We start from the raw sequence: 109,835 nt of genomic DNA, 5'->3' as shown, positions 1-109,835 counted from the left end.
GATGGAGGTTTCTTACGGAAGCACTTTGCCAAGTTTAAGGACGGGTGTAGGAGAACTGGGGTACCAGGAAACTTTACCTTCAAAACCCCTAGAAACCAAGTTACTTAGAGCATAAAATCATTGGATTCGAATTTTGAAAAAACAATGTCTTAACTTAAAATCTTTCTTTTTGGGGGCACCTGGGTGGCTCAGTGGGTTAAGCCGCTGCCTTCAGCTTGGGTCATGGTCTCAGAGTCCTGGGATCAAGTCCCACATCGGGCTCTCTGCTCAGCGGGGGCCCTGCTTCCCTTCCTCTCTCTCTGCCTGCCTCTCTGCCTACTTGTCCTACTTGTGATTTCTCTCTGTCAAATAAATAAATAAAATCTTTAAAAAAAAAAAAACAAAAAAACTTTCTTTTTGAAAGGAAAGAAAATTTGCTCTTGGGTGCCTGGGTGGCTCAGTGGGTTAAAGCCTCTGCCTTTGGCTCAGGTCATGATCCCAGAGTCCCGGGTCCTGGGTCCTGGGATCGAGCCCCGCATTGGGCTCTCTGCTTGGCAGGGAGCCTGCTTCCCTTCCTCTCTCTCTGCCTGCCTCTCTGCCTTCTTGTGATCTCTGTCTGTCCAATAAATAAATAAAACCTTTAAAAAACAAACAAAAAAAACACATTGGCCTTTGGTTGATAGAAGTGAAATCTCCACTCCCCACCTCCCCAGTTCGGCCTGGAAGTTCCTACCCTCTATTCCTGGCTTGGTCTTTTTGGTGACCTGCTTCCTCACCCCCATCCTGAACCCATCTGGGGTATGCCTTTTCTTGTAGGGGAGTCTTCTCATTAGCATCCAAAAGACAGTACATTCCAAGTGTTTTAGAAGGTCTGGTGCCAGGAAGCAGAGACTAAGAGCTTCTCTCTTTCTGTCTCTCTCTTTTGTTAAAAGATTTTATTTATACATTTTATATATAAATTATATATATATTATTTATATTTACATATTTATATATAAAATATATTATTTGTATATATTATTTATATATTATATTATATATAATATATTATTTCTATATAGCACAAGCAGGGGGAGCAGAAGATAGAGGGAGAAGCAGGCTTGCCGCTGAGCAGGGAGCCTGATGCGGGACTCGATTCCAGGACTCTGGGATAATGACCTGAGCTGAAGGCAGACACTTCACCCACTGAGTCACCCAGGTGTCCCAAAGAGCATCTCTTCTGTATTAAACAACACCCCCAATTTGGGCTTCAGCCTGCCAGGTTAGCTAGAGCCCTTTCCTTTCATCCTAGCTGGATTTCTTTAGCTCCCACCAGATGAATGTCCAGTCTGGACACCTCCTGCTGTCCCTGGGGACAACTCCTCTGTCAGTCACAGGAAACAGGACTCTGCCCAACTTAATCAAAGAAGGCGAATTTCTTTCTTTCTTTCTTTTTCTTGAAGGTTTTATTTATTAATTTGACACAGAGAGAGCGTAAGTAGGCAGAGAGGGAGAGGGAGGGAGAAGCAGGCTCCCTGCTGAGCAGAGAGCCTGATGCGGGGCTTGATCCCAGGACCCTGAGATCATGACCTAAGCCGAAGGCAGAGGCTGAACCCACTGAGCCACCCAGGCGCCCCCAAAGAAGGCAAAGTTCTAAAAAGGAACTTGCGTAGCTGCCAGAGCCACCAAGGAGGTTAGAGGACAAGACACAGAGCCACACAGTTTGCCTCCAGCCCAAATCACAGCTCTGTGCTCCTCCCGGTAGTGGCTGCAGAGCCAGACACTGCAGGAGGCCCGCCCCCACGATCTAGGCTCCCAGCAGTCCTGCCGCGGGTGGGTCCCCAGCCCCCGAGGGAACTCCAGAGAGGGTAGGTTTGATTGGCTGGGCCTGGACAAAGGCCCTTGCCCTCGGGCGAAGGACACAGGGGAGAGTGAGTCTGTGGCATTTCTGCCTTCTGAAGCGGAAGAAAGGGGCCAGGTGCTGGGTGGAAAGGGATGGCCGGGGCCTCTCCTGTAGTATTGGTAATTAACGCGAATCCAGCTGAGTAACATGTAAAGCTCTAATTGGCTTAATTAAACACTTGGTTAATTGGGCAGCACTCCACCTGTTGAGTGGAGGGGAGCTCCAAGGACTAGGACCGGATGGAGGGTTTCTTTAGATGGACGGTAGAAGCCGGAAAGTTATTAGCAAAAGAAAAGGATTGTTCTAGGCCTCCCGGCTTGGGGGGGTGGGCAAAGCCAAGTGTTTTATCATGCAGATGACCTCATCTTTCTTTGAGGGGGGGGGTGGGAGAGCAGCGGGTGGCAGACTCAGTGGCGCTCATCCAGAATTCCCGACAGACCGGTTAAGACCACATTTCTGGCGGAGGTTGAAACCGCAATTAGATTGGGGATCAAGCCCTGGTTTGGGGACTTGGTCTGAGGGGCCTGCAGTTTTCTCTTTAACAGCACTCACCCATCTTGTCCCTGAGACTCAGTCCAGGGCTGATGGGCCGTGCCCACGCCCTGACACCCACACCCTGTCAGGACTGGGCCTCCGGGCATCACTGGATGTGGCTCTGGGCTGTGGGCCCCACTTAGAACCCCAGCACATCTGGGCCACCCAGCACAAGTGAAGGTCCCATTCCCATCAGGCTGAGTGTTCGAAAGGAGTTCAATACAAGGGTTGTTTATGGGATTGTAAATAGGTTCAAGGGGTCACCTAGGTTGGCGCATCACTGGGGGGCTAACATCAGGAGGAGCCCTTTCAGGGTGTCTGGGTGGCTCAGTCGGTTTACTGTCTGCTTTAGGCTCAGGTCATGATGGGGGGAGTGTTGAGATTGAGCAGTCTGTTGGGCTCCCTGCTGGGTGGAGAGCCTGCTCCCCCCCCCCCCTGGGCACCTCCACACTTGTGTGTGCACGCACACGAGCGTGCACACGCACACAAGTGTGCTCTGTCTCTCACTCTATCTCAAATAAATACAATCTTTTTAAAAACAAAAACAGCCACCCGCCTGGGTGGCTCAGTGGGTTAAGCCTCTGCCTTCGGCTCAGGTCATGATCTCAGGGTCCTGGGATGGAGCCCTGCATCGGGCTCTCTGCTCAGTGGGGAGTCTGCTTCCCCCTCTCTCTCTGCCTCTCTGCCTACTTGTGATGTCTGATGGCCAAATGAATGAATAAAATCTTAAAAAATAAATGGGGAGCCCTTTCCATCTAGGCCTGCAGGGGCAAAGTAGGGAATGGTTACTCAAACCTGGTGTGGGCCCACGCCTTAGTCCCATTCAGTTCCTGTGATCTGTCCACCAGAGGGACCTCTCAAGTCATGCCCTCCTGTGGTCCTCTAGATAAAGGCCCAATATCTCAGCATATAGCCCTGCCAGGGACCTGGGAGAGGGGTGGCTGTGGGGTGGGGTGTGTTGACTGCAGGCAAGAGTTTGGGGAAGGAGTAGGGGAGGAGTAGCCCCACCCACACATTCTCCAACTTCCTACCTTTGCCTTCTATTTGCCAAGCCCAACAAGAAGCCCTGGAAGAGGGAGCCCCAGGACAGAGTAGGGTGGAAGGTGGACCGGGAAAGGACAGTCAAGACAAGCTGCTGCCACAGGCCCATACTATGGGCAGCACAGAGGCTTGGGGACACTGAGGCAGCCTGTCCCCTAGGGGAGTGATTCAGGGCTGGTACTCAGGGGAAAGTGATTAGTAGGTTGAAGGGGATCCTGAGGATCCCTTTCAAAGAAAAGGGTCTTTCCTTTTTCAGTTTTCTGGCATGTGCATGGCCCTTGTGCTGGTTATAGAAGACAGACCTCTACCCCAGCCTCACTGAACCCCCAGAGTAGCAGAAGACACCCACATAACCCAGGGTTTGGTGTTGGGCTGGGGAGCCACGAGGGCTGTGGGAACGTAGAGAGGAGCCCTAACTCAAACTTGACATCTTGGGAGGCTCCCTGGAGGAGGTGGTGTTTTAAACTGGGACCTAAAGGGTCAATCAGAGGGGGTGAGGGGGATGTATGTAGTGGCTGCAGAGCCAGGAAGCACAAGGAGCCCCATTTTATTGCTGGGAACAAAATTGGAGCTTTACCTTAAGAGCCATGGGGAGCCCTTGCAGGGTTTAGGGTGGTGGGGGGTGTGGGGGGCGGTGCTGGCTACTGATTTATTCTTTAGGAAGATCAAGACTGGAAGCATGGAGAGAGGTGGTGAGACCAGAGCTGGGTCAGTGGTGAAGAAAAGAATGTTCTGGAGCTGAGAGTGGCAGAGTCGGGGGAGTTGAGCACCAGTCTAGGTGACCAGGTAGAACTGAGGAGACAGGTGTGAGTTGTCCGTGGAGGCCTAGGAACTCTTGGGAGGTGCTGTCCTGGGAGTCCTTAGGGCCTGGACTATGCTGTATGGACAGGGACTCTCAGAGGCCCAGCCGGCTTCGAGAGAGAGGTGAGGGCAGGGACCTCTGGGAGCACACTGGGGAGGGGGCAAGAGGAGAGTTGTGGGTGGACAGACGGTGAGGAAGGTGAGGATAAAGTGTTCTGGGACTCCAGCAGGGAGTGCAAGGCGGAAATGTAGAGGGAGAGGGTGAGGACTTAGGGGAGGACCCTGTGGTGCCAGTGGCCTGGGACAGGGGAAGAGCAGAAGGGAGTGAGTGCGTGTGCCCTGAAGTGAGGTGTGAGCCATTCCAGGTAGACTAGACAGGGGTCGGGGGTTGGGGGGTGCAGAATTTAAGGGAGGGTCTGCTTCTAAGCAGGGAAGGGCACCGGCTGGGACCAAAAGCAAGTAGGGGAAGCCTGAGGAGACAGGCTGTCAGAGGGGTGGGTCTGAGCCCAACAGCCCCTGCTGCCTGGCCCCTCCACCCCATACACAGACGTGGTCTGACACTTTTTGGCTGAGCTAGTCCAGTTGGTCTGGGTCCTTGCATCAGGTATCCTGCGCTGGACCCTCAATCCTGTTGAATACACTTTTTTTTTTTTTTTTTTAATGTAAACTACTTGCAACGGAGGACTTGAACTCATGACCTTGAGACCAAGCGTTGTATTGGAGGGCCCTCAGTCTTGTTGAGACGCCCACGTTTGGCACAGGAAGTTTGGTTTCTGTCTCAGAGCAGCTGATTTCCCCAAGGTGGCTTATGGAAGTGACACCCCCCCACCCCCCCACCCCCACCCCACCCCTGCTTCGCAGACTTGGTGTCCTCCTCCCTCGCACAGACTCATGCCTGTCGGGGGCATGGCTGTGATTTCTCAGCCATGGGCTGTTCTTGGTGTCCAGCCCCGCCCGGTCTGCACACAGCTCTGGTTGGGCCATGGAACCCTCAACGGACTCCCCCATGAAGGCTTCCCCTATTTGTCTGTGAGATATGGGAAGATGACAGGGCATGGGGTCCCCAATCCTGAGAAGGTCAGGGAGGATGAGGCCAGGGGAGAGGCCCCTGGAGGAAGTGGGGTGGGGGTGTCAGACCAGAGAGGCCAAAGACAGGTGACAGGATGTAAGAAAGGACAATTCTTGGGTGCCTGGGTGGCTCAGTGGGTTAAGCCGCTGCCTTCGGCTCAGGTCATGATCTCAGGGTCCTGGGATCGAGTCCCGCATCGGGCTCTCTGCTCAGCAGGGAGCCTGCTTCCCTCTCTCTCTCTGCCTGCCTCTCTGACTACTTGTGATCTCTCTCTGTCAAATAAATAAATAAAATCTTAAAAAAAAAAATAAAATAAAAAAAAAAAAAAAGAAAAAAAAGAAAGGACAATTCTTTTATTTTTTTTAAATTGCCTTGGAAATGTAGGAAAACATTGCATTTCCTCCCCCCACCTTTTTTTTTTTTTTTAAAGATTTTATTTATTATTTGAGAGAGAGAGACACAGCGAGAGAGGGAGCACAAACAGGGGGTGTGGCAGAGGGAGAAGCAGGCTTCCCACAGAGCAGGGAGCCAGATGTGGGGCTCATTGAGTACCCTGGGATCATGACCTGAGCTGAAGGCAGATGCTTAACAACTGAGCCATCCAGGCACCCCATGAAAGAAAGGACAACTCTTAGGAGCTTTACTCAGGTCAGGGACTGGGTTATGAAGAGAGATCAAGTCTGTGGGAGGCAGAAGGCTGGGCACCCAGGGTGTGGAATGAGGTGGGGGAGGCTTGCTGGTCAGGTGCACGTGGAGGGGAGCGTGTGGCGGCTGTTGTCCTTGAGAAGGGGGACCTGAGCTGTGTTCAACTTCAGACTGTATTGCTGAGGGGGCGGGACAAGGCTGAGAGGTATCAGGGACGGCTCTTCATTCTGCTGGGGGACACCTCTGCTGAGTCCTGACCCCTTCCTCGCCAGGTGGTCCAGGTGGTGACCAAGCTGAGCTGTCTCCTTCCTCTTTTCACCCCCCAGCCTGGGGCACCGCACTGAGGACCTCCCAGGTGGTCCTCTGGGGTCTGTTAGTCCCAGCGATGCCCCTGTCCTCCAGTGAGAAACACACGGCAGGACACAGGGTGTATGCCCAGGCTTGGGTGCCCAGTCAGTGCGACATCTCATTTTTTCTGCCTTGAGTATGAGGTACTGCACGTGCCAGGTGTGGGGTGGGCAGCAGGTCAGAAACCCTGGGTGAAAAAATGCTGCCCATAGACTGAACACCTGTGTCCTCCCCAAATTCAGATGTTGAAATTCTAACCCCAAAGTGATGGTATTTGGAGGTGGGGCCTCTGGGAGGCGATTAGATCTTAGGGGTGGAGCTCTCATGAATGGGGGTTAGTGTCCTTAGAGAAGAGGCCCAGAGAGGTCCCTTGGTCTTTCTGCCAAGTGAAAACACAGGGAAAAGACAATCGTTTATGAACCCAGAAACTCATCAGATACAGAATCTGCTGGCTACTTGATCTTGGACTTCCCAGTTGGCAGAACTGTGGTTCCCCGAGCCTATGATGTTTTGGGATGGCATCTGGAACAGAGTCGTGGCAGGGCTCCTTCTGCATTTCCTTGGCTCTGCCCAGACCCCGACCACAGTGAAAGACAGGGTCAGGGGTAGCTACTGCCCCATCTCAAAGAGTCTTGTGTGAGCACATGGTCCTGGAACAGAAAGGAATGCAAGCCAGCCAGACTCCCCTGAGCCAGGAGGTGGCCTAGAGTGCCTGGAAGCTGCCAGTTCCCATCCTCAGAACAGCTCATCTGAACCGGGCATGCCCTGAGATGGGGGATGAGCCTGCCTGGGCTGGGGCGTAGGATGACTGTGGGGATAGAGAGGTCAACCCAGTGGATGGAGCCTCCTCAGAGTCTTTGGATTAGCATGTATTGAGTGCCTACTGTGTGCTTAGGTCTGCTCTGGACCCTCTTCTCACCACCTCACCTGGTCCCCGGCTCCCGGTGAGTCCCGAGTGAGGATCCGCCTGTGTCCTGCCTCCCAAGTGTTAGGATGCAGATTTCCCCATTCCCAGGAGATCCCCTCCGGGCCAAGGGCTGGGAACTGGGGCGCGGGGGAGGAAGGGGGCTGGAAGTATCCCGGGCACAGAAGGCGACGTCGGGGGGTGAGGGGGTGGGGCAGGAGCCGCCACCTCCTGAAGGAGCTGGAGTTTCCGCGTGGCCCCTGGACGTGGGCCTGGCCGGGAGGCTGGGAGGGGCGTCCGCTCCCCCTCCCTGGCCTCCTCTCCTCCCCTCCGCTCCCTCCTCCGGGCGGGGTTCCCGGAACAGGCCGCCAAGGGCGGGGCGAGGAAGCGGTGGCCGTACGGGTCGCTGAGGCTGCCGCCGCACCTCAACCCCTCCTGCTTCTGTCCGTCTGTCCTTCTGTCCGTCCGCCGCCCCGCCATGGCTACGCGGGTCCCCGAGCTCCGGATCCTACTGCTGCTGCTTCTGCTGCTCCCGCCGCCTCCAGGTGGTGAGCCTTGGGGGTGGGGGCAGTTTGTCCCGGTGTATCTGGGAGGGGGGGCTGCCCCATTCCTGCGTCCCTAGAGTGCACCCAGGCAGCACCGGGATCCCCACAGTGTCCCCCACCCCCAGTAACCCCGAGGCAGTTAGCCAGACCCCCAGGACCTGACCTCAGCTCCCCTTCGTGTCTGAACGGACCCTAGGAAGTTGCCACCATTGTTGTGCCCTGGGTGAGGGTGGCAGTGGTGGGGTCAGTGTTCCCTCAGATGTTCGGAAGGATTGGGTCCCCAGGGGCTGGGGTGGGAGTCCCTGCCTGGTCTTAGCCTAGGGTGATGGCGGAAGGGAGGCCTGGTCCCCTCCATCAGAGGCCTTCCCTTCAGCTCTATGTTCTGGCTGGACTCCCCCACCCGCTGCTCCCATGGCCCTTGTGTTCCTGGAGACGACTGAGGCTGGCCTCCCGGGTTGGAGGAAACACCACTGTGTGTGTTGATGGTACACTGATGATTCACAGACGGAGGAGGCCAGGCTGGGGGCCATTTCGGGGTAGGAATTGGAACAGCCCCTTGCCCAGCCAGCGGAAGCCGAGTGATCCCTCTGGGGTGAGCGGTTTCCTCAAGGAAAAAGGCTTTATTTCCTGGGGGAGCTGAATGTGGACCCGGGCTGGGAAGTGAGAAGGTAGTTCCCTGGTCCCTGGTCCCTGGTCCAGTAAGTTCTGGCAAGTCTCAGCCGGCCTGTCTGGGGCCCAGAAGAGCCTTTGTGTCCTGGGCTCTTGGCCCAAGCAAGTGGTGTGTATGTTTTTGTCCCCAGCTTAGAGGCGGAAAAGACCCTGCTGGAGGGGGGGGGGTCACCTGAGTTTCCGGTAGCGTTGGCTAGGCTGACATACCTACTACCATACAACCTACTGTTGGATGGACAGCTGGTTAGGGGAAGCCTGGGAGTGGTCAGGTCCTCTGCGCCTCCAGCTTTGCCCAGAGCAGGGTTCTGCCTGAACCTGCCAAGAACAGAGCACCCCTCCCCCGTTCCCCACCCCTTTCTAGTTATCTCTTCTCGAGGAGGTCACTTAGTGCCTCTGTCTTTGGGCCTCGCTCTGTATGTGATGCACTGACCAGGCTGGATCTCCAGACATGGCACGCCGCCCTGGGGCTCTGGCCAGTCTCGGTCTCGAGAGTCCAGGTGCTGGGCTGGGATGTTTTCTAGGCGACATAGCCATACTTCAGGGTTTATCATTAGACCTGTCCCCAGGCTACCATAATCATCTAGGTCTTGCTGGACTGGGTGTTCTGTTCGGGGTCTGTCCAGGCACAGTCTGGGACCGCCCCCCTCCTGCTGGTGGGCACTAGAGCTCTGCTCGTGTGGTCTAAGGGTGCATGGGAACATTTGGTTATAGCATCTTCCTGGAAGTTGGCAAGCCTGTGGTCTCCCAAAGCCTTGGGTCATTTCCCACACTGGTCAGCCAGGTCCTCTCAGCATGACCTGGAATACTGGAGCTCTGTCCTTACCCCAGCCTGTGGGAAGGTCCTTGGATCCCTACTCTGGCTGAGAGCCTTGTAATGGTTCTGGGGCTTGAAGTGGGGCCACTGCCTCGGAACCCTGGCCACCAGTTGCGTAAACATTTTCTGGGCATCTGCGCTTCATGGACTTTTCTGGGCTAAGCGTTTCATGGACATATATGGTGGGTATGACCATGGCCCATGGCGAGCCTGGTGTGAGGGTGTGGTCTGTGCGCGCCAGGCCCCTGCAGTCCTGTGTCTAGCAGAGACTGAGGATGCTGTGACTGAGTGGTGAGGAGAGGAAGTTAGGGGCTGAATGTGGATAGAGCTGGAAAGTTGGGGTGACCATCAAAGCCCTTGGCAGTCCAGCCCATGCTTTGTGGACCCTGGACTTGATTCTGAGGCAGTAGGGACCTGGGATGGTCCACGAGCAGGAAGTGGCCCCACTGAAGTCCCACTTAGGAAGGCCAGTCTTCCTGCAGAAGCCAAGTGGCTGGTGGGGGAGAGAGGGAGCCCGGTTAGCTGCCTCTGCTGTGGGACAGGGGAGAGGGCAAGGCAGATGGGGGCTGTGGCTAGAGGTGGCCAGTGACTGGGGTGGCTCAAAGGCCCCCCAGATGCTTGTGCCTGCTAGCAGTGATGGGGAAGGGGCTCCGTCGTATGGGCCATGGCCGAGATCTGGTGTGACGCCTGGCCCTGTGGCCTCCCGATGAACAAGGGTGCTTCTCCGCTCCAGCCCACAGTGAGGTGTGTGTGGCTTCCCGTGGACACAACTTCTTCCCAGAGTCCTGTCCTGATTTCTGCTGCGGCAACTGTTACAACCAATACTGCTGCTCCGACGAGCTGAAGAAATTTGTGGGGAACGAGGAAAGCTGCGCAGAGCCCAAGGCCAGGTGGGTGCACAGTGGTCGCAGGGTGGGAGGGCTGAGTCTGCACCCAGCAGGGGTGTGCATGAAGGAGAAGTTAGCTCTGCCCCCGGCCTCTCAGGCTCTGCAAGGTGGTAGAGCCCTGGACCAGGGATGGGGGGTGAGGGTGTGGAGACCCTGTTCTGGGCTGAACCCCACCCCCCCAGAGCTTACTCAGTTAGTCCCCTACCCTTCTCTCCCCAACCTTCGAGGGCCCCGGCTCACCCAGCTCCCTCAGTCTTGGGCTGAGCAGGTTTCCCAGGGCTGGTGGCCTCAGTCGGCCCTGTGGCTCGCCCCTGGGTATGCACCCGGACCAACAAGGTGCACCCCTTGGTGTGAGTCTACCCTATAGCAAAGCATGCACCTGGCTGGGGAAGTATGTGACTCGTGTAGGCATCATCTTGTGGGCCCTGGAGCTCAGGTCGCACCCTGCACCATGCCCGTGTCCTCTTAGTGTGGCCAGTGGATTTGCATTGCATCATGGGCTGGAAGCAAGGTCTCCTTTTGCCACATAGGGGTTTCTTTTGTGTTTGACCATAGGGATAGAGAGGGTGGAGGGGGTCCAGCTTCTCTGCTCGTGACAGGTGATCATCACTGGTCTGGACAAGACCAGCCCATGCCGTCCTATATATTTAATCTCACATACCCTTCCATTTCCCTCTCACCCCATAAGCAACCAGTCTCTATGTCATTTTCACTGTTTGTGATTGATTGATTGATTGTTTGATTGATTGATTTTTAAGTTAAAGTTCTTTAAACTCTGCACCCAACCTAGGGCTCAAACTCACTACCCCAGGATATAGAGTTGTGTGGTCTACTGATGGACCATCAGTTTTGGAAAGTCTACATTGTTTTGTGGATGCAAGGAACACCCTTACTTTTTGCATTTGGCTCAGGGTTTATAAGACCCAGTCATACTGCACTGTGTGCATCTGGCCTATGTCCACCCCTGTGGTGTTATTCTCTGGGGTGTGAGTATTAAGCTTGCTGTCATAGATGATTGCTGTAAGCATCTTCCTCTTTTTTACGGAACCATGTGAGAATTTCTTGGAAGTGTACACGGGAGCAAATTGCCAGGAGAGTGAGATGTATGTAGGACTTCTAAGGTGTTCTTGGGAATGGCAGCCCCAGGCTACATACCAGCCTACCTAGATTCCTGATGGATCAGAGTCCCCCCTTTCACTGGAAGTGAACACCTTTTGTTGTCCTTACATTTTTACATGAGTCTTTTAAAGAAAATCCATTCCAGTAATTTTTTTTTTAAATACATGAGCATTTCATTTTAATTTATGTAATTATTGGTGTTCTGGGATTTTATTTGCCATCTTATTTTGCGCTTTTTATTGCTCTCTTCTATTCTCTATTTCTTTCTTCTTCCCTTACCATATTGTTTTGCTTTGTTCTTACTCCATTTTTTCTCTTCTATTCTTTACTTCTTTTACCTTCTGTATTCCTTTATTCCTTTTTCTTGCCTTGTCGCACAGGCTGGGACTTCCAGTGCAATGTTGAGTAGAAGTGGTGAGAGCAGATCTCCCTGTCTGGGTCTCAATTTTAGGGAGAAAATATACAGGATTAGGTATGATGCTAGCTATAGCTTTTTCATTGGTGGCCTCTATCAGATTGAGGAAGTTGCCTTCTATTTCTAGTTTGCTTGGACTTGAAGCGATCTTGAATTTTGTCAAATAGTTTCCCTGCATCTGTATTTTTTTAAATTAATTTAGTTATTTTTTTTAATTAATCTTTTTGATGGTACTGTAAGTAGTGTAGTTTAGAATTCTTGTTATTTATTGATATAAAGGCAATACATTTTTATAAATTGACCTTGTATCCAGAGACTTTACTAAATTTATGTATTAATTTGAGTGATTTTAATAAAAACTTCTTAAGAATTTTCTACAGAAATGGTCACATCATGTGTAATTAATGTTTTATTTCTTCCATTCTAATTCTTATACTTTTAATTAATTTTTCTTGCTTTATTGCACTGGCTAGGATATCTAGTGCAGTGTTGATTGGAAGTGATGATAGCATTCTTGTCTCAGGGGAAGGCTTTCATCATTTCATGATTAAAAATAGTTAAATAAAATATTTTTAAAAAGGGGGGAGGCGCCTGGGTGGCTCAGTTGATTAAGCTGCTGCCTTCAGCTCAGGTTGTGATCCCAAAGTCCCAGGATCGAGTCCTGCATTGGGCTCCCAGCTCCATGGGGAGTCTGCTTCTCCCTCTGACCTTCTCCCCTCTCGTGCTCTCTCTCACTCTCTCTCTCTCAAATAAATAAATAAAATCTTTAAAAAAAATAATGTTTACTGTAGTTTTTTTTTAAGATACCTTTTATTAGACTAAGGAAAGATTTTATTTATTTATTTGACAGGCAGTGAGAGAGGGAACACAAGCAGAGGGAGTGGGAGAGGGAGAGGCAGGCTTCCTCCCGAGCAGGGAGCCCAATGTGGGGCTGGATCCCAGAACCCTGGGATATGACATGAGCCAAAGGCAGATGCTTCATGGCTGAGCCACCCAGGTACCCGGTTTCTGCTAATCTGATAGTGATACTAAGAACTCTTTTTTTTTTTTAATAAATTCTTGGTGCCCTTTATAGATTTACTTTTTTTTAAAAATATTTTTTTATTTTTATTTATTTGACAGAGAGAGATCACATGTAGGCAGAGAGGCAGGCAGAGAGAGGAAGGAAAGCAGGCTCCCTGCTGAGCAAAGAGCCCAATGCGGGGCTCGATCCCAGGACCCTGAGATCATGACCTGAGCTGAAGGCAGAGGCTTTAACCCACTGAGCCACTCAGGCGCCCCTAGATTTACTTATTTATTGTGAGAGAGAGAGAGACAGAGTGTGTGTGCGCATGAGTGGTGGCGAGGGGCAGGGAGAGGTAAGGAGAGAATTTTTTTAAAAAGATTTATTTATTTATTTATTTAACAGAGAGAGGGAGAGAGAGAGAGAGAGAGAGAGATAGAGAGATCACAAGTAGGCAGAGGCAGGCAGAGAGAGAGAGGGGGAAGCAGGCTTCCCGCCAAGCAGAGAGCCCGATGTGGGGCTCGATCCCAGGACCCTGAGATCATGACTTGAGCTGAAGGCAGAGGCTTAACCCACTGAACCACCCAGGCGCCCCAACGAGAGAATTTTTAAAAAAACATTTTACTTAGGGACACCTGGGTGGCTCAGTTGGTTAAGCAGCTGCCTTCGGCTCAGGTCATGATCCCAGCATCCTGGGATCGAGTCCCACATCGGGCTCCTTGCTCGGCAGGGAGCCTGCTTCTCCCTCTGCCTCTGCCTTCCATTCTGTCTGCCTGTGCTCACTCTCTCTCCCTCTCTCTGGCAAATAAATAAAATCTTAAAAAAAAACCAAAAAAACAAAAAAACATTTTACTTATTTATTTGACAGAGAGAGTGAGATCACAAGTAGGCAGAGAGGCAGACAGAGAGAAAGGGGAAGCAGGCTACCTGCTGAGCAGAGAGCCAGACACGGGGCTTGATCCCAGGACCCTGAGATCATGACCCAAGCCGAAGGCAGAGGCTTAACCCACTGAGCCACCCAGGTGCCCCTAAAGAGAGAATCTTAAGCAAACTCCCTGCTGAGTGCAGAGCCTGACTTGGGGCTTGATCTCAGAACCCCAAGGTCATGACCCGACCCGAAATCAAGAGTCGGGCACTTAACTGACTGAGCCACCCAGGTGCCTCTCCTTGGTGCCTTTTATTTTTTTAGAATTTTTAAAAGATTTAATTAATTTATTTGACAGAGAGAGTGAGAGAGCACAAGCAAGGGGAGCAGCAGAAGGAGAGGGAGAAGCAGGCTCCCTGCTGACCAGGGAGCCCAGTGTGGGACTGTGGGACTCCATCCCAGGACCCTGGGATCATGACCTGTGCTGAAGGCAGATACTTAACCATTTGAGCCCAGGCGCCCCACCTTGGTGCCTTTTAAAAGAAACATATTTCTGGGGCTCCTGGCTGGCTCAGTCGGAAGAGCATAGGACTCTTGATCTTGGGTTCGAGTTCAAACCCCATGTTGGGGATAGAGATTACTTAAATAAATAAAATTTTAAATGGAACATATTTCTTTTGGGTAAATATCTAGGAGTCAGATTGCCAAGTCATTGGGTACACGTGTTCAGCTTTGGCAGATACGCCCAGTTTTCTTTTTTCTTTTCTTTCTTTATTTATTTAGTTATTTAGTTTTGACAGAGATCAAAAGTAAGCAGAGAGGCAAGGCAGAGAGAGAGGGGGAAGCAGGCTCCCTGCTGAGCAGAGAGCCCGATGCGGGGGCTCGATCCCAGGACCCTGAGATCATGACCTGAGCCGAAGACAGAGGCTTAACCCACTGAGCCACCCAGGCGCCCCTACCCCCAGTTTTCTAGCATTGTTGTAGTGTTTATGCTCTTACCAGCCGTGTATGAGAGTTCCAGTTTGCTGTGCCTCCTCTGAAAACTTGGCATTGTAAATCAGTTTTTAAAAATTGAGGTATAATTACATGTAATAAAATGCACAAGTCTTAATGTTTCAGTTTGATCAGTTTTAATAAATGCATATTTCTCACCTGTAGTACCTCAGTCAAGATCTAGATAATTTCTATTTCCTAGAAGGTTTTAATTTTAGTAATTTTGGTGAATGTATGGTAAGACCTCTTTTTAATTTTTTTTTTTAAAGACTTTTTTTTTTTTTAAGATTTTATTTATTTATTTGACAGACAGAGATCACAAGCAGGCAGAAAGGCAGGCAGAGAGAGAGAGAGAGAGAGAGGAGGAAGCAGGCTCCCCATGGAACAGAGAGCCTGATGCGGGGCTTGATCCCAGGATCCTGTGATCATGACCTGAGCCGAAGGCAGTTGCTTAACCAGCTGAGCCACCCAGGCACCCCTGTGTTGTTTTCTTTTAAGATTAAGTGTTTTGAAATTTATTGAGATTCATTTTATGACCCAGCATATACTATACCTTGGTAAATGTTTCATATGAACTTGAAAAATGGTATATTCTGCAGTTGTTGGGTGTAGTGCTTTTAGAAGTGTCAGGTCAAGTTGGTTGATAATAGTGTTTAGATCTTTTCTGTCCTTGTGGGCTTTGTCTGCTTGTTTTATTGATTACTGAGAGACCACAGATATGTTCATTCTTCTTTTAGTTCTGTCAATATTTGCTTTGTGAATTCTGATGCTTTGTTATTCAGTGCATACATATTTAGGATTAGTTTGACTTTCTTTTTTCTTTTCTTTTTTTTTTTTTTTTAAGATTTTATTTATTTGACAGAGTGAGAGATCACAAGTAGGCAGAGAGGCAGGCAGAGAGAGAGGAGGAAGCAAGCTCCCCGCTGAGCAGAGAGCCCCATATGGAACTCTATCCCAGGACCCCGAGATCATGACCTGAGTTGAAGGCAGAGGCTTAACCTCTTGAACCACCCAGGCGCCCCTGGTTTGACTTCTGATAAAGTGTTCATTTTATCATGTGTAATGTCCCTCTTTATTTCTTGTAATACTATTGTAAACCTTAAAGACAGTTAAGTATTTTAATTGGTTTTGACAGTGAATATTTATTTACATTTATCCATATCTCTGTCTTCTCTGCTGCTGCTTCTTGCTTCCTACATCTTTAAGCCTCGGCTGAGATCGGGTTCCTTCTACATCTCATGCAGGTATGCTGGTGTCATATTTTCTGTTTTTGTTTCTCTGAAAAATGTCTTTATTTCACCTGCATTCTTAAAGGATATTTTTCCTGGTTATAGATTTCTAGGTCGGCAGCTGTCAACTTCTCTCAGCACTTTAAAGCTTTCATTCCATTGTCTTGTCTTTTCTATTTACTTATTTTTTAGTAATCTCTATACCCAGTGTGGGGTTTGAATTTATGACCTTGAGTTACTTTTCTGCCTGAGCCAGCCAGGCGTCTCATTCCATTCCATTGTCTTCTGATTTCTGTTGTTTCTGTGGAGAAACCAGTTAACAGATTAATTATTGCTCCTTTGCAAGCAACATGTTTTTTTCTGACTACCTTTTTTTTTTTTAATTTAAAAAATTTTTAATTTTTAAAAAATTTTTAAAATTTTTTTAGGTTTTTTTTTTTTTTTTTTGGTTTGTTTATTTATTTGACAGACAAAGATACAAGTAGGCAGAGAGAGGCAGGCAGAGAGAGAGGGGGAAGCAGGCTCCCCGATGAGCAGAGATTCTGATGTGGGGCTCCATCCCAGGACCCTGAGATCATGACCTGAGCTGAAAGCAGAGGCTTAAACACTGTGCCACCCAGGCACCCCCTGACTACCTTCTTTTTAAACTTTTTATTTTTTAAAGATTTTATTTATTTATTTGTTTGAGAGAGAAAGAGAGAGAGCGTGTGCGCATGTGTGTGTGTGAGCCAGGGGAGGTTCTGAGAGAGAAAGAGAGAGTGAATCTCAAGCAGACTCCTCATAGAGTGGGGAGACTTATGTGGGGCTCGATCCCACTACCCTGAGATCATGAACTAAACTGAAATCAGGAGTCAGATGCTCAACTGACTGAGCCACTGAGGTGCGCCTTTGACGACTTTTAAAATTTTTCTTTGTATTTGGTTTTCAGCAGTTTTGCTGTGATGTTCCTGGGTATGGCTTTGTGGTGGTTGGGGTTCACAGTACTTCTTTTTTTTTTTTTAAGATTTCATTCATTTATTTGACAGACAGAGATCACAAGCAGGCAGAGAGGCAGGCAGAGAGAGAGGAGGAAGCAGGGTCCCCGCTGAGCAGAGAGCCTGATGCGGGGCTCAATCCCAGGACCCTGGGATCATGACCTGAGCTGAAAGCAGAGGCTTTAACCCACTGAGCCACTAAGGCGCCCCCCTCCTTTTTTTAAGACTTTTTTCTTTATTTATTTGACAGACAGAGATTACAAGTAGGCAGAGAGGCAGGCAGAGAGAGAGGGGGGAAGCAGGCTCCCCGCTGAAGCAGGCTCCCCAGAGAGCCTGATGTGGGGCTCGATCCTAGGACGCTGAGATCATGACCCAAGCTGAAGGCAGAGGCTCAACCCACTGAGCCACACAGGCGCCCCCACACTACTTCTTGAATTGTTACTTTTTTCTTCAGTTTTGAAAAATTGGCAGCCGTTATCTCTTTAAAGATTGCTTCTGCTCCATTTTCTTACTCTTTTCCTTTTAGGACCCTAATTACACATATGTAAGACCTCTTGTAAACCTCTTATATTTCATATCTTGCCCACCATCTTCTGTCTTTACGTTTACTGTCTTTTTGTGTCTCTGAGCTTCAGTCTACGTGTATTAGACCTATTCTCCAGTTTATGAATTGTATCTTCAGCCGTGTCTAATAAATTATGAATTTGTAGTATTCCTTTTTAGTTCTAGAATTTTTTTTTTTTTTAAAGATTTTATTTATTTATTTGACAGAGAGAGATCACAAGCAGGCAGAGAGGCAGGCAGAGAGAGAGGAGGAAGCAGGCTCCCTGCTGAGCAGAGAGCCCAATGCGGGGCTCGATCCCAGGACCCTGGGATAATGACCTGAGCCGAAGGCAGCGGCTTAACCCACTGAGCCACCCAGGCACCCCTAGTTCTAGAATTTTTGTTTCTTCTTTTATATTTCATGTTCTCCTGAAGTGCTCAATTTTTTCTTTGATCTCCTTGAACTGTGTATGTGGTGGTGTTTAATATCAGTGGCTTTGCTATTTGAGGCCCCGTGGGTACTTCTGTGGTCAGTTACCTGTGGTCACTTGTGTTGTATTCATGCTGTCTTGTGTCCTCATGTTTCTGAAACTTTTTGATAGTGTGCCTGATGTCACATTTACAAAATTGATTGTAGAAATTTGGAGCCCAGGACTTCTTCCAGGGAGAATTTGTGTTGCTTTTGCCAAGGTCACAGCACTCTTAAGACCGTCTTGGCCTGGGACCCCCTGGGTGGCTCAGTTGGTTAGGCCTCTGCCTTCAGCTCAGGTCATGATCCCAAAGTCCTGGGATGGAGCAGGCTCCTTGCTCAGGGGGGATCCTACTTATCCCTCTGCCTGCCACTCGCCTCGCTTGTGCTCTCTCTCTGTCTCTCTCTCTGACAAATACATAAAATCTTTAAAAAAAAAACCATGTTGGGGCGCCTGGGTGGCTCAGTGGGTTAAGCTGCTGCTTTCGGCTCAGGTCTTGATCTCAGGGTCCTGGGATCGAGTCCCGCGTCGGGTTCTCTGCTCAGCAGGGAGCCTGCTTCCCTCTCTCTCTCTCTCTCTCTGCCTGCCTCTCTGCCTCCTTGTGATCTCTGCCTGTCAAATAAGTAAATAAATAAAATCTTTAAAAAAAAAAAAAAACCATGTTGGCCTAAATGCAGACGGAGACAGAGGATTAGAAACTGAGCTGTCTGCTCACTTCCTCCCTTCTTCTCGGGGTGTCAGGGCACAGCTTTTGAGGTCTCATCCCAAGTGAGTGGGAATCACTGGGGCCTGCCCACCTGGTGGACTCTGGGTCTAATCTCTATTACCTGAGACCTTCAGAGAACAGGGCCTCAGGTGCCAGCCTTATTTCCATGGATCTTTCTTTCTAGCCTCCCACACACCAGCTTGGTTTCCTTTGCTCTGTTATTGCTCATCAAAGCCTACACAATGATTTTTTTTTTTTTTTTTTTTACTTTTATTTAAGAATTCTCTGTATCCGACGTGGGGTTTGAACCCATGACCCTGAGATCAAGAGTTGCATGCTTTTCCGGCTCTCTGCTCAGCGGGGAGCCTGCTTCCTCCTATCTCTCTCTGCCTGCCTCTCTGCCTACTTGTAATCTCTCTCTGTCAAATAAATAAATAAATAAATCTTTAAAAAAAAAAAAAAAGAGTTGCATGCTTTTCCAAACTGAGCCAGCCAGATGCCCCTGCACACTGGTTATTTATTTATTTATTTTTAAAGATGTTATTTGTTTATTTGACAGAGAGGAGACAGTGAGAGAGGGAACACAAGCAAGGGGAGTGGAAGAGGGAGAAGCAGGCTTCCCGCAGAGCAGGGAGCCCGATGTGGATCTCCATCTCAGGACCCTGGGATCATGACCTGAGCCAAAGGCAGACGCTTAACGACTGAGCCACCCAGCCGTCCTGCACATTGGTTTTTAAAAAAATGTTTTCTCCTCAGCTTTACTTTTCCTTCAAGTTTAGGATATAATTGTTCCTAATGCTTTTTAATTTATTTTGTTTTACATTTAATTTTGGAAATTTTCAATATATACAAAAGCAGAGAGAATAATATAATAACTGTACATATCCATCACCTGCTTCCATAGTCACCAACACTTTGACACTGTTATTCCATATACCTCCCCCCATTTTTTTCTGATCATTTTAAAACAAAATAAAAATTAAAACATCATAAATATTTCTCCCAGGGACTCCTGGATGGCTCAGAGGGTTGAGCATCCAACTCTGGATTTTGGCTCAGGTCATGATCTGGGTCCAGGGATCCAGCCCTGAGTTGGGCTCTGCACTTAGTGGGGAGGCTGCTTGAGATTCTCCCTCCCTATGCTCCTTCCCCTGCACGCTTGCGCGCGCGCGCTCGCGCGCGCGCTCTCTCTCTCTCTCTCTCAAATAAATAAATAAATAAGTCTTTAAAAAAATGTCTCCTTAAATGTTAGTTTTTTTTTTTTTTTTTAAGATTTTATTCATTTATTTGACAGACAGAGATCACAAGTAGGCAGAGAGGCAGGCATAGAGAGAGGAGGAAGCAGAGTCCCCGCTGAGCAGAGAGCCTGATGTGGGGCTCGATCCCAGGACCCTGGGATCATGACCGGAGCCAAAAGCAGAGGCCCACTGAGCCACCCAGGTGCCGCTTACAAGTTCTTTATAAATAAATATAACCATGATTATATTTGGCATAATTAACAGTAACTCATTAATAATTTTCAATGCCAGTCTGTCTTTAGCTGCCACCACTTGTTCCAAAGTGCCTTCTCACGGGTGGCTTGTTCCAATCAGAATCCAAAGAAGGTTATTATTGTTATTCTTCTTAAATTGAAGTATAGTTGAATACAATATTTTGTTAGTTTCAGGTATATATCATAGTGATTCAATATTTTCAAATGTTACAAAGTGATCCCCACGATCAGTGTAGTTACCATCTGTCACCATACAAAGTTACTGCAATATTATTGCCTGTGTTCGCTGTTAAGTACATTACATCCCTGTGGCTTTTTTATTTTATGACCGCAGATTTGTACCTCTTAATCCCCTTCGCCTCTTTCACCCGCCCAGCCCCCAGCTGGCCCTCCCTCTGTAACCACATCTTTGTTTCCTGTATTGATGAGTCTCTCTGTTTTGGTTTGTTGTTTGCTAAATTCCACACAGAAAGGAAATCATACGGTATTTCTTTCTCTGTCTCATTTCAGTTTGCATCATACCCTTTGGCTCCATCCATGTTGTGGAAAATGGCAAGATTTCTTTCTTTTTTTTGTGGCTGAGTAATATTCTGTTGTGTGTGTATGTCTCCCATCTTCATTTTCCACTAATCTACCAATCAACACCTAGGTTGCTTCCTTTTCCTGACTATTATAAACAACTCTGCAATGAACATAGGGGTGTACATATCTTTTCAAATTGGTGTTTTCGTTTTCTTCAGATAAATACCCAGAAGTGGAATTGGTTATGTACGGATTTTGTAGTATTTCTGTTTGTAACCAGTTAGGGGGAACCTCCATGCTGTTTCCCCACAGTGGCTGCACCAGTTCGAATTCCTATTAACAGCGCACCTGGGCTCCCCTTTTTCCACATGCTCCACAGTACGTGTTGTTCTTTGTCTTTTTGATACTAGCCAATGAAGTTATAACTTTTTTTTTTCATTTTTCAAAAGTTTCTTTATTTTAAAGTGAGAGAGGAGAGGGCGGTGGGAAGGGGCAGAGGGAAAGGCGGGAGAGTCTCAAGCAGACTCTGCAGCGAGCATGAAGCCTCTGTGGGGCTTGAACCCACGGCCCTGAGATCACGAACTGAGCCAAAACCAAGAGTCAGATGCTCAACAGCTGTGCCAACCAGGCATCCCTGAAGTGATTACTTTCTTTCTTTTTTTTTTTTTTTGGAAGAGGGAAACAATTTTTTTTAAAGATTTTATTCATCTGTTTCTTGGAGAGAGAGTCCACAAGCAAGGGAAGCAGCAGGCAGGTGGAGAGGGAGAAGCAGACTCCCCGCTGAGAATGGAGCCCAATGAGGGCTCCATCCCAGGACCCCAGGATCATGACCTGAGCCAAAGGCCAACGCTCAGTTGCTCAATCGACTGAGCCATCCACCTGCCCCTGAAGTTATTACTTTTTTTTTTAAATAAAATATTTTATTTTTTTGATAGGGAGAGATCACAAGCAGGCAGAGAGGCAGGCAGAGAGAGAGGGAAGAAGCAGGCTCCCTGCTGAGCAGAGAGCCCGATGCAGGGCTCGATCGCAGGACCCTGGGATCATGACCTGAGCCGAAGGCAGAGGCTTTAACCCACTGAGCCACCCAGGCGCCCCCTGAAGTTATTACTTTTAAAGTCTTCGTTGTACCTGTAGTTCTTTCCTCTTTTTTATTATGCATTTTTTTCTTTTTTTTTCTTCTCTCCTTGATGAGTCTTGCCAGAAGGCCTGCCAACTTTGGATTTTTAAATCTTTTGTATTTTTTTTTTTGTGTGTGGTTGTTGTTCTTTTTTATTTTTATTTTTATTTTATTTATTTTTTTGAAAGATTTTATTTGTTTGTTAGAGAGAGAGACAGAGCGCAAGCACAGGCAGACAGAGTGGCAGGCTAAGGCAGAGGGAGAAGCAGGCTCCCTGCCGAGCAAGGAGTCTGATGTGGGACTCGATCCCAGGACGCTGCGATCATGACCTGAGCCGAAGGCAGCCACTTAACCCACTGAGCCACCCAGGCGTCCCATGTTCTTTTTTATTTTTGTGCTTTATTTTATTAAATCCCTTTATTATCCCTTTATTAATCCCTTCCTTATTTGGGGGATTGGCTCTATTAGTTTTCCCTCACCTTCTTGAGTTTAATATTTTACTTTTAAAGATAAATAAATTTCTGGGGCAGCTGGGGGGCTCTTTCGGTTGAACATCTGACTCTTGATTTCAGTTTGGCTCATGGTCTCAGGGCCGTGAGATCGAGCCCCGCATCAAACTCTGTGCTCTGGGAGGAGTCAGCTTGAGATTCTTTCCCTCTCCCTCTGCCTTTCCTCCTGCCTATATACTTTCTTTCTCTCTGTGTGATAAATCAATCTAAAAAAAAAAAAAAAAGATAATTTCCCTCTAATAACTGCATTAGCTGTGTTTTTTACCTGTTTTATTTTAACCTGTTGTATTTTTGTTATCCAATTTTACTAATTTCTCTCTCTCTCTAAGATTTTATTTATTTATTTGTGAGAGAGAGAGAGAGAGAGAGAGAGAATGAGAGGGGAGTGGGTCAGAGGGAGAATCAGACTCCCTGCTGAGCAGGGAGCCCAGTGCGCAGGCTCGATCCTGGGACTCTGGATCACAACCCGAGCTGAAGGCAGGCACCTAACCAACTGAGCCACCGAAGTGCCCAGTTTTATTAATTTTTTAATTTCTTTTTCTTTTACTTGGCACAATTTTATTTATTTTTTTCTTCCAGATTTGTATTTAAATTTTGGTTAGTTGACATAGAGCATAATCCTGGTTTCATGAGTAGAATTTAGTGATTCATTACTTAAAAACAGCACCCAGGGCTCATCATAAAAAGTGCCCTCCTTGGGGTGCCTGGGTGGCTCAATCGTTAAACATCTGCCTTTGACTCAGGTCATAATCCTAGGATTCTGGGATCAAGCCCCATATCGGGCTCCCTACTCAGCGCAAAGCCTGCTTCTCCCTCTCCCACTCCCCCTGCTTGTGTTTCCTCTCTCGCTATCTCTCTGCCAAGTAAATAAATAAATAAATATTTTAAAAAAGTGCCCTCCTTAATGCCCATCACCCATCTAGCCCATCCCCCACCCATCTTCCTCCATTAACCCTCAGTTTGTTCTCTGTAGTTAAGAGTCTTTTATGGTTGGGGCGCCTGGGTGGCTCGGTGGGTTGGGCCGCTGCCTTCGGCTCCGGTGGTGATCTCAGGGTCCTGGGCCCGCGTCCGGCTCTCTGCTCAGCGGGGAGCCTGCATCCCTATCTCTCTCTCTCTGCCTGCCTCTCCATCTACTTGTGATTTCTCTCTGTCAAATTAATAAATAAAATCTTTAAAAAAAAAAAAAGTCTCGGGGCACCTGGGTGGCTCAGTGGGTTAAAGCCTCTGCCTTCGGCTCAGGTCATGATCCCAGGGTCCTGGGATCAAGCCCTGCATCAGGCTCTCTGCTCAGCAGGGAGCCTGCTTCCCTTCCTCTCTCTCTGCCTACTTGTAATCTCTGTCTGTCAAATAAAATAAATAAAATCTTTAAAAAAAAAAAAAAGTCTCTTATGGTTTACCTCCCCCTCTCTCCTTCTCTCTTGCTTTTCCCTTCTTACACGTTCTTCTGTTTTGTTTCCTAAAATCCACATATGAGTGAAATCATGTGATATTTGTCTTTCTCTGACTGACTTATTTCACTTAGCATAATACATTAGCTCCATCCACATCATTGCAAATGGTAAGATTTCATTCTTTTTGATGGCTGAGTAATATTCTGTTGTTTAGATATGTTACATCTCTTTTTTCTTTTTTTTTTTTTTTAAGATTTTATTTATTTATTTGATAGAGAGAGAGAGATCACAAGTAGGCAGAGAGATAGGCAGAGAAAGAGGGGGAAGCAGGCTCCCTGCTGAGCAGAGAGCCTGATGCAGGGCTCCATCCCAGGACCCTGAGATCATGACCTGAGCCCAAAGCAGACGCTTAACCCCCTGAGCTACCCAGGTGCCCCTACATCTTTTTTTTTTTAATATTTTATTTTTTTATATTTTTGTTTGAGAATGAGGGAGAGAGTGTGTGTGTGCCCACATGCACAAGTGTGGGGAGGGGCAAAGAGAGAGAAGCTGGCTCCCTGCTGAGCAGGAAGCCCTACTCAGGGTTCCATCCCAGGACCCTGAGATCATGACCTGAGCTAAAAGCAGACGCTTAACCCAACGGCACACCCCTGGTGCCCCGATATACCACATTGTTTTTATCCATTCATCAGTCAGTGGACACTTGGGCTCTTTCCACAATTTAGCTATTGTTGATAATGCTGCTGTAAACATCAGGGTGCATGTGCCCCTTTGAATCTGTATTTTTATATTACATATTTCTTAATTTACTTTATAATTTCTTATTAAGGCACATTATTTTTGCTGCCTTTTTTTTTTTTTTTGGTAGCGTGTTAGTTTCTCAAGGTGTGAGTTATGTTCAGTATTTCTTTTTTCATTTCGTCGCACAGTAGTCTTCCTTTGCTGATTTCTAACTTCATGGCACTGTGGTTGGAGAAGATAGCTTTGTGTGGTGCCCATCTTTTCAGATCGATGGAGCCTCTTTTTGTAGCCTTGTATGTAGTGTCTACTGGAGAATGTTCTGGGTACACCTGAGAGGAGTGTGTGGCCTTATAGCCTGAGATCCTGGGGAGTGTGATAGTCCTCCTCAGGAGGCCTTGAGGAGTCTTCTGTGGCCCGTACAGGATTGGTTCTTGTGCATTTTGTGTGTGTGCTGAGGTAGTGTTTGTTCCTGGTGTGCTGGGTAGGGCTTGTGTGTGTCAGTCATGAAGCTTTCTCTTTTCAGTGTGTTTGCCGGTACAGAGCCCCTGGAGCAGCTGGGCTCGGCACTGAGGTTCCGTTCCAGCTTGGACAGCGACCCCATGTCAGGGTAAGTAAAACCTGCAGGCAGGGTCCATCTTCCTGGTGGGTGACAAGGGTCTCAGTGGGCTAGAGTGAGGGCTGTGGGTACTGGGATGCCACAGAGGCATTGTAGTGGGGCCCCAGAGTAGCTGACTAACAGGTTCCCTGATCCTTAGGTTGGAAAGTCGAGTCCTCATCATTGTGGACTGGGGATGGGGGGCTGTGGTTGACAGTTGAAAGGCCAAGTGTAGGGGGTCTGTATTGATCTAGGTGATGGGGTGGGCACTGGTGACTGATGGGGAACGAGTGGTGGTGTGGAGGTGATGGAGTTGATGGTGGTGATGGTGATGGTATGATGGTGACAGTGATGGTGTGATGGTGACAGTGACAGGGAGATGGTGATAGTGACAGGGTGATAGTGGTGACAGTGACAGTGATGGTGTAATGGTGACAGTGACAGGGCAACGGTGACAGTGGTGGGGTGATGGTGGTGACAGTGATGGGGCGATGGTGACAGTGATGCGGTGATGGTGATAGTGACAGGGGAGATGGCGGTGACAGGGATGGGGCAATGGTGGTGACAGGGATGGTGTGACCGTGGTGATGGGGATGGGATGATGGTCGTGATGGGTGACGGTTATGATGGTGGCAGGGTGACGGTGGTGACCACGACAGGGCGATGGTGGGTCAGGTGGTAAAGACGCTGGGATATTGATACGCCTGGTCCCTGTGTCAGGGCCTGTGAGCCATGGTTGCTGTGTCAGGGCCCTTCTGTCGGGCCAAGGAACAAGGCTGTCTCCCAAACCTCAGTTCCCTTGGCCAGGTTCCTGCTCTGTCCTGGTGCCACCGACGGGTGTTGTGACGCACCCTTCACGTGGGCGGAGCCAGCGTGCAGCCACGTGTATATTTTCCTGGTGGGGTCTGTTCCACGTGCTGCCTGCCTCGGCCCTGGTGGGTCTAGAAGCCCCCCTCAGGAGATCTGCACAGGCCTTGCCCCCCCCTTGGGAGGAAGGCCGTTAGGGCTCCGGGCCCACATGGGAGTCCAGGTATGCACCTGCCCTTTCTGCCCTGCGGGGCTGGGTGGGTGCGGGGTCTCACTGGCCACAGTGGAATCAGGACAGGGCTCCCGGGACGGGGGAGGGAAGAGGTACAGCCTGTGGGCCCTCCTCAGAGCCCAAGGCCCGGCCTTGGCCCTCTGGTCTGTGGGCGGGTCCTTCGCCCTTGGCTGATGGGAGAATGACACCCTGATGAGCCCCTCCCTCCGCATGCAGGGGGCGCCCTTCCTTGGCTGAGTCCCCGAACTGTGGGCTTTCTGACAGCCCCACAGGACCTCCTGCTGTCCAGCCAGCGTGGGCCTGGGGCAGCCCGGGAGTGGGCCTTGTCCTGAGGACAGTGGAGTGTTCTGGGCAGTGCTGGTCTGAGCGGTGTTTAGGAAGGAGACCATTCTGGCTGCTCCAGGGAGGATGAGACTGGGAGGGGGTGGCGGCCATGGCTTCCCAGTCCCAGGTGTTGGGAGCTGGAGGGAGACTGGGCTTGGTGCAGGGAGGTGAGTGCCTGGCCTCTGCCCTGGTGATGGGGACCGGAGGTCCAGGCCTGTGAAAGGAATTGGGACCAGGAGGGGGGCCAGGGTGAGGGGCTCAGGTTGGGTGGCAGGAGTGTGCCGAGGACTGAATCTGAGGGTCAGCAGCATTTGAAGAAGGGCCTCGGGAGATGCTGAGAGGGAGGGTTCAGAGAAGCAGAAGGAAAGAGGAAGATGCGTGGGCTGTGGGCTGTTGAGGAATGTGGACTCCCTACCACAGAGGCCGTGGCACCCTTGGCAGGAGTCGTTCAGTGCAGCGGACTGAAGAGTGAGCCGGAAACGTGTAGGGTAAAGTGAGTGTGGAGGCTTCAGGGAGCCACTGGGCTGTGAACTCCAGACCGGAGTTGGAGGAGGAGTCAGGGTGAGGAAGGGCTTCTTGGGTGTTGGTAGAGACTTGAGCTCAGAGAGGGGACAGAGGGGACATTGCAGAACCAGGTCCCCGAGGGGCACGGGAGGAGAGGCTGCCGGGGCTGGTGGCTGCAGCGAGGTGACTGGGTGTGAGCACAGGAGCACCTGTTCCTGCCCGAGGTGTGCGCACAGAACGGGGGCTGGTGGGAGGTGTGCACGCGCCTGTGTGTGCGGGGGGTGCCTGCTGCCTCCCGCCCGGCTGTCCTGCCCACTGGGGAGCGTGGGTGACGGCAGTCGTGCTACCCCATCTCTCCCTCCTTGCCTTCTGGCCAGCGCCCCTGTGTCTCGCTCAGCACCTGCCTTATACAAGTTTAGGGCTTGGGAAGCAGCCAGAAGGGCAGGCTCACCAATGACACATCTGTGTGCTGCCCTGTTGGCCAAGGACACTGTTTCTCTGCTGGAGTGTTGCTCTGTGGTGGGGTTCATCCCCTGCTGCCCAGGCCATGGCTGGAGCTTCAGGAAAGCTTCAGTGGGGGCAGAAAACCCCCCACATCTCCCTCTGTGGGTAACTCCTTGGGTTCTGCAAGAATGAGGCCCCAGGTCAGAGCATAGGGACCCAGAGGAGGTCTCCTCTGCCTGTCACAGCCTCCATGGGTGGTGTCTTCCCTCCACGTGGGCCCTCGGCTCCCTAGATGTGGCCGTGTTGCCTATGGGCCGGAGGTTGGCCCAGGTCTTCTGTAGCCTGCTCCCCAACTTGGGCGGGTGAGCCCCATCCTACCCTGTTGAATGGTCAGTGTCTGTGTCCACTCTTGGCTTGTATGCTCCCCATGTGCATACAGGGTCCTCGGTCCCTGTCATGGTTCTTTTGGGCCCTAATATCATTGTCCTTTCTGGTTCCTTGCTACTTCTGGGATCGATGTGTGTTTCAGCATCTGAGTGGTAGAATGCATGGCTGCAGGCCCCACTTAGGTGGCTGCTGGCCCTGACTGCCGTGAGTGACGGTATGGGAGAAAGGCATGCAGGTCCCTTAGATGCGGTGGGGCTGTGGTACACCTGTCCCAGCTCTCCCAGCATCCTTTGTGCTGCTGTCACACCCACGGGGGCATGGCCGGTCCACCGCCTTGCCAGCATGATGCTGAAAGTGCTGTTGTCCCCGCTCCAGAGAGGGTCTTCATCACTCCCTACAAGAGGAGTCTTCAGCCTTCTAGAACCACGCCCTTTAGCCCTGTACATTCTCTGCTTGCGCTGATTCTGCTTTTTGAACTTGGTCTTTGGACTGTCTGATCTGGGAGGTAGCACCAATGTTGGGAAACCCATTCCTTCCTCTCAGAGGCATGGTTCCACTAGAACTGTGGCCTTGGGTACCATAGACCCCTACCACACTCTGGAACCACCCCTCAAATATTACCCATCCTCAGAGCATCATGCCTGGCCTCCCTACTAGGTGCTGCCCATGGGGTCTCTGTGTGAATTTTTCATCCATCAAATCCCTATTGAACACACATAGTGTGCTCGGTGCTAGAGATAGAGCGATGGCCCAAAGCAGGTTCAGTCTGTGCCTCTGTGAATCCACAGGCTGGAGGCAAGATGCACGTTAATCAATGCTCACAGAGTATATGTTTGTAAACTGAGGGAGACAGGGATTTAGTTCCATCAGAGCATTTATCAAGGAGCCTGAACTTATCTGGATTTTCAGGGAAGATGTCCCCAAGGAAGTGGTATTTTGAGCTGAGTTCTGAAGGGTGAACAGGAATTAATTACATGGAGGGCAGACCAGGCAGGAGGAACTATATATGCAAAGGTCCTGAGGTCAGATTATAGCATGGTGCTTTGAAAAACTGGAAGGAAGGTGATGTGGCCAGAGCACAGAGAACAAGGTGAGGTGGGAGTTCCAGACCACACAAGTTTTATTTTTTTATTTTTAATTTTATTTTTTAAAGATCTTATTTATCCATTTGACAGACAGAGATCACAGTAGGCAGAGAGACAGGCAAAAAAGAGGGGGAAGCAGGCTCTCCACTGAGCAGAGAGCATATATATGTGGGGCTCGATCCCAGGACCCTGAGACCATGACCCAAGCTGAAGGCAGAGGCTTTAACCCACTGAGCCACCCAGGCGCCCCCACAAGTTTTATTTTAATAGACTTTGTTAACTAAAGATATTTTTTTAAATTTGATTTTATTTTTAAAAATTCATTTAGTTAACATATATTATTGGTTTCAGAGATAGAGGTCAGGGGCGCCTGGGTGGCTCAGTGGGTTGATCTCAGGGTCCTGGGATCGAGGCCCGCATCGGGCTCTCTGCTCAGCGGGGAGCCTGCTTCCCTCTCTCTCTCTCTCTGCCTGCCTCTCTGTCTACTTGTGATCTCTCTCTGTCAAATAAATAAATAAAATCTTAAAAAAAAAAAAAGAGATAGAGGTCAGTGATTTATCAGTTTTATATAATATTTATTAACTAAAGATTAAAATTTGTCTTATTTTAAGTTTTACTGTCAGGTGAGACAAATCATAGATTTTTTTCTTTTATTTTCAACTATCATATATATGTATGTGTGTATATATATGCATATATATATGTACATATATATATATATATGCACCCACACACAGAAAATTACACATAGATACATAAAGGGGTTGGTTTTTTTTAGGACTTAAAACAATTTTTAAGTAATCTCTACACCCAATGTGGGGCTTGAACTCACAACCCTGAGATCAAGAGTCGAATGCTCCACCGACTGAGCCAGACAGGTGCCCCAGATACACAGTTTAACAAGTAAATTATAAATCAAATTCCTGGAGATCTCAAGAGCTACGGGAGCCATAGAAGGCTTTTGAGCAGGGTGACATGATCAGACCAGGCAGATTGGCCAAAGGCACTTGAAGAGGCTTCTGTGTCGTCCTGGCGAGGCAGGCTAATGGCTTGGAGCACGCACTGGGGACCCAGGGGTCCCCAGGGCTGCTGGTGGACCTAGATCGCTGAAGGTGCCCATCAAGGAGGACAGCTGCAACAGGGCTGGCTGGCTGGGCAGGTGTGTGGCTCGGTCCCCCACACCTCGGATCCAGGGCAGCATCAGGGCAGGAAGGTGGACAGCCATGGTGTGAGGCCAGACCAGGTCAGGGCAGACAAGGCCGGGACAGGGGCCACTTTGGGAGGACCGCTGGACAGCCCTGGCTTCCCTCCCTGCTCCAGGCCTCCCTGGCACCGCTGGGCTTTGCTGTGTCTTTAAGGGCTCTGCGCTGACGTCAGAGATAGGGGAGGGCCAAGACTTGCTTTCCTTTCCTCGAAAGGGGAGGAGTTTGGAACTGAGTGGCCCACGATGGAAATAGGGGAAGTCCAGGGCTGCGGGAAGCCCGGGAGTGAAGGCGGAGGCTAACATGGGGTGAGCTTGGGCGCCATAGTGTGTGTGTGTGTGTGTGTGTGTGTGTGTGTGTGTCCGTGTCCCCATTCCTTGGGGGCAGCAGCGGGTCTGGGAGGTGCTTGAGTCCCGGGCAGGTTTCTGGTTTGTGAATGCGTTTGTGTATTTTGGAATCCTCAGTGTGAAAAGTCTGTCACTAGCTGGGCTGTGTGGGGCCCTGCTGAGATGGTGCTGCCCCTCTGAACTGTGAGGGGAAGCCCCTCCACCCAGGGCTGGGGTGGGGTGGAGTGGGGTACACCCCCCCTCCCCCTGGGCCTGCCGTGAGGAGGCTCCACGCCCAACGTGGGTGGGGCTTGAACCCAGATCTAGAGTGGTCTGCTCTACCAGCTGAGCCAGTCAGGTGCCCCTCCTTCCACGTTTGAATATTCTAGGTGCTGTCATCAAGCATGTGCCTTTTCTTAGGGTTTGGTCCCTGGCAATAGAAGAGGAGAGCAAGGGACTCCATCTGCCCTTGAAAGTCAATGTTGGTGAACTCCCTGTCCAGGGCCTGCCCTTTCTTTTTCTTTTTTTTTTTAAGATTTTTTTTTTAAACTATTTACTTATGAGTGAGAGTGAGAGCATGAGCAGGGAAAGGGGCAGAGGGAGATGCAGGCTCCCCAGGCTGAGCAAGGAGCCTCATGCGGGGCTCCATCCCAGAACCCTGGGACCATGACCCGAACCAAGGGTAGAGGCTTAACCCACTGAGCCACCCAAGCATGCTTGGGTCTGCCTTTTCTTTTCTTTTTTTTTTTTTTTTTTTAAGATTTTATTTATTTATCAGAGAGAGAGATGGGGAGAGAGCAAGCACAGGCAGACAGAATGGCAGGCAGAGGCAGAGGGAGAAGCAGGCTCCCCGCCGAGCAAGGAGCCCGATGCGGGACTCGATTCCAGGACGCCGGGATCATGACCCGAGCCGAAGGCAGCTGCTCAACCAACTGAGCCACCCAGGCGTCCCGGGTCTTCCTTTTCTTAAAGCCCCTCTACTCTGCTATGGTCCTCGCTGAGGGACTGGCATCAGGCAGGCCTGGCTCTGCTTACCCACTTGGCCTCCTGGTCAGAGCGTGGGAGCCCAGGATGTATGCGAACTTCTGGTACGGTGCTGGGCACCCAGTGGGTTCCCTGTCACTCCAGGGGGCCTGTAGCCCCTCTCTGGGGCCAGTGGCAGGGCTGTGTTCCCTGTGTGCCTCTCCTCACTGTTCTGGGCACACTGGCCTCTGCTCTCCTGGGATTTCTCCCCCGCCTCTGTCCCTTGTGCTTCCATTCTTCCTCAGCGTCTGCCCCCTGCACTGAATTGTGGGCTCCCAGGGGCCGTGAGCTAGTTGATGTCGCCCCCAGGGACTGGCTTAAGCCATGTGCCCGAGGACCTGCTGCTGAGTGGTTGGGGTGAACAAGATGGGTGTGTGATCGGGAGACCCTCGAAGAGGTGGGACACAAGAGGGGTAGACGCTGGGTGAGGTGCTTTATACAGACTCACGAAACAACCCCCTTTTACACTGGGGAAATGGTGGGAAGGAGGTTCAAGTTGCCCCACCTGGAAGTTGCCCTGTGTGGCCCAGAGTCTCCTCTGGCAAGAAGGGTGCCCCTGGGAATGGTGGGGTGTGGACGGCTAGGGCCGGGCTGGGGCGAGAGGCGCCCTGGGTCACGGCTGGCTCTTTGGCAGGTTTGGGGCAACCGTAGCCATCGGCCTGACCATCTTCGTGCTCACTGTTGTCACCGTCATCATCTGCTTCACCTGTTCCTGCTGCTCTCTCTATAAGATGTGCCGCCGGCCACCGCGTCGTAAGCACGCCCACCCCCTCCCTAGACCCCCTCACCCCGGGACCCTGGGTGCGCAGGTGCAGAGCCCAGGGGCAGGGGGGTGTTGCTGACCAGGGCTCTGGCTTGGCTAAGCTGGAGTGAGGGGGGCTTGGTCCTGACTGGGATTCTCTTTGCAGCGGTGGTCACCACCACCACGGCCACGACGGTGGTGCACACCCCTTACCCTCAGCCTCCAAGTGTGCCCCCCAGCTACCCAGGACCGACGTACCAGGGCTACCACCCCATGCCCCCACAGCCAGGGATGCCAGCAGCACCTTACCCAACACAGTACCCCCCGCCTTACCCTGCCCAGCCTATGGGCCCCCCAGCATACCACGAGACACTGGCTGGTGAGTACCACTGCCAACGCCAACCCTGCCTGGCCCCCCACATCTCCTGCCACTGTCCCCTTGTGCTGCAGTCCTCCAGGTGCACAACCAACCGGTATCCTCTTCTGTTTTCAGGAGGTGCGGCCATGCCCTACCCTGCCAGCCAGCCTCCTTACAACCCGGCCTACATGGACCCACCGAAGGCAGTTCCCTGAACATGTCCCTGCTTCCCTGGCTGCCCCTTGGGTGTGTGTGTGTGTGTGTGTGTGTGAGAGAGAGAGAGAGAGAGAGAAAGAGAGAGAGAGAGAAGATGGGTATGGAGGCACGGTCTTTTTCTCCCCATGCGTGGTGTTTGTGTCCCATTTGTACACGAAGCTTCTTGTGATGCCAACATGGTGGGGGGCAGTCCTTGCCAGAGTTGCTGGGACCCTACTTCATTCTCTTCCTCACTTGAAATTGTGCTCTTTCGAAATCTCAAAATTCAAAGACTGGGAGTTCTTTCCCGTACCGTCCCAGGGAGACCAGGCCGGTGGGTCTTGCCATGCCAGGACAGTGAGGCTTTTTGTGGGCAACGTGCCCATGTGTTCTGGTTTTGGTGGAGTGACAAGCCATTGTTCAAGGCCATGGCCTGTCCCCAGGGTGTGGGGTACTCTTCGAGGAACCAGAGCCATCATGGCGTGGGGGTGAGGCTTGGGGCCCGGCTAAGCAGACATCCCACAGTGCCAGAGCCTGCGCCATGCCCAGCAGAGGGTGGACAGCCTCCTGAGACCGAAACACTTGAGGCAGAGGCTCGGCCACCCGAACACGGTCTGCTTGGACTGTCCTACATCCTCCCTGGGACCAGCTGGAGGGCCACGTCCACCCACGGCTCTGGCTGCCCTGGCTGGCCACCCCTACCACAGGGCGGCAGGGCAGCCTCTGTCCACCTGCACACTCAGGTGTCCTCCCTGCAGTGTTTTTGTTTTTCTTTTAGCCAAACATTTTGCCTGTTTCCTGTTTCAAAATGTATGTGATCGTTTTTTGTGAGGCTGGACCTCCTGGGTCCTGGAAGGAAATTGGCCCACAGTGGAGAGGAACCGTCAGGCCTCTGATAGGCCCTGCTTCTCCTGACACCAGCTTCACAGAATAGCCAGCTCCTGTACCCCAGTCCACAGTGTGTCCTGGCACCTAGGGCACCTGGGCCAAGGGGCCATCTGGACCAAAGGTGGAAGGGGGCCCTAGGTGGCTGCTCTGGCCCAGACATGAATACCTCGGTGTTCCCTGTCCCTCTGTTAATATCTCACCAGATCTGTCTTAGCTTTGTACCTGTTGATGTGTTTCTGAGAGTTTAGGGTCTGCACCTTTGTTTATAATAAATGCAAACATTTGGGGCTGCTGCCTTCTTTTTTCAGAGCCTGGGTGCTGGGAGTGGGCATTAGGCCATGTCCCGTCTTCATGCAACTCTTGGATTTCCATGTCTTTCCTAGACTCAGACGTCTGACCATCTTGCTAGGGAGGGTGAAGGACGGACCGTGCCATCCTGTGTCCCCCTCCCCAGGTCCCTGAGTGTGGGCAGAGGTACAGGTGGCTCCTCTAAGGCTGCCAAGGAGGGTAGAGGTGAGCGGCTACTCAGTGCTGGAGAGGAGGGGGTCTTTATTGGTCAGACTTTCCTCTTGGCCTACTGCCCAGGTGTCGCCAAGGAGAGCCCATACAGCATGGCTAGTGCCAAGGTGAGGAAGGCCAGCAGGCCCAGTGGGGCCAGCAGTCCCTCCTTGGGTGAGGCTCCAGGGCCCTCCACTGGAGGAACGGCCTTGGGCTTCCTGCCCTTGCCCAGGTTGGCACTAGTGTCCGTGGCTCTGGCCAGGGCTTTAGTGGCCGTGGAGGCAGATGGCCTTGGGTTGGTTCCAGCAGAGGCTGTGACCACATACATGGGCTTGACGGTGCTGAACGGCCTGGCGTGTGCATCCACCCACTGGAGCAGGGCCCGCGGCCTCCACTGACAGATGCTGAGCAGGGCAAGGACGTCACTCTCGGCCATGTGGGAGTCCGGGGGGGCCTGGCCATACAGGCGTGTGTAGACACTGCCCAGACTGTAGCTCTTCCGCGGACCATGCTCTGAGGGGCTGGCAGCACGCTCCAGGGCCTTCAGGGCAGCAATGCTATCCACACAGAGGGCACCATCCAGAACACTAGCAAGGCCTAGTACAGCCAGCTCCGCCTGGAGCAAGGGGAAGTCATAGCGGTCGCCGTTGTGTGCCACGAGGCACCAGGGCTGTGGCTGGCGCTGCAGGAAGGCTCGGAGCAGGCCGGCCAGGTCGGCGTCAAAGCACAGTCGTCCATGTGCTGCCAGTATGGCTGTGCTTAGGCCTGTGATCTTGCTAGCTTCTGGGCTGCAAGCCTTCCCTGGAGCCACACACAGAGAGAGCTTGTCCAGCACCCGGGGTGGTGGGGGCACTGTGGGAGGCCCCTGAGTAGGGGGTGAGCTCTCCAGGGCACATCTGTGGACAGCCAGCAGGCACAGCTCCGTGACCTTGGGCTGGGAGGAAGGCAGGCCAGTGGCCTCCAGGTCCAAGAAAATGAGGGTCTGCACGGGTCCTGGGGCTGGGGCCTGTGAGCCCATGCTGGGTACCTGCCAGGAGCCTGGGAAGGAGCAGGGGTGGGGTGTATGAGTGCCCCAGTGGGAAGAGCTGAGGCAGGTGGGGTGGGGCACCTCAGCACATCTCTGGCCTTCTCCGCAAAGACCAGCACTGTCACACTGTCGGTGAGCTCTAGGACCTGACCTGCTTCCAGGGCAGGAAGCCAGAGAGGGTGGCCTGGCTTCCGACTCAACTGTCTTGGGGGAAGGCTTGGCTCCTCCCCTAGCACCCACCTGGTCTGGGCCTAGGTTGACCGTGAGGCTTTCCCACCCTGCCCCAACCCCATGGGGGTCCTCACTTACCGAGCAGCAGGCAGCAGCAGTGATTCGGGGTCTGGCTGGTTCTTGCTGCCGGCAGTTAGTGGCGGGAAGTGAAACTTAGTGTGAGCCAGCCTATGGGCTTTCCTGAGTGGGGCCCGCCTTGTTTGTCAGGCGGCCAGGTCTGTCCCTCCCCAAGCACTACCCCCTTCATGACTCCACAGAGGCTTCCGACCTACAGCCGTGGGCCTGCTGGCTGGCACAATGCATCAGAGCCCTCATGCCATGAAAGTCCGCCGGCAGAAGGGTCGTGGTGCCCAGCCCTTCGGGGAAGCCTAGCAGCAGGGCTCTAGCCAGCCAGGGACCTCAGATGCGGCCACCGTGCACCTCCCCATGGCCCCACTTTCTCAGGTCTCCCTGGTGTAGGCCTCAGCTCCCAGCTGCCTCCTGCCTTGCCGCACAATGGTTTCTTCCCGTGGCCTCAGCCCAAAGCGATGACTCAGGACAATTCCACAGGCTGGGCAGGGCCGGGCTTCTTCCTCAGGGCAGATTCGTTACCATGGGGACGGGTCTCAACTCCAGCCAGGCTTAGGAGGGATATCAGCCTTCCCTGGGTCTGGCTCCTGCTCCATCCCTCCCACTCAGCGTCAGACTCAGGAAACATCACAAGGCTGGGGAGTTCTCAAACAACCCTTCACTGCTTTTAATCTGATGAAGCGGAGGGGAAAATAGTGGTTCTGGTGCCACCGTGTGGCTCAGTGTTCAGCGGCCTCAGCTGCAGTCCATCTCAGGGTCATCCACATCGGTTTCAGCGGCACAGAGGTCATCCAGGGCTGCCTCTGAGCAGAGAGAACAGGGTTCTACGGTGAAGGCCCAGAGGTGCGGGGCACAGGGGCGAGGAGGAAGACCCACCGCTCCTCCCCCACGCCCATGGGAACTAACCAGTCCCTTCCACGCCCAGGCCTTGCTCCCTCAGCTACTGCAAGCAAAGTGATACAAAGGCAATTCAGACAGGGATGTTTCTGGAAAAACCATGGCTGCCAGGCCAACTCAACAGATAGAAGCAAAGGCAGCCTGCTATGCTCAGAGAGGAGCCAGAGCAGTAAGGCAAGTAGGACCCCAGCGCCAGCAAAGGCTGGAAGGAAGACTGCTGACTTAAGGCCAGGAAGTCTGACCTGTCCTTGAACTTCAGGGAAATACCGCATGCGGGCTGGACAGAGAGGGGTCCTCTTGCTGGCTTACCTTCACAGTCTGCCACGTCAGGAAGCCCTCGAATCAGCATGCTGACCCCTGGCATCACCTGGTCATACTGATGCAGGACCTCCACGCAGTGCACAGTGAAGAGCTTGTCCTTCTGGGACAGGCCATGCAGCAGCAGCACTGTGTCCCGCAGGCACCGCACCGTCCGCTTCTGCTGGTCCGTCCTCGGTGGCCCCCCGGCCCTCCGCACTGTCAGCCACTGTCTGTGCAGCATCACCGTGAGTGCTCGGACTGCCTGCAGGGAGGGCAAAGACTGAGGCCGGGTCTCAGGGCTCCGGTACCCTACTAACCTGCTCAGCTGGACAGTACCCTTCCTAGCCACACCAGGTGAGGAGGGTTCTGAGCAGGGGCATGAGGTTTAGAAGGGGCAGGGGGCCTCTGCATAGGGTCGCCTCATCCCCCAACTGAGCTGCCAGGCCGCTGGCCCCCGTGCACTCACCTCCACGTTGCACTGGCAGTTAGAGCCAGTGACTGGGGAGGAGGGGCTCTGCACACCAAGCTTAGCCAGGAGCCACACAGCCTAGAACAAGAACAGACTGTTCCATCTGTGATAGAATGAGACCCTGATCACAGTGAGGGCTTTCTAAGGCTTCTACACGTGCTCCAGTTGCCTTAGCAACTGCCTGTCTTTACAATGGGGTCCAAGAAATGGTCCTGTGGGACCTTCCCCGGCTAGACTCAGGGACAACACCTGTGTCTCACCAGAGACCCACCTGCCTCCAGGCCCCAAAGCCAGGGTGGGCCAGTTCTCAGGCCACTCTGACAAGTTCCAGGACACCCTGGGGTCCACCTTTATTCCTTGTGTAGTGTGGAGCCCCCCAAACTGAGTTCCCCTTGTTAGCATCTAGGTAAACTTTTGTTGCCAAAATGAATGAAAGCTCTGTTCCCCCCAGAAGGAGGAGGAACAGAGGCCCTGAGGTGGTGTGGCGGGGCAAGGGGGTGGTAAGCAGGTCACAGAAGGGGCTCTGCAGTTTTTACCTCTTGTTCTAGCTGAAGCCATTGTGTGTCCGAGGCCACTTTGTCAGGCCTTGATGTGATGTACATGTACAGCAGCAGGAGGAGACAGCCTTCTGAAAAGGACGCCCCACCTCTCACTCACGGTCCCCCTTCTTACCCAGAGCCCAGGGCACAAGCTGCAGAAGCCGTCAGGAGGCCTCTGACCTGTCCCTGCTCCCACCCTCGCTGCCAGCCTGCAGTGGCAGCACCCCCTTCCCCGCCCCCTCCCTGCCCTGCTCTACCTGAGCGGGAACAGAGCTGGGGCGCCAGTTTCTCATGGTCCGCCAGGAGGGAGAGGAGCTCGACAGTCAGCAGCACGCTGGGCAGGGGGCTCTCGGGGCTGAGGCACTGTGGCAGCACACGGAACACACACTGGAACCTACAGCATAGGGGCCCAGAGAGAGGGGACACTGATAACCCCATCCCACAACTCACCCTCATTCTTCACCAGAGGGAATGGGACATTTTGAGCAGGCGATGCGAGGAGGAGCTGTGGTTCAGACCTGGGTTCAAGTGCTGGCCGGCCACCACCTGCTTGCTAGGACATTTGCTTCCTGTGAACCAGTGGATACTAGCCTCCACTGCCATAATGCTGTGGCTTAGAGAGGACAGGCCCTAACCGGCCACCTGTAGATGGGGGCTGCCTCCCTGTACCTGGGGTGCCTGGCTTCCAAACTGCTCCTGGAGCCTTTCTACCTTAACTTGGGTGTGAAAGTTACAAGCCCACTACCCAAGGAGTGGCCAGGTTCTAGAAGTAACAAATGCAGACTTGGCTAGGGCTGGATTTTATATCACTTGCTGAGCAGACCATTTTTGAAAACGCCAGATCCTTTGTCACCACACAGGAGCAGGTGCCCCTTTGGAGCGTGCACAGGTGAGGGGCTCTGGGTATACTCTCCCCCAGGTCTCTTGGGCACAGGGAACTAGGAACTAAGTCCCGAGACAACCATCATTTGCTCAACCCACACAACCTTGTGGGGAGAGGGGCACTTTTATGTGGCCCCCTTCATGCATCATGCATCTGCAGTGTCTCACCACACACCACTGAGGGTTAAGAATATTTCTCAGTATGCCAATCAGGAAGCAAGTCCCCACTATTTGAGGTGAAATCATTTCAGAGCAGATCCTGTTTGGTGGATAAGCTCCATGTTTTCAGGCACCAGGGAGCATGGAACTTTGTGGGAAACTGGGATTTAACCTGGTTGTTACTCAATTTCATCATTAGAAGTGGTCTCTAGTCCTCATGTAAAGTCCCTGAAACTATCTGCAAGAAAAATCCATCTTTATATATGACACAGTGGTTTCCAAATTATTTTTGGATAGCATCAGCCTTCTTTTAAAAAAATTTTTTCCAGAGCCCCCAAACATGCAAGAGAGAATAGTCTTGTTCTGTTTGGAGCTGGGGATGAGACCTCTTTGCTCAAAAGCCACTGCCATCCCAGTACCCAGGAATGATCCAGTAACTGGGAATGACCTATGGCTACACCAGATATAGTAGGAAGACATGGATGGGTCTGAGGATTAGGGTTAGGGCAAAAGTCCCTTTTATGAGACCGCTGTCTGCCTGGCTACTTGTGTTGCCCTGCAGTGTTGGAGCACATGTCCTTTGCTTTCATGCCAAGGTGAACAGGAAGCTGTGTGGTAGTGGGGTTCAGCCTGCAAGGATGTAGGAATTCTGACACCAAGAAGCACCAAGTTGGAAGTGGTGTCAGATCATGATCAAGGGCAAGTCAAGGAACTTGCCCAGCATGCTCTCTTCATTCATATTCATGTGCTTACAGCTAGGTGTAGGGATGCAGGGCTGTGAGGTGTCCCCTGAGATATTGAACAGAAGGCACCTATCTGACCTGTAGTAAGCATCCCCTGACTAGCTGTTTTGTCATGTTCTTAAGGACAAGCTCAACAGAGATGGAATGATGGTCTCTCTACCAACAGGACTGGTAAGAAGTGGTTCCTGGCATTCATTCAATACCTATGAAACAAGCAACCAGCCCCTCTGAGCTAGCTCTGTGCCAGACACGTGGGTGACAGCTCTGAACCCACCATGCTGCCCACAGCTCTGAGGACTACCGTTAGCATGGACCAGCCCAGCCAAAATATCCTCTAATGGAAAGCAGGATCCAGAAGTGTTTTTAGGAGGCAAGTATGCTAAGCACAGAGACTAAAAGCTTAAGGTAAGTGCAGCCAGTGGAGTTACTCCTAATAGGAACTGCCTTCTTGGTGGCGTGCTGAGAAGGAGAAGGATTATCGCATAGGGGATGAGCTGAATGGTGTTTACAGTTCCTCCCAGTCTTAAGGCTCTGGAACCCCACGTTAGGATTATGACTACAGTGTTCACAAGCTAGGTTCACTATATAACCACTTCCCACAAACCTTAAGAGGAGCAGGTAACCTGTGACTTGTGCCAGAGTGGGGCACGGTGATGATGGGCAGATTCCCAGCAAGGTCAGCTTACGGGCTACCCCATACCCTCTGCTTCCTTAGGGAACCCCACCAAATTTAAATGTGGTATGATTCGCGGTCTTCACCTGATCCATGGCCCAGGTTCAAGGCTCTTGGTTCAGCCTTTGTCTGTCCTGGGGACTGGATGCTTTTCCATAGCGGCTAAAAGCCTTCTTCCATCACATGTGTCTTTTGCTTACCTGCTGTACAGAGGCAGAATTAAGCCAAATAAATCACTTCCTTGGTTTTCCTAAATCACTTTCTTGGTTCTCCTACCACCTGGCCCCACTTTCCATTACTTCAGAACTCCTTGATTGAAGCCTCAGAACATAAAACCAAGGCTTAGCACTGAGAAGTATAGAAAAGTCAAGATTGGGCAAAGTATAAGGGCCATGGGATAGACCTCAAGAGGTCAGGTAAGACCCACAGAGAATCATGACCCCATGCCGTGTTATACCTGGGCAGGAAATCAAAGGAAGCATTTTCAGCTAATTTCACCAAAATCGTAAGACACTGGCTCAGGACACTGGCTTGAAGATGACCTGTTGCTGAAGAAGAGAAAGTCAACAGGTAAAGAAGCATCTTCAGTAGTGGATGCTGGCCTTGGTCACTGGCAAGCCCCTTTGGAGCTGAGGACACATCCCCATGATCTTGTCTGTGAACCAGGCTCTGGTTTCCTTCCATAGCAGCAGAATCTACCCCTGCATCGGACAGTAATTGGTGGACGACCGCTCCGCTGTGGCACACGAGGTGCTGAAGAACACTGAGGGATGCCACAGAGAAGCCTTCCAGGTTACAAAGGGAGTCCTCGAGGCTGGCCTCTCCCCCAGAGCTCACGCAGGAGGAACGTGTCGCTGAGTCCCCAGGTGCTCCACTTCTCTTGGCTCCTGCCAAATCTTGCAGAGCCTGGCAGTGTAAGCCGATAAAGAACTGTACCAGGGGGAGGAGATGCACAGCTCCAGAAAGCTGGCAGAGTGGGAAGGCCCTTCTGCCGCCCTCTGCTGTGTCTCCATCACAGGAGCCTTCATCCCGGGCAATGAGATTCAGTCCAGTGAGTGCCAGGTTCTGTGCTTCTCTCAGAGCCAAGAGGGGAAATGACCCATCGCGAGAACCTGTGGTCCTCAGGCTTGAAATCCCAGTCAAGGTACTAGCAGTAAATAAAGAAGAAAACACACAAGCATGAGATGAGAGACAAGGTCAAGGGCTTCAGTCAACCTGCCCGCCAAATTCTCTAGTTTCCCAAACTGTACCCCACCCCCGCCCACTCCTGCCATGGGCACACAGACCTCCCAGGCGGGCCAGGACCAGAAAGGGACTTGCTTCCTGGGAGCTCCTTCCTAAATGAGCTTTTTTTTTTTTTTAAAGATTTTATTTATTTGACAGAGAAAAATCACAAGTAGGCAGAGAGGCAGGCAGAGAGAGAGAGGGGAGGAAGCAGGATCCCTGCGGAGCAGAGAGCCCGACGTGGGGCTTGATCCCAGGACCCTGGGACCACAACCTGAGCCGAAGGCAGAGGCTTTAACCCACTGAGCCACCCAGGCGCCCCCCTAAATGAGCTTTTTAGGAGTCTGAGGCTTACCTGCCAAACCCTGGGGGCTGCAGCAGAGTACTTGTAGGAGCCTCAGAACAACTGCTCAGGAGGTGGCACAGACCTAGGGATGACCCTGGGATCAAAGGCTGCTTCAGGAGGAGGTTTATCAAAATGGAACCTGCAGAAGACACAGTAATTCTAGAAGGTTCTGACAAGGGAGGCCTTTTCTAAGGCTTCAGAAGGAAAAGTGAAGGTTCCTTGGACACTAACTGTCCTCTAAGCTGCCCTGCAGCTCCACGGAGATCCCTGTGGGTGCTGAGGGCTCTGGGACACACCTGCTTTGGCCCCTTCTAGTTTACAGTCTTCTGGTGAAGTCACAGACTACCACTCCCCTGGACCCTCTGAAGGACTGCCTGGGGTGCTGGTTCTCAAAGACAATTCAAAGACAAGCAGAGCTGTGCCAGCCTCCTGCACGAGGGGCGGGTGTTCTGGTACCTTGAGTGTTTGATCTCTGCATCCAGCTGTCAATAAGACTTTTCTGGGATTCTTCTTGCTTTATGGAGTCACCTCCCAGACTGTGGCTCTTATTCTCTACAACTAGATAAAATGTGAATCAAAACTTGAGCGCGAAAGCAGAGGCATATCAGAAACTCTTGAACATAATGAGTCTTTAAACTTTTTTAAGTAAACTCTACCCTTAATGTGGGGCTCGAACTCATAACTCTAAGATCGGGGTTGTGTGCGCTATGCACTGGACCAGCCAGGAGACCCATCATGAGTTTAAAACAGAAACTGTTCCACCTCCTCAACCATGGAAACCTTGGATTAAAACAAGAGCCAGAGCAACTCAATAACCTTCACATTTTTGCCTTTCTCATGGAAAACAGGAACTTATACAAGGAAAGGAAAGTTCCTTTATACTGGCTATGTTTCTGGCATGTTGAGTGGGGAGGCTTTAAAATACGCCTGCAAATTCTAGAGACACTTCTCTTCAAAAGGCACGGCCTAGTTTCCTTTCCCTTGAACACGGCTTCTAACAAACAGAATGTGGCAGAAGTGATGCTATGGGACTTCTGCGGCTAGGCCATAAAAGGGCTGGCTTCCACCTGGCTCTCTCCGGTCGGTTAGCTCTAGAGGAAGCCGTCCACCAGGTTATGAGGTCATCCAAGTAGCTCTGTAGAGAGGCCCACATGTGGAGAACTCCGCTGCCAGTCATGTGAGTGAGCTACTTTGAAAGAGATCTTCCAGCCCAGACAAGCCTTCAGTGACTGCCGTCTCCACAGAGACAAACCGTTCCCACTGTGCTCTGTCAGCACTCTTGTTCCACAGACCCAGGAGAAATGCTCCTTGTTGTTTTAAGCCACAAGTCTGAATAGCTCGTTACACAGCGATGGATGAGAGACAGACTGACTTACCCTCTCTGCCCACCAGGGACTTGTATCCTGGCTCTGTCTGGAAGGGGTGGGGAAGGGACATGTTAGCACTAAAAGACTCCTTTGTAGGGAAAGATGGTTTTCCAAACTGTGGAGAACATGCTTCTGGCTTTACAGCCACAGAAGGGCTTTTCCTAGGACTGGAAAAAGTTAACTATGAAAGCAAAGTAATGATTCTGCTAAAACCATTTAAAATACCCGGTTATAAAACTTCTAACTTATTCACGTGTTAAACTTTTTGCATCTAGGTGCTTTGACCAAAGGTTTTATCTATTTTATATTTGTCATTCTTTATCAGGATAGCAGTGCAAAATTCAAGGCATTTTGTTCCAAATTGTTGAAAACCTCTTTCATCTCCATTTTCTTCTAATCACCCCAAAATACTGGCTTTAATTCTAGTACTGTTTCCAATTCCACCCAAATATCTTTTTAACGTGGAACAACCTCTTATTCAATAGTCCCCAGAGGCTGAATTCAGAGATTTTCAGTAGAAAGAGCTCCTATTAAAGGGCATGTCGTGTCCTGCAACTTGAAAACCAAGCCAATTCTTCGGTGCCAGGGTCTTGGTATTAGAGAAGCAGTTTTAACCCTCTGAGTACATCAAACAACGCCAGGACCCTTCTGTCAGAGATGTGTGAAGAGGTGAGGATGGACCCCCTCTGCTCTCCTGTCTGACCTGGACTAAGCAAGGCAAGGAGAGTTCAATTTCACACCCTGCCTATTATGAGCAAAGACCGCAGAATGTTCAATACCAGAAAAAAAGATACCCTGACCCATACTGTTCAAATTTCAAGGCTGGTATCAACAGCGTGCCAGACTTCTCTGGCAGGCAGGGGGCAGGACAAGACCATTAACAAGCTGATCACATCTGCAGCAAAGGCGGGACGGTTGCACAAAGGTCCCAGGGCAGCAAATGAGAAAAAAAAGTTCCAAGTAGTTGGGACTGAAATACACTTATACCTGGGGCAAGATCAGTTATTTGAAACAAATTACATAAAAATGAAGACTGGCTCACCCCAAAAGTTCAGAGAGCATCTTTCCAGCCTTTTAAAGTCCTGAGTATAAAGTCCTACAGAGAGGAAGCCCTCCTGGAGTGTGAGGCCTTTATGCTGTGATGCACCAAACCTTTCAAGCCTGATCTAAACCACCTTCAAGGTCTTTAGGAAAGAGGATCTGTGCTCAAATGGCAAAGTTTAAATGGCCTTCATTCAAGATTAGCCTGACCTTATTCATACTTTCTATAAACCATGCAAAACCACTCTCTCTCCAGCACCATGCTTACCTGATATGGGGAATAGAGGGAGCAGCCAATTTATTTGCTCGTTCGCTGCTTTGGAGCTTTGTCCTTAATTCATTCATCTCCGCATCTTTAAACTGGAGTTCAGACTGCAATGATTGGAGCTGGAAGGCAAAAGCAACATACTCCTGGTGGCCCCATCATACATGCAAAATTATCTCTGGGCTTCAAATCTCAAGCTCATAAAGGAAAACAAACCATGAGAATAAGTATGAAAGTCTGACGTGACACAAATGTCCCTTCTATCAAGCTTTAGCCTTCTTCCCGAAAGTCAGCATGGTATTCTAGAAAGACGTTTTGACCCAAACTATTGCGAGGTAGTGTGTGAGGGTTCAGATACCATTTCCTCAGCCTCTCTGAACTTTAGCTTATCTGTAACACAAATACCTGGCTTCATGGTTGGGGGGATTAAATAGGAAGGACGGACGTGAACTGCCCAGCCTGGCACCTGGCAAGGTGCCGTATCTCACGGTGACATGTCAACCTTTTGATGAACATAGAGGTGTACGATTCCAGGTCTTCTTGAAAGTCTGGGGAGAGGATTTGGAAATGTTGCCAAAATGCCATGCAACATGGGGAGACCTGCTCCAGCTTACAGCCAAGAGTAAGTGCTGTGACTTCCTGGGCACACTCTCCGTGCCAAGTATAGTACCAGTCACAGCACTCCCAGCAAGTGCAGGGCTGTTTAAATCTTACAGCAACCCTTTTAGTTATTCCCTGGAACAGATAATGGTGATAGTGGAGACCCTGGGGTCTCCACTCATATGTGAGAAAGCCTGGATTCAAACTCTGGTTGGTCTGCTTACAACTCCCTGGCTCTTCCATCATGCATGTGGAGAGACAATCGTTGCTGTTAATGTGGGGCACAGGTTAGTGCTTTTTTAAAAAATTTTTTAATTTTTATTTATTTATTTGACAGAGAGAGAAATCACAAGCAGGCGGAGAGGCAGGCAGAGAGAGAGAGGGGGGAAGCAGGCTCCCTGCTGAGCAGAGAGCCCGATGCTGGACTCAATCCCAGGACTCTGAGATCATGACCTAAGCCGAAGGCAGTGGCTCAACCCACTGAGCCACCCAGGCGCCCAGGTTAGTGCTTCTTTAAAGTTTGCTAACTTGCTGAATGAATGGCAGAATAAGACCCAGGTCCTTGAGATTGAAGCCTTGGAAAGTGCTGAAGGAAAATGGTGTTATGTAAGGACACCTACTAATTTCTCCCTGGAACAGCAGCTCGCTCCCCCAATAAATAATCATTTCCCTACCTCTGTGTGATTTAAACAGGAGCTATCATCTCTGTGGTTGCAGTGACTGGGTCAGGGACAGGCGCCTGACTCAGGTCAGACCAATCAATGAGAGCCCTGAGATGGTAGTGGTGGTTAGGCAAGTATTCAGTCTGCTTTGGAGCTATGAAATATGGGCCCAAGAGCTGCTGGAGAACATATCCTTTACCATAAGGATGGAGCCTTTCTATAGAGTAGACAGGAAAGACAAGTCGCAGTAAGGCTTAAGTCATTCAAGGCTTCCACACACCTGTTTTTTCCCAGTCTTAATTATGGAAGTCAGTACATTTTCTTTTGGCCCAAGCTAGGTCAAATGAGTTTCTAACCTGCCAAAAAAGCTCTTACTTAAGCCTATTTCTGGAAAGTCTAAGCTATTGATTTGTTCCAGCCAAGACCAACTATCATAGCTACCACAGCAAAGGAGTTTCTTCTAAGTCCTTTTCCAAACCACATGCAGAGCCTGAAGAAAAGTATATGTAATTAACTGATAGCAGAAAGTATTTAAGACAAACAACTGTTGAAATCTTCTAGGAAGATTTAAAGACACTTTGGTCATTGCTTCTAACAGAACTCAGTGAATAGGCAAAAAACACTTGTTCTTGTGGCCAGAACAAGGAAAAAAAAAAAAGTTCACCTTTTTGGAAAATTCCTTTTCTTTGTCACCAAGTGCTTGAGTTTTCTCTTGCTCAAGAAGGAAATGTGATCTTCTCTGTTCCTCTAGCATGGATTCTGTCTGATGCAGTGAGTCCCGCAAAATTTTTATTTCTCCATTTTTAATGAGGACTTCTTCTTCCATTGCTTTCATCTGTAAATCCCAAATCAATCTTGTGAAAAGCTTACAAGGGTAAGTTACATATATACTTGTTTCAACATATAGTTGTGGAGATGGAAAAAGCACATGTAAACCATGTTCTACAGACCAGAAGTCCCCAAATACATCCATACCAACTAGATGTCGCCATGGTCCACTAGGCCCATTCGTGGAACAGTTGACATTCAGCAAGCTAGCTTAAGGACACACTGTCATTCACACATACAGATTCTGTAGGTTCTAAAAGTATTAAACAATCTGGGTCACGCACTTCACAGTTCCAGAATTTCACACTATGTTCCTAGTTTTCCTAAGTACCTAACCTACAGATGGTCATATAAACGATGTCTGCTTTTTTGTAAAATTGCTAATGAAAACAGCAAACATATGTATAAGACATATGCTATAATTTGTCTCAGTGCTATGACAGAAAGTTTGTATCTCTTTTTGGATTGGGTGTACACTGTTTCCTTTCTTGCCTAGTTGTTAGGAATCTCAGGATTTGGTTTCTTTCAGTCTGAATTTTCTGGCTTTCCCCAGCCTTCCTCCATTTTGTGGGGCTGAATCTTGTTCTCTTGTTTTAAAGCATTTACATATCTTACTGTACAATGCTTTATAACACATGCATAAATGATTAAGTTAGCTATAAGAACCACAAGTTAAGTCACTTACCTTTTCTTTAAGTTCTTTGTATTGTGCCTGAAGTACTTCTAATTCAAAATTATCTTGACCTGGAACAAATTCTCTGTTCTTCCCTACAGGAGTTTTTGACATCCCATCTAATCTGGGGACCTTATGAACATCTGTAAAAAACAGTTCCCATATACTTTTCAGAATCCAACATTTTCCCACAGCACTGTCGATCAATGCTGAAAAGAATCACTCTTGAAAGCAAATTAGAGAAAGTTCTAGTAAGCAATATAGTTATTTTCCAACCTAAGGGATCAAACTCACAAATGATCCTTATAAAATAACAGATCCTGCCACTCCCCTCAACCCCCAATTTTAAGAGTCTCATCTGAAGGCTGAAAACATGTTGTGCGGACCTCACTGATCAGCAGTTGGTGATCTATTTTTCAACAATATTTACTGAGCACCTTTATCTACACCAACACCTACACCTACTTAGCACCTGGCACAATCTAGTCTCTAAAGGTACAGCAGTTAGCATAATGGGTCCAGTCCTTACACTCACAGAGCTTATAGAACATTCAAAAAGATTCACACAAATGCAAATTACAACTGTGATAAGAGCTGCACAAAAGAACAAATATAGGAAAGCCTATCCGAAGGGGATTTGATCCAACAGGAATGACTGGAAGTCTTCCCAAGGAAGTGATGACTGAGCTCGGAGCTGAAGAACGAGCAGAATTCAAGCAGATGAGGAGGAATGGGGAAATGGATGAAAAGAACACCATGTACAAGAAATAGCAAGGAAGCAGGGAGAATTCAAGAAATGAAGGTCGTGTAGCTTAAACTCAGAAAGAGTGGGAAAGGGCCAGGCCATACTAGCCTTGCAGGCCATGTTAAGAACTTTGATCTTTTTTAAAAAAAGATTTATTTATTTATTTGACAGACAGAGATCACAAGTAGGCAGAGCAGGGGAGAGGCAGGCTCCCTGCTGAGCAGAGCGCCCGATGCGGGGCTCGATCCCAGGACCCTGGGATCATGCCCTGAGCCGAAGACAGAGGCTTTAACCCACTGAGCCACCCAGGTGCCCCTCTATTTTTTTTAAGATTTTATTTATTTATTTATTTATTTATTTGAGAGAGAGAGAGCACAAGTAGAGAGGAGCAGGAAGAGGGGGACAAGCATATTCCAAGCTGAGCACAGAGCCCAATGGGGGCTCAATCTCATGACCCTGAGCTGATATCAAGAGTCAGAGGTTTAACCAGCTGAGCCACGCAGGTACCCCAGGACTCTGATCTTTATAATAGAGGCAGTGGGAAGTCATTAAAGGGCTTCAGTAGGGATGTTCACTTTTATCTGTGTGAGACACAGCCAGATTTGAGTTCTGCAAAGATCACTCTGGCTGTGGTGTAAAGTCTGACTTAAAGGGAGTCGAGACTGGAAACGGAGAATTTAGCAGATTATTGTCCAGACAGAAGGAGTGATTGTAACATAGATCAGGGAGATGGTAGAGATGATGCAAAAAGGATGGATTCCCGAGGTGGACTAAGAAGGTAAAGTTATAGGATTTGGAAAGGAATTAGATGGTCAAGGAAAGGGAACTGTTGCCTCGTGCCATCTGATGGAGAGTGGTGCTAGTCACTGTTGTACAGAATATTTAGTCATTAATGAACATTTTCTGAATGTCCACTCTGCCAAATGCCACGCTGGCAATAGTGGAGAATGATAGGGTTTCCAGGAGGTGAATGTGTGGGATTTAAGATACCTGTGAGATATCCAAGTAGAGATGCAAGGTGCCCTCAAAACTTTTATCTTTCTGTGAGCTCCACAAGATTTCATACCTTTCTCTAGCTAGAAATGTAAGCTCCTGAAGGAAGGAGCTTTTTTTGTCTTTTGTTAATTGCTAAGTATGTTGCAGTTCCTAAGGTTTTGGGCACCTAGTACAACTTACTGGTTGTATAAAGGAATAAATCTCTTTCATCTCTTGCCCTGGCCAGGCCCCTTCTTATGTTCTTGCGGCCCAAGCGGAGGTGGGGGTTGGTGGGGGCGCAGTGGTATTCATTAGATCTAAAGCCTCCCAAACCTGTCACAAGAATGAGTTCCCATGTGTGGGTATGATTCTGGTGGTGGTGGACGTGTTCTAAGGATCTCTGCTTAGAACCAAGAACTTCGTGGCCCAAACTTTATAAACTAAAATGTAACCTAATTTTCCATATTTCAAATCGGCTGTCTGACATTCTTGATCCATTTCTCCCCGAAATCAAAAGACCTTCTGAGGTACAACCACTGCTTAAATGAAGCCATTCCTGTATTTTTAGGAGGGCAGTGTGGGTGCAGGACACCGGGGCAGCGGTCTCGGTGGGGTGCCGAAGCCACAGCCATCAGGGAGGTCTGGCGAGGTCTGCACCACCCTCCGGGGAAAGGCCCCGAAGCGCACTCACTGGACACGTCCCGAGCAGAGGCCGGGCACTGGCTCAGGGCCTGCGACGCGAGGGTGTCGAGTTCCTCCAGGTCGTCGGCAGTGAAATCCCCGTGCGCGCCGAACGGGTCTTCGGGGTCCGGGGCGGCGGCCGCTGGGAAGCCCCGGGCTCGCTTGGTCGGAGGGTGCCCGGTGCTGGGCGGAGGGCCAGGGACAGGCGCCGGGAGCCCGCTCCGCCTCCTGCTGCTCGGCGCGGGGGTTCCAGCCATGCTTCTGCCGGCCACTGTCCGAGAGCACCCGAGGAAGGCCTGGTCGCCGCGAGGCCGGATCGCGGACCAACCGCCCGCGCGCCGCCGCTCGCCTCAGCCGCTGGGGCCACGCCCCCGAGCCCACGGGCCAATCGGCTGCCAGCCAGCGGGCGCGGAAGAATGACCTAATCCGAACGCGTCGCCGTGCTCCGCTGAGAGCGGGCCTTTCTCGGTGGAGTCCCGCCCCCCAGTCCATCTCTGCTGGGCGCTGTGGTACCGGTGGCTGGGTCTCCGTGGGTCTCCGTGGGTCTTCGCCGGGATGTGTGCTGCGCGGTCCACGTTACCAAGGGGCGGGGCCGAGCCTTACCAGCCTTACAGCGCCGGTGGCTCTGCGCCCCCTCCGCGCAGCCGCGGTGGAGTCTGCCCTGACGTTCACACGTACACTTGTGAATCGTGACAGGCAGCGTTCAGGGGTTTGGTCTCTACGACTTCGCTGTTTTCCTCCCGCCGGACTCACCTCTCACATACCCAGAGGTCCTCTTGAGGAGGCGTCTGGGAGAGTGGAGTTGGACGGAGTATGAATACAACTTTTGTGAGGAGGTATCTTTGAGAAGAGTTAATGTTTTGAGTGTGTGTATTTGAGATAGGTCTGGAGAAGAAAGGTCACAGAGAAGGGGTGATCCTGAGAAGAGTGTGCCTGTTTTGGAGAGTGTGGGAACTAACTCTTCAGGCTGTTGGCATTCATTCATTTCTCTGAGAGCGCCTGAGTGGTTTTGTCTTAAGCGCAGGTCATAAATGGACGAGGAGGCTCAGGAGGTCAAGAGACCTCTTAACCCTGGCTGCCCTCCAGTTTGAGTGGGAGTGACTGACTTAGCAAGGAGACTGGCATACAAGTCTCCTCAGACGAGAATACAACACCGACATGGAAGCCACACAAATGCCAGGTAGGTGTTATCTGTGGCAAAGAGAGGTTAAGCCTTCAAAGAGGAGCAGGACTTGGGCACCTGACAGGATATTATTGGGGAGCAGTAGTGTGCAGGACAGTTAGCGGGTACAGGATGTTAGAGAGTGACAGAGGTAAGACTCTACCGTTGCACACTCAGTACCAAACTTAGGTTTTAAGTGTCCTATGAATGTTTATGGAAACAGTGAATGAAGGGGAGATGGTTGTAGGGGTGTAGATCTTGAATACCAGAGTTTAGTTTTTGAGACAACTAGTAGGTTCCCTCAGTAGGCCCAAATGTTGAACACTTTTCTTAATTATGGCAGGTCTCTGGTCTTGTGAAGAAAGGATTGTCCTTCGTTTGTCAGGAAGGATTAGGTTCCACCAAACAGAGTAGCAGGCAGCAGCGTGGTGTTGTGCTGGATCTTGGGGGTTGTTCTCAGCACAGCGTGCTGGCACTTGATCTTGGGAGTTCTTCTCAGCCCCACATGGAATGCCAGAAGTCCAGAGTGTGCTGGCTGTGCAACTTTCCAGAAGTGGACCAAGGAGGGCCCCCCCCTTATTAATATCAAGTACCTTAGTCATAAAACGGGCTTCAATCTATTAAAAAACCTTTTCCAGTTTTGACTTAGCAAAATCTGACTAGTTCTAGAGCCCTTCTTGAAAACAGGCTATTAGAGAAAGATGAGCACTATTAGCATAATTTCCAGTGATATGAAGAGCCTGGAGGGGAAATCCAGACTTGTGCCACTGAATTGTTCCAATATATATGCATTTAGCCTCTGCCTCCTCCAGTTTACTCCTCCTGGAGTCAAAGGTGATCATCAACAAATATAAAGAGAAAAAAATAAAGGCAACAGACAACTGGGACCACCACTTTATAGACAGTGGTAAGGGAAAAGCTCACTACTGTGATTTTGAATTCTCTAAAGGAAGAGAGGCAGTCTCCAGTATACACAAGTGACAGGCAGAAGAGTTGGTAAGAACAGTGAGTCAGCTTGCATACAATGTAGACCATCGTGGTTCAAGATATCAGGGGATGAATGGTATCAGAAGGTAGGGAGTGGCAGCCACATGCCTGACTGGTCATTGTGGGGACTCAATTTTGCCCTAAGAAGCCACTGAGTTCTGAGCCAAGAAGAGACAAAGTGTAACTTTGTGGTTTAGCGCAGGGACACTCTGCAGCCTGAATGAAGGTTAAACTGTAGGGGAGAAAGGGTAGGGGACAGGAAGACAAATGTGGATGTGACCGCAATAACCCAGGTGAGGGATTTTAGGTCAGAATGGGGTGTGTGGGGGGTGATACTGGAGGAAGTATGCAGAGGCCATATTTAATTTGCTGATGGGTCAAATGTGGGGTTTAAAGCATGGGAACCTAGGAAGGACCTTTCTGAAGCCCTAGTGTAAATGCAGACCTGGAGGCTTCAGAGTAAGCTAGGTTCTTAGGAACTTTCAGAATCTTTCTCCTTTCCCATTTTATTCCCTTTATAATGCATATTGTATGTATTAATGTTGCTCCTCTCCCATAACAGAGAAGTTCCTTGACAACAGGAATTGCCCTCTGGTACACATGCAGCATGTAATTAGTGGACACCTGACTTGAAAGACGAATAATCCCATTACAACAAATGCACTGTATCATTGCAACATGGATGTCCTCATAGAAAGAGAACTTTTTTCCTCCCCAAAGTACAAATTCGTTCATTAACCTCATGTAATATATTCCATCAGGCATACAATGATACAAAAACAATAACCACTTCAAATGCATTGGTTTAATTCCAGGTGACACGGAGTTCAGGATAGAACCAAGACTGAAGAGCACACATTGGCAGGATTCCTGGCTAGGTTCACTCTGACCTCAGAACTAACACAGAAAGGACTGAGTGACAAAAAATAAAGAGAATATGAGCCACTGTATGATTGTTTTATTTTTTTTTTTACAAAAGTTTATTCTTAAATGTACAACAGGATCTAAGACAACACTTCATTCCAGCTATAGATAGCAACAGATGCTATGACAGGGAATCCAGATGTTTAAACAGGAATGGAATTAAGGATCATCATTGCCTCAGGCACAAGAACAGCTTACTTTTTGCCAGATTTCTTAATTCCACCTGTGGCTGCAAAAGGAAAAAAAAAGTCTCAGCTAAGGAAAAATATATTCTTTATGGCAGAAGTGCCGGGGGTCTGATAAGGATCCTAGAAAGGCTCAGCTCTTGTGCCGGATAATCTTTTTGATACAAGCATGCACAGGGCTTTACCAACAGTCTATGTGGGATAATACTTGAATGAGGATGAGGCAGGGGCACAAATAATGGCTGTGCACTGGCCTCGACCTACACTATTAAATATTTCACACACTGGCTCATTTAATCCCCATCCCCCATCAACCCATTTTCCAAATAATGAAATCTCAGGGAGGTGTTGTTCAAAGATATAGGCTGGTCTACAACAAATCCAAGATTCCACCTTGGGCAGTCTGATGTCCAATTCCACTTTCTCAACCGCCACATTACACACTACTAGATTATGATCCTGGGGTGTGATTTTTCAGTATCTTTATTTTATTCAATTTACATTTGACTATTTGGCACACATAAATAACTTAAAAAATAGTTACAAAATTAAATATGCCTAACGCAGTAATGAAGATCCTAAATGTCTGACAAAATGAGCCTTTAAAAAATGAGAGCTTCAGTGAAAAACAAGTAGTATAGGATTTCACTAAAGACTGACATTATCCCTATACACAATCACAGATTAAAGGAAAGTACAGGGCGCCTGGGTGGCTCAGTGGGTTAAGCCGCTGCCTTCGGCTCAGGTCATGATCTCAGGGTCCTGGGATCGAGTTCCGCATCGGGCTCTCTGCTCAGCAGGGAGCCTGCTTCCCTCTCTCTCTCTCTCTACCTGCCTCTTCATCTACTTGTGATCTCTCTCTGTCAAATAAATAAATAAAATCTTTAAAAAAAAAAAAAATAAAAAAAAAAAAGGAAAGTACAAAATACCTCACGATCCAAAAAGGAATCACAATACCTAGATCTCAGCACTGTGAATCAAACCAAATGCACTGGAATAGAAGCCTTGTAAAGCCCTGGACAACACTCCCACCATTCTAGCCTCCACCAGGGCAGGGGGTGGCTGAGTGGTCCCATAGGGCACAAATAACTACAGAAGAAACTGTTAACTAGTTTGATGAATGTAAACAGCATCTATGAAGCACAGAAAAGTATTCGGGCTGTTGGGCTTGAAAAATCTTTTGGTATGTAAGCGATTCTTTCTACATAATGAAAAGAGGCAGAATAGTTGGTGGGGGAATTAGATTAAAAAAGCATATAGCACAATAACACATTAAGAAGCTTGGGCTCTATGTTTAGGCGCACCGGTAAGTGAAGACTCAGGATGCAAAAGAATTTACTAGAATTAACAATATGAGCGATGAAGTCAAGAAATGTTTTAAGCAAAAACAGTGAAATACGAATTTGGGGCAAGAAATAGCGGACAATATTTGGAAATTCAACTCTACGACTTTGTGTCTAAGGTACATGAATTTCGGTATTTCCATTTCTGCCGCTTCCCCAGAGACAGACCAGACTGCCTGGAAGAAAAGGGATTTCATTTCCAAAGCTGGTCTGGCTCCCTCCCCTTCCCGCTGCTGCGAATCGAAGCCTGGCGGGGTCGGTCCGCCGTAGCGGACGCGAGGACCTCACCAATGAGGCAGGAAATGGACCACGCTGATTGATGCTCAGAGCGTTAGCCCGGCTTGAGCTCACTCTACTCGGCCCTCACTTACCCAGGGGACCCTTCCCCGCGGCCTTCGCTTTTAGCTCCTCGAGTTTCTTCTGCTCCTCCTTCTGTTTCTGCTTGAATGCCTTATCTTCCTAGGGAGAGGCAGACAGGGTTCACGCCAGGCAAATTTCCCAGTCCCTCCGCACCCACCCACGCCTCCGCGCTCGCCCTCACCTCGTCCATCTCCTTGGCCTGTTTCTTGGGCTGCTTCAGGGGCTTCTTCTTGCCACCTGTGGGCGACACAAGCATGCTCAGTTCAGTCCCCACCGGGCCCTGTCCCTCTCTGCCCTGCCACCACCCCCGCACACTCACCTTCGCGGCCGGACATGGCGCCTGCCGCCCCTTCCCCAGACCCTGCCACCGGAAGCGGAGCGCCCCTTCCCACCCCCGGCGCCTATACTTCTACGCGAGCCCTCTGATTGGCTCCTAGTCAGGAAGCTTCCCTCCCGCTGCCGGAAGCAACTCTGGGGGCGGGCATTAAAGGGTCAGAGATCTACTGAGTGGCGGGCCCTCTGTTTGGGTTGCAGTTTCCGCGTTGGGTTGCCAGGTACGAGGTTGGGGTTGGCTTGCCGGAGGAGGGTCCGGAAGCCAGGAGGGGTGCTTAACCGGAAGGTGCTAGGCCTGGGACCGTGCAGGGGGAAAGCATTGGGGGTAGAACGAAGGGCGCGTGCTGAAGCCGTGAAGTTCCGCGCGTTCCTGGAACCGAGGAAAGGACGCGTGGGTGGAGAGAGATCGGAGGGAGGTGACAGAAATGTGGGCGGGGGCTAGATCTCTGGTCGTAAAGTTTTGGAAACCACCGGAAGGAGTTTGGATTTTATCAGAGAGCCGGCTTATGACTTTTTGCAAATTCTGTTAATTCATTTAGTACTTTTTTGTTGAGTATGTACTATATGCAGATAGTATTATAGGCACTGAGGATGCAGCAGTGAACAAAACAATGCCTACCCTGGCAGAGCTGACGTTCTAGTGGGTGAGACAGCCCTTAAGCAAAGTAAGTAAGTGAAACATATCGCAGGTCATGTACGTACGTGCATGGAGAAAAATAAAGCAGACAAAGTGGGTAGCGTGCTGGGATGGGAGGGCATGGCAGTGACATTTGAGCAGGACTTGGAAAAGAGAAGGGAGCAAACTGCAGATAGCAAGCCGCTGATGTGAAGATCCTGCTGTGGGGATAGCCTCATGTGTTCCAGCAACACCAAGAAAGTCCATGCGTGGTAATTACCTGAAGGATGTGCTAGCTAACTTTATTGTGGTACACGTTTAGCAATTTATATATCTATCAAGTGTATTGAGTCATCGCGTGTGTATCTTAAACTTACACAGTGCTATATACCATTTATATGTCAATAAAGCTGGGGGGAGTAAGGTCCATATGATTGGAGGAGAATGAGAAGATTGAGAGCCAGGAAGTGGATTCCCTGGAGACCATGGAAAGAATTTTGACTTTTACATTAAGATAGATGAGAAACCATTGGAAAGTTTGAGCAGAGAGAGACATGGTTTGGGGTGTGTGTGTGTGTGTGTGTGTGTGTGTGTGGTTTTTTTTTTTTTTAAGATTTTATTTATTTATTTGACAGAGATCACAGGTAGACAGAAGGAAGCAGGCTCCCTGCTGAGCAGAGAGCCCGATGCGGGCCTCGGTCCCAGGATGCTGAGATCATGACCTGAGCCGAAGGCAGAGGCTTTAACCCACTGAGCCACCCAGGTGCCTGGGTTGTGTTCTGAAAGGACTACTGACTGCTTTGTTCACCATAGACTGTAGGGGCTAGAGTAGAAGCAGGGAGACATGTTAGTCACTAGGACAAGGTGGTAGCAGTGGCAAGGATAAGAGGGGGGGGATTTTGTTTTTAGAAAGGAAGTAGCATCTGCCAATGAATTGGATATGAGGTGGGAGAGAAGGATGTCGGGTGATTTGAGGATTTTGGTCTGATTTGGACTTGAAATTTCCATCAACCAAGATGGAGAAGGCTGTGGAAAAGGCAAGTTGGAAAGGGAAGTTAAGATCCCCAGTCTTCTAAGCGGGGATGTGGATTAAGCAGCTAGGTAAACGAGCCTGGAATCTACAGGAGAGGTCTGGGCTGGAAAAATCAGAGCATAGTTGATAGTTTTTTAAAGTAATGGTTTTGGCAGGGGGGAAGGGTGGGGGGCACTTGGCTGGCTCAGTCAGTGGAACGTGTGACTCTTAATCTTGAAGTCATGAGTTTGACCCCCACGTTGGATATAGAGATTACTTTTTTAAAAAAGCAATAGTTGGGGCACCTGGATGGCTCAGTGGGTTAAGCCTCTACCTTTGGGTCATGGTCTCAGTCAAGGTCTCAGGTCATGGTCTCAGTGTCCTGGGATCAAGCCCTGCATCAGGCTCTCTGCTCAGCAGGGAGCCTGCTTCCCCCCCTCCACCCTGCCAGCCTCTCTGTCTACTTGTGATCTCTCTGTCAAATAAATAAATAAAAATCTTAAAAAAAAAAAAGTAATAGTTTTATCGAGATACAACTTACATACCATACAATTCACTTATTTAATGTGTACAGTTCAGTGGTTTTAGTGTATTCACAGTGTTGTTCAACCATCACTATAATTAATTTAATAACATTCTAGTAGATGGCTTTTAAAGACATGGGACTGGATGAGAGAGGAGTCCGAGGACCCTGCCCTGCAGCACTCTCTGTGGAGAGGTTCAGGAGATGAGTGGGGCCGAGTGTAGAAGGTATTTCAAGGAGGAAGAAGGTGGCATGAGTCCCAGGCTGCTGATAGGCCAAGTAAGAGGAGGATTGAGATCTGATCACTGGATTTAGTAATGTGGACGTGACCTGGACAAGAGCATTTCCAGTGGCATGGTCGTTTCGAGGGCTGCATCAGAGAGGGCTTTCAGAGAGGATGGGAGAAGAGGAACTGGAGAGAGCAAGTGCTCACAATCCATCAAGGAGTTTGGCTGTACAGAGGGGCAGAGAAGTGGCGCTATTGCTGGAGGGATGTTTGATCAATTAGTAGTGTCAGCTGGGGAGGGCGCACGGGACCTGGGGCACAGCTTGGTCTTCCTAGAGCATGAATTCTTCATCCTGAAGAGCAAGAGAGGAGGTGGAAACTGGACAGACACTGGCAGGTGGGAAGGTACGGTAGGAGATTAGAGAAGTTGTCTTCCAATTTTTAAGTATTGTCTTAGTGAAAAATGAAGCAAGTCATCAGCTGCATGTGAGGAAGAGGTACAGGTGATGGAGGTTCTTAGGATGGGCAGTTGGTAGGAGACGGTCACCTGGGTAGAACTGGAGAATTGATTTGGACGGGCAAGGTTCTGAACTTGACCCTCAAGACCCTTGTTAAAGTGGCCTCTGTTTACCTCTTCAGCCTCTCCTCTGCCCACTCTCCTTTCCTCTGCTGTCTTCCAGCTACACCGGCTGCCTTTTAGGTTTTAGATGACCCCATGTACCTCTCCACTTTGCCCCCTCTGGCAGGGACACCTTACCTGTGCTGACTAAGGGCCTGTGAGATGTTTGAGTCGGGAGAGGCTGGGTGGATGAGAGGAGGGACTGGAACAGAGGAACAACTTGAGTCCTTTCCTCACACAGCAACGTCTCTGCTGTGACCAAGCTTATGTTGTAGCGAGGGGCTTGGCAACATGTGAAGAAGGCAAATATGTGTCTGATGGAGACAGATAAACCTGGTGGCCCAGGAGGAAATGGTCAAGGAAGGCTTTGCCATGAGGTGGATGTCTGAGCCAAGACCTAGAAGTCAGGGTGAGCCGCCTGGAGCTGAGGAGGAAGCAGCAGGGTTGGGCTTCGCGTGTTTGGGTGCCTGTAGCGGAGGTCAGGGGCAGAGAGGGGGGAAGAGGATGCCGGTCAAGAGGAGCGGGGCTTGTTGCCCACTGGCAGGACTGGTGTTCATAGCAAGTGAGATGGGAGCTGTCGGGGGTGCAGGGGGGCTTGAACCGAGGCTATGCAATGATGAATTAACAGAGCCTCAGGTTGTGAGCAATGGCTCTGAGCAGCTGGGAGGAAGCCAGGACAGACAGAAGGACGTAGCTGTCATCGCCGCCAGGGTTGGGTGACCCTCCTGGCTTCCAGGAGTGGGCGGCTGGTAGAGGAGGAGCTGAGAAAGGAGGCTGAGAAGGTTGGAGGAAGCTGAGAGGGGTAGTGACTTCAAAAAGACAGAGTGTTGGAAGCTGCAGAGATTTGGAGAAGAAATCTGGGAAGCGCTTGCTGAATCCGGCAAGGTAGAAATTTTGTGGGGTTGGAGGGGCAGGGAGCAGCCTTGAGGTGGCATGAGATCAGGTTAGAATGGGGGCAAAGGAAGTAGTGACAGCTGAGGTGGACACCTTTCTGGTGAGTTGCTGAAAAGGACGGGGCTGTGTTTGGTGGTGCTGCAAGTCTGTGTGCTTTGCTTTGCTCTGGAGTCCACCCACAGAATTGTGGGGTCACAGCTCAGTGCAGTGGGTGCTGGCCTTGAGGCCTCCCAGGCTAGCTCAACCCCTGGGTCATGGATGTTGTGTGCTTTCTCGGGCCTTAGGGATGGGGTCTGGTAGTTAGGGGGCGGCACCAGCTTGGAAGCAGTGTCACAGCAATGTCCCCTTCTGTGGCTCTCAGCTCAGACCCGCTTTGGGCAGGAGGCATGTCCCTACTCAAGCAACTTTGTTTTCTAGAAGGCCTGAGCTTCTCCAAGCGCAGCACAAGAGGGAGGAGGCTGGGATGCTGTGGGCTGATCTCTGTTACATCCACAAGCCACTTTCTTCATCCCTGGAGCTTCTCCAGTCTTCTGTCCACAGCTCCTACTGCTTTTCTCTCTGGCCTGGTTGTTTGGCCACTAGGTGTCACTCTTACAGCCAGAGTCAGTACTTGAGGGCTGGGGTGGGGGGCGCTGGCTAGGGGAGGGGAGGGAGTGCTGGCCCAGGTGTGCTGGGAGCATGGGTCACCTGACCTGGCCTCTCTGGGGGTCCTCAGCGTCCTGGCTGCTCCTGGGCTTAGGCAAGGACTGACTGGGTAATGGGAGTCTCCCTGTGCTCTTTAGGTAACAAGAAGTGGGTGTCATTGGGGCCCATGCATCAAAGCAAGGTTGAAAAGAGAAAGATTAAAGAAACCTAACCTGTAGAGCATGGCTGAGGTTGGAGAGGCGGGAGAAAGCTTACAGAAGGTGAGGATTGTGACATGGAGCTGGGAGCCTGGACAGCCTAGGCTCAGAGCACATAGAGAAGGGCTCATGTGAACCTAAGAAAAGCTCTCCTCTGTAAAGAGATCTGGGCGTTTTGTTTTGTTTCCTTTTTCTCCTGGAATTACCTTTTCAGAGGACTGCCGAGGAGGGAGTTTTCTGCCTTGGGATATGAACAACCTGTGTCCTCGAACATAGAGCAAAACTCTGCTTCCCCAGTGCTGTGGCCGCCCTTGGTGTCTGGACTGTTGGTTTTTTTTTTTTTAAGATTTTTTTTTTTTTTTTGGGGGGGTGAAGGATCGCGGTAAGGAGGAGGAGGAGGAACCAGAGGCCCTCTTGTCAGTGGGTGGGTGAAGCTCTCCAGGGGTTCAGAGAGAGGAGACGGGGAGGAGAGGTCCAAGTCTTTGGGAGCAGTGGGTGGCAGGGTAGGGGGAGGGGAGCTGGCCAAGAGGACCTGAGAGGTGGAGCAGTAAGAGCAGAGGAAGGGGCGAGAGTGCAGAGTCCAGAAAGCTGGACATAAGGGACCTTGGCCCATTTGCCTTGGTGTCTGCCTAGGTTATTTAGGTCCATGAAAATCTGATAGTTAAACGTGCCTTCCGGAGGCCATCTGATCCAGTTCCAGGGTTTTAAGATTGGCCAGCAGGCCTAAAACACCCCTGGGATGTTTTAGGGTCGAATTTGGATTGGGAGGTCCCCACGATTCGTTGCCGGGCAACCCGAGGGCTGGAGGAAGGCGTCCCCTCGTCCACCACTGGGTTGCGGAAAAACTGTGTCGACTGCCATAGAGGTTAGGACGTCTCCCAGCCTCTCGGAGTCACGGAGGTCACCTGGTGACCGGCGGGGTCCACCCTGACGCGGCTGCGATTAGGGCAGGGCTTTCCGGAAGGAGGCGCGGAATCGGGGAAACTCACCACAGCTTCGGAAGTGGTGTTGGGAAAGGCAGGTCCGGTTCGGCCAGGGAAAGGAGAGAGCCTCCCCACTGTGTGGGGGCTCAATCTCCTTCCCGGGTCTCGGGACCAAATGTAAAGCTTTTTCCGGCGAGATAAACACAACACAAGGCAAAGTGGGGGCAAGGCAAGATTTATTGAAAACGCTCTCCGGCGAAGTTTCAGGGCTCAGGAGAAGGGGAGCCAGGAAAGTTGCACCGGGAGGAGGTGGGCACCCTCGGGCGAGGTTCCGCCACTCTGGAAAGCAGAGTGGCGGAAGTCGCCTTTTTTTTTAAAGATTTTATTTATTTACTTGACAGACAGAGATCACAAGTTTGCAGAGAGGCGGGGAGAGAGAGAGGGGGAAGCAGGCTCCCCACAGAGCAGAAAGCCCAATGCGGGGCTCGATCCCAGGACTCTAGGATCATGACCTGAGCCGAAGGCAGAGGCTTTAACCCACTGAGCCACCCAGGTGCCCCTGGACTGTTGGTTTTGATGGCCTTTTACGGAGATCTTTCCCTGAAACCCCCCTCAGTTCCAGTTTCCCGGGAGTCTTTATGAACCTACCTCCGTGGGGTTTTGTCAGCATGGGCACAGCTCAGGTTTGAGAATTTGCTTTGACATTAGCAGACAACCGGGCACCAGGCTTCTCATCGGAGTCGCAACAGAGACCTGGGGGATGTGGGGAAGGCGGGTGGAATGGGAGCGTCTGAGGGAGGTGGAAGGCATGATCTCCTCAATATCGTCTTCCCTGCCCTGTTCTCCCCTGAGTTGTCTGGGAGCACCCATGGCTGTAGTGGCTGCAGTCCCCCGGCACAACGGAGTAACGCTCAGTTTGGACTCCTCTACTGATACTTGTTCGGAACTGCCCCTGGGCCCTACAGTCTGACTCAGGCCCAGCCTTTCTCAGCTGGGAGCTGATCTGTCTGTCGTCCCCCACCACAGATCTCCTGAGGACAGGGCGCAGCACCGCATTTACCACTCGGCACGTCATGGGTGTGCGCTGCGTGCTTGTGCGGAGAGGCCTCCTTGGAAGGGACCTCTTCATGACCAGGACTCTCTGCAGCCCAGGCCCTCGCCAGCCCAGAGAGAAAGGACCTGAGGAGGTGGCCCTGGGGCTGTACCACCGCCTCACTGCCCTGGGAAGAGCCCTGGGGCACGACATTCGGCAGCGAGCGTCCTCCACGGCCACGACCTGGTGGGACAGATATGAAGAGTTTGTCGGACTCAATGAGGTTCGCGAGGCCCAGGGAAACGTGACCGAGGTGAGGAGGGAAGTTGGGGTGCTGGGCCCTGCCTTCTGACTCGGGAAATGTGGCCTGAGGTTTCTGCCAGATCATCACCAGCCACACGGTCCTGGGAAGCCATGCCCGCATTTGCCTTTTCTCAAACGAATACTATTCACAGAGGGATTTGACTCGTGTCTCACGTGACACCTGGGTTTGATAGCTCCACCTGGGGTGGAGCTCTCTGTGTAACCATGTTCTCCTACCCTGAAAACGGGTTTCTGCGTACTGGTCAGTCTCCAGCCATTGATATCCATTGTGTTAGGCCAGTGGACACTTCCCATGTGGGCTCTTCGGGGTTGTTGAGGACGTTACGGTGTCCTCAAAGCCCTGTGTGGAATTAGAACAGCCCCGGTGAAGGTACAGGCCCAGGGCCAGGGCAGCATCATACGCTGAGCTGGAAAGAGCTGCCTGTGGCAGCTGTTGGTGGCAGTGGAAACGCCTTCTTGTCACCTCTGTTCCTGCTCCTGCCTAGTGCATACCAGGCTAGTGAAGAGGCAAGAATCTGGGGTTGGTGGGAGGTTTTGAGGCACCCTACTGTGTCTCCCCCTGGAGGTCGTGACCTTGCTGAGCTGGCGTTTCTGGGTCTGTAACATGGAGACATGGAGGTCACGGCCCTGCCTCTGGTGGCCTCGTTGTGAGATCCAGCTAAGATAACGTACGTGGAACAGCTCAGGAACCTGGGTTCCACTTCTTTATGGTTTGCATCAGACTAGAGTTGGCTGGATTTTGTGTGTAGTGTTCCTTATTTCCCAGTTTCTCAGGAGCACGTTATTTCTACTTGAATGGATAAATCTGCAGATTCTGATGGGTGTGGCCCCGGGGCTGCACTTTGAGGACTGCTGGGTGAGCCAGGATTTTGTGTCTGAGGGACTCCTTTCCACCCTTTCGCACCGACACCCCACTCACCTCAGCCACAGCCTTGGGCACGGGTAGCTGAGCCTGTGTGGGTATGGAGGGAAGCGAATGGCCTCCCTCGTTCCCTCTGCAGGCAGAGAAAGTGTTCATGGTGGCGCGAGGGCTTGTCCGAGAGGCTCGGGAAGACTTGGAGGTTCACCAGGCCAAGCTGAAGGAGGTGAGGGACCGCTTGGACCGCGTCTCCAGAGAGGATAACCAGTACCTAGAACTGGCTACGCTGGAGCACAGGATGCTGCAGGTACAGGCAGCTTGGGAGGCAGCCCCCTCTCCAGGCAGGGGCCCTGGCCTGGCAGGTCATGGAGGGGCAGGGTGGGAACACTCACTAGCCTGTGGTCAGAGGTCTGGTGAGGACGTAAACCTCCTCACTGAGCCCCAGGCTTCTGGACCCTATCCACCAACTTCGTCCTGGAGTTAGCAGTCCAGGGCAGTATAACCTGGGTCCCACGGAGGGAGCACCGTGGAGGAGGGACTGGCCCAGAGAGGACATTCTGTAGACCCAGCACTGCTGGGTTAGAAGGTAGTACGGCTCATCTTGACCACCCGCCATTGCTTTGCTCCCTGTCCCGACCAGGTTTACTCTGCCTTCGGTCACCCAGTGGGTTTACGGAGCAGGGGTCTGTGCTGGGCTGAGGTTGGGCCCCAGGAGCGTCTGCTCGTGGCTGCTGCTGCAGGGCCCCCTTGCTGCTGTGTAACACAGCTCTTGCTTCTGCAGGAGGAGAAGAGGCTTCGTGCAACCTATCTGCGCGCGGAAGACTCAGAGCGAGAGAAGTTCTCCCTCTTCTCTGCGGCTGTGCGGGAAAGTCACGAGAAGGAGCGCACTCGAGCTGAGAGAACCAAGAACTGGTCCCTCATTGGGTCAGTCCTGGGGGCCCTGATTGGCGTGGCTGGCTCCACCTATGTGAATCGGGTGCGGCTACAGGAGCTGAAGGCCTTGCTCTTAGAGGCACAGAAGGGGCCTCTGAGCCTCCAGGAGGCCATCCGAGAACAGGCATCCAGCTACTCCCTCCAGCAGAGGGACCTCCATGACCTCATGGTAGACCTAAGGGGCCTGGTACGAGCTGGGCCCGGGCAGAGCCCTGGGGCCCAGACAGGTACTTCCCCCACCCGAGACAGAGACACAGATATCCTTTCAGCTGCCCTGAAAGAGCAGCTCAGCCATTCCAGGCAGGTCCGTTCCTGTCTAGAGGGTTTACGAGAGCGGCTTGATGGCTTGGAAAAGACGTTCAGCCAGACGGCTGAGGTGGTTCAGCTTGCAAAGGCTGCGGTGCATCCGGGCCTGGTGGAGCCAGCAGATGGGGCTCTGCCGGGCTCCTTGCTGGAGCAGGGAAACATGATCCTGGCACTGTCGGGCATGGAGCAGAGGTTAGAAGCCCAGGTCAACAGGAACACCATCTATAGCACGCTGATCACCTCTGTGACATTTGTGGCCGCGCTACCTGTGCTCTACATGCTGTTTAGGGCCAGCTAGCCCCTGGACCCTCCTCCAGAGGCCCTGAGGGGATAGGTGTGGCTGTGGATTTAGAGAATCCCAACAATGAAGTGAGCCTTTGGGGTGCACGCAGCCTCACCCTGAGGCTGAGCACCATCTCTGTGGCTGACCAGCGGGCATACTTTGCTTTCTAGAAAATGCTCCCTTATGTTAATTATCAAAACTCTATGCTAATATCCAATTAAAATGTCTTTGGGTTTGTGTTACTTAAAGCAATTTACATCAGACAGAGTTTTTCTTATTCAAGACAGATTTGGGATTTAAGGGTTGGTCCTGGAATTACAGTAATCCCCCCTACCCGTCCCTGTAATCCCCCCTACCCCTCCCTCTTAGTTCCTCTCTCACCTCCTCTTGGTCTTGTCCTCACTTCAGGACCATATTGGATGTACTTACCCTTGAGGCCTGGGTATTTGTTTTGGATTGCCTGGCCTGGCCTCTGCTTGCCTGACCTTCCTGTGTCAGATAGCCTGGGGGGTTCCAGTGAGTGGAATCTGGTACACTCACTGCTGACCGTGGTTTCTGCCGTTTCTGGATTACTTTCTCTGCAGGGGTGGGGAGAACCTTCTGGTTCTAACACTGGAGGGACGATCAGAAGGAGGGGGGTAGGGATCAGGGAAATGGTTGATAAATATTGATGGGGACATAATTAGAGATTGGTAGCCAGTCTGGGTCCCTGTGCAGAGAGAGCTTTGGGCAGCCCAGTGTTCTGCTAGAGCTAGATGTCCTCCCATACCAGCCTACGGACTGCCTGTACACAGGCAGAGCTTACCCCATCAGCAGTCTGAACTAAATGGCTTCCCAGAGTTAGGAGGTGCGGTGGGGGGCATGGGGCTGGGTTGGGTGGTGGGTGGACTGCCTGGAAACCCCTGGCCAGTCCCTTTTCAGAGAAAAGCAAACTTTGACCTCCTGGGCTAAACAGCCATGGATGGCCTTGTTGTGTCCATGGTTGGCCTTGTGTGTCCTTGAGTAAACAGGAACAGCCAGGAAGTACTCTGTCCTCCCTGTAGGTCCGGAAGAGCCACTCCTTTCTGAGCCTGAGCGGGTGAAGGTATGTAGATCTGTGGGGAGGGGCTCCTGTGGGCTGGGACTTTTTTGCCTGGGCCTGCAAGGAGCCCACTCTCAGCAGGGGCCTGTGAAGCCAGTAGGGTTTCCTGTGCAGTGCCCTTCCTCCTCCAAGCCTGTAGGAAGGCTTGGGCTGTGAGCCTCTGAGCACCTGGTGCCTTGGTCATTTGGTCACTCCATTCTTGACCTTATTTTCTTTGTGTAATGTTTCCTCAGGATGGCATGGGATGAAATGACCTCTGTGGGATGTTCACCCACCCGATGGGGGTAGGAGGTGTCATATCTGTGTACAGATAAGGGGTGCTATGGGGTGAAGTAGGTCCTAAAGGGTGTGCAGTTGAGTGAATGGATTTCAAGAGGGGAGAATTCCAGGTATGTGGGAGGCTCCCCCCACTCCTCACAGGCTGCGCAGGCAGAAAGCCAAGGGGACTGAGGTGGTGATGGGTGTGTGGGGGGGGTGGAGGGCGTGGGGTCTCTGATGCCAGAGGCCACGGATAAGGGAACTGGGAAGGGGGTGCTATGCTGCTGCAAGGACCCAGGTGCTCAAAGTAGGGGTGGAGGAAAGGAGTGACAGGAGAAGTTGGTGAGAGAGAAATTGGAAGGCAGAGTTGGGTAGATGGAAGTTACAGCAGACTCTTGATGGGAAGGGTGGTGTGGCAGGTGGCAGGAGAGCCCCTGTGGTGTTGGCTCTTTGGACAGTAGCCAGTGTGGGTGACCTAGACCTGGTTGAGGTTCTCCCTAGCCTGTGGAGACTATGGGGGTGATATGTGTGTGTGTGACAGATTTTGCCTCCCAGGAGGCTATCCCAGTGTGGCTTGAGCCAAAGGATGGGCCAGGTCCGGCTCCTGAGTTCGCAGTGGGCAGGCCAGGCTGTGTGTGAAGGGCCCGGCAGAGGGCACAACTGGGCCTCTGTGCAGCAGTTCCTCCCTAGAAAGGCCCAGGTACGTTTGCCAGTGAGGGAGTCCAGACTTGCCCAGGGCTTCTCAGCTGAGGGTGGGTCCAGGTACAGGCCTGGAAGGAAAAGGAGTAAATGTGTCCTTGCTTGTGCACTTTGCAACCCGTGTGCGCTCCTTTAACAGCCGGCTAGGTGTGGCATCACCTCCATTTGTCGGTGAGCAAATAAGGCGTGTATGGGGGGTGGAGGGGGTCAGGTTACTAGGCTTAGTGGTGGCCACAAACCCAGGCCCAACCCCAAAGCCTGTGCTTCTCTCGCACAGCCAGAGTTTGGGGCCGGAAGGAGGGGGTGGCCATTAGGGAGTGTGGAGAGCAGGAGCGGTGGGGAGACACCAGGCGCCGAGAAGTTCAGGTAAAGAAAGTTGGAGGGCGGCCGCAGAAGGGAAGGAGGGAGCTCGAGGCGCTGGAGCGGCGGTGGTGGCTGGCGAACCCGCGGGGCTGCTGAGGGGCGAGGGCCGCGGCGCGGCGCCTGCACACCTGTGGGTGCCCAGCGCGCCCCCCGCCCGGCCCCGCCCATCCCAGGAGGGCTCCGGATTCCGGTTCCTGCGAGGCGCGCAGGTGAGGCCGGGCGGAGTAGCGCCGGGCCGCCCGCGCCCCGGGCTCCGCTCTCGGCACTCGGCTCGCCTGGCCGCGACCCGCGTTGCCGTGGCTACCGCCGCCGAGCAGCCCGCGCCCCCACAGGGAGGGGTCGAGTCCCCCGCCCTCGGCAAGTGCGGAGCCCGCAGGGCTGGAATGCGGGGTCCCGGGCGGCTCGGGGCCGCGCGCCCGGCTCTCGCGGCTGCTTCCGGCCTGGCCTTGGCGGCGGGCGGGGGGGTGGGGAGGGCGGCCCGGCGGGCGCTGGGGGAAGGAGCGAAGCCCGGCCCGGCCGACGCGGCTTTGTCTCCTTTGTTCCCGGCGGTGGCAGCGGCGCGGCGGGAGGGGCGGGCAGCGGGCGCGCTTTTCCGCCCCTCGGTCTCCGGGTAACAGCTGCGGCGCGGCCGGAGCCACCTCCCGGCGTGGGGGGGGGGGCAGGGGACAGTGAGACCGCCGCGCGCAGATCCCGAGCCCGCAGCGGCCGGCGCCCGCCTCGGCGCGCTCCTCCTGCGGGGCCTGGCCGGGTGGTGAGTGCGGGGGCCGGGGACCCGGGGCCGGAGCGGGGGGCGGGGGTGGCGGTGCGGCCCCGGGGGGAGGTGGGCAGCTTCGGCCTTGATGCTGCCGGGCAGGGGCAGCCTGGGGAAGCGGTGGGCAGCCGCGGTCCTTAGAGTTGGGACCGTACTTCTCCGCACTGAAGGAAACTCTGGCGGCTCCGCCTGTAACGCGATTGGGAGACAGAGGAGGTGGAGCTGCTCCTCCGCGCCCCCTCCTCGCCGCCGCCTCTGCCGGGACCGGCCGGCCCCTTCCCCGCCCTCCCAGGACCGCTGGTGGGGTCCTTGCCCCTTGGCCGGGGGAGGAGGGAGGAAGGGCCGATGGGGAGGTCGAGGCTTCCCCCTCTGTATGCAACAGCCCTTCCAGGCTATGCTCCAAGGCGGACTGTGAGCCTTGTGTTAGGCATCCCCAGAGGGGGACCCCGCAGCCCCCAACATGACCCGGACGGTGGGTGATGAGCACTCAGGGGTGGTGCATAAATGGTGCCCCCCCACCCCAGCACGCAGGCTGCGGGCAGAACAGTGTGCACTACAGCACTGTCAATGAATCTCTCCCTCCGGGACGCTGGGCACCGAGCAGGAGTAGGGGAAGGAAAGGCCAGTGTCCCACTGATCCCTGGGACTTGGTAGATGAGGGCCCGAGTATCACCCCTCCAGAGGTGGAAGGGCAGAGTTTGTTAGCCCCTTTGGTTGGTGAGGACAGCCCCAGGACTACTTTCTCTTTGCAAAAAGAAGTTAGGCAGCTGTGGGCTCTGCTCAAGAGGTCCAGAGAAAGGTGGGCTCAGAAGAGACCTCAAGGCAAGCACTGGGCCCCAGTACAGGCAGGTTAGGCTTTGCCCAGGAGTTTGGAGGAGGCCTGAGATCTGGTGATCTGCAAGTTGAGGACACGAAGCCTGGCTCCAAACCAGCCTTTACAGTCTGCTCTGGCTTGGTTATTAATAAAAGTGAGCCTGACAACTTGTCCCTTTGAGAGGCCAAGTGGCCTGGAGAGGGGTGTGGGCCCCGTATCTCCCCTACTGGCTGGATTTCTTCAGCAGTGAGATGGGGCTTCTTTCAACGTGTAAAGAACACTTGCTTTGTGCTGATATCTGGCTCAGTGGCTGGAACCTCTGAATCAAAAGCCACACTCCTTGCCTGCAAGGAGCTTCAAGTCCAGAATGGAGAGGGTGGAACAGGGAGAAAAGTGGCCTTGGTCGGTGCCACTCACGCCAGCCACACACTGTTCCGTATTTAATGGCCGGAGCAGTCCTGCCTCCCGTTCTACAAACCGGAACTAAGGCTCAGCCCAAGGCAGAGCTGCTGTTCCCATCAGGATGGTAGCTGGCTTTGTCCATTCCATCCACCATAAGGAGCCTGGAGGGAGACAGGGTAGGCTCTCCTGGGAGATGATGGTTGGGAGTCTGAGTTAAGCAGATAGAGAGGGAGTGGGCATTCCAAGTGGGTAGGAGTGTGAAACAGCACACAGTTAGACCAGCAGAAGCTAATAGCATCTGTGGGGGGAGCCCCAGCACGGATTAGATGGAAGAGGGCGTGGACTGGAGGGCTTTGACCTTTATTCTTCAGGCCTGGGTCTGCTCCAAAGACAGGGGAGAGAGATGCTCTGATTCTGCTTGAGGATCCCATGAGGTAGGAGGGGCAGTCTGGAGGGGCTGGGGGCTGCTCTGGCCTGTGGCAGAGGGTTAGGGGAATCCAAGTGCCCAGTAGGGCGGAGAAGATGTCCTTGCCCCTCTCTTCCCCCTTCTCCACCTGTGGTACACAGGGAAGGGCAAGGGTGGTGCTTTAGTGACTGAAGAGGCCCTTCACTTTTCCCAGAGTGGCTCAGCCTCCAGCCTCCTTTGTGGCCTGGCCAGGATCTATTCTGATCCCTTCCATTTTCCTGTGGGCCACTCGACCCAGTTGTGATTTTACATTTGGGGAGTGTCTTGGTTGCTGCCCCTTGAGGGCTGGAAAACCTTGGCACGCAGTAGGCTCTGAGCAAATGTTTGTAAGCGAATGGAATGACTCTTGGTCTAACTATGGACCTTCTGCCCCTAGCACATCCCTGGGAGGAGGTGGCCAGAGGGAGTGGGCAGTAGCTGAGTGCAGGAGATGGTCTCTGCCCATCCTCGGGCAGACCCTGTCTTCCCAGAGGAAGAAACTCTTCTCCCATCCCTTGGAAACAAGGTGGGGGGCTCCTGGGAGCCTGGCCTTGCCATAGTCCTAGGTTCACGACTCTCCCTACTGTCCCTTTTCCCCCACCCCCTCGGGTAGCAAACAGAGGCAGCCTTGTTCCCGCTCCCATAGAGCTGCCCTGTTCTCCGCACACTAAAAATGGAAACCCCCAAGCTATTTCGGGAGCAGTGCCCAGCTGGGCTGTGGCCACCGCTCCCCTGCTCCCACCAGGCTGCTGGACCCTCCTCCGAGATTTAGGCCCAGCCTTCTCACTCTGGGACAGTCTCGGTAGCACCTTGGCGGGGTCTTGGCTGGGAGGAGCTGACCCCGGGCTGAGGGAGACTCTCCCTCACACAGCCTGGCAGCTGGGTGGTGGGAGGGGCCAGGCAACGTGGCCTGGGCAGAGGCAAGTAGGGAAAGTATCTTCCAGCCTGGGAGCAGCACTTCTTCAACCCGGTGTTCCTGGCTGGGGACCACCCCGGGGTGGGGGAAGATGGTGGTCTCATGGTTTTCTCCTCCTGGCGGGCTTTGGGTGAGGGGGCTACAGGGAGGGATCTGGGAGGAGAGCAGGCACCCAGGCTCTGAGGTGGCCCTGGGGATGGGGAACACAGCTGGACATGGTGACTTCCTCTGGGACAAGCCTCCCCCCCCCCCCCGCCCCCCTGCCGCAGCCCTGGGCCCTGGCTCTACTCTGACCTGCAGGAGAAGAAATAGCAAGAGATGCGCCGGCTTCTGCGGCCCTGTAGGCCTTAGGGCTCGAACCAGGGAAGTGTGCATGAATCCGTGTGTGGGGGAATCTGAATGTGGGTGGGTGTGCCATGCGCTCGTTGTGGAATGCCTGTCTGTGCCACGTACATGTTTGTGTAAGGAGGTTGTGTCTTTGCGCAGGTGTCTGAGCGGGGGTGGGGGAGTATGTGGCCTGTGTTTCTGCGTGCGTCTATGTGTGGACATGTTGTGCCTGCATGCGTCTGCACCTGTGCTAGGGCCTGTGTGCTTGTGTGTGCGTGTGCATACGTGGGGCTGGCAGCATGTGTGCTTCCTGGGGTGTGCAAGCCCATGTCTGCTCATGTGCTGGTGTCAGTCTGGACTAGGACAGTCCCTGGCCCCTGGGGAGGGTATGGACCTGGGTGCCCTGGCAGATTTGGGGCAGAAGGTGAGAAGAAGGGAGAAGGGGCTGCAGAGGAACAGGGTGATGCTGGGGGGGGGGCTGCCAACCGCGGGGCTCCTTCCTAGCTGCCCTTTCCCAGGCCCTGAGGGTGCCTGGTTCCGCTGCCCTCCCCCTCCCTGTGTGGGCTCTGAGGAGGCGTCCCCTCTGGAATGTGTTTGGTGGCCGAGGGCCAGGCTGGGCCCAGTTCCACTGGCAGGCTGGGCAGCGGGAAGGGGAGCCCGGGCTCCCACGTGCCTGCAGCCCAGCCCCCAGCTTCATACTCTGCTATCTTCCTGGCTAGGTGACTCCCACACAGGTCATGCTGTTGTCTCCTGATCCAGCCGGCCCTGCCAGGTGAGCCTGACTACAAACCTAGGCACCTGGGAGAAGTGTGAGTCCGGCTTCTTCTTAGCGCTCTCCGAGGTGGTGTCCAGTCTTTCAGGCTCCAGCCCTGGCAGCCTCAACCTCCGTCATTTCACCATTGGTTCTGTGGATTCCTTCTGGATTCCTGGCCTAAAAGGCCCCCCATCTAATTCTTGCTCTGCTCTAATATGCATATGGCCCATGGGAACTTGCCCTCCCTCTTTGCCCGCAGGCTGCTGACATCTGTGCAGAGTGGTCCTCTCCCTCCTAGGGGCCCTGAGCCCCTCCTTCCCCTCACCTGTGCTGCTGCCTCTTCCAGGCCCTGGTCCCTGGGGATGGGATGTTTCCCCCATCTCTGGCCCTCTGGCCCTTCCCCTGGGACTCTGTGATGACACAGGGTGGTACAGGGTGAAGGGGTGGTGGGGTAGGATGGAGGTCCTCCTGGGACAAATGTGCTTGCAGAAAATGGGCCGTGTTGAAATTTCCAGGAAAGATGTCCTGACCCTTTGCTGGTGTGCCGTCCTGGGGCCATCCTGGACCATAGTGCCATCTAAGCCTAGGCCTCCTTTGCTCACTCCCTGAGTTAGGAGGATCATCTTGGCAGTGTGATAGCCCTGTCCCACCAGTGGCCCATCAGTTCTCCAATTCTCTCCTTTCCAGGTGACCATGCCTGCCCTCGGCCCAGCTCTTCTCCAGGCGCTCTGGGCCGGGTGGGTCCTCGCCCTCCAGCCCTTTCCACCGGCTTCTTTTGCTCCCAACGGCACACACCTGCAGCATCTGGCACAGGATCCCACTTCAGGCACTCTCTACCTAGGGGCCACCAACTTCCTGTTCCAGCTGAGCCCTGGGCTGCAGCTGGAGGCTGCTGTGTCCACTGGCCCCGTGCTAGATAGCAGGGACTGCCTGCCACCTGTGATGCCTGATGAGTGCCCCCAAGCCCAGGCCACCAACAACCTGAACCAGCTGCTCCTGGTGAGCCCAGGGGCCCTGGTGGTGTGCGGGAGCGTGCACCAGGGGGTCTGTGAGCTGCGGCGCCTGGGGCAGCTCGAGCAGCTATTGCTGCGACCCGAGCGCCCTGGGGACACCCAGTATGTGGCTGCCAATGACCCTGCGGTCAGCACGGTGGGACTGGTGGCCCAGGGCTTGGCTGGGGAGCCCCTTCTCTTTGTGGGGCGGGGATACACCAGCAGGGGCGTGGGGGGTGGCATCCCTCCCATCACAACCCGGACCCTGTGGCCTCTGGACCCCCAAACTGCCTTCTCCTATGAAGAGACGGCCAAGTTGGCTGTGGGCCGCCTCTCCGAGTACAGCCACCACTTCGTGAGCGCCTTTGCACGTGGGGCCAGTGCCTACTTCCTGTTCCTGCGGCGAGACCTGCAGGCTCAGTCTAGAGCCTTCCGTGCCTATGTGTCCCGAGTGTGCCTCCGGGACCAGCACTACTACTCCTACGTGGAGCTGCCTCTGGCCTGCCAGGGGGGCCGCTACGGGCTGCTCCAGGCTGCGGCTGTGGCCACATCCCTGGAGGTGGCCCAGGGGGAGGTACTCTTCGCAGCCTTCTCCTCGGCCGCTCCCCCAACCGTGGGCCGGCCTCCGTTGGCCGCTGCCGGAGCATCTGGAGCCTCTGCCCTCTGTGCCTTCCCTCTGGACGAGGTGGACCGCCTTGCTAACCGCACACGAGATGCCTGCTACACCAGGGAGGGCCGCGCCGAGAACGACGTGGAGGTGGCCTACATCGAGTACGATGTCAATTCAGACTGCGCCCAGCTGCCGGTGGTGAGCTCCAGCTCCTCCCTGTCTGGCAGTCACAGCTAGGCAGGTGGCCCGAGCAGTCTGAAGGGGAGCTAGCGGTGGTGTGGGGGCTGATGAGGTCAACAGAGGTAATGTGCTTCCTTTGTGCCTGGGTGATGGAAAGATGCCTTGCTGAAATCGTGGTGCGCAGAGGTCAGAGAGCCAGCCGTTCGGAACTGGGCTTGGACTGGACACTGCAGAGCGCATATTTGTATGGATGGACTGAGGGTTCTAGGGTGTGGGCCAGGGACCTTGATTATAGGGGGCTGGGCCGTGTTTTAAGTTTTTGAGCAAGGGAAATTGAGACTTGCTCTGGCTTCTGGATGGAACACAGGGAAGAAGCCACACCCAGCCTCCTGAGTGAGGGACAGGTGGCAGGGGCCCAGGGGAGCAGACTTGGACAGAAGGACTCAAGCTTTGGGAGGCTTTGGACAAGTGGTCCAGGGGAAGACTGAGCGCATAAACTGGGGCAAGGCCAGGCAGAGAGACTGGGGTGAGGGTGAGGTTTCTAGGGGCTCCCAAGGAGAAGGATGAGGGAATAAGGCTGTCCCAGGAGGCCCGGCAGAGAACAATCATTTGGGAAGAGCTGGCTGGGCCAGGTGATTGGGATGTCCAGGGAGGGTCTTACTAGGCTTGTTGCCTGTAGGACACCCTGGATGCTTATCCCTGTGGCTCGGATCACACACCCAGCCCCATGGCCAGCCGTGTACCCCTGGAAGCCACACCCATTCTGGAATGGCCAGGGGTTCAGCTGACAGCTGTGGCAGTTACTGTAGAGGATGGACACACCATTGCTTTCCTGGGTGACAGTCAAGGGCAACTTCACAGGGTGAGTGCACAGGAGGTAGTGGGCCCTGTCCCAGGGTCTGGAGGGAACAGGCTGCTGGTGATCAGCCTGGGCAGAGCTATACCTGTGACCCCTGGGGCCAGGATGAGGGGGTCTGTGACACACCCCTGGCCTGAAGGCTGGGAGAGATGATTTAGGCTTCTTTTCCCAGGGCTGGGTGTTAATTTACCTGTGACCTCCCCCACCTCCTCCTCAGGGGCTGGGTGGCAGGACCTGTACTGCCTAGGAGAAAACTCTGCTTCTAAATTGCTTCACTTTAGGGAGAGGAGAGGGCCTTGGGTCTGTGACCACGGACCTGGGTCCCAGAACTTGTCTCTGATCTCAGGTCTACTTGGGCCCGGGGAGTGATGGCCACCCGTACTCCACGCAGAACATCCAGCAGGGGTCTGCTGTGAGCAGAGACCTCACCTTTGATGGGGCCTTCGAGCATCTGTATGTCATGACCCAGAGCACAGTGAGTGCCAGGAGGGAGTTGGGGCCTTGCTGCTGGGAGGGGCGTTGGGGCTGTGCCAGGGACCCATGAGTCACTGGCGTTTGGATTACCGTCATAGCTTCTCAAGGTTCCTGTGGCCTCCTGTGGTCAACATCTGGACTGTGCATCTTGTCTTGCTCATAGGGACCCATACTGTGGGTGGTGTGTGCTCCTTGGCAGGTCAGTGCTCCCCTGACTCCTGACCCTTGACTTATTCCCCAGCCCCAGCCTCCTGCCCTCACCTGCATAATTGCCCTGTCCAGTACTCCTGGTCATCACTGATCCTTGACTTGCAACCCCTGCTCCCTGGACGCCCTACTTTCCTTCCTCTATCCTCCATTCTGGGCATCAGTGCCCTGCCAAGGTAGACATAGCCTCGTGTCACAGCCCACCTGAGGCTCCTGCTCAGGTCCCCAGGGCTGGGAATGTCCCTGCCCCCCTGAAGGTGGTTCCCCATTATTTTCATGCAGGTGCAGTCGCCACTCCGAGTGCTCACGGGGACAGGGCCCAGAGCGGTGGCTCTGGAGCTTCCAGCCCGAGCTAGGCTGTCTGCACGTGGCAGCCATGAGTCCTGCCAACATCAGCCGAGAGGAGCGGAGAGAGGTGAAGGAGCTGGGCGGGCGCGTCCCTCACGGGGAGGGCTCTGGTGATGGGTCGGTACCCCACGTTTTAGTGTCAAGTGCTCCAAATACCACGTGGCCTTCCACCAGTCATTTCTCTTGAGGCCTTGCTTTCTCTGTTTCTAACCCAGGCTAGAGGGCGTTTATGAAGGCTTGGGGCCCACCAGCCCTCAGGGGCCACTAGCCCCTGAGCCTGCTCACCTCGGCTGCCCCGGAAACAGGCCCTGGCCTGCTGCCCAGTGGCTCCAACAGCCTGGCCTGGCCTCTCTTGGCAGGTTTTCCTGTCAGTGCCTGACCTGCCGCCTCTGTGGCCAGGAGAATCCTATTCTTGCCAGTTTGGGGATCACCAGAGTCCCGCCCTGCTGACCAGTGCCGGTGTGATGTGCCCTTCCCCAGACCCTAGTGAGGCCCCAGCACTGCCAAGAGGAGCCGGTGGGTGAGAGAAGGGGCCAGCTCTGGGGCTTGGGAGCCCCACCCTCTTCCTTTCTTGCTCTAAGGGGTGCAGTTGGGGTGAGGCGTGAATCCAGGCAGGGAGCCCTGAAGTAGCACCTTTCCCTGAGTCCCCTCAACTGCCCATTTCGTGCCCTGTGGACTGTGTTGCAGACCCTGGGTGCTCCCCTCCGCTAAGGGGTGTGAACCCCACTCACCATGGGCCCTCTCTTCCTGCTTTGCAGACCACGTGTCCATGAGCGTGGAGCTCAGGTTCGGTGCTGTGGTGATTGCCAAAGCTTCGCTCTCTGTGTATGACTGTGTAGCGGTCACTGAGCTCCGCCCGTCTGCGCCGTGAGTCCCCTCCCCCGCTGCTGACCCCTGGCCCCCAGGCTCCCCCACAGTGACCCCTGCCCAATGGCTGCACTCTGTGCAGGTGCCAGGCTTGTGTGAGCAGCCGCTGGGGGTGTAACTGGTGTGTCTGGCAGCAACTGTGCACGCACAAGGCCTCGTGTGACGCCGGGCCGATGGTGGTCAGCCAGCAGGTGAGCGGGACCCCCAGCTGGCCCCCACAGGGTTGCACGGGTGTCTCTGACGGCCCAGGGTCTGTGTGCCTGCCCCGCTACGTGAGGCTCTGTCGCGAGCCCCCCCACCCCGACCCCGGAGCTGCTGTGTGTGGCGGACTCCCTGGAATTTCAGGAGAGAACGTTTGTGGCTGAGCGGCAGGGGAGGTCTGGGCCTCGGGCCCCACCTCAGCACAGATGCCCCTGGAGCCTGCCCTCCCCTCCCCTCTCTCCTTTGGAGAATTAACGGGCTGTTTTTGTTTCTCTTTCCCTTGGTCTCCTTTCCTCCTAACACACCCTTTGCCTGCCTGCCACCTGCTCCTGCGCCTGCCTGCTGAGTGGCCCCTCCTGTCTTTCTCTGCCTCCCCCTTCAGAGCCCGCTTCTCTCCCCAGCCCCTCCAGCAGGAGATGTACCCACCCCCTTCCCTCCCAGAAGCCCCCAGGCCCCAGTCACCTCTGTTCCCGACAACCTTCCCGTGGAGCCTGGGGTCCCCTCCACAGCCACAGCCTCGGCTGTCCCACCTGGGGACAGGCCTTCCCTGCTCAGCCCCTGGGGGCCAGGGGCGGGTCCTGGTCCGGTACCTGCCTCCGCCTCCACAGAGTCACCTCTCCATGAGGAACCTCCCCCTCCCGACCCCCCCAACAGACCTGGAACTGCTGTCCCCGCCCCCACTGACTCCGGACCCACGGCCACACCCGAGGACCTCTCGGCCTCCCACCCATCGCCCTCAGATGCAGCAGCACTGCCCCCCGCCCCTGCAGACCCCGGCCCCGAGGCCGACCCCTCTGCGGCACTCCTGGACCAGCCCCCCGGCACTGCTCCCACCACCACTTTCCCAGGGGCCGCTGGCTCCGTGAAACCTGCCCCGGACTGGCTCACGAGAGAAGGCGGCGAGCTGCCTGAGGCGGACGAGTGGACGGGGGGTGACACGCCCGCCTTCTCCACTTCCACCCTCCTCTCAGGTGATGGAGACTCGGCTGAGCACGAGGGCCCTCCCGCCCCCCTCATCCTCCTGTCCAGCCTCGACTACCAATACGACACCCCCGGGCTCTGGGAGCTGGTGAGGCCCAGCCCAGGAAGGAGGCCTCAGGGGAGGGGACACAGGGCAGACGCGCACCTTACCTGCCTTGCGATCCTGCATCAGGAGGGATCGAGGGGCAGAGTGGGTTCTGCAGCTCCACGCTGGCCTTGGGCCCTGGGTTCTGCACAGGGAGCCTCCAAGTTGACCGGGTGGGCGCCATAGACTGCCTTGCTCTTGGTGTCTGCAGGAGGAGGTGAACCGGGGGCCAAGTGCCTGCCCTTGTGTAGACAGCGTTCAGGGTTCCATGCTAATGCCAGTGCACGTGGAGCGAGAAGTCCAGCTGCTGGGCAGGAACCTGGGCCTCCTCCAGGTGAGTGTGTCCTGTGGCAGGTGGATGTGTGGCCTCCTTGGCTGTTGGTCAGCTGTATGCAAGCCTTGGAATGCAAGAGGAGGGCTTGGCCCTCCGTCCCAACCCAGGGGCTCTGTGAGGGGCCCTGGCAGGGCTCACTGGGTCCAGCTCCTCCAGTTGCCCCACCAACTGTGTCATCTGCCCCCAGGACAGCCCAGGAGACAGTGAGTGTGTGATGGAGCTGGAGGGCCGCGAAGTGGTGGTCGAGGCCTGGGTGGAGTGCGAGCCTCCTCCAGACACCCAGTGTCGTGTGACCTGCCGGCGGCACCAGGTGCGGGTCACAAGTGCCGGGGTGGGCGAGGATGCACTGACCATGGGCCGGCCACTGGCCTCAGCTGGCCACGCCACGTTCATCGTGGGAATCTGCATTCCCCGGCTCTGGCCTCTGACCCTGTGTGCCTTGGGGTCCCTGTTCCCCAACTCTGACCTCTGACCTGGTGCTCCGATAACTAGTCCTTTTGGTCCTTTCTGTGACCATGCCCCCTCCAGGCCTGATGCCTCCCCTGGCCCCAGGCTCTGACCCGACTCCCATTTCTGCAGTTCAGCTATGAGGCTCTGCAGCCAGAGCTGCGCGTGGGGCTGTTTCTGCGTCGGGCTGGCCGTCTGCGTGTGGACAGTGCCGACGGGCTGCATGGTGAGCTAGTGGGGGCCTCTGGGGCCGCGGGACTCCTCTACACCCGCCTCTCACGTTTGTCTCTGCTCTCTCCAGTGGTGCTGTACGACTGCTCTGTGGGACATGGGGACTGCAGCCGCTGCCAAACTGCCAGGCCCCAGTACGGCTGTGTGTGGTGTAAGGGGGAGCGTCCACGCTGCGTGGCCCAGGAGGCGTGTGGCGAGACCGAAGCTGTGGCCGCTCAGTGCCCCGCCCCCCTCATCCACTCGGTGTGTTGCAGTACTGGCGTGTCCCTTCCTCACCACTGCCTTTAGAGGGAGGGCAGGGGTGCAGGAGGCCTGAAGGAGGGAGGCTGGGTCTGCATCCCCGGGCTGCCCAGGGGTGACTGCCAGGTGGAAGTGTTCCAAGTCCATGTCTTGGAACAGGTGGAGCCACTGACTGGGCCCGTGGACGGAGGCACCCGTGTCACCATCAGGGGCTCCAATCTGGGCCAACACGTGCAGGACGTACAGAACACGGTCAGGGTGGCCGGGGTGCCCTGTGCCGTGGACGTTCTGGAGTACGAGGTCTCTAGTAGGTGAGTTAGCTGGACCAACGGGAGTTCGGCACACCTCACGGGCTCCCTGGTGGGCTTTCCTGCACTTGGCCGCCCACCCACTCCTCATCTGTCCTTCCCTCTCCCCCTTTCCCTGCTTCTGGCCGCAGGGCCTCAGAGCAAGGGTTGAGGCCCTGGAGCGTTCGCCTCCACTTTGTGCACAGGTGTGCATGTTCCTGGCCTGGGCTGCCGGGGAGTCACTGCTGGGCCTAGGCCTGTCTCTACTTAGAGCTGACAGATGGCCCCGTCCAGGTGTTTTCACCTGGCTTTCTGGTGACCAGGGACGTAGTTGTGGTAGCAAGGTTCTCAGATCCCAGATGACTATGCTCAGGGGCTTGCTGTCTGCCAGCTGCCCTTTCTGTCCCAGGCACTGCTGCAGGAGGGCACCTCAGGATGACAGACTTGTGGCCCGCCTGCCGAGTCCGGTCCCTGGGACCCCAGCTGCCTTCCCAGGCCTGCAGCTGATAGAGGTTCTGGCCCATGGTAGCCTGGCTGGCAGTTGCAGGGTCCCAAAGGTGCCCACATAAGACACTCCCAAGGCGATATCCATGATCAGCAAATCCAAAACCCAGCTGAATATCTGGGTTACCCGGACAGCCTGTCCAAAGCCACCATGGAATGGGTCCTTCGTACCCACCCTCAGAGATCTGGACTGAGTAGGCCCATGCTGGGACCCCATAATTTGTATCTTATTTAACTTATTTATTTTGGTAATCTGTATTTTATTTATTTATTTTTGAAGATTTTATTTATTTTTTTAATATTTAAAAAAATATTTTTAAGAATTTGTCAGAGAAAGAGAGCGCGTGCATGCTTGAGCACAAGCAGAGGGAGCAGCAGGCAGAGGGAGAAGCAGGGTCCCCACTGAACAAGGAGCCTGTTGTGGGGCTTGATCCAAGACACTGGGATCATGTCCTGAGCCAAAGGCAGAGGCTGAACCCACTGAGCTGCCCAGGCATCCCTATTTATTTATTTTAATATTTATTTATTTATTTAGTTTTTAAAAGACTTTATTATTTGACAGAAACAGAGTGAGAGAGGGAACACAAGCAGGGAGAGTGGGAGAGAGAGAAGCAGGCTTCCTACTGAGCAGACAGCCCGGTATGGGGCTCGATCCCAGGACCCTGAGATCATGACCTGAGCCAAAGGCAGAGGCTTAACCACTGAGCCACCCAGGCACCTCCCCTATTTATTTATTTTTAGAGAGTGAGTGGGCACGCATATGTGTGCAAGTGGCAATGGGGTCGAGGTGGGGGAGAAGGGCTGAGGGAGAGACAATCTTAAGCAGGCTTCATGCTTAATGGGGTGCCCGACACAGGGCTCGATCTCATGACCCTGAGATCATGACCAGAGTTGAGATCAAGAGTCAGACACTCTAATTGACTGAGCCACGCAGGCACCCCCTCGTAATAAGTATTTTAAACTAGACATTGGGGGGCACCTGAGTGCCTCAGTTGGTTAAGTGTCTGCCTTCGGCTCAGGTCCTAATCTTGGGGTCCTGGGATTGAGCCCGGCGTCGGGCTCCCTGCTTATCAAGGAGCCTGCTTCTCCCTCTCCTGCTGCCTCTCCCTCTAGTTTGTGCTCTCTCTCTTGCTCACTTGCTCTCAAGTAAATAAATAAAATCTTTAAAAAAAATTAAAAGTAAACCAGACTTTGTTGGCACACGTGGTTTCCCCCTTCAGTGTGTTATGACCAAAAACTTGAGGTGATCGTCTAGACTGTTAATGATTTTAAAACCATGAGACAAAGGTAACTTGCAAAGTTATTTATAAAGAGATTAAAATATTCGCTGGTTGGAGTCTCTCCTGGTTACTTCACACATCACTTGTTCTGTTTTCCAACGTGCTGGCAGTGAGTGTGACCATGTCATGGATTCGCGCCACTGCCAGCTTCATGTTGGGGAAATTGATTTGCCCCAAGCTTGTTTTCTGGCCGAGAACCAGCATTTTCTGAGATTGTTCACTTTCCCTTTCCGTCTGTCCCCCAACCTGACTAGAGGCTTCCAGGGACTTTTTTTTCATGAGGAAATCAAGTTGCCACTGCTTTGCGAGTGGTGTGGCACGCGTGGTGGTGGTTAGGCCAAGCATTAGCTCAACCCCTCATCCTAGAGCCAGCCCTCAGGGCTCCTTATAAATTTGTGCCACAGAGAGAGGGGGATTCCCCTTCATCAGGGGGGCCTCAGGGTTGGATTTGAATAACTGAAACTGTGAATAGGAATTCGCAGGGGCCAGAGCCCCCTGGAGTGCCATAAGGCATTCCCTCCAAAGCAAGAGCATCTCTGTCAAATTCAGGAGCTGGAAGAACACCTGATTGAGTGGGGGCAAGGAGGGGGCAGCTGAGTCCATTTGAGGGAGCCCTTGGTGCGGCCCAGCACCCCAGCCTGCCCTGTGCCCACAGCTTCGTGTGTGTCACTGAGGCCAGCGGCGGGGAGGTAGCTGGCACGGTGACGGTGGAGGTGCCAGGAAGAGGACGTGGCATCTCAGAGCACGACTTCGCCTACCAGGTGAGGTGCCCCCCCCCCCCCAGCCCATCTAGTTTTGCCCTCCTGGGGCTTCCCACTCTAGGCCCTTCTGTCTGCCTCAGGCTCCCCTGGCTTCTCTGAGGGTGGCCTCATGCCTGCCTATCTCTCCCTACCCCTGTTCCCACAGGACCCGAAGGTGTATTCCATCTTCCCGACCCGGGGCCCCAGAGCCGGGGGCACCCATCTGACCCTGCATGGCTCCAAGCTCCTGACTGGGCGGCTGGAGGACCTCCGAGTTGTCGTTGGAGACCAGCCTTGTCACCTGTGAGGGCTGCTTCCTCACTCTCCCAAAATCCATGTGTTCCGGGGAGAAGACAGAGGGGCAGGATGCTGGGGAGACCGGAAGTGGGGGAGAGGGTCAGGTCTGCTCCAGCAGAAAGTGGCCAGATCTTCCCGAAACTGGGGCTATTGTGGGAAGGCGGCCTCCAGGGTCACCTTTAGAGCTCTCAGTGGGCTCTGAGGGAAGCGAGTGGAGGCCTGAGTGGGCCCTGTGTCCTGGCCCGCCTTCCACTAGTCCCTCCCTTCCGTAGGCTGCTGGAGCAGCAGGCCGATCGGCTGCAGTGTGAGACCAGCGCCCGCCCTACGCCTGCCACGCTTCCTGTGGCTGTGTGGTTTGGGGCCACTGAGCGGAGGCTTCAACAAAGCCAGTTTGAGTACACATCAGACCCCAATGTCACCTCTGCTGGCCCCACGAAGAGCTTCCTCAGGTGCTGGGCCAAGTGGCTGCATGGCATGTGCTGGCGGTGGGGGGGATGTCTTTGCAGCTGTAGGGCATGGAGGGGTTGCAGGGCTTCCTGTGGGCGTTGTGACTCCTGTGCCAATGGCAGGGAGAGGGACCATGTGGCTTGGGCTGGGCTAGGCGGGTTCTCAAAAGCCACCCACGGTTCATGGTCTGTCTTGCAGCGGAGGACGTAAGATATGGGTCCGTGGCCAGAATTTGGATGTGGTACAGACACCAAGAATCCGAGTGACTGTGGCCCCAAGAGCCCTGCTGCCTAGCCAGGGGCTTGGGCGGAGGCGCCGCGTGATCCCGGAGACGCCATGCTCCCCTGGGGCTTCCTGTGGCGGCCATCATGTAGGAGACCCACGGGCGTCCCTACGAGGAGACCCTTGGGGCTAGCTGTCCCCCGTGTCACCCCCACTCCCTGTGTATAGCTGTGGGTGGCGGGTACCAAAGCGGCGCTCTCCCTGTCCTTGCTGGACCCCCTTCCTGCATGGCCCTCAACGGATCCTCCCTGTCTTTCCTCCCTCTGCCCCAGTTTGAGGAGCCGTGCCACGTGAACTCCTCTCAGCTCATCACGTGCCACACGCCTGCCCTCCCAGGCCTGCCCGAGGACCCCTGGGTCCGGGTGGAATTTATCCTCGACAACCTGGTCTTTGACTTCACAACGCTGAGCCCCACACCCTTCTCCTATGAGGCCGACCCCACCCTGCAGCCCCTCAGCCCCGAGGACCCCACCATGCCATTTCGGCATAAGCCCGGGAGCGTGCTCTCTGTGGAGGTACTGTGCTCACATGTGGGTCCACGCAACCCTTCGCTTTGCTGGACATTGCTGCTGAGGGAGACTGGGAGTTGGGGGGGTGGGGCGGGCATGGCAGCAGAGCAAGAGCCAGAGGACTGATCTGGCTCTTCACCCTTCATGTGGCGAGGGCTGAGGGGTTGGTGGGGGCTGCCTAGCCTGCCACGTCGGGCAGGAGCTTGGGTCCTGCCGCCTGGGTCCCAACACATTCTGTGGCAGGAGTCTGAATGACAGTATGTAAATGGTCTGGCACACACAATAGCTGGGAGCATGGTACACAGTAGGTGCCTGGGCTGATGCCCGTTTGGCAGCCTGGCTCAATGTGGACAGGCCCTTGGCATGGGCTCGGACATGTGCAGTAGCTGGGCATCCCGGACCACTGTGGGTGGACAGCCCACCGTTGTATACCACTGGCCCACAGACGCAGTAGGGGCTCTGGTTTTGTGAGTAACTGGGTGTCAGGGCTGGGGAGGCGACTTTAGATTGCCCAGCTTTTTAGCTCTGGAGGAGTGAAAGTGTGGGGAAGAAGAACGGGAAGGGCAGAAGAGGGTCGGGGGCAACTTGGGAGATAACCATAGACGGCCGCCTCCCCCACAGGGGAAGAGTGCTGAGGCATCATCAGTGCTGCGCCCGGGGTGGGGGTGGGGTGTCAGGACTGTCCTTCCCCCCCTTTTGGGGGAATGGGATCTGAGTGACCACGAGCTCCTCCCCTTAGGGAAGAGTTCTGAGTAATCTGTCAGTGACCTCGTGTTCCAGGGGGAGAATCTGGACCTTGCGATGTCCAAGGAGGAGGTGGTGGCCATGATAGGGGATGGCCCCTGTGTGGTGAAGACGCTGACCCGCCACCACCTGTACTGTGAGCCCCCCATGGAGCAGCCCCTGCCCCGGCACCACGCCCTCCGAGAGACACCGGATGCTTTGCCTGAGTTCACGGTCAGTAGGTGGGCGTGGGCTGGGCCAGGCCCTGGGCACGTGGCTGAAACCTTGCTCACTGGATGCTTCCCATGTAGGTGCAGATGGGGAACCTGCGCTTCTCCCTGGGCCACGTGCAATACGATGGCGAGAGCCCCGTGGCTTTTCCCTTGGCAGCCCAGGTGGGCTTGGGGGTGGGCACGTCTCTTCTGGCTCTGGGCGTCATCATCATTGTCTTCATATACAGGTGGGTGCAGCCGGCTGGGGCTGGGCTGGGGCAGCGAGGGGGGTGTGGCTCTAGAGGAAGGGCAGACGAGGCCAGGGGTCGACAAATGTTCCTGGAAGGTGCCAGAGAGTACTGATTTTAGGCTTTCATGGGCCAGGTGGCTTCAGTTGCTGTGGTTCTGCTCTGCTTTGTGCAGAAGCAGCCATAGACGAAAAGCAAACTCACGAGTGTGGCCGTGTGCCAACAAATCTTTATTGGCAGAAACAGGCTGTGGGCCAGATTTGGCCTGGTTGTAGTTTGTTGATCCCTGGACTAAACCGCTGGGCTAGACTGGAGGTGGGCTTGCGCAGGACGGGACAGGCTAAATTATTCTGAGCGACGCCTTGGCTTGGCTGGGCATGGCTGTGTTAGACGGTGCCAGCCTAGGCCAGGGCGAGGCTGGGGTAGATAGGCCTGGGTCCGGGGCACCAGAAAGGGCTCTGTTCTGGTCCGGCCTCCCCCTTCCTGACCTTGGTGCTGAACAGGAGGAAGAGCAAGCAGGCCCTGAGGGACTACAAGAAGGTCCAGATCCAGCTGGAGAATCTGGAGAGCAGTGTGCGGGACCGCTGCAAGAAGGAGTTCACAGGTGAGGCTGACGAGCAGAGGCCTGGAGGATGCTCCGGGGTCTGCCAAGCCTCCTCCCATGGCATGGGTCCCAAGCCCCAACCCGGCCTCCTCCGCTCCACAGACCTCATGACCGAGATGACCGATCTCACCAGTGACCTACTGGGCAGTGGCATCCCCTTCCTCGACTATAAGGTGTATGCCGAGAGAGTCTTCTTCCCCGGGCACCAGGAATCACCCTTGCACAGGGACCTGGGTGTCCCTGAGAGCAGGCGCCCCACCGTGGAACAGGGACTGGGGCAGCTCTCCAACCTGCTTAACAGCAAGCTCTTCCTCACCAAGGTGCCAAGCGCCCCACCCCAGGCCCCAGGCCTCTCCACTGCTGGGAGAAGGGGAGGGAGGCTCCTGGCCCCGCCCCTGGGGCCTCAGCCCTGCCCCTTCTCTGTCCCTCCCGTTCTGAATCGGCCCCTCCCTCCCCATCCTGTCTCCTGGACCAGTTCATCCACACCCTGGAGAGCCAGCGCACCTTCTCGGCTCGGGACCGCGCCTACGTGGCATCTCTGCTCACCGTGGCTCTGCATGGGAAGCTCGAGTATTTCACTGACATCCTCCGCACGCTGCTTAGTGACCTGGTGGCCCAGTACGTGGCCAAGAACCCGAAGCTGATGCTGCGCAGGTCTGTGTGGCTGTCGGAGGCTGTGGGGTCTGGGGGGCTGTCAGGGCTGGAGGCAGGAGCTGAGGCAGGCCGCCTGGGGTAGAGGAGTCTGTAGCTCAGACGGCTCTCCGTCCTGCCCCTGCCCTTTCCTGTCCTCCCAGGACGGAGACCGTGGTGGAGAAGCTGCTCACCAACTGGATGTCCATCTGCCTGTACACTTTTGTCAGGGTGAGAGAGGCAGGGGCAGGGGCAGGGTTGGGGGAGGCAGGGTGGGAGGGGCTTACTCCCCCTCCCCTGTGGTGGGGGTAGGGCTCTCAACCACACAGCTTCTGGCCCCCAGGCAGCTCGGACACTCCTGCCCAGCAAGTCTCAGTCACCTTAGGCCCTCTGCGGCCCGTCCCCCTCCCCAGCATGGGCCATGCCCCATACAGCTCCGTTTCATGCCCATCATCTGCCCCAGGAGGTCCTCATAGCCTGTCACTCCCCTAGGACTCAGTAGGGGAGCCTCTGTACATGCTTTTTCGGGGAATTAAGCATCAAGTAGACAAGGGACCAGTGGACAGCGTGACTGGCAAAGCCAAATACACCCTGAATGACAACCGCCTTCTCAGAGAGGATGTGGAATACCGTCCCCTGGTGAGTCCGGGGGAGGGAGAGGGGGGAGGAGGGTAGCAGTGGGGAGGGACAGAGCATGTGAACGTGTTCGCGCACAGTGGGGTCAGGCCCTGGTGAGGATGAGCGTGGGTGGTCGTGGTGAACATCTGTGTCTGGTTTACAGCGGGCCTGACTTCTGGCTGGCTGCTGGGGAAAGGCTTTAGACTGGCTTAGCAAGACAGCAGCTTGAGGCGGAGGACCTGAAGGACCAGTGCCCACCAAGCCCAGGCCAGCTCTGTCAGACGCGGCCACCTCGTCCTCTGGGTGGCTTTCTCCTTAGGGCAGGCCTTTCCTCAGTGACCCACACGGGGTGCCTTTGGGAAAGTCTCATTCAGGCTCACTTCTCACGCAGGCTTCTCTCAGGTGCCTCAGTTGTGCCAGGAACCTGGGGCCCTGAGTTAAGAGGGCCTTGTGTTCCCTTGTTTTTTACTGCCATTCACTTACCTAGTGCACTGCGTTAGGTACTAGGGTCACGGTGGAGGGAGCCACTGTCCCAGGGCCAGGTCGAGGGGGGGAGGGTTGAGGACAGTGAAGAGACAAGAATTAAGGACTCTTCGGTGCCTGGAGGTCGTAGGTAGTGGCTTCCTCATGGTTGTCCCTGTCCCTGCGTTTCGGTCAGCCGAGGTGCGGCACGAGCCATAACTGCTCCCGTGTGTGCCTCTGTAGACCCTGAATGCACTGTTGGCTGTGGGGCCTGGCGCGGGAGAGGCCCAGGGGGTGCCTGTGAAGGTCCTGGATTGTGACACCATCTCCCAGGCCAAAGAGAAGATGTTGGACCAGCTTTATAAAGGAGTACCTCTGGCCCAGCGGCCAGACCCCCGCACCCTGGATGTCGGTGAGGGTGGTGGAGAAGGGTAGCCTGGGGGCCCAAGCCAGAGTGAAGGCTGGGCTGGCCCTGGCTCAGCCCTGCATGGGCGGCGTATCACTCAGTGGGCGTGGGGCAGCAGTGGACTGTGGAGTCCCTCTGCAAAGACAGCCTCTCACATGGTGAGGGCCCGCAGCCCTAGTCTTTGCAGAGCATGGGGGTGAGGCTGCCCCCTGATGGTGGGTCTGTGCCCCTGTGGAGGAGGAGGTAGACCGCACCTGCAGGAATGGTGTCCTGGGAGTCCTCAACCCACCTTGCTCTCGCAGAGTGGCGGTCCGGGGTGGCTGGGCATCTCATTCTTTCCGACGAGGATGTGACTTCGGAGGTCCAGGGTCTGTGGAGGCGCCTGAACACCCTGCAGCATTACAAGGTGGGAGGGGTAAGAGCAGGAGGAGGGGTGGGGGGGTGGGGCTGGTGGAGGGGTCACTGGCTGTGATCCGCAGGTCCCAGATGGAGCGACCGTGGCCCTGGTCCCCTGCCTCACCAAGCACGTTCTCCGAGAAAACCAGGATTATGTCCCTGGAGAGCGTGAGTACTGCCCACCCCCTTCCAGCCCCCACCCAGTCACTGTTCTCTGCCCTCTCTTTGCCCAGTCCCCAGTAACAGGCAAAGTCCTCTGGACCTCAGGGTGGGCGTGTGTCTACTTCCCTTCCACTGAGAGAAGCCCTCAACCCATGCCTCTGCTCCTGGAAGTTGGCAGGACCCTAGGGGCCCAGGGAAGGTGGTACCTGATGAGGGGTGAAGAGCTGTGGGGTCTTGGCACAGGGACCCCAATGCTGGAGGATGTGGATGAGGGGGGCATCCGGCCCTGGCACCTGGTGAAGCCGAGTGAGGAACCGGAGCCCCCCAGGCCTCGGAGGGGCAGCCTTCGGGGCGGGGAGCGCGAGCGAGCCAAGGCCATCCCTGAGATCTACCTGACTCGCCTGCTGTCCATGAAGGTGGGGCAGGACGGGCGGGGAGGGAGGCTGGGGTCAGGGCCAGGCCAGGCCTCAGGTCTGGGCTGCGGGGGAGGACGGCTGCTTAGGGGATTTGGGGTGGTGTGGGGCTTGCATGAGCATGGTGCCACTGGGCGTCCGAGGCCGGGCTGGGGCTGAGGTTCCCTCCTCTTGTGCTTCCCCTCCCCCACAGGGCACCCTGCAGAAGTTTGTGGACGACCTCTTCCAGGTGATTCTCAGCACCAGCCGCCCCGTGCCACTTGCTATTAAGTACTTCTTTGACCTGCTGGACGAGCAGGCCCAGCAGCACGGCATCTCCGACCAGGACACCGTCCACATCTGGAAGACCAACAGGTGGGGAGAGGTGGCGGTGGCTGGAGCCGGGTGAGCCAGGCGTGCTGGGGTCTCCTCTCCTGCTTCCCCCGAGTGCTCACCGGCCACGCCTGCCCCACCCGCAGCCTGCCCCTGAGATTCTGGATCAACATCATAAAAAACCCTCAGTTTGTGTTCGACGTGCAGACATCTGATAACATGGACGCCGTGCTCTTGGTCATCGCGCAAACGTTCATGGATGCCTGCACGCTTGCTGACCACAAGCTGGGCCGGGTGAGTAGGTCTCGCCGGACGCGGAGGACACGCCGGGGGGCTGGGGAAGCAGGAGCCGGGGCTGGGCAGTGCTGTGTGCACCCAGATTCCAGGCTTGGCCGACAAGGTCCAGGAGGAGGGCTGGGGGAGGCTGGTGACTCCAGTCCCAGGCCGGGCTTTGTTCCCAGGAGGTGGCAGGGTCTCGTCCTCAGAGATGACCCCTCCAGAACCAAATCCAGCAGGCAGCCTGGAGCTGTTGTGGGACCGTAGAAGCCACCTGTCCACCTGGTGGCCCCCACGTCACCTCAGGCTCCCCTTCTCCCAGTCGGGGCTCACTGTAGCCAGAGGCCCAGGGATCCGGAGTGACTCCCAGTTCTACATGGGGCGGAGGAGGTGTCTGGCTGCCAGAGCAGTGTAGACGGGAGAGTCTGGGGCAGCGAGTGCCCGGCGTGGAGCAAGGTGCTGCTGAGAGGAGCTGAGAGGCTGATGGTCAGGGCCAGGGCTGTCTGTCGGGTAGCACGCAGTGGCGGGGTATTGTCACCGCAGTAAGAGCCAGCAGAGTCCCATGACAGATAAGGGCACACGGCTGCAACTGCTCAGGCCCCCAGCAGGCAGGGCTGGTGGCTCCTCAGGCCCAGGAAGGGAGCCTGTTACCTCTGGAGAGATGGATCTCTAGGCCTCTGTGGAGAAACAGAAAGTTCGGTTCTCTTCTGTAGTGTTGTCTTGTGGGACCCATTTTTGTTCCGTGTGTACCCATCACTCCGTCCACAGTGAACTGAGAACCACGGGGGCCACCAGGACCTGGGGCCATGGTGGGTGGGTGCTGCATGGTGGCGGGGTTCTTCCCCGACCTTCACACTGCCTCCCCTTGCCAGCAAAAGTGCATATGCTTGCTGGGTAGCTCAGCAATAGCCCTAGCCAGGAATGCCAAGCGTCCCCCTATGGAGAGCGGCTGAGAAGTCACGCGTGCTGGCTCCGGCCCAGGGACTCGCACCACTGCCCATGCAGGGGCGCCATCTTGCCTCACCCTCCCCGCAGCTTCGGGTTGAGGCAGCGGGTGCCGAGAACAGAAGTGTGCTGCCCAGAGCCCACTGCTAGGGGGCAGAGCTGGGACTGGAACCCACTTCGGTGGTGGGGGATGGATCTGGGTGTGTCAAAATTGTGGGTCCTGACTGGAGAGGCCTGCTTCAGGTGCCAGCTCGGCCACTCAGGGTGAGGTGGAGTGGGGCCATTTACTAAATAGTGGGGTTAGTTTCCTGATCTTGAAGATGATTACTTGGGGAATGAGCAGCACCAGGAGAAGCAGCATCAGGGCCCCACACGCTGCTGCACCCTCCTGGCCTGCATGTCTCCTCCCTGCTGGGTGCAGGTGGAGGCGGATGGAGCTGAGAAATGACTGGAATGATTCGGAGAGAAGCTTGGGGTGACAGGAGCAGAGGCTGGACATCGGTGGGTGCGGAGGAGGTCCTTGCAGAAGGAAATGGGCTGGGGGCACCAACTGCCCCAGGTGCCTGGGACCCAGGGGTTCTGGGGATATTCGAAACGGGGGAAAACCGGGACAGTCGGTCACCCTAAGGGGCTCTCCTCTTTCTTTCCTGCTGCTGCCCAGGACTCCCCCATCAACAAACTTCTATATGCTCGAGATATTCCCCGTTACAAACGGATGGTAGAAAGGTAGGAGGGTGAGGTGGTGGATCTGGAAAGGGGATGGGTGGACAGAAGGATGGAGGTTTGTGGCTGCAGCCCAGGGGTGGACCCTGGTGGGGTGAGGCATGGCTCATTATCTCAGCAGCCGCCATACCCATGGTCTCTGACAGGTACTACGCAGACATCAGGCAGACCGTCCCTGCCAGTGATCAAGAGATGAACTCCATCCTGGCTGAGCTGTCTCGGGTATGGCCCTCCCTTTGCTTCTTGGGTTGGGCACACGTCTCCCACTGTGAGGATCCTGCTCTTTTGCCAGGAAGCCCTGGGGACATCAGCAATCCTGTGAGCTGGTTGGGGTGGGACCCATCTCATCAGCAGAAATGTGGAATTTTCCAGTGACCACTCTAAAGACCAGGGCTCCCAGCACCTCACTACAGAGCAGCAGAGGCTTGTCCTGGCAGCTGCCACCGAACCTGACTCAGCTAGGTGCTGGGGGGCCTGCAGCCGTGCTGGGGTCAGGGGACGTTGGGTCCCAGGCAGTGAGGTGGCTGGCATCGTCCCAGGATGGCCCATGCTGGCCTGCTCTTGCCTCCATACTGCTCTGCTGCCCTCAGGGGTGTAGATGTGCCCATAAACCACACCCAGTAACAACAGGTGGTGGAGCTGCATGGGGGGGCTTTGTGTGCTCACCTGACCCCCCAGGAGCTTCATAGCTCAGGTGATCGTAACCCCGTGGCCCTGATGAGGAGGTGCAGACTCCCAGATGGCCCCATAGAGGGGCCTAGTGTGACCTCACAGGAGACAGGAGGGAGATCAGAGCAGACTGACCCTGGGTCACAGCCTGGGAGCAGCACCTGTCCCATGGGGCCCTGCCACCATCTGGGACCCCAGGCTCCCAGCTGGCTCCTCAAGGGGAGAGAGCCAGGCCCTATTCACGCTGCAGACCCGGGACCCCTGGTGTGCTTATGGGGCTTCCTGTGCAATACCTGTCCCTTCTGCCTCGTCCCCCGAGGGGCTGGTGACACCCCTCATCTCTCATCTCTTGTCTCCTCCCTAGAACTACTCTGGGGACCTTGGGGCACGAGTGGCCCTCCACGAGCTCTACAAGTACATCAACAAGTACTATGACCAGGTGGGCAAACCCGCACAGAGCCCCGGGGCCTGATGGAGAGAGGGGCGGGACTCATGGTCCCCAGGGCATGGAGCAGGGTGTGCACTGGTGCTGGCTGTGCTCTAACCTGGCTGTGCCCTCTCCGTCTGGGCTCCTCGGCGGCAGCAGGGATCCCAGGCATTGGGGAGGAGCTGCTGAGGATCTGCCGTGGCCTGGAGGTGGAGGGGGGGCACATGCTGGGAGGGACACACAGCTGCCACCCATGTCCCGACCTTGCCCTGACTCGCATCCCTCCTGAGTCTGCAGTGGCAGCATGCCGAGCACGGCCACCTCTGGGCTGCCTGCGCTGCCAGCAGGGAGGGTCCTGCCGGGGGTGGGAACGGGCACAGCAGAGCCAGCGAGGGGGCGGGCTGGGCCCTTCCTGGACTGGGCCTCGAGATCAGAGCACCCACGAGTCAGCCAGCTAGGTGCTTGCCAGAATCGCCCACCCCCGGTGTTTGTGTGGCACCTGCGGCGTGGCTGTTGCTGTTAGAGATGAGGAGCCTGCCTCGTGGCCCAGGCCTGGAGTGAGGACAGTCATGCCACAAACGAGGGACGCACAGATGTGAATGCGGGCACAGCGACTTTGCTCCAGCAGCACAAGCCCCTGCATGAGGGAGGCAGGGGGTGGGGTGTGAGGCATCTGGAGGCCTCTCCCGGGCCCTGCCGTGCCCCCTGTGGCAGCCCCCGCTTGTGCTTCTGTAGTTGTGGGTGTGGGGTCGGGGAGCTCTCCGAGGGCAGGATTGCATGGGGTCCACCGTCGCGGGGTCCCTGCTCCTTGCCCAGTGCCTGGCAATAGGAAGTTAGGAAATGCTTCTTGCGTGGTGGACAAGGGGAGCCGCGATGGCTGAAACAGGGCTTCTAGAGGGTTCGTGGCGAAAAGGTCAGCATGGTGAGTGCAGGTGGCCTCCACTCAGCGCGATCTTACCTGTGGAGGTGGATGCTTATTACCATGGGTGCTAAGTACTGAGTAAAGTACCTCATTCTCACCTCTGGAATCCTTAAAACCCTATGCTGACCTCACCAGCCCAGCCCTGAGGAGGTGAGGGGACTCGCTGTGCTCCCAGGCCCCCGCCCCCCGCCAGGCCGCAGCATTTGAGGCAGCCCGTGGACGAGCACAGGGAAAGGTGGTGGCGGGCACCCCTGACCGGCTGGTCTTGGTTGCAGATCATCACTGCCCTGGAGGAGGACGGCACCGCTCAGAAGATGCAGCTGGGCTACCGGCTCCAGCAGATCGCAGCTGCTGTGGAGAACAAGGTCACAGACCTGTAGGGACCTGGCCAGTCCTGGCCTGCCATTGCCTCAGCCTTGCCTGGGCGGCCCCGGAGCCGTGAGGGAGAAACTACCTTCTTAGATGCCTGTAGTGCCTGACAAGCCGAGTTAGTGGAAGGTGGCTCCCAGTTCCTCTGGGGGCTCTGGCCTGGGCCCTGCTGGACCTGCCTCGCAGGCCTGGGGCCTTGAGGCTGATCGGGTGGGGCCCAGCCTGCTCCCTGAGCCCAGTGACCCTGTGGGCTATTTTGTGTGTGACGTCAGTCTGTGGGGAGTCAGGGACTAAGGGTTTCCAGAGAGTGGCTGGTGGGGCCTCCAGCCCCTGGAGAGACTGTACTGTTCCTGTACACTGGCCTTTATCCCGCTGGGATGCAGAGGGGGAGGAGAAGAGCCCCACTTCCTGTCCTGCCTCTATCATCCCTGACCTCAGTTTAGCTGCCTCTGGCCTTGTTGCTGCTGTCACGTTCCTAGGTCCGAGAGAGGAATGCCTTTGCTAGGCCGCTGCAAACTGACCCCTCCGCGGGGCCTGCTGCCTCCAGGCCACCCTGCCTCAGAGGCAGCCCGTAGTGAGGGCCACCTGCTGCAGGCGCCCGGGGGAGAGTGGTGGCCCCACTGACCCAGATCTTCATTAAAGGATAACACACTGCATGGCGTCTGATGTGTGGGCTCAGCCCAGCCCCTCCCCTGGTAGGAGGTGGCAGCCGGCCTGGCGGGCCCTGGAGGGAGGTGGGATCTGTACCCTGGGTCATGTGTGTGTGTGTGTGGGGGGGGCGGTTCTCGTCACCCCATCCAGGATGGGCTGGGGAGCCTGCAACCCGAGGCGGGGTGTTGGGGGCTGGTCTGAGTCCCATCAGGGGCCCTGCCTCGTCTGTAGCACAGATTTCTCAGGCCGCCATCCTGTTGTCTTGTCGTCTGAGAGGAACTGGAGAGGAGGACTACTACAGGTGACTCCAGGCAGAGCGGGTCTTAGGCCGCTTCTCTGTACTCCTGCTTCCTGGCTCCCCACCCTTCTTGCCTGGGACGTTTGAAGGGGCTCCTGGATACTCCAGGTGTCCGGGGCGGGGGTCTGACCCAACCGTCTGCCTGTGTGAAGGCCACCTTGGGTGGTGGTTCCTGACTCACAGCTGGAGGTGAGCGTTGAGACTGTCTCGGTCGGGTCTTGGGTTGCGAGCTGGGCCTGTCCGTCTGGGGCTCGATGCCCCTTTGACTCAGACCACCTTTGGCCTCGGCAGGAGGCCAGCCTGCCAAACAGAAACGCCCTCAAATCGTGACAAGCCTCTCCCCCTTGGCTCTCTGCTTACTCCCCAAGCCCAGAGACCCCCCCAGGCTCTCTTCCCTTCTGACCAGAATCCCCACTTCCCACTCAGGTCTTCACAGAGTTTGAAGAGACTGAGGCTGATAGAATTCCAAGAGGAGTCCCTTCCTTTCCTCTCTGGGGCCCTAAAGCCATCTCAGAGTCCTTGCCCCTGAGACAGCGGGAGCCACGCTGATCTGTCTGTGCCCACTGTGGTCACAGCTGCTTCAGAACGAGGAAACCAGGTGCCTGCGTGCCTGGGAGGGGGACGTGCTCTGAGTCGTTCACTTCACGTCTCAGCCTTCTCAGAACGTTGTTCTAGATAAAGCAGAGAATGAAAATGTACGTGATAACGCAGGAATGTCTAAGTCCTCACTCCGACGCCACAGCTGAGAACGGAGAGCTCCAACAGCTCTGCGATTGCTCGCTTGGGTCTGGCCCCATTTCAGCCCCATTTCAGCATCACATGCTTGTCAGCCAAACTGACCAGCGTCTTCCTGTGTTTCCAGTCAAGGTGGCAAACGCGTACTCTCGTGGCTTGGTATCTCACACAATCGTGTTAGTGTGCAATGGACCCTGTTCCTTGCCTGGGGCGCCTTCAGGGGTTTAGGAAGTGACTTGCCTTCCTACATGAACTTTCTCCAATTTAAATACTGGAATAATTGTCCAGGCAAGATCTGGGAGTTTTGAAGACTTTTTGGCATTTAAAGAACTGCGCTCAATGGTGTCGTAGCTGAATTTGTGCTGATAAATGGTGGTATCATTTTGGAAGCCACTTGAAACCTTGGGAGTAGGCAGAAGGACTCCAGATCCTCCTGGGCAGCGCTGACAGATGGCTGTCGGCTGTGCTGGGGGTCACAGGGTGGGCCTTGGCTGCCCCAGGCTTCTGGTTGGGCACCGACACTGGGGTATCCAGTACCTTTTCACCTCCCAGCTTCTCCTTAGGATAATACATTTCAGAATAAATTCAAACCCAGACCTTCTGGTGCTGCTCCATGGATCTCCCTTTGAAAGTGTCCTGTTCTAATTAAGGATGGTGGCTTATCCTATTGCAAATATTTACCGGAAATCTAAGGCAAAGATAACATCTTGGTATTTGAAAGGAATTTGTTCCATGATTGCAATTTGGGGGTTTTATTTTTAAGTGTTTGGATTACCTGGCTGATATGTGTACTTGAAGCAGAATGAGCTTTGGGCTGTCCCAGCAGCCACAGGTCTAGGAGGACAACCCCTGGGGAACTGGGGACTTGGGATGGTGGTGTACTGCCACCTTCTGGTCACAATGTGGAATTTGATCAGAGGCTGCTATGGGTATTTCTGTGTCTGGAGCTCTTTAAAAATCACAGCAATGATAACTTAGTAGTGCTGGGGCTCAGGAGGTAAACTTGCCTTGTCTCTGACCTCTGGTTTAGATGTGAGATACATGTAAGAAAGTAGCTGAGTCCTGTAACAGTGAGTGGACTAGTGCAGAAAACAAACTTGAGTGTTTCAACAGAAGATTGATCACCCAAGTGTTGGGAGGGCAAAGCAGAGGTTAGTGACCACTGAAGCCTTTTCACCCCTAAACTGGCAGGGGCACAACCCTGTAACGGGCCCATGGGATGCGCCAGGGCTGGGTGCTCACTGATGCTACAGGAACCCGGTACCTGACTTCCCGGCTAGGCACCTACTATGAAAATGCCACAACTCCCAAATTCATCTCTTCCCCAGGACCTCAGGCCAGGAAGGCCGGAGACCTGGTTTCTAGTTTGAGTATCGCCTCCCCTGACTTGCTGGGCCTCTGGGGAGAAAGGCAGAAACGTACTGGTATGTGGTGCCCCTGTGTCGCAGGATGGGACCCCAAGCTGGCAGCAAATGGCCCCAGTTTGTCAAGGGCCATATTGATCCAGGTCCTGGTGGGAAACTGATGGCATAAACCAGAGAAGAGGTCACGGAGATAGGCTTAGTGAGATAACTACTTCCAGAGCTGCGGGGGAGTTGAATCCATCTGGAGGGAGTGACTTCCTCAAGGTCACCCAGCGAGGAGGACTAGAACCAGCTTCTGACTCCCAGACGTGGAGACGTGCTGCATCAAGCTGCCTTCAACCTCCTACCCTGCCCTGCCCAGCAGGGAGTGGCGCCCAGGTTCCCTGTGCCACTTCCCACCCCCCTTTGTCCCCAACTCTATTATTGGACCAGGCCCTTGGGTCTCTTCGGGGACCAGCCAGGCCCAGGTTTGTCTGTTTCTTATACCTCATTCAGTCTTGGTTTTGTATCTCCTCCTCCCCTCCTTGCCTACAGTGGTTGTGTCCATTTCTCCTGTTTTGTATGTTTGTTCGTTTGTTTTTTGTTCCTGTATTTGAAGGGAGTCATATTTAGGATTTTTAAATCTTTGTGTTAAACTTTTTAATTAAGTATAGTGGACATACTCATTTCAGGTGTGCAACATAGTGATTCAACAATTATACACACTCTGAAATGCTCACCACAGTAAATATATTAAAATATTGTCTATTTCCTGTCCTGTACTTTTCATCCCTGTGACTTATAATTGAGAGTTTGTACCTCTTACTCCCGTTCACCCATTTTGCCCATCCTCCCCACCCCTCCCCCTTCTTAGGCAATCACCAGTTTGTTCTTCATGTTTATGAGTGTCTCTCATTTTCGTTTTAATATTTTAGATTGCACGTGTAAGTGCAATCCTACGGTATTTGTCTTTATCTGACTTATTTCACTGAGCGTACTAGATCTATCTAGAGCCATCCCTGTTGTTGTAACTGGCAAGATTTTATGGCTGAGTAATAATCCATTGTGTGTCTGTGTGTCTGTGCATGTGTGTGGAATCTGTATCTGTTCGGCCATCCATGGACAGAGGCTGCTTCCATGTCTTGGCTATTAGAAATCGTGCTGCAGTAAACATAGGGATGCATATCTTTCTGAATTAGCACTTCCATTTTCTTCAGGTAAGTACCCAGAAGTGGAATTACTGGATCATACAGTGTTTCCAATTCCAATATGTTTTTAAAAAGATTTTATTTGACATAGATCACAAGTAGGCAGAGGGGCAGGCAAAGGGGATGGGGGGGAAGCAGGCTCTCCGCCAAGCAGAGAGCCTGATGTGGGGCTCGATCCCAGGACCCTGGGACCATGACCTGAGCCGAAGGCAGAGGCTTCAACCCACTGAGCCACCCAGGCGCCCCTCTATTTCCAATTTTTTGAGGAAGCTTCAGACTGTCTTCCATATTACCTTCCCATCAACAGTTCCCAGGGGTTCCCTCTCCTTCACATCCTGACACTGGTTGTTTCTTGTCTTTTTGATTCTAGCCATTCTGACGTGTGTGAGGGGATGTCTTGGATGTCTTACTGTGTTTCTGATTTGCATTTCCTTGATGAGTAATGCTGAGCATCTTTTCATATGTCTGTTGGCCATCTGGGTGTTGTCTTTGGAAAAATGTCTATTCAGGTCCTTCTACCCGTTTTTTTAATTGGATCGTTTTTTGGTGTTGTAGAACTTGTTTTATTTTGGATACTATTTGGATATCTTATGAATTTTAATATTCTATTAACCCCTCATCGGATGTATCATTTGCAAGTATCTTCTCTCATTCAGTAGGTTGCCTTTTTATTTTGTTGGCCTTCTTTGCTGTGTAAAAGCTTTTTAGTTTGATGTAGCCTCAATTGTTTATTTTTGCTTTTGTTTCCCTGGCCTGAGGAGACAGATCTAGAAAATGTTGCTAACGCTGATGTCCAAGAGATTTGTGTGCACCAGAGGTTGGTCTGCATTTATTACTGGGTAGTAGCTCATTATACGGATGTCGCTGAGTACTTTTCACCAGTTGAAAGAGATTGGGTTGTTAACCGATTTTTGGTGACTGTGAATACAGTAGCTATAAGCATTTATATATAGGCTTTTGGGTGATCAGAAGTTTTCATTTCTCTTGGGTACTTAGAAGTGGGATTGCTGGGTGATATGCTAAGTGTATGTTTTATTGCATAAGAAATTGCCCAGCTCTTTACAAAAATGGCTGGAGCACGTTGCGTCTCGGCCAGTGGTGTCGGGGAGTTCCGGTTGCTCCACATCCTCTAGCTCTTGGCACTGTCCACCTTCCCCTTAGCCCCCTCCAATCTAATAGGTGTACACAATCCTTTTGTTGTGGTTCTAATTTAGATTTCTTTAATGGCTAGCAACGTTGAGCCCTTTTCATGATCTTGTTGGCCTCTTGTGTATCCTCTTTGGAGAGGTAGCTGTTCAAGTTTTTTGCCCATTTTTACGTGGGTTGTTTTCTTGTTGAGTTTTGGGAATTCTTTATATATTTGGGATGTAGGACTGTAAGGGCTCAAAGGATCTGAAAGGCTCATCAAGGAAAAAGAACAAGAGGTAGTAACACACATAAACTTTACTAAGCAGTGCATGGAGGGGAAGTTCCTCATCCTGGGAGCCTGTCTGGAAGCTTGTGGTGCAGGGGCCACCATCCAGGAGGGGAGGATAGCAAGGATACTCAGGGAGAGAGGAGGGGGAGATGGGAGCAGGTGACTTCTGTGCCCAGATGTGTGTGTGGGGTGGGGACCTCTGGGTCAAATAGTCCCCCATGACTGCAGTAGCCCGGGGCTTACAGTCCTAGGGCTCTGGCTTAGCAGTGGGTAAGGTTTCAGTGGGGGGTATGAAAAGCAGACAGGCTCTAACTAGCTAAAACTCTGCTTGTTTAGGCCATTTCCAAAATAAAATCTGAATTTGGTGCCAGTTGGCTTTTGCGGTAACAGGTCTCATGCCTGTTTTGGAGCCAGTGATAAAGCATCCTCAGGATCCAGAAACCTGTAAAGTCACAGACTAGGATTTCAAAAAGCCTTTATTCCTCGCCAGTCTGCCCCTTTAGTAGTAGAGAACCAGGAGAACTGATCTGATCTCTCTGTTGAGTCCGCAGACCATTATGTGGTGTGTGTCCCTTATTGTGAAACTTGCTGAATGTAATTCAGCCCCAGGCAGGAGGAGGTACTGACAAGCGCTAGAGCCACTGACGGTGTGGTTGCACTGGTAAAGGTCAAAGGGAAAGACAAGGCCACAGAGAAGGGGTTAAAGTTGAAGGTCATCTGCAGGGCATCTCTTGGGCTCTTGGGAGCCACCCATATGGTGCTACCCCAATTCACACCAATGAATTCTGGTAGATAACAAAAAGGCAACCATGTAAAATTTAAAGGTCCAAGGGGCTTTATTAATCCATTTGTGAATTGGGCAGGGTTTCCATCTAGTGAGTAAAGGAAAGCTCCAGAGGGCTCCAGAAAAGGAAGAGTTTTTTTAAAAGTTAGAGAATGGGGAAAAAGGAGATTAGCAAATAATCCACTGTTTTAGGCAAGGTTGTGCTCCTCCGGGGGACACTGGTAACTCTCCTGGAGCTGATTGGGAAACTCCCACGCAGACTGGGTAAAGGTGACATTTCTGGGGGGCTGAAACTGCAGCTAGGTTAAGTCCCCAAGTCTGCCAACCAAGACCTAATACCTTAAACTAAGAGACACCATGTGGGGCCTGTGGTTTCCTTTTCCACAGTTCCATCTCCTGGGTGTCAGGAGCAGGTCCATTGGCTCCAGTGGCCGCAGCAGAGCGAAGTACACCGGGGCTAGAGAGGCTGCCTTGCTCTCTCTGGTGAAGTCTTTACTCAATAGAATGTGTTAGTTAAATCTATAAACCCCTTGGATTAATCCATTCAAGCAATGATATCTGGAAGGAAGTTCTAATAAGAGGAGTAGCCCTGTTTCATTCCTTGTAGCTACAGTAAGCCCCCACTCAGTAGCCGTGGCTTTCAGCAACGGCCAGCCCAGGGCACCCAAAGAAGAGGTTGGGGGGGGCGGGAGGAGTCAGTACCCCTTCTGTAACTAAGTCAGCTACCCTAGGCACCCTCCTGGTACAGGTAGGGGAAGATTAACTCTTCCCAGCAGCTGCTTCCCGCCCACGGCTGAGACAGAAACAAAACCTGGCCTGGAATCCTGAGCGTAGGTCAAAAGTGGACTGCCAGCCCCCCTGTGGGGATGCTTACAAAAAGGAGGGGCTAAAATGCCATCAGATCTATTATTTCTGTGGGTTCTTGAATTCTTTTCACCACAATAAACCTTGGTCAAATTACCTTAATGGGTGTGACCTCTGTCTAGTCTGGGGACCTTGACTGATAGCAGCTCCACCTCCAAGGGGAGTGTGGTTACAGTTAAGAATTCTCTGGAGGGAATGGTTTCTTTGTTTTATTCCACCCATAACTGAAGCTGAAAGAGGCAGCTCTCCACATCATCCTTCTCCAAGGGGTAGACTTCCCTTCCGTTTACCTACAAGGAAAGGACTGTTACTTTTCTGAGGGTCCCGCACCTTACAGATCTGTGACCTGACCTCAGCGTTGGCAGGGGTCCTGTGCTCCATCATGGAGTCCTTTAAAATTCTGTGAATAAGGCACACGGCGTTTCTGGACTTGCTCTCTTTTATTCCCCAGCTAAGAAGGTTTCTCTTCAGTTCAACCCCCTTTGCCATAGATCTTAAGGTTTTCTTTTTGTCTTTGCAGTTTTGAACAATGTTTGATGCTGTGTGTAGATAGTTTTCTCTGCTTATCTTGGCCAACTTTTTCCTGGAAATGAGCCCAACAGCAGTTCGGTTTTATCTCTAAGTTGTTCAAAAATCGCAGGCGCTGTGGGATCCTGTTTACTCCTGTTTCCTCAGACAGACTGCGTTCTTTGTCCTCCTGCGCACGTAAGGCACAGATCCTTGCCTCCGTCCCATCTCCCACCTCCATGTCCTCCGTCATACTCCCTTCATGGCAGGGATTCTAATCAAGAAGACAGCCTCACGGGCTTTCCTTTCCTTAGTCGAGACGGCTACATTTTTTTTGGCGGAGGTAAAATTGGTACAGGACAGGGTCCTCACTGCAGGTGTAGGCTAGGGCTGCTTCTTAAATCACTTTTCTAAATGACAATGAGAAGGATCTTTAAAAAAAACACAGATCTATAAAATGTCTTTTTTTCTCCTGTGGTAAAAACCGAAGTATTTGGGTTAGACTCTGCCACTGTCTGTGTGACTTGACACCTTGACTTCCCAGCCCGGGTTAGTACATACTCTCCTCACGGACTTTGATTCACATCTAAACCAGACCTGTGACTGTCCCAGAACTGCCAGGTGCTGTGTACAGCACATCTGCCAGCTTCTCCATCCAACCTTGTCCATCTCCGGAGACCCTCCACGGACTTCCTTTCCTTTATCCTCCTGGTCACAGCTTCCAGTTTATTTTGAGGAAGAGGGAATGGTGGGCATTTTAATAGCCCAGAAACCCACACTGCTCCTTGGAGAAATCTCCTACTGAGATTTCATTCTTATGAGAGTAGTATGTCCCTCCTCATGTCCTCTCTTCCAGTCCTCCCCTCCTCTCGGGGCCAGGACAGCAGAGCTGTGGGTCTTAGGCTTGATGTATTAGTACTCTCTCCCCGAACTCTGAATCCTGAACCAGTGACGCAACCTAGGGGGCAGTTCTTTTTCATGTCCATTACAGTGGCTGTAATGAAATATGAATTGAAACTTCCTTGTGATTTAGTTTTGGCCATGTGTCCTATTTCCTAGTCCTCTTGGACATTTGTTTTTACCATCCATATTCTTTTTTTTTTTTTTAAGATTTTATTTATTTATTTGAGAGAGACAGTGAGAGAGAACATGAGCGAGGAGAAGGTCAGAGGGAGAAGCAGACTCCCCATGGAGCTGGGAGCCCGATGCGGGACTCAATCTCGGAACTCCGGGATGGTGACCTGAGCCGAAGGCAGTTGTACAACCAACTGAGCCACCCAGGCATCCCTACCATCCATATTCTGAGTTGCTTCTAGCTACCGTTGAGTGTCGACGTCTATGCTTTTCTAATACATTTATGTTTTGCTTACATTTTAGAGAACATGGACTAATACAGATGACCTTCATTTTACTTTTTTTTTTTTTTTTTTTTTAAGAAGACTCCACGCCCATGGGGCTTGAACTCACAACCCTGAGATCAGGACTTGCATGCTCTGCCGACTGAGTCAGGTGCCCCAGGTGCCCTCACTTTTAAACCTGCCTCAATCTGAAGACATACTACCCCACCATCCCCCATATAAGCTCCTTTTGAATTGATTTGTGACCAGTTATATTTTACTCCCCTAGTATTCTATACTGTCCCTGCTAGCAAGGACAGAGGATAGGTTGCTCTGCCTTCTGTATAGTGCATCTATTACAGTGTCTGATTTATTGTAGGTAGTTAAATCATCACTTCTTTCCTAAGATCACTAAACAGTCATTCTCGGTTTACAAACAGAATTCTCTTTACTACATTGAGAGAGATGATGTGAGGTTAATTCCATTAGTTTCCACATTACATACGCAAGGAATACATCACCAGAATGCTGGATTCACGAAGTCTCGACACCACACATACGATGCTCATGTTATCGCATATTGCTTTGGAGACATAGCTGCCAACAGGAAAAGACAAGATCATCAGTGGACAAGTGGGAAAGTAGTTATATCCATTGCTGATACTACTAAATGTGAACCTGACACAGATACGGATATTCTTCCCAAATCAATTGGTCCTCTGATCGCTGAAGTTATTCTTAGATTTGGTTTTGACTGCACAGATCTGACACAGTTACAGTGATTTTTTAAAAAAATATTTTATTTATTTATTTGACAGAGAGAGAGTCACAAGTAGACAGAGAGGCAAGCAGAGAGGGGGAAGCAGACTCCCTGCTGAGCAGAGAGCCTGATGCAGGGCTTGATCCCAGGACCCTGAGCCAAAGGCAGAGGCTTAAGCCACTGAGCCACCCAGGCGCCCCAGTTATGGTGATTATTAATTGCAAGTGTTGAGATCCCAACCTGCTTTAGATAACACTGCCAGAATTCCCAAGATAATAGCAAATCAGAGATATTATTTAGTAATGATGAGAGAATATTTTTAAAGGTTTTTAAAAAATTATTATTCATTGGAGAGTGCTAGCAAGGGTATGAGCAGGGGGAGGGGAGAAGGAGAGGGAGAAACAGACTCCCCGCTGAGCAGGGAGACCCATACAGGGCTCAATCCCAGGGCCCCAAGATCATGACCTGAGTGCATGTAGATGCTTAACTAACAGATACCCAGGCACCCTCAGAGAATATTTTAAAATAGAATTCTGTTCCCTTTGCCGATACCTGCCCTCTCAGGTGAGTACTAAAAGAGGCCATGCCTCCCGCCCCACGGGGGTGATGTAGAGATTGTGGGGCATGGCCCTGTCAACCATTCTCATCCTGTACTAATGAGGTGATACTCCGACCCCTCTTCTCTAGTAGGAGAAACTGGGCAGAGGCAGGGGATAAGAGTTCTGTTGACCATCCCTGCCTTGCACTAACCCAAGCAAGGCTAGTGCCTTTACCCCTCTCCTGCAAAGATTGAGGTAGAGCCTTATTGCCCATCTCCTCCCCTGCGCTAAGGTGAGTAGAGGTGGCCCTCCTTCCTCTTGCCTTCAAGCCCCACAGAGAAAAGTAATAGCTAAAAACTCCTCAAATTTGGTAAACCTATAGAGCAAAAAAAAGTTAAGTGAGATCTAAAGACTAACAATAACGTGAGATTTCCTCCTTGGATGGCCCAGCAAGAACATCTCAAATGAAAGCCCTTACTCCCCTCACTGTTCTTATCCTCCTCCTTGTAACCTCAGCCATCCAGTCAGGCACACTAGATGCCAGTTCAAGCATGACTACTAAAGGTAGTGCTCCCACAGATGGTACACCGACCACCACCACCACACCAACTCCACCTACTCCTCCAGTTTCTGTATCAAGTATAGTTAGAGCCTCCACTGTCACGACTATAGAAAGCAAACCAAGCACAGTTGCAAAAACATTACCTAGAGCTACCATGAACATCACCTCACCTGTAAGTGGTAACTGGAGCACAATGGTTCCTTTTCCAAAAACACAAAAGACTAAAAGTCACTTGAAATCAGCCTGAGTAAAGTGACACTTATCTATAGAAGAACAACACTTCGAAAAACAGATCTCTCATTGGATACCATAGAAGCCAGAAGGAAATAACACAACATTTCCCAAATGCTGAAATAAGTTAATTACACCTGTGGAAAGATAGATCTGTGCACCATATGCATAAAAATCACAAGCCAATTAGATGTTGTCTATAAGAAACTTATTTCAGCTATAATCATATAAGTAGACTGGAAGTAAAGAAATGGAAAACAATGTCCCATACAGACATTAATCGAGAGAGTAGGAGTAGCTAAGTTAATAACAAAATAGATCTCAAAGCAAAGAAAATTGCCAAGGACAAGGAGAGACACTACACAAACATAAGAGGGCCAACTAAGCAAGAAGACGTAATAATACTAAATGTATATGTACCAAGTAACAGAGCTGCAAAAATACATGAAATAAAAACTGATGGAGTTTAAAAGAGATCCACATTTATAATCAGAAAATTTTACTATCTTCTCTCATAACTGATAGAACCACTAGATCAATAATCAGGAGGGGTATGGAGGAACTGAAACAGATAAGACAATGTCATTGGCAATTACAGAACATTCTACCCAACAAGAGCAGGGTACACATTCTTTTCAGGCACAAATCAAATATTCACCAACATACACCATTCCCTGGTCATAAAGCAAAGTTTGACAGACACAGAAGAAAAAAACAATTGTGGAGTGTGCTCTCTATAAGTGATTTAAACTAGAAATCAAAAATATAGCAATAAAATATAGAAACACTTGAGAAATAAACATAAACATACTTTTGAATAATCCATGGGTCTTTACTCCTGAAACTAATATTACATTATATGTTGACTAACTGGAATTTTTTTAAATAGATTTAATTTTTTATCTGACAGACAGAGATCACAAGTAGGCAGAGAGGCAGGCAGAGAGAGAAGGGGAAGCAGGCTCCCTACTGAGCACAGAGCCCGATGTGGGGCTCGATCCCAGGACCCTGGGATCATGACCTGAGCCAAAGGCAGAGGCTTTAACTCACTGAGTCACCCAGGTGCCCCTTGACTAACTAAAATTTAAATAAAAACTGGGAAACAGTCAATCCATGGGTCAAAAGGGGAAAGGGAATTTTAAAAACTATATGGAACTGAGTAAAAATGAAAATACAATCAGTTGAAATTTGTAAGTTGCAGCCAAAGCAGTGCTTAGTGAGGAATTTAGAGCATCAAATGCTAATATTTAAAAAGAGAGGTCTTGGGACACCTGGGTGACCAATTCTTGGTTTTGGCTCTGGTTGTGATCTCAGGGTTGTGGGACGGGGCCTGTGTTGGCCTCCATACTCAGCAGGGGGTCTGCTTGAGATCTCTCCCTCTTTTTTCCCCTCTGTGCCTCCGGTAGCTCACTCACACATTCTCAAATCTTTAAAAAAAAAAAAAAAAAAAGATCTCAAAGCAATAATCTAAAGTTTCTACCTCAAAAATTAGAAAAACAAAATAGACCAAAACAAAAAGCAAGAAAATTAAAGAGTAGAGATGAAACGGAGAAAAAAAAAAGACAAAACAAAAAAGCTATTTCTTTGAAGAGATAATTAAAGTTGATAAATCTCTATTAAGACCAACAAAGGAGGCTCCTGGGTGGCTCAATTGGTTAAGCATCTGCCTTCATCTCAGGTCATGATACCTGAGTCCTGGAATTGAGCCTCACATCAAGTTCCCTGCTCAGTGGGGAGCCTGCTTCTCCCTCTGACCACCCCCTTCTCATGCTCTCTCTCTCAAATAAAACCATATATATATATGGTTTTATATTATATATATATTTATCTTTAAATATATATATCTATATATTGATATATAGATATATATATGGGGTGTGTGTGTGTATAAGACTGACAAAGAAAAAAGAAAAGAAATTACCAGTATCAGGAGTGAAGGAGTTGAAATCTACAGATATGTAAAAGACTAAAAGGAAAAAGTTAGATGAAATGACTAATTACTGGAAAACCACAAACTACCAGAATGGTATCATCTATCATCTGAATGGTACTATAACCATTAAATAATTCACAGTTGGGGCACCTGGTTGGCTCAGTCAGTTGAGCATCTGCCTTCCACTTAGGTCTTGATCCCAGGGTCCTGGGATCCAGTCCCGAGTTGGGCTCCCTGCTTGATGGGAAGTCTGCTTTTCTGGCTGCCCCAATCCCCTGCCTGTGCACATGTGTGCACTCTCTCTCACACACACACATACATGCTGGTCATGTATGCTCTCAAATAAATAGAATCTTTATAAAAATTCTTTAAAAAAAATAAAGAATTCATGGTTATGGGGCACCTGGGTGGCTCAGTCAGTTAAGCACTTAAGCATCTGCCTTCGGCTCAGGTCCTGGTTCCCAGGGTCCTGGGATCTAACACTGCATTAGGCTCCCTGCTCCACGGAAAGTTTGTTTCCCCCTCTCCACCCCCCATGCATGGGTGCTCTAATCAGAATCTTAAAAAGAAAAAATCAATCACTGTAATTTGTCTTGTTAACAATCTAAAAACGAAAAATCATATGCTCAGGAATTGGTGCAGGAAAACCATTGGCAAAATTAAACATCTACTCATGATAAAAACCCTAAACACAAAAGAGCTAGAATGGGACTTCCTCAACCTAATAAACGGTAACTACAAGAACATACAGTGAATTTCATAATTGTGGAAGACGCAACACTTTCTATCAAAGTCAAGGAATCTGCTCTCCACTCCAATGTTGTTACTGGAGAGTTTTTTGTTTTTTGTTTTTTAAAGTAAACTCTACATTCAACATGGGGCTTGAACTCATGATCCCAGGTTTAAGAGCTACATGCTCTATCAACTAAGTCAACCAGGCACCCCTTGTTATTGAAAGTTCTATCCAATGCAGTAAGTCAAGAACAAGGACTAAAAGACATACGGATTGGAAAACAAAGGGAAAAAATCTGTCTATTGACAGACGACATGATTGTATACATGGAAAGTCACAAAATATCTACAGATTAATAAGAGCTATTTGAATAATAGTTTAACAAGGTTGTAGGATATAAAATTAGTATTTCAAAAGCCAATCATTTCTACATACTATTAGTGAAAAATTGAAAACTGAAGATATTACTGTTACAGTAGCACTCAAACCACTAAATACTTAGATATAGTCTTACAAAACATTTGCAAAAGCTGTATCCTGAAAACTACAAAACACTTGATAAAATAAGGAAAACCTAAATAAATTGAAGAGACATAAGGTTCATGGATAGGAAGACTCAATTGTAAAGATGCCATTCCCCCACCTAAAATTTATAGATCCAATAGAATTCCAGTATGAACTCCAGCAGAATTTTTGTGTGTCTGAGTAGAATTCTAATTTTTTGATATATTTAATCTCTACACCCAATGTGGGGCTCAAACCCTGATATTAAGAGTTGAATGCTCTTCCGACTGAGCCAGCCAGGAGCCCTTAATTCTATTTTTTAAATTCCCTTAAGTAATCTCTATAACCAGTGTGGGACTCAACCTCACTACCCAAGGTCAAGAGATACATGCTCCAAAGACTGAGCCAGCCAGGGGCCCCCCACCAGCAGAATTTTTAGACATTTACAAAATTATTCTAAAATACATGTAGGGGGAAAAAACACAAAAAAATATGTTGAAAACAAGGGAAACAGAATAGTCAAAGTAATTTTGCAAAAGAACAAAGTGGAGGACACACATCATCAGATTTTAAAATTTCTATGAAGTTACACTTCAAAGTAGTGTGTTATTAGAGAAAGGATAGACACATAGGTCCTTGGGACAAAAAATCTCGAAATTAACATATCCATGTTATATAACATTTACATATATACACATAACTATATATATACATATAAAATTAAAACATATATGTTATATAACATATATGGTCAATTTTTGGCGAAGATGTAAAGGAAAGTCAATGGAGAAAGAACTCTCCCCCCACAAATGGTGCTGAATAATTAAATACCTGTATGTAAAAAGAAAAAGAAACCTTGATCTAGATCTTACCCTATATAAAATTTAATTTAAAATGGATAATAGGGGCGCCTGGGTGGCTCAGTGGGTTAAGCCGCTGCCTTCAGCTCAGGTCATGATCTCAGGATCCTGGGATCGAGTCCCGCATCGGGCTTTCTGCTCAGCAGGGAGCCTGTTCCCTCTCTCTCTCTCTCTCTGCCTGCCTCTCCATCTACTTGTGATTTCTCTCTGTCAAATAAATAAATAAAATCTTTAAAAAAAAAAATAAAATGGATAATAGACTTAAATGTAAAATCTCAAACTATACAATTTTGACAAAAACAAAGGGGAAAACCTTAGTGACCTCAGGTTAGGCAAAGATTTCCTAGATACACATCCAGAGCCCAATCATTTTAGAAGAAAAATTGGAGATTCAAAATTAAGAACACCCGCTCTTTGAAAGACACTGTTAGAGTAGAAAGACAAACCACAAAATGGGAGAAAATATTTGCAAATCCTTATCTGATAAAAAAATTTATATTCCAAATATATAGATATTAATATAACAACCCAACTAAAAAACATACAAACGATTTGAACCAATGCTTCACCAAAGAAGATATGGCAAATAAGCAAATGAAAAGCTGCCTGACATTAGGGAAATAGACAGTACAACTATAATGAGAGCATACTACACACCTATCAGAATGTAAAGTAGTCAACAAAACAAAACCGGAAAAAAAACAAGTAGGAATGAAAAGACAGCCCCTAGGAAAGCGTTTTGCAGTTTCTTATAAGGTCAAACATACCATATGACCCAACAGTTCCCCTCTTAGGTAAATATGGAAACATGTTCATCCCAAGCTACAAACATAAATGACCCTCAGCTGGCAAGGTGATGAACTGTGGTGCATCTCTACAATAGGGCCCTCACCACTCAGCAACTAAAGGGAGTGAATTCCTGATACACCACAGGAGCGTGAATCTTGAAAACCACGCTCACAGAGAGAAGCAAGACACAAAGGGATACATACTATATAATTCCATTTACATAAAGGCTTAGAAAATGTAAACTAATTAATAGGGACAGAAAGCAGATCAGTGGTTGCCTGGTGCTGGGGATGGAAGGAGGGACAGTCTGCAATGGAGCCTAAGAAAACTTGGGGGATGATGGAAATATTCTGTGGTTTGATTGTACTTCTGATTAAAAGACTTTATGTTTTTGTCAAAACTCTCACTTTGTTGGACAACTGCACTCTGTTTGGGGGAAAGACATAAATTTCTTCATACTGTTAAAAGAAATTAGATGGGTAAAAGACATAATGCTACACAATATGGAACACGTGATATGAAGGGGAAGTATTTAAAATTACTGAGAGGTGCCTGGGTGGCTCATTCGGCCAAGTATCTGCCTTCGGATCAATGTCGTGATCTCAGGATCCTAGGATCGAGCCCCACGTAAGGCTCCCTGCTCAGTTGGGAGCCCACTTCTCCCTCTGCCTCTGCTCCTGCTCATTTTCTCTCCCAAATAAAATCTTAAAAAAAAAAACAAAAACCAAAAAACAAGGAGGCGCCTGGGTGGCTCAGTGGGTTAAGCCTCTGCCTTCAGTTCAGGTCATGATCCCAGAGTCCCGGGATCGAGCCCCACATGGGGCTCTCTGCTCAGCGGGAAGCCTGCTTCCTCCTCTCTCTCTCTGCTTGCCTCTCTGCCTACTTGTGATCTCCGTCTGTCAAAAAAATAAATAAAATCTTTAAAAAAGAAAACAAAAAACAAGAAGCAGCAACCCAAATGATGAACTCAAAAAAAGGTATAAACCTTGCAAATAAAGACAGGATATTGAAGATATAGATGTTCCATATTCTGCTGTGGGCAAACTAATGGGAGCCCTTTTGGAAAGCCTTTTGAAATGTACTGCATGGGCTGTGAACATATCCCAAGAGCTAGCAATTCTCTTTTTGGATCCAAGTTTATTTACACACACACACACACAAATTTTTTTTTTAAAACCTCACTTATTAGCCCTTCATTTTTTCATATGGAAGAGTTGGAATCTTTGAGGAAAGCTGAAGTCGCAGAAGCAGGGCTTACCAGCTCGGCGCCGAGTCCCTGCCCACATGCTCCAGGTGACAGCAGCTCTTGAGGTATGGGTAACGGCCTTCCTCTTCCCACATGTACAAATGCAGAGAGTCATCCATGGACGTGCTGAGGACGTGCACAGAATCCTACAAAGGACACCTGGGATGAGCAGCCCCGAGTCCGAGCGCCGGGCGGTGGGCGGAGGCTCGTACCTACCACCCATAAGTTGCCGATGGTCCTCTGGTGGTCCTCAAATCGCTGCAGCAGGTGGCCACTGATGGTGAAGAGGAATAAGGACGGCCCGCTCTCAAAGACAATCACATTTCCGTCTCCGACTCCCATCCACACAGGGCTCTCCATGTGAGGCGGCAACAGGAAAGTTGCAACCTGGTGGGCTGTGTTCATGCAAAACACACACACATCCGTGTGGGCGAACTGGGGATCCTTGAGTCCGCACAAGAGATTTACGCAGAATGCAAACACACACTCCCTCCTTTCAGGGGACCTCAGTCTGCTGAGGAAGACGAAAAGCAGGCTAGTGACAGATAGAGGTCACGGACCACGGTAACGGGTGCCCAGACCCCACAACAGGGGTCGGTGGGCACTAACAGGTCAGGCACAGAGGAGGCTTTGGGATCCAGGCCCTGCAGCAGGATGGGAATCTGAACAGACCTGCCCAAGGGGGTGGAGGGCCTGTGGAACATAGAAGTACAAGCATGGGCAGGAGAGGCCTGCAGGCTCGGGTTAAAGAAATCCCCTGCCCCCTTTCCACAGAATTAAGGCTTCCAAAGAATACACGGGTGGAAGGGTCTAGAAACCGTGTCTCCCATGTGGCACAGCCTACCTTGGATGTCTGTTCTGTCCCCCGTCCTCTCAGCCGTTAGCTCGAAGGTGGTAAATCCGGT

The 109,835-nt window shown here is 52.5% G+C and overlaps 6 protein-coding genes and 1 long non-coding RNA gene across 31 annotated transcripts in view; 3 read left to right on the top strand and 4 right to left on the bottom strand.

Moving 5' to 3' along the window:
- Nucleotides 1-7,549: 7,549 nt before the first annotated feature.
- SHISA5 (shisa family member 5) lies at nt 7,550-55,720 on the top strand. 5 transcript variants are annotated; one of them, XR_004280181.1, is made up of 7 exons: nt 7,550-7,751; nt 9,965-10,121; nt 24,731-24,814; nt 31,771-31,889; nt 32,045-32,257; nt 32,372-32,506; nt 55,688-55,720. XR_004280181.1 is itself a non-coding variant. In XM_032318815.1 (6 exons), the coding sequence occupies exons 1-6, from the start codon at nt 7,682-7,684 to the stop codon at nt 32,449-32,451; spliced, it is 720 nt and encodes a 239-aa protein (XP_032174706.1). In that variant the 5' UTR covers nt 7,551-7,681; the 3' UTR covers nt 32,452-32,552. The 5 variants fall into 5 exon arrangements, 4 of the variants coding, with proteins under 4 accessions (XP_032174706.1, XP_032174696.1, XP_032174715.1 ...); XM_032318815.1 differs by lacking the exon at nt 55,688-55,720 and having other exon boundaries at nt 7,551-7,748; nt 32,372-32,552; XM_032318805.1 differs by lacking the exon at nt 55,688-55,720 and having other exon boundaries at nt 7,551-7,751; nt 32,372-32,552.
- TREX1 (three prime repair exonuclease 1) lies at nt 33,849-35,734 on the bottom strand. The gene is made up of 2 exons (XM_032318791.1): nt 35,154-35,734; nt 33,849-34,855 (listed from the first exon to the last, which is right to left on the bottom strand). Exon 2 carries the CDS (start codon nt 34,833-34,835, stop codon nt 33,894-33,896), a length of 942 nt encoding a protein of 313 aa, XP_032174682.1. The 5' UTR covers nt 34,836-34,855; nt 35,154-35,734; the 3' UTR covers nt 33,849-33,893.
- Nucleotides 35,788-49,603, bottom strand: ATRIP (ATR interacting protein). Of its 4 annotated transcripts, none has more exons than XM_032318698.1 (14): nt 49,224-49,603; nt 46,825-46,955; nt 45,976-46,146; nt 44,053-44,171; nt 42,753-42,910; nt 41,833-41,934; nt 41,386-41,515; nt 40,264-40,953; nt 37,607-37,743; nt 37,347-37,438; nt 36,808-36,888; nt 36,351-36,603; nt 36,051-36,087; nt 35,788-35,947 (listed from the first exon to the last, which is right to left on the bottom strand). In XM_032318698.1, coding segments are annotated over exons 1-14 (2,349 nt in total). In that variant the 5' UTR covers nt 49,471-49,603; the 3' UTR covers nt 35,788-35,946. The 4 variants fall into 4 exon arrangements, with proteins under 4 accessions (XP_032174589.1, XP_032174579.1, XP_032174570.1 ...); XM_032318708.1 differs by having other exon boundaries at nt 35,876-35,968; XM_032318688.1 differs by lacking the exon at nt 36,051-36,087 and having other exon boundaries at nt 37,347-37,435.
- LOC116576517 lies at nt 52,324-54,594 on the bottom strand. The gene is made up of 4 exons (XR_004280189.1): nt 54,494-54,594; nt 54,356-54,411; nt 54,186-54,273; nt 52,324-52,515 (listed from the first exon to the last, which is right to left on the bottom strand). It is a non-coding gene; the product is annotated as an uncharacterized LOC116576517 (long non-coding RNA).
- On the top strand, nt 54,642-64,148 carry CCDC51 (coiled-coil domain containing 51). 7 transcript variants are annotated; one of them, XM_032318761.1, is made up of 5 exons: nt 54,693-54,728; nt 59,180-59,302; nt 61,189-61,508; nt 62,521-62,685; nt 63,160-64,148. In XM_032318761.1, exons 3-5 carry the CDS (start codon nt 61,236-61,238, stop codon nt 63,913-63,915), a joined length of 1,194 nt encoding a protein of 397 aa, XP_032174652.1. In that variant the 5' UTR covers nt 54,693-54,728; nt 59,180-59,302; nt 61,189-61,235; the 3' UTR covers nt 63,916-64,148. The 7 variants fall into 7 exon arrangements, with proteins under 7 accessions (XP_032174669.1, XP_032174644.1, XP_032174661.1 ...); XM_032318744.1 differs by lacking the exon at nt 54,693-54,728 and adding an exon at nt 55,376-55,395; XM_032318778.1 differs by lacking the exon at nt 59,180-59,302 and having other exon boundaries at nt 54,642-54,728.
- Nucleotides 64,149-65,945: 1,797 nt separating this feature from the next.
- Nucleotides 65,946-92,285, top strand: PLXNB1 (plexin B1). Of its 12 annotated transcripts, none has more exons than XM_032318655.1 (38): nt 65,946-66,109; nt 70,676-70,728; nt 71,552-72,510; nt 73,172-73,354; nt 73,698-73,826; nt 73,924-74,024; nt 74,315-74,447; nt 74,740-74,896; nt 75,139-75,247; nt 75,330-75,438; nt 75,831-76,517; nt 76,726-76,848; nt 77,036-77,158; nt 77,428-77,521; nt 77,597-77,769; nt 77,926-78,077; nt 80,493-80,598; nt 80,744-80,880; nt 81,147-81,323; nt 81,520-81,691; nt 81,876-82,118; nt 82,893-83,069; nt 83,147-83,295; nt 83,799-83,899; nt 84,002-84,219; nt 84,375-84,553; nt 84,694-84,760; nt 85,022-85,168; nt 85,853-86,021; nt 86,318-86,421; nt 86,495-86,579; nt 86,817-86,989; nt 87,180-87,340; nt 87,445-87,592; nt 89,181-89,245; nt 89,389-89,464; nt 90,276-90,350; nt 91,536-92,285. In XM_032318655.1, the coding sequence occupies exons 3-38, from the start codon at nt 71,653-71,655 to the stop codon at nt 91,638-91,640; spliced, it is 6,165 nt and encodes a 2,054-aa protein (XP_032174546.1). In that variant the 5' UTR covers nt 65,946-66,109; nt 70,676-70,728; nt 71,552-71,652; the 3' UTR covers nt 91,641-92,285. The 12 variants fall into 12 exon arrangements, with proteins under 12 accessions (XP_032174546.1, XP_032174500.1, XP_032174553.1 ...); XM_032318609.1 differs by having other exon boundaries at nt 71,398-72,510; XM_032318662.1 differs by lacking the exon at nt 65,946-66,109 and adding an exon at nt 66,154-66,304.
- An 8,422-nt stretch (nt 92,286-100,707) lies between these two features.
- The window catches only part of FBXW12 (F-box and WD repeat domain containing 12), a gene marked incomplete at its 5' end in the record, with an annotated part of 24,113 nt that continues 14,985 nt past the window's right edge, over nt 100,708-109,835 (bottom strand). Inside the window, 4 exons of the mRNA XM_032318578.1 lie at nt 100,708-101,370; nt 108,943-109,076; nt 109,147-109,325; nt 109,775-109,835. The exon at nt 109,775-109,835 is cut by the window's right edge and continues 150 nt beyond it. Of these exons, the coding sequence (XP_032174469.1) occupies nt 101,271-101,370; nt 108,943-109,076; nt 109,147-109,325; nt 109,775-109,835 (474 nt within the window). The remainder of the gene's footprint in view (nt 101,371-108,942; nt 109,077-109,146; nt 109,326-109,774) is intronic.

Source organism: Mustela erminea, chromosome 1 (assembly GCF_009829155.1).
Source record: "Mustela erminea isolate mMusErm1 chromosome 1, mMusErm1.Pri, whole genome shotgun sequence".
NCBI lineage: Eukaryota > Metazoa > Chordata > Mammalia > Carnivora > Mustelidae > Mustela > Mustela erminea.
This window is presented reverse-complemented; position numbering and strand designations above follow the sequence as displayed.

Bases quoted from the DNA above. Each gene is read 5' to 3' on its own strand.
- SHISA5 (XM_032318805.1), top strand. From the start codon at position 7,682: ATGGCTACGCGGGTCCCCGAGCTCCGGATCCTACTGCTGCTGCTTCTG. The intron at 7,752-9,964 runs GTGAGCCTTGGG...TCTCCGCTCCAG, and splicing joins GCTCCCGCCGCCTCCAGGTG to CCCACAGTGAGGTGTGTGTG. The intron at 32,258-32,371 runs GTGAGTACCACT...TTCTGTTTTCAG, and splicing joins ATACCACGAGACACTGGCTG to GAGGTGCGGCCATGCCCTAC.
- TREX1 (XM_032318791.1), bottom strand. From the start codon at position 34,835: ATGGGCTCACAGGCCCCAGCCCCAGGACCCGTGCAGACCCTCATTTTC.
- ATRIP (XM_032318679.1), bottom strand. From the start codon at position 49,470: ATGGCTGGAACCCCCGCGCCGAGCAGCAGGAGGCGGAGCGGGCTCCCG. The intron at 42,911-44,052 runs GTAAGCATGGTG...AACTTTTTCCAG, and splicing joins CCCTCTATTCCCCATATCAG to TCCTAGGAAAAGCCCTTCTG. The intron at 35,948-36,350 runs GTAAGCCAGCAA...CTCTCTGCTCAG, and splicing joins TGACGTGGCAGACTGTGAAG to AGGCAGCCCTGGATGACCTC.
- CCDC51 (XM_032318724.1), top strand. From the start codon at position 57,013: ATGGTCGTTTCGAGGGCTGCATCAGAGAGGGCTTTCAGAGAGGATGGG. The intron at 61,509-62,520 runs GTGAGGAGGGAA...TTCCCTCTGCAG, and splicing joins CCCAGGGAAACGTGACCGAG to GCAGAGAAAGTGTTCATGGT. The intron at 62,686-63,159 runs GTACAGGCAGCT...TTGCTTCTGCAG, and splicing joins TGGAGCACAGGATGCTGCAG to GAGGAGAAGAGGCTTCGTGC.
- PLXNB1 (XM_032318609.1), top strand. From the start codon at position 71,404: ATGCCTGCCCTCGGCCCAGCTCTTCTCCAGGCGCTCTGGGCCGGGTGG. The intron at 77,522-77,596 runs GTGAGCTAGTGG...TGCTCTCTCCAG, and splicing joins CAGTGCCGACGGGCTGCATG to TGGTGCTGTACGACTGCTCT. The intron at 84,761-85,021 runs GTGAGAGAGGCA...TCACTCCCCTAG, and splicing joins GCCTGTACACTTTTGTCAGG to GACTCAGTAGGGGAGCCTCT.